The 115,238-nt window shown below is 37.3% G+C and overlaps 8 protein-coding genes, 2 long non-coding RNA genes and 1 pseudogene across 12 annotated transcripts; 4 read left to right on the plus strand and 7 right to left on the minus strand.

The window, feature by feature from the left end:
* Positions 1-11,877: 11,877 nt before the first annotated feature.
* LOC108174336 (uncharacterized) lies at positions 11,878-14,782 on the minus strand. The gene is made up of 2 exons (XR_001791152.3): positions 14,256-14,782; positions 11,878-12,116 (listed from the first exon to the last, which is right to left on the minus strand). It is a non-coding gene; the product is annotated as an uncharacterized lncRNA (long non-coding RNA).
* Positions 14,783-30,988: 16,206 nt separating this feature from the next.
* LOC103422164 (indole-3-acetic acid-induced protein ARG7-like) lies at positions 30,989-31,771 on the minus strand. The gene has a single exon (XM_008360200.4). The coding sequence runs from the start codon at positions 31,651-31,653 to the stop codon at positions 31,213-31,215; it is 441 nt and encodes a 146-aa protein (XP_008358422.1). The 5' UTR covers positions 31,654-31,771; the 3' UTR covers positions 30,989-31,212.
* Positions 31,772-33,608: 1,837 nt separating this feature from the next.
* LOC114827259 (uncharacterized) lies at positions 33,609-35,691 on the minus strand. Of its 3 annotated transcripts, XM_070807037.1 has the most exons (4): positions 35,621-35,691; positions 35,459-35,522; positions 34,646-34,747; positions 33,609-33,982 (listed from the first exon to the last, which is right to left on the minus strand). In XM_070807037.1, the coding sequence occupies exons 1-4, from the start codon at positions 35,650-35,652 to the stop codon at positions 33,761-33,763; spliced, it is 420 nt and encodes a 139-aa protein (XP_070663138.1). In that variant the 5' UTR covers positions 35,653-35,691; the 3' UTR covers positions 33,609-33,760. The 3 variants fall into 3 exon arrangements, 1 of the variants encoding a protein (XP_070663138.1); XR_011572361.1 differs by lacking the exon at positions 33,609-33,982 and having other exon boundaries at positions 34,492-34,747; positions 35,470-35,522; positions 35,621-35,673; XR_011572360.1 differs by lacking the exons at positions 33,609-33,982; positions 35,621-35,691 and having other exon boundaries at positions 34,492-34,747; positions 35,470-35,614.
* Positions 35,692-42,640: 6,949 nt separating this feature from the next.
* On the plus strand, positions 42,641-45,513 carry LOC139188968 (uncharacterized). The gene is made up of 4 exons (XR_011572415.1): positions 42,641-43,173; positions 43,651-44,286; positions 44,584-44,794; positions 45,253-45,513. It is a non-coding gene; the product is annotated as an uncharacterized lncRNA (long non-coding RNA).
* Positions 45,514-48,175: 2,662 nt separating this feature from the next.
* Positions 48,176-51,302, minus strand: LOC103445151 (uncharacterized). The gene is made up of 3 exons (XM_008384137.4): positions 51,084-51,302; positions 50,862-50,927; positions 48,176-48,502 (listed from the first exon to the last, which is right to left on the minus strand). Exons 1-3 carry the CDS (start codon positions 51,129-51,131, stop codon positions 48,455-48,457), a joined length of 162 nt encoding a protein of 53 aa, XP_008382359.1. The 5' UTR covers positions 51,132-51,302; the 3' UTR covers positions 48,176-48,454.
* Positions 51,303-57,306: 6,004 nt separating this feature from the next.
* Positions 57,307-57,753, plus strand: LOC139188536 (uncharacterized). The gene has a single exon (XM_070806125.1). The coding sequence runs from the start codon at positions 57,307-57,309 to the stop codon at positions 57,751-57,753; it is 447 nt and encodes a 148-aa protein (XP_070662226.1).
* A 7,132-nt stretch (positions 57,754-64,885) lies between these two features.
* Positions 64,886-70,732, minus strand: LOC114827260 (epoxide hydrolase 2-like; annotated as a pseudogene).
* Positions 70,733-73,187: 2,455 nt separating this feature from the next.
* On the plus strand, positions 73,188-77,166 carry LOC103445152 (protein RTF1 homolog). Its single transcript, XM_008384138.3, has 2 exons — positions 73,188-73,498; positions 74,895-77,166. The coding sequence occupies exon 2, from the start codon at positions 74,940-74,942 to the stop codon at positions 76,911-76,913; it is 1,974 nt and encodes a 657-aa protein (XP_008382360.1). The 5' UTR covers positions 73,188-73,498; positions 74,895-74,939; the 3' UTR covers positions 76,914-77,166.
* Positions 77,167-79,974: 2,808 nt separating this feature from the next.
* LOC139188537 (uncharacterized) lies at positions 79,975-80,325 on the minus strand. The gene has a single exon (XM_070806127.1). It carries the CDS (start codon positions 80,323-80,325, stop codon positions 79,975-79,977), a length of 351 nt encoding a protein of 116 aa, XP_070662228.1.
* Positions 80,326-93,864: 13,539 nt separating this feature from the next.
* On the plus strand, positions 93,865-95,985 carry LOC103445155 (amidophosphoribosyltransferase, chloroplastic). Its single transcript, XM_008384142.4, has one exon. The coding sequence runs from the start codon at positions 93,980-93,982 to the stop codon at positions 95,741-95,743; it is 1,764 nt and encodes a 587-aa protein (XP_008382364.1). The 5' UTR covers positions 93,865-93,979; the 3' UTR covers positions 95,744-95,985.
* A 537-nt stretch (positions 95,986-96,522) lies between these two features.
* Positions 96,523-102,075, minus strand: LOC103445154 (tRNA-dihydrouridine(47) synthase [NAD(P)(+)]-like). Its single transcript, XM_008384141.4, has 10 exons — positions 101,680-102,075; positions 101,427-101,543; positions 101,064-101,300; positions 99,663-99,888; positions 99,330-99,586; positions 98,461-98,733; positions 97,937-98,218; positions 97,652-97,772; positions 96,982-97,151; positions 96,523-96,901 (listed from the first exon to the last, which is right to left on the minus strand). Exons 1-10 carry the CDS (start codon positions 101,926-101,928, stop codon positions 96,803-96,805), a joined length of 2,031 nt encoding a protein of 676 aa, XP_008382363.3. The 5' UTR covers positions 101,929-102,075; the 3' UTR covers positions 96,523-96,802.
* Positions 102,076-115,238: the final 13,163 nt, after the last annotated feature.

Raw genomic sequence — 115,238 nt, forward strand, 5'->3', positions numbered from 1 at the left:
CGTGCATGAATGCTAGTTATAGTTATGTTTTAACAATAATTAGTTGTAAAAAAATCAGTTTATTATGAAGGAAATTGAGGTTTCACTATAAAACCAATTGGCAATATATGGGGAGTAAGCAATGTAGTGTCCTTTCTCTTATCAATGTGAGATTCGATTCTCAATGCGCCCTCTCACGTGTGGTGAATTTTCAAGCCAAACACGTGAACATATCAAATAAGGTGACGTGGAGTGCGTATGTCCACTGGGCTTCACATGTGAGACAACCTGCTCTGATACCATGAAGAAAGTTGAGGTTCCATCATTAAACCAATTGGAAAAACGGAGTAACTTAACTACTTATAAACTCATACAAAGTCCTTTCTCCTATCAATGTGAGATTGTTGTAGGGGTAGTGGCATCAGCGGTGATGGTGGCGGCAGTAGAGGTGGTGGTGGTGTGAGGCTAGTGGTTGCAGTGGTTAGTGGTGGCGATCGCCATGTTCCCTAATTGAGTAAATATGTGCGCACAAGGATAAACAATGTCATTTTATAAAACCAATAAGGGTATCACAAGATAAACAATATCCTTTTTATGAAAGCACGTTCAAAGCAGCCTACAAGCTACTGTCTAGAGGTCATTATTTTTCCAAATAAATTATTTTTATTTTATTTTCAACGAACATTTTTTATTGCTTAACATTAAAGTGAAACGCTTGATAATGCATCTATCAACATAAAAAAACAACGTAAACAAAATTAATGCCTTGGTAGAAAGAAAAAAAAAAAAAATATATATATATATATATATATATATGATGTACGTCTTGGATGGGTGATAGATGGATTGGTATCTTGGTTCCCATACCAAGTTGGCATGGCAATGTGAATATGTCATTTTCAAAATTAGATATTCTTACTTCATGAGTTTCCCCAACAATTTTCTGTGGCCACCAAGGGGCTGAGGCGAGAGCGATAGACAAGGGACAAATTTGTCTAACGTCCAAAGTACGTACGAACCTGTAATTGGTGGTTTCACTACTTTTTTTATGGAACCCGACTTCTCCGCCCTCCCAGTTCCCATACATTCTCATCTCCTCTTATTTTGTGCGGTCATGATTAAGCCACGTCAACATTTTATATTGATTTTTTTTAGAGATAATAAGACAAAAAACAATAGTGAGGGGATGAGAGTGTATGGGAACTGGGAGAGCAAAGAAGCCAGATCCTTTTTTATGAGGCAACGATGACATTAATTTTATAGAACAACTAATGAAAATAACTTGAAACCTTTAAATTTTAACAATAAGAACAAAATAAAGGGTAAAGTAAATAATACCATAATTGACTTTTTAGTGTAAAAATGTGGTTTTTTGTTAAAGTGAACAGTACCGGGAGCTTTTCGTTAAAGTTCCTTAATTTTATACCACAATTATACTATTGTGTGATGTTATTTGTCAATAAAATAAAGGTATGTGTATAATACAACTTATATAAATATATATTATTTTTTTACATAAAACACCACTGTAACAGTATATCCCTATGACACCGTCTTTCTTACTTACTGTTTGGCATAGTGTTCTGTTAGAACTTGAAGGGTAAAATGTGAAAGAATGAAAGTGTTGAGAGAGGAAAATGTTGTAAATTGTAGGGGTGGGCACGGTCTGGTTTGGTGCGGTTTTGATTGAAATCGAAATCAAAACTGAAAGTTTTTGTTGTTTGGTTCAGTGTGGTTTTGAGGTTAAAACTGAAATGAAACCAAATAATTTGGTTCGGTTCAATTCGGCTTGAAACGGTTTCGATTCGTTTTTAAACCATTTACAAACAAAATGAAAAAATAGCTTCAAATCTCTTTTCTTAATTTAATTTGCCAATTCCCTGTACTCTTTCAATGTCGTTTCATAACAATATTACCAAACCATGAAAAATAGATTGTTGAATGATTAATTAGCAATGTAAGTTCCAAATTCGTGTTGGAAAATATAGTTTCTTGCTAGACTTGTTGAATTGGAAAGGAGCAAAAGGGATTTCTCATCTACGGGCAGATTAGAAGGAGGAAACACCTTCTCTTTCAAATCAAAACAATGTTGTTGGTTCGCCAAAAAAAAAAAAAAAAAAAACAATGTTGTTGACTCTGGAGCTGTGAAAGAGAACTTACAGGCTTACAATTGTTCATTGTTTGGGGGTGGGGGGTTTAGCCTCCAAGAATCAAAGTTGTTGCGCGATGAGCGTGTGACAAATTGCTTTGCAGATTTTGTTTATGTAAGGTGTGAAGAACATATGAGATTTGGGACAGAAAGAATGATTGGAGGAGTGACCGAGAGTCAAAGACTATGAGAGAGATGAATTTCTAGCACGGTCGAGTTCATACTAAATGTATTGACTTTAACAAACAATCAATTATAACACTAACACCTAATATGGGTATTTACTTAAATATTTTATTTTTTACAGTACGGTTCGATTTCGATTCAGTTTCAAAATGCCGAAACCAAAACCAAACTGTTTTCCTTCACTGCGGTTTGGTTTCAAACCAACCGTTTCAAAATCGCAAAATCAAACCGTTCGATTTAGTTCGTGTTTCTGCTTCGGTTTTCGGTTTCAAATGCCCACCACTAGTAAATTGTAGTTTGGTGTTGGGTCTAGTTGGAGGAGGGGTGTAATGATAGGATATCTCTTGTAGGTCTCGTCTATATCTCTAGGGGATGATGAGTAGCACGTGACTAAGACCTTGCACGTGGCCCACTTGCCATCAAAAAAGTGGTACGCTATACTTACCATGTGGCCTGACAGTCCTTTGGCAATGTACATGTTATTTGCATTAGACCATCTCCATTTGTGATCTAAAATCTAAAAATATTTAGCTCAGAAAATTTAGGTTTTAGCCCAAAAACACATTTTCTGCTCCAACCCTTTTGGCCTAAAATTTTAGCCAGAGATTATCAAAGAATGAATTAAGGCTAATTTTTTTTTTAAATTAACTTTAAAAAAAAAATTATGTAGACTATCCTAAATTAATTATATGAACATTTTAACCTAAAAATATTTAAATTCCAATAAATTTTGAAAAATCACTAAATCAATACATGAAAATCATGATAAACCACATAATTTTTTTGGACCGTTAGATCTTTTTTTTTTACCGTTAGATTTGATTATATTCGATCTAAGCCGTTGGATTCAATAAATATATCAATATAAAACTAAAAAAAAAATTAAACCTAGATTGTTGGATTAACCAACAATCCATTTAAATCCAACCGTTGGATTGAAAAAAGTAGTTGTTGGGCTACATAATTGGCTGACACCTGGGGACAACCCCACGTGGGTGTGCCCAACTTATCTTCTTCTCTGGCGCGTGCAGGGCTGATTTTGCTTTGTGGGCGATTGGAAGTTGGGCAATGGGCTTCGCAGCCCTGTTTCAGTCTCAGTTGGTGGGGCCCATTTTACTTTGTGGCCTAAAATTGGGCTGGTATTTGGCCTCAGAATAAGTTTTAGGTTTTAGGTTAATTTTAGATTATGGGTTGGAGTGGATTTTGGGGGAGAAAAAAAGGAAAATTTTAGGTTTTAGGTCATTGTTGGAGAAGGTCTTATGTGATAGACCATAGAATGTTAGTGTCAACTGTTCTTCGATGATTGTTCTTTCGATCAGCTTGCTACAATGGACAATTTGCAATACATGCACTATTAAACTAGCTAATGATTATTATTTCACTCAGCAACACTTAGTTTTTACTTTATTATACAGGAGATGTTACCGGCATTCTAGTAAAGTCATGACCCAATCTCCAAGTACATTTTCCCTCTTATATTTTTACAGGTTTGAAGAGCAAGATGATTTTTTGAGTGCCAATAATAACTATCATTTGACAAAGACACATGAATTTGATTTACTTTTCATAGCATGAGTGATTTAGTCACCCGTTATAATTCTAACTAGTACTAAGAAAACAAGCATTAATTCACACACACATACACAACGATATATTTACATTAACAGATTAGAGAATAAATTGAATTCGAACTTTCCATCCATGAGATCCCAACTTAAGACTTCTCACTTACAAATAAAGAGGAATATCACTAAATAGTAGTATTGAGCGGTCAAAACGAGCATTCATTTTAATTATGCGTTTTTCTTCTCTTTTCTTTTTTCTTTCCCAATTTTGAAAGGATTATGAAATTCAAAGGGTCTCACAGAGCCAATCATGGAAAATAAACCATACAATTAGGGGATAGTTAGAAGTGGAAGAGCCGAATCGGAAGGACCACAATTGCCATTTAAGTCGATTAGGAGCAAACAATTTTAAATTCGTAATATACAAAGCTAGTTTTGGGCTTAATTGATAGGGCCATTATACAAAATCAGATCCAATATGTTGCCTACAAACTTTCCTTTTTGGGCTTTTTAGACGTCTTGTGTAATATTTCTGGAATTTCCAAGTTTCTGTGAACACTCATTTCTTTGCACACCCTCCGCTGAATTTCCAAGTTTCTTTGGACACCTAACTACAATTTATAATTTTCCTAAATTAACCCTATACAACAAAATATTTCTTTGGACACCTCATTCACTTAGTGTAGATAATATCATTCTTTAAAAAAAAAATTATAATAAAAAACGAACCAAATAAAAAAGGGCAGCACAGTCCAGTGCATTTGGCAGAATGGGCAGATTACTTGAATTCATGTTGTTCTATGTACAAATTGAAACAGAGATAAGCAGGTCGAAGTTTTAGGAGAAACAATCATGACACTCAATCAGAGTCGGGAACGGAGAGATGGAGAATTGGATATTACGGTGGTGGTGGCTGCCTGGCTGGAACACCCACCTCCTCCCTTTTTTTCTTTTCTTTAATAACTATTATTTTTAAAATATTAATACTATGTTTGGATGAAGAAATTTAAGATTACTAAGGAATTTTAAAATGATGGAAATTTAAATGATGAAATTTTATTATATAGAATTTATGAATTTCCTTGTTTGGGTAATCTAAAAGAACAATGGAATTGAATACGAAATTTGTTGTTTTTAAACTCTCAATCATAGAAATTAGAAAATGACACATATTTATATGGAATTTAAACTTGGGACTTGGAGTTCCCAAATTCCAAGTTTTTTTTTCATGCGGAAATTATAAATTTCTATATTTATGAATCCAAACAAGGGAATTGGTGCATATCAATTTATAAATTTTGTTTTTAATCCAAATTCCAAGTTTATTTCTCTCATCCAAACATAGTGTAAGACATTCTAGTCCTAATTCAACTAGGTATGGTAGTTGTTGATGCACAAAACCAAAGGGGTCTTGGAACAACGTAAATTCAACCGTGAATCTGCAAGAAAGTAAATAACACAAGATGTATCGTGGTTCACCTCCATGTTTGGGCTACGTCTACACTGATATTGTATTTCTCTATTTGTTAGCCTTGTGGCTTTGTATGTGAGGAAGAGAGCATCTGAGGGTGAGAGAGCTCTCTCCTATGGCCTAAGAATTGGTCTCCCTTAATGAGGAGAGTGAGGGGTCCTTTTATAGAATAAGGGCTCCTCACTTATTACATATTTGCCCCTTCATTTATTACATAATTACATTTGAGTCCCCCGAGTATTTATACGAGATCTAAATACGGAGGCCCTAAGTATGGTACAAATAGTAGTCCCCCAAGTCTTTAATCAAGAGAGTATTTTGGCTGGAGACTTGAAATTCAAGCCATATGTGGGCCAAAGTAACTAGATGTCGTCTTGAACTGATGCTCGATATGAGGCGGTGCTCAATCTGAAATGATGCTCAACTAGAAGTAGCACATGTTGCGAGGCTGCTCGGTTTGTAGCTTATGTTGCTTTGGTTGGCTCGGCTTATGGCGTTTGAAGGTGAGGGAGTCTCATTTATAGAATAAGGGCTCGCTCCTTGATACATAAATGATAGGCTAGAGTTGATGCTCGCGACGAGGCGGTTGCTCAGTAGGCGGCGATGCTCTCTAATGATGGTGAGGGAGTCCCTTTTATAGAATAAGGGCTCGCTCCTCAATACATAAGTGATGGGTTAGGAGTGATGCTCGTGGCGAGGCGGTTGCTCAGCTGGCGATGATGCTCTCTAATGAAGGTGAGGAAGTCCCTTTTATAAAATAAGGGATCGCTCCTCAATACATGAATAATGGGTGCTCTCTAATGAAAGTGAGGGAGTCCCTTTTATAGAATAAGGGTTCACTCCTCAGTACATAAACAATGGGCTAAGTCAGTCCCTTAAGTATTTTTCATGAGGCCCAGTTGTGGAAGCCCAATATATGGTACATAATGGAGTCCCCCAAGTCTTCGGTCAATAGAATCTGTTGGCTGGAGACTTCAAATTTGAACCATGTATGGGCTGAAGTGGCGGTTGTTCGGATGTGGTATTTGTATACCCTGCACTGAAGCTTTGTAAGTGAAGCTTTTGTAGGTGAAGCTTTTGAAGCTGGAGCTTTTGTAAATGAAGCTTTTGAAGTTTGAGCTCTCGAAACTGGAGCTCTGTAAATGAAGTTTTAGAAGCTGATTAACATGAGTGATGCTCATGAATATTTATGTTGATTGACATGAGTGATGCTCAAGGATGTTGGCATGAGTGATGCTCATGAATGTTGACATGAGTAATGCTCATGAATGTTGACATGAATGATGGTTATGAATGTTTATGTATGATTGTTATGAGTGATGCTCATGAATGTTTATGTATGATTGACATGAGTGATGCTCATGTATAATTTTGGAGTACTTGACGTACTTTTGATCACCTAGTGTGTGATAATAGCGGTAGGCTGCCGAATAATTTTGAAGTACTGGGCGTACTTTTAATCACCTGGTTGGTGATAATAGCGGCAGGCTGCCGAATAATTTTGGAGTACTGGACGTACTTTTGATCACCTGGTTGGTGATAATAGCAGCAAGGTGTCGAATAATCTTAGAGTACTAGACGTACTTTTGATCACCAAATCACCCTGTGGGTGATAATAACGGCAGGTTGCCGAATAATTTTGGAGTACTGGACGTACTTTTGATCACCTGGTTGGTGATAATAGAGGGTCTGGCTCTTTTGGGCATATGGGCATTCACCCTCTACATAACATTCTAGCCTATTATTTTGGGCTTGCCCTTTTTTTTTTTTTTATTACCCTCTGATGGGGTTATACAGATATCTCCTAAAGATACGAAAAATAAATTACCTCATTCAAAAATAAATCTGACCCTCTGCTCAATGGGTCACACCTATAATTCCCTTTTCTGCATGCCATCACCACCGCAATTATGTCTGCTTCTGTTCATCCTCTTTTGCTTTCTGCTTTCTCTTTGTTCACTGCGTCTTCTTTTTGCTTTTGCTTTCTCTCTGTTTTTCTTTCTTTTGGCAGATGGCAGGAATAATAATGGACTGATTATTGAGAAAGCTTATCTTCTTCGTGAGTGTTTTTTCAAATAGTGGGATGGTGGACTCCTTGTGGCTACTCATTTTATTATTGCCCGCATCAATCTTGCCTCTGCCGGAGACACTCCTCCTCGCCACCACGCAATCCACCGAGCCGGTAGTTTCTCGTCGAGAACCCAACTTCGGGACCGCACCAAACATCCTGAAAAATCCATACAAGTTGCAGAATTTATACCGAAAGTGGGCCCACCATCACAGACATCCATGTATTCATTCTTCTCATTGCTTACGCTGCCCTTGGTTTTTTATGGACGGATTGAGAGGACCGTAGGCGCAACACACAGTAGCAGTGATGGGGGATTGCTTGCCCTGTTTCCAAGCTCGAAAACTGAGCTGAATTTTTTTTTTTAGCGGCGAACTGTTTGCCAATAGCAGGGTAGTCGATCTTGACATTCCCATTCGCATCTCTTACGACCTTATACGACACCTGCTTCAACTCTTCATCCACCTCAAACATCTTCCTCCCAATGATCCTCTTCACGGAGAATAAGGTGTTCTCGGGGTTCACAACGGCCTGTCGTTTGGCAATCTGGCCCATAAGCCTATCCCGATTATTCTTATACGCCACCACGGATGGAGTAGTTCTCTAACCCTCGGCGTTCGTGATGATGGTGGGTTTTCCGCCCTCCATAACCCTAACGGCAGAGTTCGTCGCTCCTAGATCGATTCCCATAACTTTCTCATTGACTATCCGGAGCGGCCCAACCCTTCTGATGCTGTTGGGTCTCACGCTCACAAACGCCTTCAACGGCGTCGTTCGACCCAGTCCCTGACTAAAAAATGCCGACCTCAGGGTTGTGAAATTGGGCTTGGTGCTGAGGACGTTGAATTGAGCGGTAGCCATTTTCGAGAGCTTTCAGGTGAAATTAGGGTTTATTATTGAGTAGCAGAAATCCTAATCCTTCCCAAGGTATTTGTAGAAGGAGAAAAGAGAGGAGAGAGGCGAAGTGAACCGAGAAGATGAGTGAAGTTGCAGAATAAGGGTTTTTACGAAGATCAGCATCTTGGAAGTGAATCGAGAGAGAAGTTTGAAGAGGTTGAAAGAAATGCCCTGCGTCTGATTTTTCTCTGAATCTCAACGATGGAATGTTGCTGAACTTGGGGGATGTTATGGCAGGAGAGATTGATATCTTTTGAGTGGGAAATGTAGATAGAATGCAGGAAGAGAAGGCATCTATATCTGGTATCTTTGATCTTCACAACAAAACCCAACAGTTGGATTTTTCTGAGAAATGGTAGATCTGTAGGTCGGAAAAGGGTGTTAGGAGCTTGGGATGGTGGAAGTAGTAGCTAGTCGATCAGGTTTTGCAAATCCACGATAGAGGTGAGAAAATGAAAGAGAACCGACACAACTTTTCGTATCGTTTCCCACAGACGACGCCAAATGTTGATGAGGGGTCTTGGAACAACGTAAATCCGATCGTGAATCTGCAAGAAAGTAAATAACACAAGATGCATCTTGGTTCACCCCAATGTTTGGGCTACGTCCACATTGATATTGTATTTCTCTATTTGTTAGCCTTGTGGCTTTGTATGTGAGGAAGAGAGCTTCTGAGGGTGAGAGAGCTCTCTCCTATGGCCTAAGAATTGGCCTCCCTTAATGAGGAGAATGAGAGGTCCTTTTATAGAATAAGGGCTTATCACTTATTATATATTTGCCCCTTCATTTATTACATAATTACATTTGAGTGCCCCGAGTATTTATGCGAGATCTAAATACGGAGGCCCTAAGTATGGTACAAACAATAGTCATTTTACAGGGGGATACAATCCTCATTAATAAAATTATGGGTATTCTAGTTCTAATTCCCTAATTTTTTTAATGAGCTCGTTGACAACGCTAGACCTATTGTTAAAGCAGGGTCCTTTCCGACCCCGATAGGCCCAAAGCTGGGAGAATGATCTCGAGTGCTATAGGAGCACATGGCATCCAGATTAACTATAAATCAACTAGGCTAAGGGTTTCCCTATAAAGCACTTTCAGACCACCAATGTGCAAGTTGGTGCACTGACAGGTTTATGGCACAAGGTCGCAAGAACAGAGAGACGTGCCTATTCAAACCATTAACTCCAGGTATGTGGTGGTTATCTAATAGATGCCTATAAAAGGAAACATGATGGCCAACACCCAAGGGTGACAAAGCCATTTTAAACATGCATGCAATAAAGAATAAGTAGTTAGAACGATTATGCCAAAGCAGGAATGTGTTCAGAGCATACAACTTAACCAGAACAATATGAAGGAATTACTAGGAAAAGATATGAATAAAGGAATGATTCCTACGTTGAACATAATAACCCCCTGTTTTGAAAACACATATATAATACTACATAGTAGGTTTTATAAAAACTCTAGCATGCCATGAAAAACATCTGTGTTGTACTCAACTTAGGGTATCATAGTCGCCCGAAGGCAATACATGTCCATCACCCAAAGGTGAAGTTGTATGACACTGGGTTACGCTAGTGAAGAAGCCATGGTCCATCATCCAAAGGTGAAGTTGTACGACTCTAGGTTACGCTGGAGAAGAAGATATATAACATCACACACCGACACTAGCCCCAGGCTACTGAAGCTGGGGGTATATCATCAAATCATCCACTCCTCATCCACCCGCAGGCAATACATATCCATCACCCGAAGGTGAAGCTGTACGACACTGGGTTACGCTAGTGAAGAAAACCATGGTCCATCACCCGAATGTAAAGCTGTACGACTCCGGGTTACATCGGAGAAGAGGTATATACATAAATTTCCGTCTTATGCCCATAGACGTCTACATACCCGTGTTATGTGGATGCGCTATATGATAACCCACTAGATACGTACCAAAAACATATCTCAAAACTCATATTAAAACATCGGAGTTCAAAAGCTCAAAGTCACATTCGTAAATCCATAGAATTCTGTATATGAAAATCTTAGTAATTCATATCCATTCGTAAAACGTAATTTCGATAAATTATAAATATTTCATAAACAATAAAATATAGAATTCTATAAAACATATTCAAATCATGAGATATAAAATGCATGCTAGGCTAATAGTTTATAAAAATATATAAGTTAAGAAGGGTTTTACTCACAGTTATTTTATTGTCGGAGTGCCGCTCAACTAGCAAAGACCGGATCACGTCCACCGATGCACCTAAATGCACATAGAGACCATTTAGTAAAACTCTAAGGAGGAACCTCGGGTTCCCCCCACAAACCGCCACAAGGAGGTGGCTCGGAAGGCTACGCACTGCTACATGCGACAGCCGATAGCCCCGACTCGTCGGAAAATTCAACAACTCCAAAAATTCCTAAATTTACGGGAATGAAGATCTTAATGAGACGAACAACTTTTATACATGGACCGATGTCCAGTTCGGTCAGGAAACACCTCAAATCACCCTTGAACCGCAGGAAACCCTAGAAGTGAGTGTTCTTGATTCGACTCCAAACAAGCTCCGACACCACAACCAATGCATAGGTTTTGTTTCTGAGGTTGAAGGGAGTCCATTGGTGGTGGTGGTGGTCAATGGAGTTGGCTTCAGAAAATGGCAAATCACCGCCATGGAACCACTGCACCAACCGGTGCGGTTCTTTATGAAATTGGGTCTAATTTCTTCCATTTTGAGGTGGGATTGGTAGAGGGAAAGGCGTTGAGTGGTTCCCAGGTGATTGTTTGATATGGTTCGCCCGAAAAATTGACAGAAAACCATCTGAAAATTCCAAGGGAACCAGGTCAGGTCACGCAGGTCAAGGGGAACCTGACCGGTTCCTCTTATTCTCTCATCCCTCATTTCCCTCATTTCTCTCTCTTCTCATTGGTCACTCCTCACCTCCCTTTTTCTAATCGGTCCAGTTCTTCATTTTCTCTCCTTTCTTTTCCATCTTAGCCACACATGTGGCATCAACTAATTGCTCCAACAAAATCTAGAGCCTTCCAGATTTATGGTCAAATGACCATTTTACCCTCGACTTCGTTTGTTAATAACTCCTTTGTTATAGCTTCAAATTACTTTCCGTTCGTGCCCACGCATTTGTAGCAACGAGTACTATAAGGATATGCCAAGAAAATAGATCTTACATGACACGACAAGCCGGTCAAATAAAATCAATGCATTTACCTCGAAGGGCATTTTCGTAATTTCACGTGTTAAAATTATAAAAACCGTAATTTTTTGGGACGGGTCGTGACATTGGGACTCCTTGTGGGCCTATATACGGAGAATGAGTACTGCTTACAAGAGGTTAAAGGAATTATGAGAGAAAATATATTGTGTTGAGTCGAGCGTTGTTTGTAACTCTGTATTCAATATATTTACGAGACTCAGTGAACAGTTTTGAAGGATAAACGACTTAAATTTTGTTGTCGATTTCTCCTTCTTCGCAAACCCCAAACCAACTAAGGGGCAACGCACAACTATTTTGGTCTTTACTGAGCTCACCAATGTTAAGCGCTAATACTTATGTTTATCTTTAAAAAAAAAACTAATAAAAAAGACCTCAAAAGTCTATTTTTAATCAAAAGTATCGAACAACCTTTATTCAATGATAAGGATAAACAATAGGCAATTTCTTACAAGAAGTCTCACTTTGGTCCCATGAGAATTCCCATCTAAAGAACAATATGTTGTCAACGCTCCATCTGACGCGCATCCTATCCACGTGCAGGTCCCATGAGAAATACTCCTACCAGAAAACAACAAAAATTGTAATTTTACTATTTGCCTTAATTTTAAAGTGTCTTTTTTCTTAAAAAAAAAAATGTCTTCTTTTAATATTTTTACTAGCATATGTGCACACACAGTGTTTTTGAAAAAAATTTATTTTTGTTTTTGAAATAGAAGGAGAGAGGAAGAGAGTGATAGAGAATGTCGAAGTATGAAGTTTTTTTTTTCTTTTTTCTTTTTAAATTAGAGATATGTTATGATTACTTGTAGGTGAGGCTTTGAAAAAAAAAACAGCAAAATTTGGTTGTGTGAAATTACATTTATGCCCCATATTTCTTATTCATGTTCTTTTTTAATTAGAATGTTAAACTAATAATTTCATAGGGTTTTGATTAACAATGAGTGTTTTATTAATTAGTAGAGATTAATCAAGAACATTTTATGATATTTGAAAGGTTCATCATTTTTACTTTCTCATTATATATATATATATATATATATATATATTCATATGAATTGTCAAAGTATATAAATACAAAAGATTTTGTATTAGAGTCAATTGCCCATGCACAAGTAATTAACACAAATTTTATGGATGTATTAAATGAAGGTCGTGGTTATGTCATGTTTAGATATTTTCATTCTCTCTTTCGATTTGTTTTCACTCTTCCATTTACTTTCAAATATATATAATAAAAAATCAAGCATAAAGAATACAAATAGAAAAATTCTGTCACTTTACAGTTGAATTGGTGATGAAATAACCAACGCGATAATTAGTAATATAGTACACTTGGTTTATTCATGTACATGAAACTTGATGAAGACTAATTGGTTCATGATTTGCTAAGAATCCACAATAATACATATTTGGTTAGTAATTGTTGTTGTTTTGTACATCATTTCATAATTTTGAATTTTGATCACCAACTCATAATTGTTGTATTTATGTAAAGGCTCTTTTTGTATACCGAAAGAAATTACCTTGAATGTATCTTAATCGTAACTAATACACTATTCTTCTTCACTAAATAAGCTCGTAAAGAGAAATAGTGACATCAGAGTATCACGAGAAGTCCTCTTTAAAGACTAGTCGTACTTGATTCTCAACTAAATAGAAATAGTGTCTTCTTTTAATATTTTTATTAATCAGGAACATTTTATGATATTTGAAAGCTTCATCATTTTTTATTTTTCATTTTATGTATATATAGATAATGACACACTCCGACCCAAAACCATAAAGTGTAGTGATGTGGAAAATGAGAATAAATTTAAACCTAAAATCACCTAAATATAATAGTGTACTTATGAGCGGGAATGAACTCATTTCAGATATGATTTTAGAGCATAAGTAAAGTATAATAAAGTAGGATGAGAATTATTCCATCGAAGGTAAAACAAGTATAATTTCTAAAATATACATACTACGTATAGTATGAAAATACTTATCGTAACCTGCAATATCACAAGAATGCCATACGTCGCAATATTGCGTAAATAAACACATAACGACTAATATCAAATAATCTCGCATAAACAAACATATCATATCGAGTGTTCATCGACATATGCTGACACACGAGTCCATGCAGAGATACTTTGACATGAACAGGACTGGGTGTAATAATAATTACGCTCTAGTACTACAATCACGTGAAGACTATACGCATCACATACGAGTCCTAATTGCCTATAGCAATCTAGGACTGGACTGGAACCTACCATGGATCCAAAGTAAGCGTACGGTGCGATGTGAATATACACATGAAAGACTGACCCTGGCCTAGCCGAGTACTAACACCGGTGCAGCAATGATGACCATATAACGTAAATAAAATCATACAGTGATAAAACAATAATTTATGTCAACATAATACTATTCAATAAATATTAATCATGACCATAAATAAAATCCCACAAAAGTACGCATACTTGTGCATCCCATAGGATTTAGGATAATTTAGTAAATTTCATCATTTCCCTAATTTTTATAAACATTAGACTAGTCTAGGCATACGTAAGAAATTATTTTTCAAATATATAAATGGAAACTAAATAAATATATAATATTTAAAAGCAAAGACCCACTCACAAATATTTGTGAGGTCAGATCCTTTCGAGTTAAGAAAGTCGGAGTCTTCGATAGTAATCGCACCTAAATGGTACTAAGCCGTGGCTAGAGTTGGGCGGAAATGGCTCGAAGCTGCTGGATCTCCGTAAAAAAACTGGGAAACTTCCCCTTCGTTGTTTCCTTTGTTGGGAAAATGAAGTTTCGCCAGAGGAGACAATGAACAGTGGCCAAAGCCACTATGCAACCACATCTTGAACCAGGGTGCATTGAACTAACTGGATGACGGCGATGGTGATCTCTCTTCGAGGCTAATGGTCTGGTTTTGATGGTTTCGACAGAAGATGGCGATTCTCCGTCATGGTAGTGTCTGCGTAACTACAGAGATGAGGAGAACGGGGGAGAGATAGAGGTGAGGGGTGAGGGAGAGGTAATCATGGCAGTAGGCGGTGGTTCATGACTAGCCTAGGTTCATGGTGGTGGTACTCGCCGGAACGGTGAGGTTGGTATGGTGCGGCTTCTCTGCACTTGCAGAAAGAGAAACGAGACAGAGCCGAGAGACGAGAGGGAGTGAAATGAAGGAATGAGAGATGAAATGGTAGCAAATGAGTGGAGAGTTGAAAAAAATGGATTTCTAAAGATTGGGAGACACACGAGGGAGGGAAAGAGTGGGGTGTGGGCCCCATGTGGCTCACAAAACAAGCCAAAAAATATCTCAGAACATGAAATTACTAAATTGCCATTCGCATTTGTAAGTCCATAAAATCTCTATCGTAACTCCAAATTCGATTCCGCTTGTGCCCACGCGTTCGTATCCTCAAGTACTACACAAATACGCGAAAACAATGAGTCATGCATCTCTCTAAATGATGATCAACGTAAGTCAAAATTCTTGCCTATAGGGGCATTTTCATCAAGCCACTCTTTTAAAATGAATAAAATCATAAAATTAGGGAAAGATTGTTACAGATAAATACATATGAATTGTTAAAGTATATTAATATAAAAGATTTTGTATTAGAGTCAATTGCCCATGCACAAGTAATTAACACAAATTTTATGGATGTATCACTCTTCCATTTACTTTCAAATGATACTTTGGATGCGGTCCCTAATTCTTAACATTCTTTGACTAAAACCTTAATGGTATTCAAGTTTGATTATAGTCCCTTGACTTTGTACACCTCATTATATTACAATTAATATTTATAGTTTTATAGTTTTGACATTAATTGTTCGATATTTTATGAGATTTATAATCCTATAAATTTAAAATCCCTCATTCTAATACTATTAGAAACAGTTACAATAAAAAAAATTCAAACATTTTGATTGAATAAATGGATAAAAACTATGTAAAAATAAGAAATAATAAATGGCAAAAGAATGTATCCATAGTGTTAAAAAAATGGTACATTTTACAAAATAATTGGTACATTTCACATATAACAAAGTGGTACATTAATAAAGAATAATGGGTACATTATAAATAAATTAGGGTACAAATAAAAGATTAAAAAATTATGAGTACAAATGAAATTTAAAAAAATATAGGCGTTAAAAGAAATTAATACATGGGTACAAAATAAAATTAAAAAGAAAATACTACAAATTTAAAAAAATGTTGCAAATTAAAAGTGGGTACGAACCAAAAATATAAATATATGATACAAGGTTTAGGCATAAAACATAAATATACCATATGTAATTTTTCTATCATTGATTAAATATACAATGTCACGTGACGGTGTACAAATGGGTACAAACACATATAAAGTTTTAAAAAATATGGGCACAAAAAGAAACTAATATATGGGTACAAATTAAAAATGAAAAGAAAATTGGTACAAATTAAAAATAGGTACAAACTAAAAATAAAAATATATGATAAAAAAAATTTAGCCATAAATATAAATATACTAATTTTAACATTTTTAACACTAAAGGAATATATTTAAAAATAAAAATATTTTATTATTAAAATAATTAATGATGTTATTAATACCAAATGACCTTGATCAAAAATTGAAAATGAATAGGATTTTAATTAATGGACTAGTAAAGAGAATGATGTGAACCTAATTTATCCTACTTTCAAATATGAAAAAAAAAAATACAAGCATAAAGAATACAAAAAGAGAAATTATCTCACTTTATAGTTGAATAGGTGATGAAATAATTAACTCGATAATTAGTAATATTGCACACTTGGTTTATTCATGTAAATGAAACTTGATGAAGACTATTTGGTTCATGATTTGCTAAGAAATATTTGGAATCCACAATAATACATGTTTGTTTAGTAATTGTTGTTGCTTTCTACGTCATGTCATAATTTTGAATTTTGATCACCAACTCATAACTATTGTACCTATGTAAAAACTCTTTTTGTATATTAAAAGAAATTATCTTGAATGTATCTTAATCGTAATTAATACACTATTCTTCTTTGCCAAATAAGATCATAAAGAGAAATAGTGACGTCAGAGTATCATACGAGATATTCTCTTTCAAGACTCAGACTCTAGTCGGTCTTGATTCTCAACTAAATGGAGGATTTTTACGTTGTCAATTCTTAGATTAAGATTAGATAAAAAGATAAGGTTACTGTTGATGACTTTGCTAGCAATTATTGGTAAGAGCACATGGTTTAGCCCGAAACGTTATCTTGATTCCTGAAAACCACGACCTTTCTTAGGTTAAAATACAAACTCCATAACAGAATAATAAAGAAAAAACGAACCAAACCAATTAATTCATTATGACATTTATTATACCATTGTATATGCATGTATTTAACAACTTAGCATAGACAAATTATTTCTTTCATTCTTTGGACACCTAACTACAATTTATAATTTTCCTAAATTAACCCTATACAACAAAGTATTTATTTAAAATAAAAAGGTATAATAAAAAACGTCACTTAGTACTATAGTCCAGTATATTTCACTTGTAAATGAGAGATCTTAGTTCAATTCTCGCAAAATGCGAATTTGAACCATATTATTGCTAGCTCATTATAAAACTAAGTCCACCCCACTTGCTTTAGTGTAGATAATAGCGTTCGTTAAAAAAAAAAAAAACTAATGAAAAGGGTTTGAAAACTTTGAGTTTTAATGATAAGGACAAAATAAAGGGTAAAGTGAATAGTACCAGGATTGACTTTTTAGTGTAAAAATGTAGTTTTTCGTTAAAGTGAACAGTACCGAGAACTTTTCGTTAAAGTTCCCTTAAAAAATATATATATATAATAAAAAACAAATCAAATAAAAAGGGGCAGCACAGTCCAGTGCATTTGGCAGAATGGGCAGATTACTTGAATGCATGTTGTTCTATGTACAAATTGAAATAGAGATAAGCAGGTCGAAGTTTTAGGAGAAACAATCATGACACTCAATCAGACTCGGGGAGGGAGAGGTGGAGAACTGGAACGCCCACCTCCTCCCCTTTTTATTTTCTTTTATAACTAATATTTTTAAAATATTAAGACATTCTAGTCCTAATTCAACTAGGTATGTTAGTCATTTTACAGGGGGATACAATCCTCATTAATAAAATTATGGGTATTCTAGTTCTAATAGAACAGAATGCTTTGAATAATGATATATTCTTCTCAATAAGAGGAACTTATAGGAGTACAACCCTAACATAAAAGGAAAGAAAACTAATTACAAGTGATTACATGAGAATACACGGGATTACATATCAATTAAGGATCCTACCTAAACTACAAAAGTCACCACTCCCCCTTAAGTTGGTGCATATATGTCACTCATGCCCAACTTGTGTAAGAAACTTGGAAACTTGTGACTCGAAACAGCTTTTGTGAGGATATCTGCCAACTGATCTTCTGTTCTTATCGCTGGTACTTTAATTATTTTCCTTTCCAATTTTTCTTTGATGAAGAACCGATCAACTTCAACATGCTTTATTCTATCATGTTGTACCGGATTATGTGCAATGTCACGAGCAGCTTTATTATCACAAAATAATTTCATGGGCTGATCATGTTGTATACCCAAATTGCTTAACAGAAGCTTAAGCCACAAAATTTCACAAATCCCCAAAGCCATACCTCTGTATTCTGCTTCTGCACTGGAACGGGCAACCACATTCTGTTTCTTACTTCTCCATGTAACCAAGTTACCCCCAACAAACGTAAAGTAACCTGATGTTGAGCGTCTATCATCAATGGAACCTGCCCAGTCTGCATCAGTATAACCCTCAACACTAAAGTGATTATTCCTCTTAAACAAAATTCCTTTGCCCGGACTTCCCTTCAAATATCGTAATATTCTCATCACAACTTTCATATGTTGCTCTCCAGGATCATGCATGTATTGACTCACTACACTCAAGGCATAAGCAAGGTCCGGTCTTGTGTGTGCCAAATACATCAAACGGCCTACTAACCTTTGGTATCTTCCTTTGTCAACTGGTACTTGATTAGGATCAATACTAAGCTTCAATCCTTCTTCTAATGGTGTAGCTACTAGCTGACATGCCAATTTCATGCAACAAATCAATAATATACTTCCTCTGAGACAAGAAAATTCCAGAACTGCTTCTTGACACCTCAATCCCTAAAAAATATTTCAAGGATCCAAGGTCCTTCATTTCAAATTTTGTAGACAAGTATCTTTGCAAGGCCGCACGTTCTTCTGGATCATTACCCGTTACCACCATATCGTCTACATACACAATAAGTGCAGTAAGCTTCCCATTCTGTCTTTTCAGGAACAAAGTATGATCAGAGTTACTTTGTCTGTAACCAAATGCTCTCATAGATTTTGTGAATCTTCCAAACCATGCTCGAGGGGACTGCTTCAAGCCATACAAGGATTTCTTCAACCTGCACACTTTTCTTTTGTATTTATCTGGAGCATTACATCCCGGCGGAAGATCCATATAAATCTCTTATGTCAAGTCCCCATGCAAGAAGGCATTCTTCACATCGAACTACTGTAATGGCCAATTAAGATTTGCAGCCAAGGACAACAAAACACGGACTGTATTGATCTTGGCTACAGGGGCAAATGTATCCGTATAGTCAATTCCATATTTTTGAGTGTATCATTTTACTACTAGTCTTGCCTTGAAGCGATCCATCATCCCATTAGCTTTGTACTTTATCGTATAGACCCATTTGCATCCCACAGGTTTCTTGCCGGCTGGCAAGTCTGTGATTTCCCAGGTAGCATTCTTCTTCAAAGACTTCAATTCTTCATTCATTGCTGCTTGCCAACATGGATCAGCTAAAGCCTCCTGCACATTGTTAGGAATAGATACAGTAGATAATTGATGCACAAATGACTTATTTGATTCTGACAGGTGATTGGTAAACACATAACTACTTAACGGGTATAACACATTAGGCTCAGGGTTGGGCTTACTCATCGGATACCGAGTTTTGCAATTAGGGTCGGCTTTATAAGTAGGTTTAGGAATACCTCGGTTGATGCGATCAGGGAGACGACGTGGTGGGGGTGGTGCATCCAAGATCGAAGACGATTGATTATGGTTATTGGGACTCAAGATCGACTGTGAGATAGCTGGCGACATAGGACTGTCCAGTGGTGAGGAAACTGGCAGTAAGCCATCAGGCAATGAGTTATCTGGCGATGTCGACTCGTCCCTTTCACGGTTTTCAACATTGTTTCCATGTGAATGATCACCACTTGTCTCCACAACATCACCACTTAGTTCCAATTCATTCATATCATTGTTTTCGTGTGAGTGATCACCACTTGTCTCCAATACATCACCACTTAAATCCAAATCATTCACACTATCTATATTTGGAATAGTATAATCAAGAGTTTGAACTTCTGTTTGATTCTCCCCCTGAAGTGAAGACTCGAGATGGGCAAAGTACATATCATTCTCATGAAACGCAACATCCATAGTGACAAACAATTTTTTCGTCGGAGGGTGATAACAACGATACCCCTTTTGATTTGAGGCATACCCCACAAACACACACCGTAAGGCCCGAGGCTCAAGCTTACTTCTCTGTTGTTTATGAAGATGAACGAAGGCTACACATCCAAACACGTGAGGTGGAAGATTATGAGCTGTAGGAGCATCAACATATGAAGAAAGAGTTTAGAGCAGTGTCTGAAAGTCGACTGATCGGGATGGAACACGATTCATGAGATACACAGCTGAGGTGAGAGCTTCTCCCAAAAAAGATAACGGGAGATGTGCCTCAATCAGAGAAGCACGAACAACCTCTAGAAGCTGCCGATTCTTACGTTCTGCAACACCATTTTGTTATGGAGTAGATAGATATGTAGTCTAATGAATAATACCATGATGATCAAGAAAGGCACGACGTTCAGAGTTTACATATTCGCCGCCATTGTCATTCCTGAGAACCTATATTTGTGACTTATATTGTACTTGTACCATTTTATAAAACCGCTAAAACAAAGAAGTAACTTCACTTTTGGACTTCATCAAACAAACCCAAGTCATACGTGTGCAGTCATCAATAAAAGTAACAAACCAATGAGCACCACCAAGTGTAGCAGTTTTAGATGGTCCCCAAACATCAGAATGAATGATCATAAACGGGATTGAACTTTTATTCAAACTAGACGGAAACAAAGTACGATGACTTTTAGCCATTTCACAAACACCGCATTTAAAGTTAGAAATATCATGCTTACTAAACATGCTAGGAAACAACCTCTGCAGATAGTCGAATAAAGCATGTCCAAGCCAACGATGCCACAATCAAATCTCCGAAGCTTTATTCCTATCCCCCAAATTTCCTTCCACTGCAAGAGCTTGAGTCAACATTCGGGAACTGTTTGATGTCAGCTCCAAGTAGTAGAGCTTCCCTTTCCTAATACCATAACCAATCGTCTTGCGAGTCCGAATGTCCTTAAAAACACAAAAAGAAGGCCAAAAAATCATAAGACAATGCAGGACGACAGTTATTTGAGAAACAGATAATAAATTATAGTCAAGAGAAGGAACAACAAGTACGGTATCAAGACTAAAGGTATCTAAAAGGGAGACGGTTCCTTCCCCAATACCATGGGAAGAATTACCGTTGGCAACACTGACTACAGTTTTGGTGGATGGTTTTAGGGTTTCTACCTGTCTAGAATCATAAGTCATGTGTTTAGTAGCACCAGAATCAATTATCCACATATTATTCATAACAGAGGCAAAAACCTTTAGGGGGCGTTTGTTTGCCCTCACGAAGTGGGACTGGACTAGACTGGACTAGCTGTTAGTCCAATACTGTGTTTGTTCCATGCTGGGACTAACATTAATGAGACTGGAGGGGACTAGCATGGACAAAACCCTTCACTAAGAGGTCTTAGCGAGACCCCCCAATAACCATGGGACTAGCTAAGACTATCTTCTCTCGTCCTCGTCATGCTCAACAACCACTCCCGATAGACTCCCCGTCATCTCCGGTCACCTAAATCATAATAAAATATTAATAATTTATATATTAAATAATATAATATTAGAATTTGTTATTATCCAGCTTCTTAGTCCAACACTGCACCAAACGCTTCATTAAGTTAGTCCAGCTTAGTCTAGTCTAAGCCAGTCCAGTTTAGTCCTTGAAGCTAGCCCAGTCCGAAATAGTCCGGCGCAACAAACGCCCCCTTAAAGCCTTACCATTGTTACTTGTATTAGTAGAGGCAGACACTTCCGCAACTATATTTTTAGAATCTACCTTCAGTTCACTGGCCACGGTACTCAAGGCCGATGCTTTGTCATTTATACAATCTAATTTACTTTTGGATTTAGCAACAGATTCATATGTTTCAACTTCCATAGTGGTGGGCTCGGTTATGTCAGGGTCACCATTTGTGGGCAAATAAAATAAAAAATAAATAAATATGTTGACAATTCTGGGCAGCAAGTTTGAGTAGCCACACCACAGTAGGATATTTGCTGCTTGAGAATCAGGACACTGCAGCAACAACACAAACGTGGATGATCACGAATCAAGACGGTGCACCAAAGCCCTTAGCGGTGGTGCTGATCAAGGGAACACAGGGACAAAGGAACAAGGGAGCACGGGGCTGCACAGAATTCTAGGCTATGGGAATCTATGCACAGGTTCCTGAACAACAACGATGGAGTAATCACTCGCTGTGATTCGAGGACAGCAATGACAATTCGTCGCTCGCTGTGGTTTTCTTCTGAGGGACAGCAACGGTATGAAGCACCGCTCGCTGATCAAAGACCGTGCTACGGTCGGGCATGGCGTTGGGTTCGGACAGCGCACTGAATACTCAGCACTCCTAGGTTTCTTCTTAACTTTTTCCTTTTTTTCGACTTGACTCTAGTACCAAGAAGATAATGCTTTGAATAATGATATATTCTTCTCAATAAGAGGAACTTATAGGAGTACAACCCTAACATAAAAGGAAAGAAAACTAATTACAAGTGATTACATGAGAATACACGGGATTACATATCAATTAGGATCCTACCTAAACTACAAAAGTTAACACTAATTCCCTAATTTTTTTTAAATGAGCTTGTTGACAACCGTATACCTATTGTTAACGCAGGGTCCTTTCCAACGAAGCTGGGAGAACGATCCCGAGTGATATAGTAGCACATGGCATCCAGGTTGACTATAAATCAACTAGGCCAAGGGCTTCCCTATAAAGCACTTTCCGACTACCAAAGTGCAAAGTTGGTGCACTGACATATTTATGGCACAAGGTCCCAAGAACAAAGGGACATGCCTATTCAAACCAATAACTCTAGGTGCATTATGGCTATCCAAGTGAACAAAAGCCTATAAGGGAGCATAAAGGCTGACAAGTAGAGGGCTCAAGTGTTTTTGTCTACCAACTCTAGAGCTGAGCAAGATGCTAAGTATACATTGTCCTAAGTAAGCATGCAAGTGGACATGCACAAATATCACTTCGTTGCCGCGTCTCGGCCAAAAAATGGAGGGACAACTAGCAGGTCAAATCTATGTATTATGCGCATTAAATGCAAAGGCAGTGGGAGACTCGAGCCATTGGACTTGGGGCTCATTGTGGGCCTATATAAAGAGAATGAGTACTCCTTAGAAGACGTTGGAGGAATTGTGAGAGAAAATATATTATGTTGAGCCGAGCGTTATTTGTAACTCTGTATTCAATATATTCAAGACACTCAGTGGACAGTTTTGAAGGGTGAACCACTTAAATTTTATTGTCTATTTCGCCTTATTCGCAAACCCCCAGACCCACTAAGGGGCAACACACAACCATTTTGATCTTTACTGAGCTCACCAATTATTTATTTATTTTTTTTGGTAAAAAGCTCACCAATTTTAAGCGCTAATACTTATATTTATCTTTCAAAAAATAAAATTAATGAAAAAGACCTGGAAAGTCTAATTTTTAATCAAAAGCATCGCACAACCTTTATCCAATGATAAGGATAAACAAAAGACAATTTCTTACAAGAAGTCTCACTTTGGGCCCATGAGAATTCCCATCTAACGAACAGTCTGTCATCAACGCTCCATATGACGATCATTATATCCACGTGCGGGTCCCATGAGAAATACTCCTACTAGAAAACAACAAAAATTGTAATTTTACTATTTTGCCTTAATTTTAAAGTGTCTTTTTTCTTAAAAAAAAATGTCTTCTTTTAATATTTTTACTAGCATATGTGCACACACAGTGTTTTTGAAAAAAATTTATTTTTGTTTTTGAAATAGAAGGAGAGAGGAAGAGAGTGATAGAGAATGTGGAAGTATGAAGTTTTTTTTTTCTTTTTTCTTTTTAAATTAGAGATATGTTATGATTACTTGTAGGTGAGGCTTTGAAAAAAAAAACAGCAAAATTTGGTTGTGTGAAATTACATTTATGCCCCATATTTCTTATTCATGTTCTTTTTTAATTAGAATGTTAAACTAATAATTTCATAGGGTTTTGATTAACAATGAGTGTTTTATTAATTAGTAGAGATTAATCAAGAACATTTTATGATATTTGAAAGGTTCATCATTTTTACTTTCTCATTATATATATATATATATATATTCATATGAATTGTCAAAGTATATAAATACAAAAGATTTTGTATTAGAGTCAATTGCCCATGCACAAGTAATTAACACAAATTTTATGGATGTATTAAATGAAGGTCGTGGTTATGTCATGTTTAGATATTTTCATTCTCTCTTTCGATTTGTTTTCACTCTTCCATTTACTTTCAAATATATATAATAAAAAAACAAGCATAAAGAATACAAATAGAAAAATTCTGTCACTTTACAGTTGAATTGGTGATGAAATAACTAACGCGATCATTAGTAATATAGTACACTTGGTTTATTCATGTACATGAAACTTGATGAAGACTAATTGGTTCATGATTTGCTAAGAATCCACAATAATACATATTTGGTTAGTAATTGTTGTTGTTTTGTACATCATTTCATAATTTTGAATTTTGATCACCAACTCATAATTGTTGTATTTATGTAAAGGCTCTTTTTGTATACCGAAAGAAATTACCTTGAATGTATCTTAATCGTAACTAATACACTATTCTTCTTCACTAAATAAGCTCGTAAAGAGAAATAGTGATATCAGAGTATCATGAGAAGTCCTCTTTAAAGACTAGTCGTACTTGATTCTCAACTAAATAGAAAAATTTTATTTTGTCACTTCTTAGATTAAGATTAGATAAAAAGATAAGGTTACTGTTGATGACTTTACTAGCAATTATCGGTAAGAGCACATGATGGTAGGACCTTTACCGACCTTTTTTATCCTTATTTTTCCTGCCTTATTTTTTTCACTCACTTTTAGCCCGAAACGTTATCTTGATTCTGGAAAACCACGACATTTCTTAGGTAAAAAAATACGAACTCCAAACTCCGTAATAGAATAATAAATAAAAAACGAACCAAACCAATTAATTCATTATGACATTATGTTTTATTAATAATTGGTTTTTACTTTTGTTAGTGATATTTTTCTCCATTCGTTAGCAAGATAGTTATAAGTTTGACTCACATAAATGAGGAGTTCAATACAATTTTATTAAAACTGACTTATTTTGTAGTTTAGCCCAATTTTATAAGGAGTATTATAGCTCCATCCTCACTTTAGGGTTTCCAAGAGGCAAAGAGAGAAAACACAAGCTCTCTCTAGGAGGCCGGCCATATGGGAAGGAAGATACTAGCATCTTCTTCTAGGGATTGGTTATGTTCCAATCGTTTTGGTTTTTTGCTTAAACCAAAACTAAAACGAAATTACTGTTCAGTTTGGTTTTTTCCTATGCAATTTGGTTTTTTTTTTGTTTTGAATTTTTAAAAAAATAAAAATCTGAAAATTGTTTAAAAAAATATGAATATGGGGTTTAATTTTTCTCTGTATTACTTCTCTCATGGAGGATCAACGTATATACAAGAGTACATTTTTGAAGTTTGAAAATTTTGCCACCCACTAATATGCTTCCACCGCGCCATTTAATCCCCTCAAGCAACAATTTTTTGGTTTTTAGAAAAAATTTGAGGGAAGTAAAGGTCTGGATAGGATAATCCTATCTCACAGATTTTGATTTATGTTCTCAACGTTTATGCATGCTGTAGCATATGATCAGTCTGACTAACCTCTCCTTCTTCTCCTTTATTTCTGCATGTTCGACTCTTGCTTCATCTATTTGATCTGCCCGACTCAGTGGCGCATCCACACCAAACACCACATTCAATATTAGCTATGAATGTTCGGGTTTTGAAAATTGGGTTTGAAGTTTGACTTCCAACACATTTGGATTTGAAAATTGGGTTTGAAAGATAAATACTCAACATAAACAAATAAATAAAGGTTCGGTTTGATTTCCAAACCACTAATACCGAAATTGAACCAAAAGATTTAGCTTCAGTTCGGTTTTCTTTAGTTTTGGTTCGGTAATCAGTTCGGTTTTTTTTTTCAGTTTTCGGTTTTTCGAACCCACCCCTTATCCTCTTCCTCTCATGTCACTCATCTTCTCCCTCAATCATCCTTGGTGTCAAAACTTAGAGGTTCTCTACTTTGGAGAATCCATTCAAGCTTCCAAAACCAAGAATCCAAGGAGGCAAAATGATGAATATGAAGGCTATATATGGAGTTCAACTCAATGAGAGGAATGGACCTAACTTTGGGTGATTATCCATCGCAAAGCAAAAAAGATCTTTAAAGGTATAAAGAAATCTGAAATATTTCCTTTTGATTTGAACTTAGTGCACACAATCATGCTTTTGCCATTTAATTGCTAAATACATGCATATATGTTGCTCCATGAACTTAGTATAGACAAATTATTTCCTTCATTCTTTTCTTGTCAACTACTGTCTCGTAAATACATATACATATATACATCATCATTTTATACGATTAACTACTGCTCTGATACCAACAGTAAAAATCTTATAGTTGAATAAAATAAAGCATATAAACTAACACATACCTGAAGCAGTCATTGGAAGAAGAACTAATCTTAAGCAACGATTCAATGGGGAGTTTGGATGCTTTGTTGCGTGTGTTAATTAGTATGTGCTTGGAACTCTCATATTTAACCCTAAAGCTCACGTATAAAGCCTTTTACTTGATCCCCACGTCAAAATTGGGGTTTACCCTTTGAACCCCTTTAGCCTCTAGTTAAGTAATCTAATATTAACTAGGAAACCACAAGCTTAAATCTAATACAATCTCTAAATCTTAGCTTATAATTCATAATCCCACAATGACTACAAAACCATATCATTCTAGAAGAGTAAAACTCCAACAACTAAAACATCTTAATTCATAAGGTCCTTTAGGCCTCCTCCAACCCTGAGCTAAATGCCAAATAACCCCATTTATTCCCCCCCCCCACCCCCCAAACACCACCCAACCCAACCTAAAACATTGGGCTAAAAGCCAAATGCTAAAACTGGGCCAAATACCCCCCCAAATTCCACCCCCCCCTCCGCGCAAACGCGTGGACTCACCTGCATTTAGGCCACTCTCGGCCTGCCCACTCATCGAAGCGCCCCACGCTGCCCGCATCAATTCAGCTCCCGACAGCGGGGGGGGCCCACTATCAGGGCCCTGTCGGCCATTTCCCTGAGCCTAACGGCTCTTTTCCGCATTGAATGGCCACAATTTAAACCAACGGTCCAGATTCAAATTTTATTTTTAAAAAATATGTTATTTTAAAATACATTGTATCCAACGGTTGAGATCGAATATAATCAAATCTAACAGTAAAAAAAAATTCTAACAGCCCAAATTTAAATCCAACGGCTAAAATAATTAAAAAAAATATTTAACTCAAAATTCATCCCAAAACTCTATAAATACCTATGAATTTGTTCAAACATCCACACAAAAATTCAATTTTCTCCTACGATTCTTCCAATTTATCTTTCTACCATTTCTTTCCATTTCCAAAGTGTTCAACATGGCAAAAGAGCATATTAGAGGTCATAATTGGATCTGTGAGGAAGATTGAAGGTTGAAAGATTGTGTGATCAACTAATATTGGACCTGTGTTTATACAGAGGATGATTGATGAAAGTTGAACAGTTGGTGAAAGTTGAAAGTTTGGTGTTGAACGGTTTGTGAAAGTTGAAAGTTTGGTAAAAGTTGAAAGATTGGTGAAAGTTGAAGGCTTACTTTGTTGAAAATTTAGTGATTTTTCAATATTTATCGGAATTTAAATATTTTTATATTAAAATGTTCATAAAATTAATTTACGATAGTCTACATATTTTTTTTTATTTAATTTAAGAAAAAAATTAGCCTAAGTTCATTCTTTAAGAATCTTGGGCTAAAATTTTAGGTCAGAAGGTTGGAGCAAAAAAACTGTTTCTGGGATAAAAGCTAAATTTTTCGAGCTAAAAAATTTGGTTTTTAACACAAGGATTGAAGATGATCTTATATGATTAAAGTGTATCAAACACTCTTTATATTGTGGTCCCTCATTTTGCTCATCATACCCATCCTTTAGTCATATCTTCCTTTTTTTTTATAATTACTCTAACGGAGTAACAAAAATATATTAAATTTAAAAGCCTTGTGATGACGATCATGACAAACAGGGCCATGATTTACAAAGCTGCCATGCGATGGTACCATCCGTAAATACAAACAAGCATACGAGTGTAGAACAACTGGAAGCTCGAAAATCATTCTTTTATTTTTAAGCATACTCTAAATAAATTTTTTTAGTGTTAATCTCAGTTTACTATTATCACGTTTCTTGGTTTTCAAGATTTCAAATATTAAGTTTTTTTTGTCCCAGTCTGGTACATAAAGTCATAATTCTGGGATACTTTCATACATTCATCAAGTTTTTCGTCATAACCTCCATTAACTGATGACGTGATACCCATATGGACAATAACCAAGTGTCACATGTCAATATGGGCCACGTGGCCAATGTACAAAACGCCTTCACATTCTCCGGACTTAGCTCCACAGCCCGAGTCATATCCTCGATCACCGAGTCAACTTGGGCTTTCTAGTTCATCAACTACTTGATCTTTGCCCTTTTGATGAGTGCATCGTCCCGCTCCTCGTCAGCCAAGCTCTTCTGGCAGAGAAAGGACAGTGCGACGTAAATGGCGTCGAGGGCGAGGGTCTTGAATCCCTGGGTGTCAAGGGCAAGGGATTTGAGGATGTGGGCGGCGTTCTTGGGGTCGAGTGTGATGGCCTTTTCAACCTCGTTGAGGGCCTACTGAGATAGGGAGGTGGAGGAGGAGCGGGAGTCGACATATCAGGACTAGGCGAGGAGCTGGGTGCCGTAGACAAAGTGGCGCTTGGCTTGGGCAGCAGTTTTGTTACGAAAGCAGTACCAGAGTTATGCGAGGAACTTTTGGGGATGTTGTGGATGGAGAGGAAGGTAACAACGACGAGGAGCATTAAGTCGGCTTGGAGGAGAATGTCCTTCAAGATTCAGGAATGATCGATCGGTGCCGATTCTTCTGTTTACGAATTAATGTATCATAATTGGGATTGATGGAAATCCATGAGTGGGTGATAAGGAGTTGGGTTAAGGGACGACTGGGAGATATGTGGAGGGATGGGAGTTAGGAAGGGTAAGGTAGAGAGGGAAGGGGAAGGCTAAGGTGGAGATCAAAGGGTGAGAGAAATTTTTTTTTTTAATTTTTATTAAATTTTTTATACTCACGTGGCGCCCGACCATTGTCTATACATGGACAACACGTCATCAGTTAACAGATGTTCTAACAAAAAACTTAACGGATATACGAAAGTATCCTAGAATTATGACTTTAGGTACCAGACTGGAACACGTGGCGCCCAACCATTGTCCACATGGACATTACGTCATCAGTTAACAGAGGTTCTGACAAAAAACTTAACGGATATACGAAAGTATCCTAGAATTATAACTTTAGATACTAGACTGGAATGAAAAAAAAAACTTAATATATGAAATGTTGAAAACTAATAAACTTTAGGGAAATAAACTGATATTAACCCAATTTTTTTTATAACGCATTAGAACATTGACTACCCAATCAATGGCAAAATTTGCCCTTTTGATGGGCTGTATGAGATTAGGCCTTAGGGAACAATTGGATTGGCGACAATTGATTAGGCTTTGTAAGACAGGATTTGTAACATTAACTCATATATAAAAATAGATAATGTAACCTACTTTATTATGCATTTATAACATTGCGTCCAACTTATATTTTAACATAATAAATAATGAACTGAACTCAAGTCCTTTTTAACTATTTCCAACCTATTCTGACTATTCCACCAAACAGGCGGCTTGAATTGCTACAAAAAGCGATTGATAATTGTATTAAAATTTTGGAGCATTCAATATGACGAGGCATTTATTGTAGCCACACCCTACTCTAAGACATAGAATGAGTATTAATTTATCAATTTTTCCAATTGAATATGCTTGCTTTTGATGAAATGTTTGCAACAATAACTAAATAGTTTAACCAATCATGATTTTAATGAACTTTCTTTTAAAGATAATCTTTGAATGAATACAAAAATGTGAGCAGCTTCCTTCATGAGATTCAATTGCAACCGTACAAAGTGGTTAGCACCATTTATTTATTAACTTAGCACTTGAGCAGTTGAGCACATCTGCTTTTGATATTAAGTATAAATTATTATAGAAAATTATAGTAATGGTTTCTTAATTTTAATTTAGTTGGAGTAATAGTCTTTTAATTAAAAATTCATCAATATTGATCTCTTAAGTCATCAAAACATGTGGCTATGTTTCATTTCGTCAACTTCATTAGAATTTCCGTTAAAATAAGTCACGTGCTACGCAAATGAGGTTGAATCAATAAGCAAATATAGAAAACCAAATGAGAAAACTTGTAGTAATGATCCCTCAATTTTAACTCAATTAGAGCAATAGTCCCTCAATTCTAACCTAATTGTAGCAGTGATCCTTTCAACATCCATTTTGACGGAATTCTGATAGAGTTGACGAAAATGACTACAGCTGCATGTTGTAATAAGTTAAATAACCAATGGTCATGAATTTTTAGTTTAAGGACTATTACTCCTATAGAGTTAAAATTGAGAGATTATGGCTACAATTTTCTCAAATTATTATTTTGTGCTACAATTTTATTTACAGTAAAGAGTAAGAGAATAATTAATTTCTATGTTATTATTTACGAGATTCTAACTTAAAATGATAGAGGTAAAATTTAGGGATTACATGAAAGAACTCCCGTAAATTAACTAGATCTCTTCCAGTATAAAAGTATGTCAAAGACCATAGAAATTAGAAACAACTAATAAGAACAAAAAAAGATTAATCTACCTTTGAATTACTACAAGTATAATAGGTTAGATATCAAACATTTAATTTGTTGAATATTTATATCCTGAAATTCTACAATAATACACAAATTAACCACTCCTAATTCGGTCTTTACCAAAAATAATTAAAAAAATAATTAGTTAACTCATAGAGTAGTCGCCAGTAGTCGGTACTCGTAGTCCATTTAACTCGGAAACTCGGCTGAGTCGTCTCAACTCAAAGCCCCTCACCGAATTAACATACAGATTCATCAGCCAACCCGCGCGCGAAGCAACGGCCGAGATTCACCCAAATACTCAAGCTGGTTCAAAGCATCCCCGTGGCAGCGTCTCTGGAGTTCCTCCACGCTCAAGAATCGCCCGGAGTTACCAGACTCGGACCGGGCCAGGACCCGAAGAACTTCTTCGAAAAACGACTCGTCGCATGGGATGGCCAAGGGGCCCTGGTTGGCGAAGCCGTACTCCTCCTCGGCCTCTACTAGAAGCTTCTGGAAGATAGGGTGGTTCAGGTACGTCGCGCGCACGATAAACCGCTTGCAGTTGCTCCCCACGCAGACCGCAACGTGTCCTGAGGGAACGTCGGACGGCGCGCGTGCTGCCGTGAGGCGCGCCTTCTTGTGCCAGCGTTGTAGCATTTGACGGATTCTGACAATGCGTCGGAGCTTGTTGCATTTGCTGATCGCCGGTGACATATTGCCGGAAAGAGTTGAAAAGAATGGGAGTTGCTTAAAAGGAGGTAATGGCAAATGGGTGTATGAGTATTTGTTGGTGGGAGGGTTATATGGGACTTGGAGAAGTGAAACGGCCCTGGAGCTGGAGATAATTACGGGATTGTGGCTGTTGTTAAAGTTGTTGTCAAGGCCATGTGATGGGTAGAAAGGAAAGTTGAGATGATAACATGGGATTAGCGCACTAAAGTCTTCAGTTTATTTACCAAAAAAAAAAAAGTCTTCAGTTTATTCATAGATGTGCCACGCCTCTGAGAATCTCATTTGATTAAGGACAAGGATTGTTTGCCCTCTCTTTTTTCATGTCCTTCTATGCTCTTTTGTTTTGTGTAATTACAATTAAGTCACATAAACATTTTATATTACTATTTATTTTTGTCTTACTATTTTTTATAAAAAAAATAATATAAAATATTAACGTAACTTAACCGTGATCACACAAAACAAAAAAAAAACATGAAAAGACATGAAAAAAAGAAGGGCAGACAATCTTTATCCTAGATAAATGCTTGATTGGCTCCTGACAAAGGAAAAAATAGACATGCTTTGATTGTGGGGAAAGAGTTCCCTACACGGCTATGGCTCTACGAACTGCGGCGGTATAGACGTTTGTTATTATTATTAGATGTCGAAATTATATTTTTGTTTTGGACTCTTTACGTATACCACTGTTATAATATAACGTTAAAATTCAACGTAATTATTAAAATTTACACTTTTTGAGGTTATATGGTCGTAGTAAAGTTATAGTTACTGATATAGAATGATGTTGTTATCAACTTTAATAAAGTTGGTCTTCACGTTATGGACTTCCCATAACACTGTTAATGTAGATAATTATATTTAGACTTGATTGCATTACACTACCAAACGTTGATGGTTATATCATAGACACCTTATTACATTATAGAGGTGGACTATTATTAGAGACGTCGTGAAGTAATTACACATCATCGTTAGTTACTTACCTTCATATCTTTCAACGTTTAAATTACAAGAAAGATAAAGTTACACTATAATCGTTAACATTGACGCTCTATGGTTACACAATGAAGATAAGGTTACAGTTTATAACACAAATTGATGTTGTTATTACTAGAATAAGGTTGGTGGGTAACTTGTGGACGTTCTATTACACTTTCAAGATAGGTTATGATCTTGAATGCAATTGGTTTACACTACAAACGTTCACATTTAAGAGTATGGATACCATTTTTGTTTGGTTAAAGGATACGGTATGCTAACCGGTGAAAAAAAAATCAAAACTAATGTAACTGTGTTAATCCTGATTAAAAAAAATTATGTTATTGATATAAAATATTTTATAGTGACATGCCTGATGTAAATAAGTCATCCTCGGTCGATTGGCTAAAACCAACGAAAAATGATAGGTGCATGTACTAGTAATGTGTAGTAGGGCACGAGGGGAAGAAATGAAATAAGATTGTTTTTGGCGGATTTGGAGTATGGCTTGTTCAGCGACCAACAAGCAAATATATGCAACTGGATTTTCTCTAGTTAAGTACAAGAAAAGAACAAAGAACAAAGAAGGTGTTTTCCAACTACAGATGCGACTGGATTTTCTCAAGTTTGGTAATGTCTTGCAACTAACAGATGCAATGTGTTTAGGAAGGTTAAAAATAAAATTTTAGTGGGTATGGAGTCAAGTAACATGAAGGTGTATGTGAACTTTATATCAAATATATTTATGTCTGGTTTGGTGGTCAAAATTAGAGTACTTCAATTAAATTGGACTAGAGCCATGTTTTATATTTGAGAAATTTCTGTTCAATTCTATTGAAATAGATGTGAAATAGAAAATCGAACGCAACGTAAATGTATGTTGACTATATAATTTAGTAAAAATAATTCCATCATTAGATTTAAAGTATATTTTTTAGCCAAAATGGTTATTGAGATTGACATGTAACATCCCACATTGACCAACGGAGAGGGGGTGATGTGCCTTATATGTACATGCCCACCTCCATATAGCACGAGGCATTTTGGGAGCTCACTGGCTTCGGGTTCCATCGGAACTTCGAAGTTAAGCGAGTTTGGGCAAGAGCAATCACAGGATGGATGACCCACTGGGAAGTTCTGCGTAAATTCCCATAAACGAAACCGTGAGGGTGTGGTCGGGGCTCAAAGCGGACAATATCATGCTACGGCGGAGCCGGTCTAGGATGTGACAGACATAACTCCCCAATTTGGTTCTTGAGATTTGAAATCTATAAAAGTGGTCCCTGAGTTTGTCCACCATCAATCCTTTTGGTTTTTTCTTGAAAAATCTCTGTTAAATAAGGACCATAATGACAAAAATACCAAATTTAATGAATTTTAAATTCAATTCAGTAATCAATCCTCCAATTAAGTCATAGTTAAGGGACTGTTGATTCAATTTTCTCAATTTAGTAGACAATTGTTGGTATTTTTAAATCCTACCAACATTTATAAGCTTGACAATTTTGATTTGTATCCTCCTGCCCATGTTTATGTAATGCCGATTATATTCTCTGTGTCGAGGATATACAACATGTTTACAATTAATGAAGTGCATGCTAATCATTTCCAAGTGAAAACCAAAAACTGAAAATCAATTATTCAATAAATATTATTTATGTTGATAAATGTGTGTAGGATTTTATGCTGCGAAATACCATGTGCATGAGTGCATCCGATTCCAATGAACCTTATGAAATAAACCCACAAAATAATATAATACGATACCAATTAATTAATTAATAAGTTAAATTAATTATTCAAGTTAGTTTTGGGAACTTATTAGGAGGAAAAGGAGCATGACATGAGACATCGGTCTTAACTTGTGTAGTGTTAACTGATCAACAAACAGGCTCTGATCAACAAGATTATCTCCAAACAAAAATCAACACACACTTTTTTATGCATGCATGGCATCAATTAATATTTTAATGCAAAAACATCTGCTACGTACATAGAAAGTTATAAACCCTTCTTCTCTTCCTTTGAATTTGCAGTGCCTCAGCGCTACAAGTGCAAAGACAACCACTACATAGTTGAAGATCTTCTTTAGCTCCTGAAATTTGAAAGCGATGCAAGTGATCTTTAAATTTGTCCACCGTCAATCATTTTAGTCATTTCGTGAAAAATCTCTATTAAAGAAGAACCAAAATTACAAAAATACCAAATTTAATGAATTTTAAGTTCAATGATCATTCCTCCCATTGAGTTGTACTTAAGGGACCGTTGATTCAATTTTCTCAATTTAGTAGACAATTGTTGGTATTTTTTAATTCTACTAACATTTATAAGCTTGACAATTTGTTTGTTTTGTATAGTGCCCATGTTTATGTAATGATATGATCCGATTATATTTTCTGTGTCAAGGAAATACAGTTGATGAAGTGCATGCTAATCATTTCCAAGTGAAAAATTAAAAATCAATTTTGACAAAAAAAAAAAAATCAATTATTCAATACTCTTATTAATCTTGATAAATGTGCGTAGGATTTTATGCTGGGAAATAACATGTGCATGATGAAATAAATAAACCCACAAATAATATAATAAGATACCAATTAATTAATAAGTTAATTAATTATTCAAGTTAGTTTTGGCAACTTAATTATTAGGAGGAGGAGGAGCATGACATGAGACATCGGTCTTAACTTGTAGTGTTAACTGATCAACAAACAGGCTCTGATCAACAAGATTTTCTCCCAAACAAAAATCAACACTCTTCTTTATGCATGCATGGCATCAATTACATATTTTAATGCAAAAATACCTGCTCCGTACATCGAAAGTTGTAAACCCTTCTTCGCTCTCTTTGAATTTGTGGTGCCTCAGTGCTACAAGTGCAAAGACAAACACTAAATTAAAGATCATTTCTTGATTAGCCATTTCTTTTTGCATTATTATACTTGATATGATTCGATTAGAAAGCTACCTGTTTTGTGTTTGCAGTTGAATGCACCACATGGTATCAAAATTTTATGTGCAGGTACTTATTGAGTGGAGCACAAGTAGGAAGTAAGTTATACCTAATACTCATTTCACCACACATTCAATTTTAGAATATTGAAAATCAAGGTTAGACCAAGTCATCACAACAGTATAGCAGCCTTTTTTCCTCTTTTTTTTTTGCACTCAAATTTATATTTTATTTTTCGTAAATTAGTGTAGTTTAAATTAATAGAGCCTTGATCAAAGAACTGAAAAATCAAGCTAACGATGATTTTACCTAGTGATTTATTAAACTTTATTTTGGTGAAGGAGGTTGAGGTTCAAATTTCATAGAAGATAATTTTGTTGTGCTTTTGAATCCAATGAAATATTTATACTAAAAGGAATAAATTAATATTAAACTCGTTATCCACGATATTCAAACTTCTTATTTACAAGTAAATCAAGAATATGTACTACTAAGCCGTAGTACTTTGTGAGTTTTGAAAACAAAAGAAAAAATTGAAAAACAAAATGAAAAAAATGATTCGATACCTCTCTCCTAATAAAAAATAAATTGAAATATTATGCGACTCTAAATAAATAAATAAATGAGTGCTTGAACTTTAATCAGTAGAAACCTTGAAAATTCTTGGTGTGGTGCTTAGTGCTTAAGTCCACAAATATATATTAATTAAGCATGAAATGGAAGGATATAATTTTGTTGTGGCGCTTTTTATTTTTTCCCTAACCCCATTGAAGCTCTTGTCGACCTCTATCTTTTTATCACAGTAATATTGATTAAAATAGTACAAAATTGAAGATTTAGGAAAATATGCTCCAATTTGGGGGATATCTTTGAAAGTTCAACTACAAAAGTTAAAAATAAAAAATAAAAATTGGAATCGAAAATCGGCTAGTCAAACCTCAAGCTTTCATCTCAGCCTTAAAAAAAACATATTAAAACCTATTTTTGTCGAGAGTTACTTTAAGCAGGTACATTGGTACTGCATCGTCTCGTTTGACACAATACCATTTAAAGAAAATTTTCTTAGTGTTGTATTATTAGTATTAAACTTCACAACGATAATGTACTAGTGTCATATATGTCTTTTCCGACACAAATAAAATCTCAAGGTGTTTTATGTTGCTGTTGATAATCACCCTCTTTATAACTTAATTTGGTTCTCCAGGTGAACCCACAATAGAATTGTGCTGCTCATAATTTGGCAAAGCTGGGCCAAGAGAAATGCTTGGGACTTCACAAACTTGTTTGGGTCTGTGTGATTAGGCCATGTTCAGGGAGTATGATGGAATCTGATTAGCTCCAAAGTTCGGATTACAATGTATTAATCCTATCCTATCCTACGTTTGTTGCAACAAATAACCCCTCATAGCTCAATGGATGGTTAAACTAATCAATTAAAGCCTGTTGAATATTTTTGGTTCTGATGTCAAGGACCCATTTATTATTTATATCAAACAAAACCTTAATGCAATTATGCTCAAGTAACTCTGCACTTAAGGGTTAGAAAAATCAAAGTTTGGTCACCCTTCTATTATGGTCTTTCCTTTTCACTGGTGTTCAGAAACGTTTTAAGTTTTTCTTGAGTAAATTACATTTTATTACATTAACTTTGGGTTACATAACAAACTCATACCTCATTTTGTAAATATTGCAATGTCATACATCAACTTATGAATTCATTGCAATGTCATTCATTAAATTTTTTGTCAATTTGGCTATTGAATGATAACATGGAAGGTGCGAGGCCCAGTCTCTCGCCCAAATTTTAAAAAATAAAAAAGAGTAAATTATATTTCACTATCTCAACTTTGGATCACATAACAAACTCATACCTTTTGAACGTTGCAATATCATACATCAATTTACGAATTCGTTGTAATGTCATACCTCGTTTCCTTGTTTATCAATTTGTCTGTTAACTATTGGCATTAGGGGTGGGCACGGGCCGGGCTGGGCCCAAATTTGGAGGGACCGGACCGAACTCGCTTAAAAAGAAAATAGGACGGGCCGGACCGAGCATTGCAAATCTGATAACTGGAACTGGACCTAACCCGGCCCATTTGAAATGGGCCGGTTCGGGCCGGGTACACGGGTCCTCTGTTTTTTTTCCCCACTCAAACCCTTTGTTACCAGCGCCGCAGTCTAATTCCCTTACTTGTTGACTTTTGAGTAAGATGACGACGACGGCGGCGACGATGATGATGGATGATCGGACCGCAATGATGGGGACGATGTTAAGTTTTGAACCGGCAGCGACACCACCCAACACCTGCTCGCCATTCAATCCACCATTATAGAAACCCCCTAAATTAGAACCCTAGGCCCTAAAACAACACAACAGATGACATGCCCCAACCTCGAAATCACAACACATCAAGAATAACCCAGAAAATCTTAGATAGAAAAGAGGTAGCCTCACTTGAATTCTAAGTAAAGCTTAAAGCTCTTGGACTCCATGGAAGAACACTTCACAGTGCTTCAATGGTGCATGCAAAACCACCATATAATTCCTTGTGTCCCATAAGTCTCAAAAGTAGAAGTTTGGGGGTTTGATTTGGACAAAAATGGCATGGGTGATGGTGGTCTCCTTCTCGAAGCTTAGAGAGAGAGTTCGAATGTTACAGAGAGAAAGTGAGGCTGCTTGCAGACATGAGGGAAAAAGGGTGTGGGTCACTAGTAAAGGAAAGTTGCAGACAAGATGGAAAAAGGGTGTGGGTCACGGGTGAGGGAGAGTAACTTGACTTTGGGCCTAGTGAACAAACTACTAATAGTGAGAATATGGAGAAACGGGCCCAGCCGGGGCCCCGTTTTCTCAGGCCTTTGCACCCGCCCCGCCCCGATAATTTTGTGAACCCGCCCCGGCTCGCCCCATTTTGTCTTTATAAATTTAAGACCCGCCCCGTACCCACCCCGAACCGCATAGAACCGGCTCACCCCGTGGGCCTAGGGCCCGTTTGCCCACCCCTAGTTGGCATGGATAGTGTGTTGCCTACTCCCTTGCCTACTAGAACTCCTTGTTGCTGACATGTCCACAATGAAGTGTGGCTAATCCCTTTCGCTAAACATATCCAAAATATCCTTTTTGTCCACCTATCATCCTTGTCTTCTTCTGATTTTTCGCCACGTGGCTCCCTCGTTGGCTTTCATCTCCAGCTATTTTCCCTTCCTATGTTTCCCTCCCCTAGAAAATCTAAAAAACCCTAAAGAATTTCAGAGCAAAAAAAAAAAAAAAAAAAAAAAAAAAAAAAAAAAAAAAAACTTGAAACCTGATCCTTTTTTAATTTTTGAGTATTGCATAAAAATGTGGAGGTTTCTGAAGCGGGATTGAAAGAGGAGGTGGTTGAGAGTGCATTTCTGAATCTGCAGACGAAGTGGGAAATGTAGGCGTTGAGAAGGCAGGAAGCAAGAAGAGAAAAAAGGCAAGACAAAATGATTCTTAAGTGGAAGACCAATCGAGAGAACAAAGATTAATGTGAATGTGAATATGAATTTGAGCAACAAATTGAGCTGTGCTACTGGTTCAACAACTGGGTTAGTACCCATTAGGGATGGGCAAAATACTCACGGGTTTGGGTAACCGTGGTTACCCGCCTATTTAAAATTCACGGTTACGGTTATGGGTAACCGTTTAGACGAACAAACGGTTATGGGTATAATCGTTTATCTGTGAAATTTAAATGGGCAGTTATAGGTATTACCCGCAGTTATAACTGTATCCATCGGTTATAGGTATAACCTATGGTTTTAACGGTTATCCATTTATCCATTTAATTTAATATATGTAAAATTAAAAAAAAATTTAAAACCCGTCTCAGAGGAAATGGATATGGGTTTAAAAATAAAAGAAGAAATGGATATGGGTTTTTGAACCTGTCTCAGACGGCATTTGTAAAACTTTCGACCTGGATTCTTTCTAGTGAGGACCGGCAGGCTCCATACCCACAACTTGTTTGTAAACTATTAAAAAAAAAGTTTAACGACTTGCTTTGGTGTAGCAGAAAAATATCGTTAGTAAACTATTATTTTAATTATTAAAATTGTATGAGGATTTAAATTATTAAAATATGGAAATGCATGCTAAAATGCACCTATAACGGTGTTTAATTCTCAGAAAACGAAAATTATGACAAAATTTTCTTTTGTAATTTTCAAGTTGTTAAAAAAAATGTAGACGGGTGAAAAAATAGGTAAACAGGTAAAAAAAGGATAAACGGGTTCAAAAACGGGTAAATGGTTATGGTTAAATGGGTAAACGGTTATGATTAAATGAGTACACGGTTATGAGTATAGTTAATCATTTATAAACTGTTATGGGTATGAGTATAACCATTTATATAATTACCTAACGGGTAAACGGTTATACGGGTATGAATATAAATGGTTATGAGTAAATAACCGCGGTTACCCGCCCGCCATAACCGTTGCCTATCCCTAGTACTCATACCCGCCGCTCCAGTTTGTTCCATACGGTATCGTTTGGTATGCAAACGGGACGGGATGGGACATGACTGGATGGAACGGAGAGAGAGTAAAGATGCTCTCAGATGGAAACAAGGAGGAATATGAAGGAGACGAAGATGTTATAATTTTATGTTCCATGAATGTGGAACGAGTCGTTCCAGGGGATGAGGCGGAACGAAAATTCACCCAAAATTCATCCTATGGAACAGCGCATTCCACCCGTTTTAGGCGCACCAAACGTGGGACGGAACGCCTCGTCTCACTTCATTATGTCCTGTCCCATGTACCAAACGGTACCTACATGAATGGGTCATCGTATCTCCACGCTATTTTTAAACTAGGTAGCGCTTCTTCGTTTGTCCTTCGCTCAAATTCAAAGTCACATTCACATTCGTCTTCGTTCTCTCTTTCTTCATCGTCGGCTACTCCTCCACCTGGGAATCATTTCGCCACAAGCTTTTCTTCTCCTCCCACTTTCTCTTCGCTTCATACCTTCTTAATGCTTCCATCTCCCATTTCATTTGTGGACACGAGGGATATTTTGGATATATTTAGCGTATGGGATTAGCCATACTCTACCGTGGATATGTCAGCAGCATGGAGTTTGTGGGCAAGGGAGTGGGCTTCGCACTTACCACGCCTGCAGTTGACAAACAAATTTACAGACTAGGAAACGAGCTCTGACATTGCAACAAATTTGTAAGTTGAAGTATGTGTTTGGGCCGAGAATAAATCTCGGCCTGAAAGGCCTTATGAAAAGGTTACCGTGGATCGTTTAGTTCATGGGCTTCCTAACCTAGGTCGGTCAAGTCACGCTGCGAGACGAGTAATCGAATCTTAGCGCAATAAGGAGTCTCGGCGAGATATGGATATTGATAACCCGGAAGTGAATCCCGGCTTGATAAAGAACTGGGTTCAAAGTCATAGTGAAAATAGAACTGGTTGGGATGGTGTTTGATTAGAAGAAGAAATCCTAATCCGAGTAGGTTTTAACTCGATCTAGACAGTACCTGATGCTATAAATAGAGGAGATTGTACATCGTTCAAGCCCCCTTCAATTCAACATACAACTGCCCTGCACAAATTCTCTCAACAACCTTGAGATTTTTTTCTTTTCTTCTTTCACCGACACACCTTTAGTTTGGATAAACAGCATTGTGAAGGCAACCGGTGACATCTTCAGTCAGCATAGATAACACTGTCACCGTAGAACCAGCCGGTCTCGCAGCATCTTCAGTCGGCATAGATAGCACTGCGTCGAGGGTGACTGGTTATCTATCCAAGTCTCGGTCGAAAAGGATTTCCGAATCCTTATTGGTCGAGGTCATCTCATTAGCCTTCTCGGCGAAGTGAGGTGTTACATTTTATTGAGCTTGGCACATTGCACGCTGAGTTAGTTTATGATTGGATACTCTCAAGTGGGATTTAGAGTTCGGCATTCCGACGGCCGAACCACATTTATTGTTAAGACATATATCTGCTTTGAGTATTTGTGCCCTTACACTTTGGTATCGATTTGGCGTGAGTTTACTCTGACGAATACCATCACTGTGACCGAATCCGGCGACAACGATTTGTGAACTTTGTAAGAATAGTAGCCTTGTCTTCAGGTTCGAGAACCTAAGAGGCTGAGACGTGTTCCTTCCTCGGTCGCAATCGTGAGACGCAGAAGTTATCCGCGCACCTAACGCAACATCAACAAATTTTACTCCTCGGTCGAGCTCGGTCGACGAATTAGCACGCCCTGCATTCAACTGAATGATGTAGTTAGCTCATAGATTATTCGGCTTGCGCACCACGTAGGCTTGGTAGTTTTTAGGGTCAACAGTATGACATAGCAATGTTCAAAAGATGAAGTATGAATTTGTTATGTGACCCAAAATTGAGATGGTAAAATATAACTTTATTTACACTGTAAAAATCCTCAATGACTACTAGTTTTTAGTTACTTTTTCTAAAAAAATTAGTCGGCCCACTTCCACAAGTTACCAGGCCGAATGGAAAATTTGAACAGAACAATGATATTCTACTATTAACAAAAATGTTAAATCATCTCGTTCATTCATGTAGGTCAAATTTGAAACTTCTCTCTTATAAGGGAAGAGAATCTAACACGTGGTGCTGGTTAGTATCCTTTGTTTTGTTGATAAAACTAATTGAGGAGGAATTTTGGAAAAGACACACAATTTATCAATCATAATTAGGTATTAAATTTGTCATCCATTGCAGTCAAATTTAAGACATTCAACTTGTATATAAGTAGAGAGAAGTATTATGAAATTGTAGTGCATGTGCAATAATAAGAATTTAAGAGCAAAAAAATGCAGACAATAATAATGTAATATCAAACTCATTATTCATAGATTAACCTTAAATCCTTGTTGTCATTTAATACTATGGTTTAATGATATTCTTTTTCAATTGTAAATGAGAGACATTTGATTTGATTATTACTAAAAAATTCGAACCAAATTATTATAGAGGAAGAATAAAGTATTTAAGCCGGGATTTAAAACACTGGATATTGTCCCGTCCCACAAATTATCTTCCCCCTCTTGAGAAAAAAAATCGTGCCTCTCGCTCTTTCCTCCTGCAACTTTGCAATCCCTCGCTCTCGACTCGAGGCAAATTCTTCAAAGTAAGAATTCAAGACAAACAGTAAAATAAAATCCAAAGAGGCGAAGAGCTGGGATAGAATACAGCAATCAACAATGCCAAACTTGGTCCTCCACCGCCCACCACCACCCACCCCCTTTCTTTCCCACCTCCCATCATCGTCATCATCATCATCATCAAGCTTTCCAATTCGGACCCAGAAATTATCGGCCTCATTTCCCACAAAAAATCATGCGGTTGTACTCAGTTGGCGGCCCAACACCATCAGGTGCATGGCGAACCCGCGCAGAGTGGCAATGGTGGCCTAGCAGATAAGGAGGGAGCTGTCTGACATGCTCATAACTGATAAGGTCTTGCAGTACGTTATTCTTCCTGAGGTTTCTTTGGGTGCTGACCGTTACCTCTCGTCGCTAACCACCATAAGCGATGTTGAAGTCTCCACCGACCTGCAGGTACATTGTTACTTATATGTATGCTTTATTTTTGTTTTGATTCTGATATTTTGACTTTGTTTTTGTGTTTTTAGTTCGATTTGTAGTATTGGGTTTTGTGGGTTTGCTATCTTGTTGGGGGTCAGTAAGCAAATTTTTTTTGACAGAAATAGCATGGATATTGTCATTTCATCGAGTTTTGGTAGACCTGAAGTCATTTGGAAAGACATACTACACACCAGTTAATGCCTCATTTACGTGGGTAACTAACATGTTCTAAGATTGCTTCCGTATGAATGCTTAACAAAGAACACACTTATCTTGAACACACTAACAATGCTTGATATCATTGCATCCTATTAATATGTTTGTCTAAGAATGATGATGTTTTGTTATTCTCTGAGATCACCATTTCATTTACTTTGCATTTTTGGATAGTTTTTTACTTGGTTCTTTTTTTCTGCCTACAATTGTAATCACAACCAACAAACAAGCCAGAGGTAAATAAGGACTAGACTGTAAAGGGGCAACACCTCTCTAGTGCATTTTACAAGCAATTGAAGGGCATATATGAAGGGCAGCTCCAACCTTTAAAGGGGCAGCATCCAAGTCATCTATAGACATTCATCGAAGTTATCCCTGGACATTCGTTGAAGTTCGGCGGGTCAGCTGACCCCCCTGCCCCTCAATGCATCCGCCCCTGCCGGTGTTGCTGTCTTGTTTGGCCTTTCATTCTTAGTAAACTTCTGTAGCATATTTGACATTTCGTGGGTGCAAATTATATGGCTTCTTGTACATTTCCCATTTAATGATACGAAGGAAACTTTCTGTACCTTTAGTTTTGGTTGTCTCTGAGAGTAGCTTCCTTCAATGTTTTCGCGAAGATGGCAATGTTCATCATTTGACTAATCTTGTGGCGCTAAAATTTTAGTTAACTATAGTTTATATGTTTGCCTACAAGTGGTTAAAGTGTATGTTTCTATTTTTGGCGATGGGAGAGGGAAGGAGGTTGCCCTTGCTGGGCTAAAGTCAAAAGCCAAATATGTCCGAGGTCAATTGGGAAGGCGTATGAAGCTGCGATTGACTCCTGAGATACGCTTCATAGAAGATGAGTCATTAGAGAGAGGAAGCAGGGTAAACTTAATACAATACTATTTCATATAACTGGGGAAAGCAATACAGTTGGTTTCTCTTTTACTTTCTTCCAGCTTTTTCCAAGAGAGTAATGAGAGTACTTAAGTCGTTTTTTGTGTGGTGACTCTTGCATTAATTAAGGTAAAGATAAGATATAAGTTGGTAAAGTAAAGCCAATTGTGATTGCTCATAGAGGTTGACAAGACTTGGTTATCAAGGTTGGATTTGTGTACTTATAAAATTGCTTCTGAGGTGGGTGTCAATATATGCTAATACGTCAATGGTGAACCATTTCAGGTGATTGCAATATTAGATAAGATAAAGAATGAAAAGAAAGATTCAGAAACCCAAGACGAGGAACAACTGGAATCATCCGAGGCACCTGAGGATGACGTAGATTGGGAGGCTGATGACCCTGATGAAGACATTATATACATAAAATAGTTACTCTCCCTAGTTCCTGAGCATTATGCTATTTTGATTGAGGCTTGGCTACGCTTGTCTACAGGTTTGTTTCATTTTCTTCACTTTCTTTGTTGCAACAGGCTATATGGATTGTAATCAGTGTTAACATTAAATTATATACCGTTTACAAATATATATGTCTGTATGTTTTAATTGTTTCTTTCCATTCGCTGAAATTGGACACAAACATAATTTAAATGAAGCGGACTACCTGCAATTTGGTTTGACAATGCTTGGTCTACTTAGATGCAATCAATTAGTTGTTGGAATCAACTTTAGGAAGGATTAGTGTTGTGTTTGTGTATTTGATTAGAATTTAGATGATGTTGGGATTAAAACTAGCGTACTATGATTGAATTAGGAGTTTTGGTACGGACACACAGAGTGGCCAACTTTAAGGTACAAGGTTTGATCTCTGAACACCTCCCACTCCAGAGGTTTAATAAACTTTATTATGCTCAGAAGAAGTGTATAATGCTTCATTTACTTTCCATAATGCAGGCAAGCACGATAAGTCACAACGCTAACCTAGACAGAAAAACTCTTCACGGCTGGAGCCCCATCGTTTAAATTACGAGCTTCAACCATGGCACACCTTGTAAAATTACCTATAATGTTTCCGTTCTTTTCTTCAGGTATGCTTGTGATTTGCTTTTTGTTTTGGTTATCTAAAACCAGAAGCAGAAATTGTGGTATTTATAGTGCTAGATAGTTCACGAAGTTGACAATCCACATGATGTGAATGAAATTCTCTTATAAACCTGTCTGCCTTTGTGATATTCTGCTGTGTCTGTTCTACTAGGGTCGCTTTACTACCGATATCACCTACTAGTTACTGATATTTGTGGTCAATAAGGTGCCGCAGCACTAGCTCGTATTCTCGTCCAGTGGTCAGATTACCGGGACAGAACTGAAAATTTATCATTAGCACGTCGACGAGCCTTGGACTCTATTTACCCCATGCTGGGAATTAAGAACGTATGATTTGCAAAAGAAGTAGTCTGTGTTGAGCATCCACGGGGTTTGGATTTAAAAGTTTAGGATTTAAAAGTTTAGGATGATGTATGATGTTACAAGAGCAGAGGCAAGGATGAAATATGAATAAATGGAGTTTTCTAGAGGTGCAAAACTAAATCTACCCCTACTCTCGAGAAACTTCTCTCCCTCTGTGAGAGTCTCTCTCTCCACCCCCGTGAGAGCCTTTTCAGCCTGTGTGCTGAGCCTTCTTCAGACTTCATCTCCTCCGCCGCCGGCCCTTGCCATGGCCTGGGTCGGTGGCTCTCGAGTTTAGTTCTCCCTGCAATATTTCTGCTGATCGTCACCAATTTGTGCTTTAATTTTTCAAATCCTATGCCATCAATTCCAATTTCTTTTCACTATCTTTCCCATCCCCCACCTCCTAGGCTTTCCTCTAACCCATTTGATTTCGGATTTGTAGCTACTTTCCTTAAAGGCGTTTTGTCGCGATTTTCTCAGGGTGTGCGTAGAGCTCCAGTGCAGGTAATTCACCACCACCTCTCATGGATCGGGAAGTGCTTTTTGCTCCGGTTCAGGTGTTTACGCCACCACCTCCCATGGATTTGTCTTCAACGACTTTGTTGCCTTCGGTGACTATGTTGCTGATGAGTTCTCTCACCAGCTTCATGTGTTTCGTTACTAATCCGTCATGTATGATGCTTTGTGAAGGTTGTTAGAGTTGTCTTTCCATCATTTTTGTGGAATTGTTTGGTTGGATTTTTGACGTCTATTGGATGGACATTCTCCGGCGATGCATCGACGGAGGTTGCAAGGAAGATAGGGTTTTCTGTTACTGGGCTCAAACTTTTGGTTTGGGCTTTGTTTTGGGGGTCCATATTTTCTTTTGGGTTTTTCTTGTAATTGGATCTCAACTGTTATAAATTTTAGTGTGGTTTGGTAATAAATCTTCCATTTTTACCAAAAATAAACTAAATCTACCCCTTTAGCGAATAGTTACACCACTATGTCTTGTGATGAAGGGGTGTTACAAATTTATGCGAATTTTAACACATCTGCCATCCCTAACGTAAATTCCAAACTCAAGTCATTATAATTGTGTGGACGTGTAGCATGACATCGAGTTGTATGCCCTATAAATGTGTCTCCAAAGACATTCAACGAAAGTTGGAGTAAGCAATTTTACTGTCTTCTATGATGAATTTCAGCTTCCAATGACTGGTACAACCTTATTTTTGAGCTGTCGGTCTGTCTCACTAGAAGTAAATCTATGGGTTGGTACGCAGAATTGGATTAGAATGAAATAACTTTAATTTCAAGCATGTCAGAGGTGAGAAAAAAATTATAACCATTACTCATATAAAAAAAAAAAAAAGGCTTATTTTTTGCGATGCCGCTTAAACTTGTCTTCAATCTCACTCTCCCTCTAAAATTTAAATTTCGCCATTTAACACTCTACAACTCAGTTTTTGTCCTACCCTGCTATTTTCCTTCAATATTGTTAAAAAAAAAAAATCTTTTTTTATTTTTATTTTTATTTTTATTTTTTTAACAAACGATTTGTCTGTAGTGGGTTAAATTGTTAAGGGGAGAGAGATCAGTAAAATTTGAACTAGCACGAGAGTGCATTGACATTATTACTTTCTAGCATTATGGTTAAACGCCATTTGCTAAAAAATAATAGAGAATTGTTATTGATACTTCAAAAATCTCATTTTGTACTTGTGAAAAATGTAGAATGAGATTTTTGAAGTACTAATAACAGTTCCCAAATAATATTAAAAACTTGAGAGATGTAGAGAAACAAAAGGAAGAAGCTTGCTTTTGCTTTCAAAGCTGCCTCAAGGTTTACCGCCCTCCCCCATATCGCTTGTGAAGTAATTTCTCGACTAACCGAACTATTCAATATCATAATATCAACAAATATTATTAATGCATATATTTTTGGTGGTTCTGAATAATGTACGTGATGAAATTGAGCCTTAGGCCAATACCACACAAGCTTTTCAACCTCAAATGGAAGCATAATTCCAATTTCCCCACAAATCCTAACTTGACATTTTCCATTGCTCTCAAAGGCATCGTTTGGTATGTAAGATCGGATTAGAACGGATAACTCTTCAATTTAAAAGTCTGTTGAGGGAGAATGAATACATTATGTCTAACTAGAGGGTAGAATACGATTACTCATGAAGGAAACTTATCAATCCCAATCCTTTCCTAAATGGTAGGATTAGAAGGGATGAGTTTTCTTCATGTATAATTCTCTTATAATCCCCGCCAACTGAAAAATTATTCACTTCAACCTTCAACATATCAAACGAGCCCAAAATGTTAATTAACATAGGCACATGAGTACTGTATCTCAGTCACCCACGTATCCATATCATGCAACAGGCTGACATCAAATGATAATTAACCATTATAACAAAATCACCTACTAGCGAAATTGAAGACCGAAAACAATAAGCATCTTATTCATCACGGGAGCATTACCCTCAAAATGTTCGCTATGAAATGGAAATCTAAAGCATCCTAAGTACCAAATTCATAATTCTCAATTCAAAAAAAAATCAAAAATAAAAAAAAACCTGGAACTTAAGCAAAGTTTTCATGGTGCACAGAAGCTTTAAGAATCGAAATATTGGTACAGTCCACCCTTTCGTATTATTTCTATCTGAAAACCAACTCATTTTTCATTCACAACTTCTGATAAAACACATCTCCTTCAGTGATGAGCCTTTGCCGCAGCCTTTTGTTCAGATTTAGCCTTTGCCTTAGTGGGGAGATAAAAAACAGAAGGATATAAGCATTCGTGCACAAATAAAACGACATGGTGTAAGGCACAAGACTGTCACACAACTCAAACAACATAACACATAATTTCACATTGCATTATATGCTAGCATCAACTTTGGGTTGAACAGCTTAACAATTTAAATAAAGGGGATAGCTTCAGGTTACATTTCCCATTCCATTAGTTGCCCTAGTTGGTCAAATACCAGACCCGTATCCTTATAATGTCATGTTAAACATAAAAGTTGACAGTTATAACATATATACACATATTAAGTTGTGGTGAAGTTTTGATTGGTCATGATCAGAACGAAGAATATTATGGTAAATTGATAGGTGGTTAAAAATGTTAACCCTATGACTACTTTCATTCTCCATTTCCAGTTTCGGAAACTGGAGCAACCCCAGTTCCTTTCTAGGACACTGCTGCTAGACTTCCTTTCACATTTGAAGATAAATCTCAGATTTGCCCCTAACTTCAGGCAATTAATTATCACCTTAAAATCCAGCAATTCACAAAGGGTTATAACTTATTTCTCTCTCACATTTTACTCGAGCATAGTTTCGGACATTGTGCTTATTTATATGACAACAAGTTATCAACACATTGACAAATGGTTAGCAAATATTTTAGCCAAAACCCTCCCTTTCTCACAAAACTCTATGCAGCCTCGTCATTTTTCTTTTTCCCTTCACATTTGTAATTGTTTCTCTAAAATATATGTTACTAGTCACATTTGCATTGACCAATTCTGCTGTCAAATCACCCCATGCATTGAAGACTTGAGTTTTGATAGTGAGTTTGTGTAAGTTGTCTTTGTGGGTTGGCAGTTAAACCACTAAGAAGCTATAGTGAAGACATTGGATTGGTTGCATGCAGCTTGAGTTAAGATTTAATAGCCCAACCTAGAAGTCTTCTTGATGTGAGAAGTCCTTGAAACCAAAAAATATTGTAATCTCTATACAGTTTCACTTGATATTCTTTACCTCCTTGTGTATTGAATACGCTGCTCAAGCAATCTGAACTCGCTCAAAGTGCAAGCCACTCAAAATAGAACCACTAAACTGTTTACAACAGCTTGGTTTCCTTATGAATAGTTTATTTTCACTTAAAAGACTTTGTATGCACTTTTATGAAACTTTAGAAACGCATTTATTTATTTCAATGGATGATTTGATGCTAGAAACGAAGCTGCAGTTGGAATATTTAAGTTTACTTCTAGAATTTTCCATGCACAATGTGCATTTCTTTCTTTCTTAGACACACTTCGAATTGAATTCTTTCATCTTAACATAGTGGGCTGCATTATTATGCTTGACCATTGCTCTAAAGACTCAGGCTTTTTACAAGCATAGCCAATAATCTAGGCATTGACATTATTTCCTATTTGTAGAGCCCCTCTAAAACATCCTTATACACCAATATCTGTTATGTGCATTTTGCAGTTTTGTTGAAGGAAAGTTAACACTTCCATCCAAGCTTTGCGATAGGGAGCATACTTGGAGGTGAAGAAGAGTTCATTGCTTGCATACAGCCAAATTAATAGACCAAATTTAGAGCCTATTTCTATTTCCAAATTTTTGACATGTGGGAAAAGGCTTTGTTGTTGTTGTTGTTGTTGATCACATAATTGCAACATGCTCGGATTGACACATGGTCGAATGCCCCTACAACTAAGCAATCACATACGTAAATCAACCCTAACTGAAAAAGGAGAGGACTAAAGAAAAATAAAAACTCATCAAGAAAACATCACCAAAAAAAGATAAAATAAAGAATAACAGAAGACAGCATATGTACGTATGTACATTGTACAAGTTAAACAAACTATTTCTCGATTATTACTACTCCTGGAGCCAAGAAGTCGGATTTCAGCTTCGCATGTCTCTGGCACTACTGAAATTTTATGTTTGGTGTTACCTTAGACTCCGCCAATCATTTAAAACATCAAGTATGATTTAAGCATTAATTAACAATCTCTCTTATTTCAAGCAACTTTATTCATAAAATAGAAGAGTTCCATACCTAATTTGCTGCTTCACAAATTTTAAGACAAGGTTGATGTCTACGATATCAGCTCACCAAATGGTGCTTATGAAAATACACGAATTCTTCGTATGAAAATGGAACCAAACGAATACAAAAAATTTAATCTTTGGAATCGATTTGACCAACATCGATTAAAATCCGCATTACTTATTAAAATCTACAAAAATTTAAACAAACCCAATATAAATTTGTAATAAAAAGTACAAAATTAACTCATAAAATAAATAAAAAAAGAGCGTCAATTGAAAAGAGAAAAAGAAAAAGAAAAAGAAAAAAGGAAAGGAGGTACCTGGAGATACTTGAGCTTAATGCTTCCGTATACGAGTCCAAAGGAGAATGCGGAAGCCCGAGCCACCTGCAAATCACCAAGAACCCAGATCACCAATTAGATTAACAACTACCAAATTGGTCCAAAATCCACACACTAAATTTTTTTTTCCTAAAATATAAACTAAATAAAAAAAAAAGTTAGATCCGGAATGAAAAGAGAAAATTTAAGAGAAATTAATACCAAGGCGAGGGTGCTGGTTCCAGAATAGGGTCCAGGAGGCGGCGCCATTGTTGTTGCTGGAGAGGACGAGACTGACTGTTAAGCAATTAGACGAAGCGAACAAGAAGGAATCTGTAAAACCTCCCAAAGTCACAAAGCACCAAGCCCTGCTACTACAGTTCACCGTTCCATTGCTTTATATATCGAGTAATTGCGGACCTGGATTATCTACCCCATTTGGGCTTTCTGCCTGATTTTACCGGGTTTAAATCCTGATCGTACATTACTGTGGAAAAGTATGCGGTCGTTATCGTACGTCCACTTGTTCCATATGGTTGGGCCCACTATTTGTAGAGTCAACCAATAAAACATGGTCTACTATCGCTCACCACCTTACTTATTACAAAATTTAAAGTTACGCAATAGTAATAAATAGAGTGATGATCATTACTATCACTTCAGGGAAGTGAGCAATTATATTCTAAATAAAACACCAACATGTTGTCTTATCTTTAGGAATAGAGTTACTAACCTACTTTATAGAAGAGAATATTTTTGGTCGTATCACTCAAGTGATAGTGATATTCACCATTCGTGTCGTGTTTTTCGTGTTCGTGTTGCTTTTGTGTCATAACCGATATCTTAACGGGTCGTATCGTGTAACACCTGTTAAAATAAACGGGTAAAATGACCCGACCCGATAATATTAACAGGTAATATAACCTGATCAGTTACCCGTTAAGGAAAATATATTTTAAACCAATAAATAATCAAATGAAAAACATAATACTAAATAAGTATATACATACCATATTGTCACATCCAAAACATAAAAACGCATTTTTCTTTTAAATATATTTTCACTTACCTAAAGTCTTTAATAGTTTTTTAATTAATGTAGAAGTGTAAAAAAATATAGAAAATATATATGAACGCTCGTAATGACAAGCTTTACAACTTTCATGAAGAGCTTAACTTCAAAATTCGCCACTATAATCATATAAATCATAGATCAAAATTTAACCGTTGATTATTGTTTACTGTTAAGCGTTATTGTTCTCATCAAATTTTGTTTTTTCAGATTTTCTTTTTTGAAAAGTCAATCTATTAGAGGATGCAGGAAGATGGACGGTTTGGATCGTTGATATTATATTCAGAGTTTTACGGTTAGTGAAAATATTGCTTGATGTTTATAAAGTTTCTACAAACTATTTGACATCGACTCATATTTCAGTTAACCGTAAATATTGAAACGTGATATCAAAGATCTGAACCGTTCATGTTCTTACATCTGCCAGATGATCATGTTTTCAAAAAAATATTCTAAAAATGAAATTAAGTAAGAAGAATAAAGTATAAATGACAATCGACGGTTAAATATAAATTTAAGGTTTATGAATTATAGTATTAGATTTCGAAGCTAACCCCTTCATGAAAGTTGTAAAGTTTGTCACTATGAGTGATTGTATATTTTTTTTTACATTTTTTACACTTCTACAATAATTATTATTAATATTATTAATTTTTCCCTCAAATAAAAAATATTATTTATGTGGGTTTGGAGGATTTTAAAAATCTAAACAATAATGTAATCGTAACCATTATCTATTCGTGGAGGAATAGTGATGAATCACGAGTGTTTATATATTATTTCACATTTTTCATACTTGTATGTATGTCTTCTTAGTTCTTGCCTATACAAATACTATATAAGTTTATTTTAATTTTGGACAACAATATGTTAAGTAAAATTTATCCTAGTAATTATAATAATGAACTCTCATAATAAAAATAAATAATGACTAAAACTTTTTTTTAAAACTTATATAGAATAATAATACAAAACTATATATTGTATATACTAATATGGCTATTGTATTTTATAATAAATCTTTTAGTAATTAAACTTTAAAATTATCAAAATAATTTTTTTCTTAACGGGTCGAAACGGGTTACCCACGTGTTACTCGCGTGTATACCCGTTAAGAACCCGTTATTAACGGGTCACCCGATAATGACCCGATAAGTTATCGTGTTGACCCGAAACCCGTTATTTTCGTGTCATTTTCATATCGTGTCAGAAACTGCCAGGTCTACTCTTTATCACCGGTAAGTGAGTTTAAATTTTGAAATATGTGTAGTGTATAGACACAAATTTCAAAATTTAAACTCATCCAAAAGTGGTAAATAGAGTGGTGAGAAAAAATGCACCCCCTTATTGCAAGGTTCTAAAAGATACTAGGCACTAATCAAGGGGTGAGTTAAATCTTAGGCCATCTCTAACCGAAGGGTCCAGATGATCGAAAATAGCCTGAAAAAATGTCTCCAACCAAAGGATCCAGATGGCCAGAAGGCCGAAAATAGCCTAAAAACCGTCTCCAACCGAAGGCTAAGCCAAAAGGCTTGTGGGCCTCACTGGACAAAAAATGGCTAAAGGGCCAACCGGCTGGCCCAACTCAGCTAGCTAACCAACCCCGAGCTAGGCCAAAATTTTCATTATTTCTGTCAGTTATATCCAACAGCATTGTACTTATTCATGTCGGTTATATCCGACAGGAATGGTAGGCCAAAATTTCAAATACAACGGCTAGTTACCGTTGGATTCAATTTTTTCTTTTTGGGCCACTTTTTTTTTTTATGAATTTAATTTGTAACTTTTAAATTTAATTTGTAGTTTTTAAATTTAAGTTGTTTTTAAATTTATGACACACCCTGATCCTAGAATCAAGACGTGCTGGTCGTCACGTGAGTGTGACGTAACCAAAAGTGCAGTGCGGAAGCAAGGGATATGAAAAATACGAAGGAATAAAAACCAACTACTAGCAGTAATAACCAACTAGCATGCTAGAGTGAATATAAGTGTGCAGTACACCAGTTCAGAGCATAAAGAAAACTAGGTGCAGTCAAGTAGGACTATAATTAAAGTACAACACCCGCAGGTGAGTCCTACATGCAGGAAGTCTGTTAGAACACCGAAGAAAACCTCGTGAGTCGCCAACTGCTAACTAGAACCTGGTGGGGCGCAAAAACAAAATTGAGTGGGTCAGTAAAACCAAAGTTTCCCAAAACATTTCAATAAAAACATTTCTAGCCCCTCACTGTAAAACCTGTATACTTTCCCAGAAAATAACGTAATAGCATATAAAACCTCATACGTCACAAGTCACCAATCTATCACAAATCCAAGGATATGCCATGCCATTAATGTCAATAACAAAACATAGATGCATCAAAATAACAGGTGACATAATGAATTAACCGAAGACCCTGCAGTTGGTCCTGTACGGTTAATTCCATAATTCAATATCCAACCCAGCCGGAGTCACCACGGTGACCTGTACGGCACTACTCTGCACATAAGTCGGAACTACCTGAAGTAGTCTGTACGACAAGAATGGTGTAATGATACGCTCTAGTGCTTCTCTCATAAATCATCTGCGCGCGTAATCTAAGGTCACCTACTAGTCGGAACCACTTCTAGTGGTCTGTACGACTAGCATGTCGGAACCCTCTCATGGTTTGTACGACATGCACCTACTTAGATCCAAGGTGAGCGTGCGGTGCGGTGAATAATATAAGCACTAACACCAGGGGTGCAGGTTATGAGTTCACAACACAATTCACATCATCAATGATTCACATAAGTAACATAAAACTCACATGTGCGTCCACAACGTCAATTCACATATATATATGCATTCATATCAATTCATATAATTCATAATATGCATGCATGGCAATTGAAAACATACTTTCATATAGATTCAATTTCTGGGAAAATTAATAGTATATAGGTATATACCGAAAACAAAACTGCCCACTCACTGGTAAGTCGATGGGTCGTAACCCCCGTGACGTCCCTGGATGCGCTTATCCTCGGGATAGGTGTCACCTATATGTGAAACAACTATAAAAACGTTAATTTCATGCACATAACCAACAATTCGAAATAACTTCTCATACGGTGCTCAATTTGGGTATATGAATATACCACATCGACCTACTCGACGTCACGGACGTCGAGAAATTTTTAGAAATTTTTTTTGAAGCGGCATGCGCCCCCACGCGCGTCTTCTTCCTCAAGCTCGCCGGACTGAGTTTTCCGGTGGCCGGAAAACTGGAGATTTTTTAATCTCCTTGTTCTCCGTCGTTTCTCAACCGTTTTCTTCGTATTTTATATCAATTTGAAGCCCTCAACATGTAGAATCACATTGGACTAATTTAAGGCTCTAAAAATAACTAAATCTCACCGGAAAAAAATTCCAAGAAAAACCGGCCAACTTTGAACTCTGTGATCCTGACGTCCAAAACCTTCAAACTAAGCACTCTGAGCTTCCTTAGGACCTCACTAAGCTCACTATAAGCTCAAAATTCCCTGAAATTCAACAATTCACGTGTGCATGAACAGTGATCTCAAAATGGGTTTCGGATTTCACGTGATATTGAGGGTTCCAAGTTCTAAAAAGTATACCAATGAACTCACAAGCTTGCAAGGATTCACAAACTTACCTTTTTGACGTCGATCCGTGAAGATTCGAGGGCATTGGCCCTTGTCCGTACCATTCGAGAGGAAGAGAGAGAGAAAGCTGTGAGGGAGGAGAGAGAGGCACGGGGGAGGGAGAGAAGGGTCTTGTGCGTGTGTGTTGTATGGTCCATCATAACTCATCACCATCCATTTTCTTTTTTCCTAACTCCCTAACCACACAAAATACAACCTTACTTTTTTTTTTATCCACTTAATTTTTCCCAAAACTTAGGAAATACATGAATTTAGTCCAAATAACATGTCACACACATACACATACCTTAATACCCGTCAAGGGTACTTCCGTCATTTCACGTCCCCGATATAGAATCCTGGAATGGGCTGTGACAATTTAAGTTGTTGTAGTTTTTAAATTTAAATAATAAATTATGTTTGGCCCATTAGCCCTCAGTTGGAGACGGTTTTTTGTCTGGCCCTCCAAAATATTAATAATTTAATGAAAAGTACATGGTCATATTTGTCTCCATCTCCAACCGAGGGTCAAAGGGCCATAGGGCTCGTTTTAGCCCTGTCACAAAAAATCGTCTCCAACTGACGGCCAACGGGTCATAGGGCCAAACATAATTTATTATTTAAAAACTACAACTTAAATTCAAATCCAACGGCTAAGTGACATCATCTAGCAGTTGGATTTGAATTTTTTTGGGCTACAAATAGGATGGATATTGGGTTATAATTCACACAACTTTGAATTCAATTTATTTCAGTTCAATCTCTTTCAATTCAATATATTTCAATTCAAGTTTGCAATGAATTCCAACTTTGGATCTTCCTCGGATTCCAACTGGGGGTTCTCATCCAATTCCAAATTGGACGAAAAATGGGCGCATATGAGACGAGAAGATGAGGAGTCTGAAGAAGAAGATGAAGTATGGCGCAACGACAAAACATATCAGCAGCTATGGTTGCGACCATGGTGTGTCAGCCAACTGTGCAACAACTTGAATGGGGTGGCTCTGTTGCTGGTCACTCTTACAAACCACGAAACATGGCGATGACGCATGCCAATCTAATGAATAACTACTTCAACCCCAACTCGGTGTACACAGAAGAAGATTTCAAAAGTCGTTTCCGGATAAGGCGTCATGTCTTCGAGCGTGTACTTCGTGATGTCTAGCAGGTCAATCCATACTTTTGACAGAAACAGGACAGAGCATGTCATCTTGGTTTCTCACCTTAGCAGAAGGTTATTATTGCACTCCAAAATGATGGCCTATAGCTCCCCAGTTGATTCGATGGATGAAACCCATGGTATGTCTGAGTCTACATGCCTTGAAACTCTTCAACAATTTTGTGTCACAATTGTTCAGGTTTACAAAGACGAGTACCTTCGCGAGCCAAATCAAGAAGATCTGGTTCAGCTCATTGGCAAAGCTTAAGACCGTGGGTTTCCGAGCATGATAGGGTAATTAGACTGCATGCATTGGGATTGGAAGAACTATCCCACCAGATGGCAAATAGGCTTTTGCAGAAGGTCGAGAAAGCCAACTGTTGTGTTAAAGGCGGTTGCCTCGTATGACACATGGATCTGGCATGCTTTCTTTGGAATCACTAGACCCCAAAATGACATTACAATTCTTAGGTGTTCACCTCTCTTCAATACCTCAAGGTAGAAGGTAAAGCACCTCAACTTGACTACTACATCAACGGTCGTCAGTACAATATGGGGTATTACTTGGCAGATGACATCTACCCAAAATGGTCCAAGCAATTCCAAACCCTAGGACTGACGCCGAAAAGTTATTTACCTTATACCAAGACGCATACCAGAAAGATGTTGAGAGAACATTCGATATTCTACAAGCACGGTGGAAGATCATCAGCGAACTGGCAAGAGGGTGGAGTCGAGAAAATTTGGACTCCATCATGATGTCTTGCATCATATTACACAATATGATTGTGAAGGATGAGCGAGATGGATATATTGATAAAGAGTCTGATGACGACCAAGAGGATCTAAATAGGTCAAGAAGGGCTCGTGCAAAAATATATGATGGGCCTAGTTTGCCTTTCAATCCAAGAATTGGTAGTATCTCTATAAATGAGTACATGAGGCACTATAGAATGATATGTTCCCGTGCCACAAACAAGTACCTACAACAGGATCTTGTTGCACATCTTTGGGCCAAAAATAGCATGGAGTAGGAGTTTAAGTTTTATGTTGTTAAATGTTTTTCAAAATGTTGTTTAAGTTTCATGTGGTTAAATGTTTTTTTATGTTGTTTAATGTTATTTAATGTTATTGAAAAAATTGAAGGAAAGATTAATGGAAGAGGTAAGAAAATATAATGTGAAGAATTGAAATAGAATGAAGTGAGATAGTATGGAATGGTGAAAATTATGTGAGAAATGATGTAGGAATGACTTAGGTATTGCTTGAGAAAAAAAAAAGGGGGAATTTTTAAAATTTCATAAACCAAGGCATAATTTAAAATTTTCAATGATGTAGGAATGGCCTAGGTGTTTATGAATGGCTTAGGAAAAAAAGGGAATTTTAAAATTTCATAAACAAAAAATTTGGCCAAAAAAAAACATTTGAATCCAACAGTAACTAGCCGTTGAATTTCAAATTCTGGCAACCATTCCTGTCGGTTATATACGACAGGAATAAGTACTATTACTGTAGGTTATTTCGGACAAGATTAATCACAATTTTGGCCCAGCCCGGGGCTGGCTGGATTGGGCCAGCCGGTTGGCCCTTTTAGATTTTGTGGGGCCCACGAGCCCTCTGGTCTAACCCTCGGTTGGAAATGGTTTTCAAGCAATTTTCGGCCCTTTGACCCTCTGGACCGTTCGGTTGAAGATGGTCTTAGGTCTCTATTGAAAGGGGCTAAATGTCCAAAAGCCAAAAAATGGTTTGATTTGTCAAAAAACTTATCTCCAACCGATGATTGAACTATAATTTTATAGAGCTCACCAGACTATTATTTCGTCAAAAGGGCATCGGGCTAGTTAAATGTAGCCCTCCTCTTAGCCCATTTTCTGGGGCTGAGCTCCTCAATTGCAATAATTGATTCAAACTTAACAACTATATTTGAAAGCATCAAACGGTAATTTAATTAAATTAAACAATAAATTTAAAATATAAAGTTAAAACTAATAAATTTCCGAAGGGGGTTGAAGATGGTATATGAATATGGCATGACACTATATATTTAAAAAAAAATTGCTGGGGTATAATTCCGAGTAGAACTATGTTTAGCATTTTCGTTTGGAGATGACCTTAATGGTTGAAGAATGACTATGACATATGCCCAACCACATTGGATTTACTTGTGCTCATACCTTAGAATGTCGAAAATTCAAATTGTATCAAAACAACTAATCTATTGACTTCAAATGTACAATTTTCACAATCGATATTACTTATTTAAGCTATATTATGAGAATAGAATAAATAAATTTGAAACGAACATAGTTAGACAGAAATATTATATTCACCAGTATAATACACTAGCAAAATCAATTGTAAGTAAATGAAATGTGTAATAATATCTCTTCGTGGTCCCATTATACCAAGATACGCCCCATACGCCTCCAGACCCACCACTTGCAAATCAAGCTGTATCTTTTTTCAGACATCCTGTGCTTCCTCGGTAACAAGCTAGGGGCTCCATAATAAACATCACAACTTTCCGAAGATCCAGAATCAGGTGGGTCTGAAGAATTGCATAGCTTGGGGTTATCATCTTGAGGACCCATATCATCTGGATCAGACCAAGGTCAGCGCCCACCGTACATATTACGCCTATGCCACTCTTCGGCTGGAAGGTGGAGTTCTAACATTCGGAGTAACAGATCACCAGCATCTGCACCTATAGGCCGGGGCATATTCTGTATTTAGCCCATCGCAAAAAGAGATTGTAACTTTGAGATTTCAGGTTGTGATTGACACTAACAAATTAACTAAAACAAATGTGTAGAATTCAATGTTTTAAAAGGCGAAGGCGTAGGTGAAGCATTTCTCTGATAGCCCCGTCTAAGCGAAAGCCTTGAGGAGTGAGGCTAATTTTTTAATATATAATATCTTAGTGGGATACATAGGTCTTAAAAGAAAAACCAAGAAAACTATATAACATTACAAAAATAATAATAAAACCAAAATGGTTGTATCAATATTTCTTTCCTATTGGCCAATTGGATTTTTGGATATTATAAACTAATATTAAAAGAATAAAAGTCTTTTGATTTTTTTAATATTTATAAAATAATATTAAAAAGATTAAAAATCATTTTGTCTTGGGCTTATCTTTTAGTCTTTATAATATTAATAAAATTAATATTAAAAACAAATACATAACAAATAATAATATCCTAAAAGCATATGTTGTGCAGTTGTCAACAAAGAAAGAAAAAATTTAAAGAAAACAAAAAATAAGGCAAAATATTTGCCGTCTTCTTCATCTTTCTTCTTCGAGCTCTGCAACCAAAACGTCCAGTAACTTCTGCAACTAAAAAACCAGATTTCAACAAAAAACAAATTTCAAATTTCGGCAACATTGACGCCCAATAAAATGCCTTGAGGTGTGCCCTAACAAAGCCTAGGCGAGTTTTTGCCCACCCTCACAAAATAAAGGCGATTTTTCTGCAACCCCGCCTCCAAAATTTAAAGAATAAAAGTCTTTTGTTTTTTTTTAGACTTATAAACTAATATTAAAAAAATAAAAGTCTTTTGATTCTTTTCCTATTGGCTCAAGGGAAAATTTTATCGGACAACAATAAGGCCAGCAATGCTTTATGGCACATAATGTTGGGCGGTGAAGCATCAACACGTACATAAAATGAGTGTAGCGGAGATGAGAATGCTTTGTTAAATGTGTGGACACATGAGGGATAAGATTAGGAATGAGGATATCCGCAGTAAAGTAGGAGTATCCGAAATTGAAGGAAAGATGAGAGAATCGACTACATTGGTTTGGACATATGAAACGAAGGCCTATTGACGCTCTGGTTTGAAGATGCGATTATGGAACAGAGGTTCAGGACCAAAGGGGTAGAGTAAGACATAGGAAGACTTTGGAAGAGACTCTAAGAAAAGACTTAAAGTACTTGGATCTAACGGAAAACGTGATACAGAACCGAGTGCAATGACGTTCTAGGATTCATATAGCCAACCCCACTTAGTGAAAAAAAGCTTTGTTGTTGTTGTAGATAAAATTTGATTGATTGTTATTACTTTCTCTACAATACGAAGGCAGTATATATACACATCTACTCCTTCTAGTACAAGGAATAATAATACAAGAGTTTATCCTAAACTAGGAAGGAATCCCTTTAATCTAGGAAACCAAATTACATTCCAATACCTATTAACTTATGACTCACATGCCAACAGTTGTTGTATAAAATAATATTAAAAAGTTAAAAAATCTTTTTGTCTTGGGCTTATCTTTTAGTCTTTATAATATTTATAAATTAATATTAAAAACAAAAACATAACAAAAAAGAATATCCTAAAGGCATACATTGTACAACTATCAACAAAGAAAGAAATTTTTTAAAGAAAACAAAAAATAAGGCAAAATATTTGTTGTCTTCTTCATCTTTCTTCTACGAGCTCTGCAACCAAAAAGCCTAGTAACTTCTGCAACTAAAAACCCAAATTTCAACAAACAAAAAAATTCAAATTTCAGCAACATTGAAGCCCAATAAAATGCCTTGAGGCACGCCCCAACGAAGCCTAGACGAGTTTTTGCCCACCCCCACAAAACAGAGGCGATTTTTCTGCAGCCCCGCTTCCAAAGCTGCCTTGGGGCGAGTTTTTCAAAACACTGGTAGAATTTTAAACAACCAATTAACAAGAAAGTTAATCCTCTGATTGAATAAAGTTGCAAGCATTGAGTTTAGCAGCATTATTAACAAGGAAGAGCAAAAACCATGCAACTCCATCACCATGCATGAGTGGTATTTTAGGAAATACAACTATACCTGCATATGAGGGTCCTAATTGTCGTGAAAAAATTAGCATGTACATGAAAATCTATAAGCATCTTGAATAAAATATATTCTAACTCATATATCTGTTTCAAATTTATTTAGACAACAGTTAAAAGGCTTAATTACTGATGCACCATTGAAAGTGTGAAAAAATCTTATTATGCCTTTGGAAACTTATTTTGATCCAATTTACTTACTTTCTAAATATGTAAACGTATCTCATTTTATCGTATACCATTAGCTTCATTAAGTTTTTCTTTAATATTGCTCACGTTAACGTGTAATCCATACGGCAAAAGACGAGGCCGAGGGAATACCGTTAGTATATGAATATGGCATGGCACTATTTATTTAAAAACAATTTTTTGCAAGGATATAATTATGGGTAGAAATATGTTTAGCCATTTCGTTTGGAGATCACCTTAATAGTTGAAGAATGAGTATGATATATGTCTAAGCACATTGGATTTACTTGTGCTCATACTTTAGAATGTTGAAAATTCAAACTGTATCAAAACAACTTATCTATTGACTTCAAATGTACATTTTTTTCACAATTGATATTACTTATTTAAGCTATATTAAGAGAATAGAAGAAATAAATTTGAAACGAACAAACTTAGATAGAAATATTCTATTCATTAGAATAATACACCACTTGGAAAATCAATTGTAATTAAATGAAATGCGTAACAATATCTCTCTGTGATCCCATTATACCAAGATACACCCCATACGCCCACCAGACCCACCACTTGCAAAATCAGGTTGCATCTCTTTCAGACATCCTGTGCTTCCTCGGCAACAGGCCATGGACTCCATAATACCAACTTTCCGAAGATCAGGAATTAGGTGGGTCTGAAGCATTGCATAGCTTGGGGTTATCATCTTGAAGACCCATATCATCTGGATCAAACCAAGGTCGGCGCCCACCATACATATTGCGCCTATGGCACTCTTCGGCTGGAAGGTGGAGTTCTAACACTCGGAGTAACAGACCACCAGCATCTGCACCTATAGACTGGGGCATATTCTGTATAGCCCATCGAAAAAAGATATTGTAACTATGAGGCCTCGTTTGTTTGACCTTCTTAGCTAGGACTGGACTAGCTAGGATTAATAACCCATGTTTGGTATAACAAGAGACTAAGTTAAATGGGATTAGCTCGGACTCGTGTCGACTAAGTCCTTTGCTCGCTGATCTTAGCTAAACCCCTCGAAAACTACGGGATTGCTAATCCCATCTCCACCACCACCAACATCCCGCGAACCTAGTCATCAAAATCTAGCCTTTTTGCCAATCTCCATCATCCTGCAAACCCAGCAAACCCAAGCCCCTATTTGCTTCCCGATGAACCCACATCCTAAATTTCCCGACGAACAAACAAAAGAACACTTAACACTTAATCGATATGCAGAAATGGGTTCTCCATTTTTGTCGATTGAACTGGAATTAGACCCATAAAACAAAGATAACGGTCTTTGCCTAAAGAACTTTGGATCCGAAAACGATCTTCACAATTTGAGATCCCTCTGCCACACCGCAGCTCCAGCTCTAAGCGCTTCCTTGGAGGCGAAACGAAATGAATACAAGGGGAGAGAGAGGAGAGGGGACAGTGGTACATATGTGAAACATAAGAAAAAGGAAGGGGGAAGGAGGAGACGGACGACGAAGTAAAAAATGGAAAATGATAAAAAGAGATGCATAGATATCAGAGAAGAAGATGAGTCTAGAACAAATGGAAAATGATAAAAAATAATAAAATATTAATTGATATAGATTAAATTTAAAAAAAATTAATAAATATAGATTAAATAATATAATATTATAGTCCTGCTTCTTAGTCCGACACTGCACCAAACGCTTCACTAAGTTAGTCCATCTTAGTCTAGTCTAAGTCAGTCCAATTTAGTCTCTGAAGCTAGTCCAGTCCAAGACAGTCCGATGCAACAAACGCACCTTGAGATTTCAAGTTGTGATTGACACTAACAAATTAACTAAAACAAAATGTGTAGAATTTTGAACAACCAGTTAACAAGAAAGTTAATCCTCTGACTGAATAAAGTTGCAAGCATTGAGTTTAGCAGCATTATTAACAAGGAAGAGCAGAAACCATGCAACTCCATCATCATGCATGAGTGGTATTTTAGGAAATACAACTATACTTGCATATGAAGGTCCTAATTGTCATGAACAAAATTAGCATGTACATGAAAATCTATAAGCATCTTGAAAAAAAAAATATTCTAACTCATATATCCGTTTCAAATTTATTTAGACAACAGTTAAAAGGCTTAATTACTGGTGCATCATTGAAAGTGTGCAAAATTCTCACTCTGCCTCTTCAAACTTATTTTGATCCAATTTACTTACTTTCTAAAATATGTAAACGTGTCTCATTTTATTGTATATTGTTAGCTTCATTAAATTTTTCTTAAATGTCACTCAGGTTAACGTGTCATCCATGTGGCAAAAGATAGAGTACTTTTTTGTCTTTTTCCGATCTCCAACTCAGTACAAGCCTCTTATTCTCTTTCACTCCTTTCGCTCATTTCTCTCTCTCTCTCTCTCTCTCTCTCTCTCTCTCTCTCTCTCTCGATCTCACACTATGTTTGGATGAAGAAATTTAAGATTACTAAGAAATTTTGAAATGATGGGATTTTATTTTTTAGAATTTGTGAATTTTCTTGTTTGGTTAACCTAAAAAAACAATGGATTTGAATATGGAAGTTGTTATTTTTAAACTCTCAATCATAGAAATTGAGAAATGACACCTATTTACATGGAATTTAAATCTGGGAATTAGAGGTTCCAAATTCCAAGTTTTTTTTTCTACGCGGAAATTCTAAATTTCTATATTTATGAATTCAAACAAGGGAATTAGTGTATGTCAATTTATAAATTCTAATTTTAATCCAAATTCCATGTTTATTTCTCTCATTCAAACATAGTGTTATTGATTTTTGGCTAAATAATCTTTAAAAATATGAGTTTTCACCTTTTTTATAATTTGTGATTCTCATTTCCACATGTGAGCAAGATGGTAATGTTTAACTCACATGAATGACAAGTTTAATATTCAATTATTACTGCCATATTGCATGACTTTCACCTCAAATTCCTATCTTAATAAAGCGTGCAACAAATGAAGTCTTACTGTAGTATTTGAGAAACATTACACGTCAAAATTACAAAGCAATCTTTTGTATAAATTAAGATAAAATATTGTTCAGATTATCGAATCACATGCATAATTTTCCAGTGGTTCACAAAAAACCTTTGCAAAAGCCTTCTATAAATAACACTTCGTCTCTACAATCTTCACGCATGCAATAGCAGTCAAACGTGCTTTCCAAGGAAGGTAATGATAAGCTAATTAACCTCGCTAGCGATTGTTCTTGAACGAAATGCCATCCTTCGGACATGTATTGAATCTCCAAATTGGGGACAAACTTTTTCACCCTCCCAATGTCGATGTAGTAATCTATCCCTGGAAATTTGTTTACATAATCCTTGCTTCCCATTATATAAAGTGCTGGATCTTTAACAATTAGATTAATCAAGCCGGATTCTTCTCTAAGTGCCCTACCAATACATAACGTAAAGTTCAAGAAATCATTAACGTGTACTAACAACTTGAATCCAAGTTAGCAGGGTTAAACTAATTTCAAATGATAGGTCTGATGATTCAATAATAATGTTTTTTTCATTAACTCTTCTAGTATGCGGAAGTGACAGTGAATCGAAGATCAAATGCGTTACCTATACGGAATTTGCAGTGCAGTTTGGAAGCCCGATTTCTCATACAAAGCTCCATATGCCGCAAGATCTTCCTCGGTGAACCAAGGGGGAATAGGGGTAGATGGATCCACCACGTCCATGATCTTCTGGTTTTTTGCAGCTATTGGTATTTCACTTATGGAGAAAAGGATGTAAATGTTCTGAGCAACTGTTTCATCAAAGCACCCAAAATAAGTCTCTGCTCGGCCAGGTTCCTATAATAGAGGTAACAGTAAATTGTAACTTGTAAGCAAGCTAGTCATGGCATAGATATGGATAACGAGACCAAGAAAATGCACACCTGCCATCTTGAAATGTAGAAGCCCTCAGGGAGGTTTTTATCGAATTTTAGAGGGCTTGGTGGCATGATTGGCACTCCGATTGTTATAACTCCCAAGACCCTCTTTGGGTACGCAAGGGCAAATAAGTACGCTGGCCGAGCTCCAAAGTCCTTTCCGACGAGGAAAACCTACGTAAAATTTACTGAAAATATGACTTTAACCCCTTAAACTCAATTTCTTTCATATAAAACTTGACATAACCTTTTTACTCGAATAAAGCCCAATTACTAGACTCCACATAAGCAAATTCAATTAATTATATGTTTGACTCTACACATTTTAATTTTTTTGAATGCCTAAAATACCCATTTTTGCATGTTTAATGTGCACAATTAAACATATGCAGATTTTAAGAAGGATTAATGATTTTACAAAAATAAAAAAGGCACTAATATTCTAAATGCATTGCATGTTATATGAGAATTCAAGATTTCCACGTTTTGTAATTAATTTGGTTGATTCATGTTTCTCTTACTCCATAAAATTTGCTTCTAATTTGATATAGGAATTAATTTGGCAAGTTTTCTTAATCTTAACAACATTTTTCAATTTAAATATATTTTTTTTAGAGAAATAGTCTATCTTATAAAATATTTATCAATAAAATAATGTACCTATAATTTTTTTTTTTGCCAACTACAAATTTATACCATAATTTATCTATCATATCAAATTTGTGGTGTAATAATGTACCTATTATTTAATTTTTACAACACTAATGTATCTTCAAAAATAATTTACTTAATGTTTAGTTTTAGCAAAAATAATTTACCTACTGTGTATAATTTGTGAAGCTAATGATGCACCTATTGTTTTAATTTAAAAAAAAAATTAATGTATGTACAAAAATAATTTATCTATTGTTCAAATTTCAGGATAAAAATTTACCTGTTCTTATTTAACAACAATATATCCATAATTTTATTTTTCTATGAATATAATTTACCTACTTTTTAATTTTATATGAAACTAATTTACCTACTGTGACAATAATGTATCTACAATTTTACATAAAAAATTTACCTTTTTGTACAACAATAGTGTATCTACAACTTTGGTTTTGTATGAATTTAATTTACCTACAATTTAACTTTTTAAAAAAAATGTATCTTCTATTTTATGTTTTACTATTATATATATGTTTGATGTTTTTGTGTTCGCAAAATAATTTATCTAAAATTACATAGTCAAGAGATATGGTAATGAGATATGGTAATGCATTATATTAATTCATTATTAGACTGGTAAAAGAAATTGTTAAAAACGTTAGCCATAATGGTTGGCTAATAATGGTTGTATGAGAACAGTTATAGAAAGTTGTGGCATAAATTGTAAATAACTTATATTAATAGGTTACTTATTTTTTATGTGGCAATTTATTTAAATTTTGGATTTTTATTGGATGTTTATTCATAGATGGGTTTTTACCCAAGGTATATGAGTTGTATGAGTCTATATCTAATAAACAACCCTAAAATTTATTATCAAACGTGTTACATTGCAATTCTCTTATGCTCTCACTGCATAATATGATTGGCACATAAGGAAATGCAAATGTTATAATCCTTCAAACAATAAGCTTTTCATTTGCAAGATAAACAACAAAACCAGCCAAAGCAAAGTAAATGCACGTTGTAGTAATTTCACACTCTCATGTTCTCCTGCTACACTCTCATGATTTTTTTGTATCCTTAATTCTTTCTGAAAATTTAACTTTCCCCCTCCAAACTCATTTTTTCTAGCCTCTAGCCCATCATATAATATTTATCCCAATAAAACCCAATGATTAGGATCCAACTAGGCAACTTACCAAATTAAGTTTGTGTGTCTGTTTTTATAATTTTTGGATCCCTAATTGAAGGAATTATTTTGTGAAAACATGTTCATTTGAGCAACATCATATAGCATGCAATTAACAATTAAAGGCGGAATCATGCTTGTATGCACTCAAAAACAAAACATGACCATGAAATTCAAAGCCTAGTAGATTGGTGAACCAATTAATCAACTCAAAACAAAGTGAGTTGAAATTAATACCTTTGTAGATTCCTCTTTGCATAAGCAAAGGCTAATCACCCAAAGAGATAGGGCCTTCATTCCTTGCTTCTTAGATCCATGGATTTGGATGGAAGAATAGATTCTCTAAGTTCCCAAAATTGAGAACCTCTAAGTCTCTTCACCAAGGTTAGATTGTAGAAGAAATGAGTGACCTTGGAGTAGTAGGATTGCTAGATGTACCCTCCAAGGTGTTGGCCTCTTTAGAGAGAAAAATGGAGAGACAATTCTCACCAATTTTCCCCAAAATAAACCCTTAATCACTTAATGAATATTTGGCTATAAAGTCCTTTATATAGTCCCTTCAAATAAGTGACCTAAAGAACCAAAACCCTAATTCATCATACATGGCCGGCCTACCTTGGGATTTTTGGGCTTTTGGGCATTTGTGAATCTTTATTCATTAAGTTGTCATACAACTTAAGTCAATGGGCTTGACGTTCGAAGCCCATTGGGCCTTAAGGTCCAAAACTATCCCGAGGTCTTTAACGAACTTATTCGTTTGATTAATTAACATATTAATTAATCATTGCCATAAATAAATGATTAAACCATTTAATCATTCTTACTCATTTCAGTTTAATCTTCAATCTCCACCTTTTATGGTGTACGATCCATTAGGTTCCTTTTAGCGAGGTAGTGGGCGATTAAAACCATTTTACATCGATTGTGAATTGAAACTATTTTCAATTCTCCCTTTAGTGATTACACACGTTTAGGGCTTCCACAAACCATGAGTGACACCTAGCAGCATATCATGGTTATCCAAGCTAATCAGAAGAGGATAGAGAACCTATTCAGTTTGGGATTACAAATGCAATACGGTTCTTCTCTAATCTAATACTCTTGACCACATTGTTTGGTATGATAGTTTATTTATTCATGTCTACTATCCAATGTGATTCGTGTGCTTATATGATTTCCTTGAATGTGATTTGGAACGCATTCCCTAATCTCATTCATACTCTGGCCAGAGATTCCAAATCATATCATAGAGTATTCTCCCTCAACTGTTTGAAGGTTAGAGATCCCTTGTTGCGCATTCACTTGTCTCCATAGCTAAGTGGCTTAACCCCAACGATGCCGTGGACACCCCGAGGGGGTGACTTTGACATAATCAAAGATCAAGGACTTAACCACAAGACAACTGTGATGCCTCAGGTCAAAGGACTACTTTGCATTATCCCAACCATGAGTTCTCATGTGACATGGAATATAAGAACTCTTCGTTGATCACGTTCAGTGAACTCATTCTCTATTGAGCACCTACGTACTTGTCTTGATGTCACACACACCAATGACTTGAGACTAATCACTCTCCCTGAGAGAAGACATAGTACGTACTGATCTTAACGGACTGTCAACACCCAATTGGCAATCCTATGATCAGGAACGTTTAGGATGTGTCTACGAAAGAATGGTCTCATGAATCTAACTTCATTAGATTACATTCTCTCAATCACATATTCCTTGGACTTTATCGTTTAAGCATATAACATTTATATGAGACGGCTCAAACAATAATGTATGCCCTTTATATGTAAAACTAGATTAGTTTAACATGTGAAATGTCCGTAAAGTATCATCACATGATTGGCTTTAGGGCACATTTCCAACACTAATATACCCCATCTAAGCAAGTATGGAAAGTTCTTATAATTTTGTTTTAATTGATCACGTGCATTGAATTTGGCGAGGTCTTGTAGCCATGAAATATGGTTCTAGATGGAGGAATTAATTTGGAAATTTTTTTAGTTTTGACAATAAATTTCAATTTGAATATACCTAATTTAGTGTTTATTTTCAACAATATCTATTGTTTAATTTTATGAAAATAATTCACCTACTATGAAAATTAATTTTATGAAAACAATATCTATTGTTTAATTTTATACCTACAGTATAATTACATGAAAATAGTTTACCTACTATGAAAATTAATTTTTTCAAAACAATTTCTATTGTTTAATTTAATGAAAATAATTTACCTATTGTATAATTACATGAAAATTAATGTGCCTACTTTATAAATTTGTAACAAAATTAATTTACCTACTTCTTTTTATGGTATTAGTATACATAAATGTAGAATATATGTCCGTATACATTTGATCTAATTAGGTTTTGGATTGGAGGAGTTCACACAAAATTAAAAATATATTAAACAAATTAAATGTCTAAAGGAAACGTATAAGAGATTTGGTGGCATGATTTTGTAAATAAACACAAATTCATGGACATCTTTTATCCAACATGACATCATATTTAAAATTTGGGTTTTATTTAGAAGTTATAATATATGTGGGTTTTTGTCTAGAGTTTAAGATTTGCAAGGATTTAAATCTAAAAAATCCTAATTCTTTTTTTATTTATTCTACCTAAAAAGTATGAACAAACGTGCGTAGAAAATGAGAGTTTAGAAATCACAAAAGTCATCTAAATTTGATTACAACAAATTGCTTTTTCAATCAAACTTGTAATAACAACCATGCAAACAATGATTAATGAAACAAAGAACCAAGTTTCAAATTCGAAGCTCAATTTCTAGCGAAAATTAAAAATAAAAAAAGGCCAAAATTAAAAACAAAAAAGGGCATCTGAAAAGTTTGTATCATGGGAGTAGCAAGGGAATCAAGAATTCCAAGGAAGTCACTGATGAGGTCGCGGTAGGAGGCCTTGTCGGGTTGGGGAGGCGGGTCGGAGAGTCCGTATCCGCTGTAGTGGGGAGCAATGGCTCGGAGGCCGGAGTGGGGCCAGACCAATCATCTGGTGCCGCCACGAGTACCAAATTTCAGGGAAACCATGGAGGAACACGATCACATTGAGACCTATATAAAAACAGAGAAAGACGGCGTTTGATCGATTATGTTCGTGTTCGATTTTACTAAGAATAATAAGTACGGCGTACGGATGAGGAAGTGGGGAGGAAGATATTATGACCTGTTCCGATGTCGACAACGTGGAGCTTTAGGCCTTGTACGGTGATGTACTTGTGCTGTAATTGTTCCATTTCAATCTTTCCTTAACGAACAAGAAAGAGAGAGAGTTAAGTACAGTTTAGAAAATGTATGACGAATTTACTACAAACTTGACAATAAAAATAGAATACAAATAACAAAATATTCTCTCTTTAAGTGAGATCTTCTATCGGTTCCAAGTCCAGATAAAAAATGAAAGGAGGGTGTCAGATGGTCAGGACCCGACACTCTGTTTTCACGTCAAATCATTATGGTAATGAATCCATAAAAATAGAATATGTTTGATTTTTAATACAATCAATTAGTTATAAGATTAAACTAATATAAACTGCGGATAAATTTTGAATTTAGGTGTATAAAGTGCGCATATTCGTTCTAAATATCTAGGTAATGGAACTACATTTATGTCGGTTTTATTTGATTTAGAGAACAAGAATAAAAATTTCCCATAAGTATACAAATTAAGTTTAAGACGTCTTAATAATTAGAAGATACCTTTATACGTTATTCTTTCATCAGTCATGTTGCATGACAAAAAATGAAGTGTTGACTTGTAAGAACTAGCTAAAGGTAGCATCTTTCTTTCTTTATCTGTGGTTTCAACCAATCCTTGCCCTTCTCAAGTGGGATGCCTTACTCAATCAAGTAACGTAGAGCGTGCTTAATATGATTTTAAAATAATAAATCAATTGCGGAAGTAGATTTCAAATACTTTATACATTTGAGTTTTTGCTCTATTATTATCAATTACTTTAATACTCTATTTAGTAATAAGCTCCCGTTACTAAACTCGACATACATTTTTATTTAATGTCAACTGGGGATGGTTGATGGCAAGGGCGGATGTACATTGCGACAAAGGTGGTCCCAGGTGTCAGTGTACCTAGAGGCTGGAACAAGCATTTGAAGGTCTTCTGGGGACCTCTAAATGTTTGATACGAGTTCCTTTTGTGCCACCAAGTGCTTGATACAAGTCCCAAAATATTTGATGTAATGCTTCCTAAGCATATCTCGGCATCATTCACCAGGTTGTGTCGATCACACTTCAACACTCATCAGATTGCTCAGTAAATATCGATATCTATTGACATATTGCGCAACATAGTTCAACTCACGATAACAAGCTTAAGTGTTTGACGAAATGCCTCAATGAGTAAACTGCTATGTTTTTATCTAAAAAACTTGACTTTTAACATTAGGACCCCAAAGCTCAAATTCTGAATTCGTCCCTAGTTGACGGCCCTGAAAATAGAAAGAAAGTACCATCCAAAATAAGCAACAAAGAATAAGTGATTATTGATCTCATTGTGTTGAATCTAGACTTGGGACTCACCTAGTCCAATAGTACAAACGGACGTCAGTCATCGACAATATTAATCCCAAACGCCATGTCGTTTCCATGCAGTTTCTCAAAAACCAAAAAATATCAATGAGTTGACTTAGCGAGTTGATTAACTTTCCTAAAACAGGCAGAACTGTTTCAAAATTTACAAGCTCTTAAAATTCAGCGGGTTTCATGATTTTGTCTGCCGCAGTTGGATTATCCGGATAGATCTGACCGCCAAAGCCCTCATATTTTTTCAAGTGATTGATTTATTCTTCTTGTTGTTGCCCTTTGTTTGTTCGAATACCAAAAATTTGACTACTTTCTTTGTCTTGTTTGCTGAGAATTTTTGTTTTTTTAGGTTGGTTTTAAGAATTAAAATCGGTAAATACTAAATACCCTTTGGGTTTTGAGCGAGATCTGTTGTAATATGCAGAGATTAAGGATTAATATTGTCTGAAATTCAAAAGTTGTAATTCTGGGATTTGGTTGTTTAAGCTGGAAATTGTGGGAATTTGAGCAACAGGTTTTCAATACAGTCCTATTGTTTTTGAGAAGTTTTTCAACTCGTTGCCAGTGTCTTGGGGTTGGTTTTGAGCTGGAAATTTTGAGAATTAAGGAAGTGGGTGTTCCATGAGCAATCTTAGGGTTGAAAGGAGGGTTTTTTTTGGGGGAAATTTTTCGACATGTTGCCATTCTGTGAGTCGGTTTTGAGCTGGAAATTTAGGGAGTTTAAGCAATGGGTGTTCCATATACAATGTTAGGGTTGAAAGGAGATGTTGTTTTCGAGGAATTTGTTTACTCGCTAATTCGAAGTTTGTGTGTAGTTGAATGATTTTAGATGGGTTCATAAAGGATGAAGCCAAGCATCTCGATATATCTTGTGTTTCTTCTAGGGATGGAAAAAAATGTCGAAAATTCCAAACCGAATCGAAAAAATCTCAAATCTCAAATCCCGAAATTTTCGATACTCAATACCAAACTGATCCTGAAATTTCGGTACAGGAATCGGTCTCACACTTTCATTCATTCGGTAATCCCGAATATAATCGAAATAAAAAAATATATATATATTATTTAATTTTAAATATATATTTGAAATTGTTATTGCCGTCCGATTTAGTCGAGATTTAATCTCAACCGTTGAATACAAATCAAAGTTCAAACCCGCAGATAACTCAACTCAGTCACTCTCTCTCCGTCTCTTCTCGACTCGACGACCTCACCTCATACAACCTCACCACCCTCCTCGACCTCACCTCAGAATCCGGCCACACCCACATCACACGAGTTACTCACCTCTCTGATCTCTCTCTCTCGACTTCTCATCCCTCAGACCCTCACTGTGCAGGAGCCTTCCTTCACGGCACAGAGGCAGAGCCACGGTCACCGGCGCCGCTCACCTCTCTGATCTCTCTCTCGACTTCTTCATCCAGATTCCAGTGCACTGTGCACCGATTCTGCCCCAAATCAGGTAAATTTTGGAATTAATTTAGGGTTTGAAATTTAGGGTTTGTGAAATTTAAATTAGAGTTTGTGAAATTTAGCACTTGGAACTGATATGGAGGTAGAAGATATGTAATGGCTGAACGATAGTATTAGAAATTTTAGTGTTTCTACCCTCTGAGCATGTTCTTCTCACCAACGTTTTTATTGCTGGTTTTGGTAATTGATTTATTTAGGTTTTTTCTCGTTTTTGAAAGAAATGAAATTGAAAATGGTTATTTGTGTTTTGGGATTGACATTGGCCATGAAAATTGGAATTTAGCTCTGAAATGTGGTTTTATTTTGGGAAATTGAGTGCTTGTTTTGATTTCGACATTTTTGCTTAGTTTGGTTGATGAGAAATCGAAAAGTAATCGAATTGGAATTAGAAATTTTGGTGATTAATCTGGCCTGTGTAGTTTTGTTTTGTGATGGTAACTTAATAAGTTGTTCTTTTGTAGTACTGGAAATTAGGGGAAAGGTGAATGAGGTTCATAAATTCTTTAGCAGTCAGGTTTTTTGTTTACTGCGTCATGAAACGAAAGGTGGGTACCTGATTTTATCAGTTCCGAAGAAACCATGATTGCCCAATTTTTGCTGGTTGTTAATGCATATCATATGAGGTGGTTAAAGAAGAAAAAAGGGGGTGGCAGGGGCCGGGTGGTGGTTGCAGTTAATGGACACAATTGAATCCAAGTTCAAGTGGAACATATAATAAAAAAATCTGTTTTCTTCACTTTGAAGCATTTCAAACTCTTGTTCAATGTCCAAAGTTGGAATCTTTGTTTGTGTGAACTGTGAAATATGGTTTTTACTAGCCATTGTGTACTTTCATGCTTCAGTTAATGCTGATTTTTTAGTTCTTCCATCTCAGAGTTTTATCATTCTGATGTTCAAACTGATATCTTTCTGTTGCCTTTGTATGAAGTTCTTGTTTGAGCGACATTTTGAGGCCTAATGGGAAACCTTCTGACACATACTCTCATTTTGAGATTAGCCCAAAAGCCCAAAACTATTTGAGTATTCCCAATTTGTCCCAAAACCCCGAAACTATTTCAGGATTCCCGAAATTTGGGATTCCCGAAAATTTGGTTTGGGATCCGGTCTTGAAATTGGGATTCCCAAAAACTTCGGTTTGGGAATCGGGACTTGGTTTTCAGTTCGGTATTGCATACCGAACCAGCCCTAGTTTCTTCTGTGTGAAATTGTGAATTATTAGCGGTCATCAAAAGTGTTAGTAGCAGATTAGAATTTTTAGGTTTCAAAATTTTTGTTACAAACTAATGTGTTTACTATCAAGTTGAAGTAGTTTTGAACCAACAGATGGAAATAATATGTTGATGATTTTATATTCTTTTCAAATGCTGACTTTATGAGTTCTTCAGGAACGTGAGTAAAACACCAAAACATACCGGAAGGGACAGCGGATAATGGCTGAATTAGAAAATTTGCTCTTGGAGGCTGCGGGAAGAACAAGTTCATCGGGGAAAAACCGACACTCACATTCATCATCTAGGAGGAGACGTGGGGGTTCATATTCTGATGGAGGAAGTGACTCCAGAGGTGATGATTCTGATGATGGTCGTGGCTATGCAAGCAGGAAGCCCTCTGGACCTCAAGTTCCTTTGAAGAAGAGGCTGGACCCAACAGAAGTAGACGATGAACAAGGTAGCCAGGAAGAAGGTGGTTATAATGATAGTGGTTCGGATCGTGGTGGGGACAGCAATGAATCTGATGTTGGCAGTGATCTTTACAAGGATGAAGACGATAGGCGGAAGCTTGCAGAGATGTCTGAACTTCAAAGAGAGCTAATTCTGTCTGAAAGAGCACAGAAGAAAGATGACAAGAGTTTAAAGGAGAAGTTCCGACCAAAGTGGGACAAAGGGAAGGCCCCACAGTCCCGGAAAGAGACTCCACCTCTTCCGTCCTCTCGTGTGCGTTCATCAGCCAGATCTGCTGACAGGGCAGCTGCCAAGGATGATGCATTGAATGAGTTACGAGCAAAACGTTTGAAGCAGCAGGACCCTGAGGCTCACCGCAAGTTGAGAGATGCTTCTAGAGGAGGAAGTTCAAGCAGTCGAAGTTTCTCACACCTGAACAGGAAATCCTTCACTGCAGTGGGTCGGAGTAGCTCTAGTCAGAGTGACAGTGATAGTAGGTCTCGTAGTGAAGATGATGGATCATCAGGGGATGATGCAATGATTGACAGTGATGATGAAAGGTCAGAGGGACTAACTTTTGATGATATAAAGGAGATTACCATTCGAAGGTCAAAACTTGCAAAGTGGTTTATGGAGCCGTTCTTTGAAGAGTTAATTGTGGGTTGCTTTGTGAGGGTTGGAATTGGGAGGTCAAAATCTGGGGCTATCTATAGGCTCTGCATGGTCCGGAATGTTGATGCATCAGATCCTGATCGACAGTACAAACTGGAGAACAAAACCACACATAAGTATCTGAATGTTGTTTGGGGCAATGAGAACTCTGCTGCCAGGTGGCAGATGGCTATGATTTCCGACTCAGCGCCGCTGGAGGAGGAGTTTAAACAGTGGATTAGAGAGGTGGAGAGAAGTGGTGGCCGATTGCCAAGCAAAGAGGACGTGTTGGAAAAGAAGGAGGCCATAAAAAAAACCAACTCATTTGTCTACTCAGCCGCAACTGTGAAGCAGATGATACAGGAGAAAAAGTCTGCTTCGTCAAGGCCATTAAACATTGCGCTTGAGAAGGACCGGTTGAGGAGGGAGTTAGAAGTTGCAAAAAGCAAGCAAGATGATGCAGAGGTGGAGAGGATCGAGACAAGATTACAGCAATTAGAAGCACGCCGGCAATCACAGGGGAAAGATAGCAAGGCTATTAGGCTTGCTGAGATGAACAGAAAAAACAGGGTTGAGAATTTCAAGAATGCATCAGAATTAAAACCTAAGAATATAGGTTTGAAAGCGGGGGAGGCCGGTTATGATCCTTTTTCAAGGAGATGGACTAGGTCAAGGAATTACTATGTGTCAAAGCCCGGTGAACAAAAAGAGGAGGCAGAGGCAATAGCAGTGGCTGATGGAGCCTTGGCAGATATAGAAAGTAATGGGACAGCCGTGGTGGGAGCAGTACGGGCTGGCATGGCAGCAACTGCAGCAGCTTTGGAAGCTGCAGCTGGTGCGGGGAAGCTGATTGATACGAGTGCCCCTGTTGATTTTGGAACAGAGTCAAATCTAAAGCATAATTTTGAGCTGCCAATCTCATTGGCTGCTCTTCAAAAGTTTGGCGGGCCACAGGGAGCTCAGAAAGGGTTCCTGGCAAGGAAGCAGCGAATAGAAGCAACAGTTGGGTGCCAAGTCCCGGAGAATGACGGGAGGAGGCATGCACTGACACTTACAGTTAGCGACTACAAGAGAAGAAGAGGGCTTCTCTGAAATGGCAATGGTCCAACCAAGATAACAACCAGAGAGGCAAGACGGATCATCTTCAGCAACAAACAGGACTGGTTTTCGACGGTAAAAGCTTGTTCGTGTAGTCTATTTGTTTGGTCCTTATTTACAATTAAAAATAAGAAGACTGTATTTGTGTGATTTATTTACTGGAAGTTTGGAAGAGCACAAATAATGCACAGCTTGTGAGAGATTTGATATTTACAACTTTAATGAGATTACTGTTGTTTTTTGGAAACTATGAGATTACTGTTGTTGTTTTTTTTTTTTTTGGAAGATTACTGTTGTTTCATTCAAATGTTGTTTTGCTTTTTGTTTTTCATACGATCGATATTAAGGGAAGAGAAACTACACACACGAGTTTTCTTCAGTTTGAAGCTCCTGTGGTGTCAAATAGGCCCATCGTGATTTTTCTTCAGTTTCCTTGGCTTTCAATCCCCTCGTTTGAAGCTAATTTAACTTTCTATTAGTTAGTTGAAAATCCAAGATATCAAAGGGGAACTTCGGACAAAGTCACCGTGCCAAAATGTTCAACTCCATTAGCTTCCTCCCTGACGAAAGCACAACTAGATTACTGAATAAACCGTTTAAACTTTACCTCTCCTCAGCACGGGCGTAGAGGGTTACAAACGTATGTCCTCGAATAACCAAATTTTCTGGAGTCGTTTGAGAGAAAAACCAAAAGGTTTATTGATTAATTATGAATGGATGCATTACATTGGGAGCGTCTTTGACTTAAACAGAACCCTTGGAAAGGCTCAAGCGTCTTTGGGAAAAAGAACACATTGAGTGGATGTAAATTGAAAGGTCTGACTTTTATTACAAAATTTAAAATATGGTTTTGGAAGCTTCAGATGGCTAAATCCATCATATGTCACGAAAAAATGGTGAGAAGAACTGGGACTCTGCACTCTTTTTAGAAAGGTATTATGACCCCAAAATTAGAGTTCGGACACCAAATTTATAGATTACTATTGCATCATTTTGTCTTCCTTCGGTCAATTGCGTTTGCATTCCATTCGGCAATTTGTTCTACATTAGAAATAAACATTTTTTTTACTAGGTAGCTAATTTTTGTCAATTCTCAAACTTATCCCCATAACCGTAATAATTACAAACAAATAATCTCAACATCTTGAGATTTTGAGAAAACATGAGTACCAACTTGAGCCAAAGTATAATGAGGAATGTAAGTATTGGACCAACTCCAACGCTGGGAGTAAGTCCTAAACTTTCCCTCCCATTTCTCTCAAACTCTTGTTCTAAAATTGGGTTAAGTGTTAAAACTTAAAAAAAAACTCAAATTCTCCTTAAGATTTAGCCCAAAATTAGTAGTAGAGCCCACATGTGAGGGTGGAACAAAGGAAGTGGACTGGACTCGTCCAGCACAGACGCGTCAAAGGCCCATCACACTCGCACTAGCCCAGCCCTCCTCAGCTTCGCTGGTCCACCCACGTGGGTATGTCGGGCTGTTGTCGACCCGTGACACAAGCTCAACGGATCTTTTTGGTGATCTGACAGCCAGAATTCAAATGGATCATGGAGATCCAATGGTCCACTTTAATTTATTTAATTTTTAGTTTCGTATTTATATATTTATTGAATTCAAAGGTTGAGATCAAATATAATTAAATCTAGCGGTAAAAAAAAAGATCTAATAGTCCAAATTTAAATCCAACAGCTAAAATAATTAAAAAAAATGATTTATCTCAAAATTCACCCAAAACTTTATAAATATCTATGTATTTGTTCAAACATCCACACAAAACTCACATTTTCCCTACAATTCTTCCAATTTTTCTTTCTACCCTCTTCCAAAACCATTTGTTCCCATTTCCAAAATTTTCAAGATGGCAAAAGATCATATTAGAGGTCGTATTGGACCTTTGAGGAAGATATTGCTTTATGCTTGACATCAGTTTAGTGATTTTTCACTATTTATTGGAATTTAAATATTTTTATGTTAAAATGTTCATAAAATAAATTTAGGATAGTCAACATAATTTATTTTTTTTCAAAAGTTAATTTTAAAAATAGTCTAAATTCATTATTTAATAATCTGAGGTTAAAATTTTAGGTCAAAATATTTGAAGCAGAAAAATTGTTTATGGGCTAAAACTTTTAAGTATTACTCCAAGGGTTGGAGATGATCTTATTATCTTGTCATTATTAAGCTTAATCCTTATTTGTTGATTTTTTTATTTAATTATTTCTAGAATTATAAATTTTTATATTCTAGGCCGGCAAACGATTATTTCCCATTTAAGGATATAAAAATTTATGATTTTTATTTTGTCATTGAATAAAAGTTTATAATTGAAGAAATAATTAAATAAAAAATATTAAGAAATAAAACCATGGGATTTTCGCACTAAAAGCTAGCCAAGTGGAGCGGTCGAGCCAAGCTCAAGACTTTAGGCCATCTCCAACCGATTCGGCCAGAAGGCTGAAAATAGTCAGAAATGGCACAAAATCTGTCTTCAACTGAGGGCCAGGCCAAAGGGCTCGTGGGCCCCACTAGGCCAAAAAAGGAGAAAAGGGCTAACTGGTTAGCCCAACCCAGCCAGCCAGCCCCAGGAGGGGGCGGATTTTGAAGCTGACGTCATTTAGCCGTTATATTTGATTTTTTTTTTTACAAATTTTTTTTAAAAAACTTTAAAAATTCTATTTTTTTCCTATAACTTCCTAAACCATTAAACAATATTAAATAACATTAAGTAACATGAAACAACATTAAACAATATTAAATAATATTAAATAACATTAAATAACATTAAACAACATAAAAAATTATTTAACAACATGAAACTTAAACAACATTTTTAAAAACATTTAACAACATAAAACTTAAACGTCTACTCTATGCTTTTTTTGGCCCAAAGATGTGCAACAAGATCCTATTGTAGGTACTTGTTTGTGGCACGGGAACATATCATCTTGTGGCTCCTCATGTACTCATTCAAATAGATAGTATCAGTTCTTGGATTCACAGGCAAATTAGGCCCATCATTATTTTTGCAAGAGCCCTTGACCTATTTAGATCCTGTTAGTCGTCATCAGACTCTCCATCAATATACCCATCATGCTTATCCTCAACAATCATGTTGTGTAATATGATGCAAGACATCATGATGGAGTCCAAATTTTCTCGACTACACCCTCTTGCCGGTTCCTTGATGATCTTCCACCGTGCTTGTAGAATACTGAAAACTCTCTTAACATCTTTCCGGTATGCCTCTTGGTGCAAGGCAAACCACTTTTCGACGTCATTCGTAGGGTTTGGAATTGCTTGGACAAGTGTCGCCCACTTTGGGTAGATGCCATCTACAAAGTAATACCCTGTATTGTACTGACGGATGTTGATGTAGTAGTCAAGTTGAGGTGATTTACCTTCCATCAGGTTATTGAAGAGGGGTGAAAGCCCAAGAATTGTAATTTCATTTTGGGATCCAGGGACTCCAAAGAAAACATGTCAGGTCCATGTGTCATACGAGGCAACCGCCTCTAACACAATAGTTAGCTTTCTCGACTTTTCGCTAAAGCATCATTGCCATCCGGTGGGACAGTTCTTCCAATTCCAATGCATGTAGTCTAATAACTCTATCATGCCGGAAAGCCACGGTCTTCAGCTTTGTGAATGAGCCGATATCTTCTTGATTTGGCTCACAGAGGTACTCCTCTTTGTAAAGCTGAACAATTGTGTCACATAATTCACCAAGAGTATCAAGGCATGTAAACTCAGACATACCATATGTATCATCCATCGAATCGGCTAGGAAGGCATAGGTCATTATTCAGAGTGCAATAGTAACCTTATGATGAGGTGAGAAACCAGGGTGGCATGCTCTGTCCAGCTTTTGTAGAAAGTATGGATTGACCTACTAGACATCATGAAGTAAACACTCGAAGACATGATGTTTTATGCGGAAGCGACGTCTGAAATCATCTTCTATGTATTCATCAGATTGGCATATGTCATTACTCTATTTCGTGGTTTGTAAGAGCGACTAGCAATAGAGCCACCCCATTGAGGTTGTTCCTCAGTTGGTTGACACACCATGACCTCAACCATGGCTGCCACATATTCTGTGTTGCGTTGTGCTTCAATCTTCTTCATCAGACTTCTCATCTTCTCGTCTTATCTGCGCCCATTTTTCTTCCAATGGGAATTGGATGAAGACCCCAAGTTGGAATCCAAAGTTGCAATTCATTGCAAACTTGAATTGAAAGAGATTGAATATGAAGGTGTGTGAATTATAGCCCAATATCCACCATATTTATGGACATTAGATCAGTTGAATTTGAAGGTGTGTGAAACCAACGACTAGCTGACGACGGACGTCATGCTTAGGTTAGTTATCATTGGATTTGAATTTTTTTTGGCAAATTTTTTTTTTAAAAAATTTAAAAAATTCTCACTTTTTCCTATAAATTTAAGTTGTTGTAGTTTTAAATTTAAGTTGTTGTAGTTTTTTTTAATTTAAATAATAAATTATGTTTGGCTCTTGGTTGGAAATGGTTTTTGTCACAGGGCTATGTTTGGCCCTTGGTTGGAGATGGTAAGAAATATGGTCTTACACTAGTCGTTAAAATATTAATTTCTTTGAAAGCCAAAGGGCTAAAACAAGCCCTCTAGCCCTCCTTCGGTTAAAGATTGCCTTAGTGCCTAGGCAGCTAGGTGAGGGCCTACACGGACTAGGTGGATTTAAGTAAATTTATTATATATTGTATAAATAAATCCTTATTTATACTTAAAACACACAAACATAATTACCACTCACTACTATGGTCTGGTGGTATTCCTCTTCACTTGAAAGTGAGAGGTCTTAGCTTCGAATCTCGTAGATGGCGAATTCGGTACCAAATTAGGCTACCCATTGTGTGATTTGCCAAACTCCCCCTCCCCTCAGTGTAAAAATATTGATATACTGACAAAAAAACACAAACATAATTATAATGAGATAGATAAATTGAAAAATAAAATGACATATCAATTATAAAGTATTACGATATACTCACAAAAAAACACAAACATAATTATAATGAGATAGATAAATTGAAAAATAAAATGACATATCAATTATAAAGTATTACGATATACTCACAAAAAAACACAAACATAATTATAATGAGATAGATAAATTGAAAAATAAAATGACATATCAATTATAAAGTATTACAACGTATTGAAAACATGGGGAACAAGCATATAATTAATGTTCATCCAAATATTCAACAAGTCTCTTACATTTTATTGAAGAGGTGTGCTATTCACACACCCCAAATTACTTCTCACATACCCTTGTTAATTTGTATCCGTTGATCTTCTTCAATTTATCCGATCCGACGGTTGAAAATTAAAAGGGTGTGTGAGAAGTAAAATGGGGTGTGTGGATATCACACCTCTTATTGAAAATTTAAATTCAAAATGAAAGTTATCGATTTTTTAAATGAAAGTCGCAACCTAAGTGGGTTTAGATGGCTAGGCGGAAGATTGAGCGGGTCTAGACGCACTTTCTTAATTTTCATATGTCTAGGAACTAATCAGGATGGTGACCAATTACCTCGCCTAGGCGGCGCTAGGCATAAATTTTTAAAACAGTGCTTTATTGATTTAGCTCTGAATTTTTAATCTACTTGTCTTTTTTCTTACTTATTTTTACATTGATTAGTCTCTTCGTAGGGGTCCACGCGAAAGGCTTTTGATAATCACCTGATGTGCGCAACTTACAGTTTTTTATTTCATTATTTATATTTGTATTTTTCGGTTTGTTTTCATTCTCTTTTTCGAGTAAGGAGGTTTTGAATGCAAACATTGTTACCTGAGTTTTTTTTTTTTTGGTTGGAAGAGATGCTTTATTTTTTTCGTGAAGCAATAGAATGGTTTTTCATTGGTCAGTACAAGTTAATTGGGTATATTGCTTCAATGACTAAGAAATTAATTTGGAGTATATTTGTACAATAAAACAAATTAGAGTAAATCCTTATATAGTTACCGCAAACACAAACGTACAAGCGTTACCAGCACAAATTTGTCACAAAAATCAATAGATGCAATAAACCTATATCGGTGACCACACTGGTCATCACTAAAAAGCGAGGTCACATAAATCATTACATAAAAGTGATAACACATAAAGTCATCGTTAAAAGACGATACCACATAATTCATTCATCAATGAGAAGAATACACACAACCATTGCTTACGCGCGATCGCAATACTTGCAAGGTGAGTCAACAAAACAACTATACAACTTCAAGAAAGACAAAGACCAGCTACACCTTAGTGGAGGACAAAGACACTCTAGCCAAAGACCACATGCACCTTTACCGCACTAGTGAAAGTGAACTATGCAACACCCACGAGTTGAGGCACCACCAGATCTAGTTGCACAAGGTGGCAGAGTTGCTAGATCTAACATACTAGGTGGCAGAGCTGCCGATCTAAATGTGCAAGACAGTGTAACCACCAAATCAGTCAAGGAGAGTGACATCACCATGGAAACGAGTTGATAGAAGTGGAAGGGTTAGCAAAGGTGGGAGAAAAAATTGAAGAAGATGAATGGAGCCTCTGTGCAAAACTAAGAGAAAGGGGTGCAGAGGATGTAGCAGAGGTGGAAAGGTTATAAGTGTTGGATTTATTCAATATAAATCAACCATAAATGGTCTACTATATGTAATAGGAATGTATAAGTTGGAAATCAGTTAAGTTGCGATTTGATATCCTTATATCAATCCTACATTGAGTGTCTTACATTATAGGTAGGTTTTTGATTGAATCCTTAATAATATATGATTATGATATTTTACTTGAGAGCCAAGAAAGGAGAGTTTTAGTTTTCCTTTATGGATGGAATCTAAGACTTTTTTGCTAGTATATAAACACCGGTCCCTGCTAACCCTAGAACACGACAACTAAGGCTTCCCATAGAGCATTGTCATAAAGCTAGGAGTTTACAGAAGAGTTGGTGTTTTCTCTCTTAATCACGGCGTGCCGATACAAGTGTTAAAGTTGATCACGCATTCTCTGCATGGTTACTGCACCTTTAACAAGTAAGAGTTTCATATGAGTTATATATTTATGTATACTGTGTTTTGATCATACAAACATCACGGCTAACAATTGGTATCAGAGCCATTGTTTGGATGGTTAAAATCGTTAAGATTGATATCATATGTGATTTTCGAATGAAAAGCATGCAGCATAAAATTCTTAACATGCATAAAAGATATAGTTAATTTGCAGATGAGATCTTGCATAGTTCATGTCAAATTTAAACTGTTTTGCTTGATTGTTAGTACTTCGGTACTTATAAAGTTAAAGATGATCAGCATCTACATAATTCAATTAATCATATATTCAAGCTACAACCGTTTATCATGAAAGATTGAATTATGTATTTAAGGTAGCTGTTCATAAAATTACATTCAATATATGATATAGAGACTGTTCATCTTGCTCACAAGTGTTGATCATTGTTTTCTGGATCATATGTGAATGGTATGGCATGATTTATGTGACACATCGGTTGTGGGGTTCTCATCTTGCTCACAAGTGTTGGGAATCGGCATGAAGGAAACTAGTGTAGCGCATAAGTCAGTGTCAAAAGACATATTGATTCATCTTGCTCACAAGTGTTGAATCAATTTCGTTTTTATAAAGTTTTTGGATTGTTTTAATCAATGCATGCATGTTGTATGTATATTCAGTGATGAATGTTGTGAACACTGTTTAAACCCTAAGTGGAACAAACTACAAAAAGTGGAAACAAGACCTTGAGATCTGTCTAGGGCTAATGGATTTAGACATAGCAACAAGAGAGAATTCTCCTCCAAAACCTGCTTCTGATGCTGTAGTTGATGTCAAAGCAAAATATGAAAGATGGCAGAAGGCTAATCGAATTGCTCTCTTGGTGATTAAAAGATCTATGTCTGACACAGTGAGAGATGGCATTCCTGAATCCGAGAATGCCAAGGAGTTCTTGGCATCTATTGACGAGAAGTTCAAAGAATCAGATAAGGCAGAAACTGGTAATCTCATGAATGAACTTATGACCAAAAGGTATAATGGTATGGGATGTGTGAGGGAACATATATTAGAACTGCTAGATATTGGTGCTAAATTGAATGCCCTCAAAGTCCCTATGAGTGATCCTTTCTTAGTTCATGTGGCACTTAACTCACTACCGAATGAGTACTCACAATTAAAGAGCACATACAATGCACAAAATGAGAAGTGGAGCCTCAATGAACTGATTACAATTTGTGTGCATGAGGAGTAGCACATAAGGCAGGAAATTTTTGAGAAAAAGGTGAACATGGTAACTGATCACCATAACAACCAGGGGCGGAGCCACCAAGGGACTAGGGTAGTCCCCGGCCCATCCTGACTTCATCTGAGGTGTGAACCTCATGGAAGAAGATAAAGCAAACGACGTCGTTAAACCGTTTTGATTTTAAATCTTTTCGACTGTCTAATGAAACGATAAGTTTGGCAGACGAGTTTTAAAAGAGATGCGCAATTTTAAATGGAAAAAGCAACCCCACTTTTGGTTCAATTCTCTCACCTAACAGTAATATACACCCTATAATTTTCTAAAGCAACCCACCTTCTTTATTTGCAGACCTCTCCCCCTTTTCCTTCTTTTTCTACTTCTTTGTATTTTCTTTAGCCTTCCACAACCTACCTCTTACTTGGTTGTCTGGGTTTTTACATTTTTTTCTTCTTAGTATTGAATTTAAGAGAATTTTTTCAGTTTTGTGAGGATTACACAAATTGCATATGTCAACATGTTATGAATTCAACTTTTTACACACACTCATATATATACATATTTGTGAAAGGCCCATCCTCATTCAGAATTCTGGCTCCGCCACTGATAACAACACTGCAAAACAGGAGCACAACAAAGTAGCATCTCATCATTCCAAAATTGGTGCAAACAAAGGGTCCAAAACTGTTTAGGGAAAATGTTTCTTCTGCAAGAAACCTGGACATATGAAGAGACATTGCCAGAAATATAAAAAGTGGCTTGACAATGGTAAGGGAAAAGGTAATGTTATGATTTTTAAAGGTGAAGTTTTAGTTTGTTTTGAAACAAATAATGTTGAATATGCTGGAGATTCTTGGTGGCTTAACAGTGGTGCTTCAATACATGTGACAAACTCTTTACAGGGCTACACAAGCAAGAGAGTGCCAATAAGGGATGAAGTCTCAGTGATAGTTGGGAATGGAGGAAGAGCTGTTGTTGAGTTTATTGGAATAGTTAGAATAAAATTAGAGTCTGGTTTTACATTAGACCTTGAGAATGTGTGCTATGTACCTTCAATTCGAAGGAATTTAGTATCAGTTAGTCAGCTAGTTATGAAAGATTTTATATTTTCAATAAATAACAGTGGCTTTTCAATTCACAAAAACTCTCAGATTATTGGGAATGGTTTGCATATTGGTGGTATGTTTCGACTGAATTGCAAGGAATCATGTCGAGTAGCACATTTAATTGGACAGAAGAGATTGAATCAAGATGAGACTTCATCCACTCTTTGGCACAAAAGATTAGGGCATATTTCAATTGAGAGAATAAAGAACCTAAGTAAAAGTGGCATACTTCCACCACTTGAGTTTGACAATCCGGTTACATGTATTGAATGCATTAAAGGAAAAATGGTGAGTTCACACAAGAAAGATGCAATCAGAAGTAATGGATTACTAGAGCTCATACACACTGACATATGTGGGCCTTTCCCCACGCCAACTTATGATGGCTATAGGTACTTCATAACTTTCATAGATGACCATTCGCGATATTGTTACTTATATTTGCTTACTGAGAAATCCAGTGCTTTGAATGCTTTTCAAATTTACAAGGCTGAAGTTGAAAAACAGTTGGATAAGAAAATAAAAAATGTAAGGTCTGATAGAGGTGGTGAATACTACGGAAGATACACTGAACATGGAAGAAATCCAGGACCCTTTGCACTTTATCTGCAAAGTGAAGGAATTGTAGCTCAATATACAAATCCTGGAACACCACAACAAAATGGTGTCTCTGAGAGAAAGAATCGTACCTTAAAGGATATGGTAAGAAGTATGATGAGCACTACCAACTTGCCAATGTTTCTATGGGGTGATGCAATTAAAACTGCAAACTATATATGCAATAGGGCACCAAGCAAGTCTGTCACTTCAACACCTTTCGAAATTTGGAACAACAGAAAGCCTAGCTTGTTACATTTGAGAATATGGGGATGTAAAGCAGAAGCAAGAGCATATAATCCTCAGGAAAAGAAGTTAGATCCCAAAACTGTAAGTTGCTATTTCATTGGCTATCCACTTAGAACCAAGGGATATAGATTTTATTGTCCTGGAAATTCTATGCGTTTCATTGAGATAAATAAAGTGAAATTCATAGAAGAGATGACAGAGGGAGTCTTAAATCACAGCTTGGTTTTTTAAGAACAAGATGAATCTAATTTACAGGAAAATGTAGAAAACACTGAGGTGCAGACTCCAAACACAAGCCACAGTCTTCTCTTGCCACCAATTACTGAGAATACTGAGAATGTTGTGCAAAATGATGCCACTAATGATAATATACACAATATGGAATAACCGAATGTCATTAATGATACTCCACATAAACCAGTACAAGTTACAGAACCAATTCCTGAAGTACTTGCACCTATGCTTCGAAAATCTACAAGACTAAGGAAATCAGCCATCTCAGACGATTTTATGTTGTATTTGAGTGAAACAGATATCAACATTGGTGAACCTGCAACATATAAGGAGGCTGTAAGTGGATTGCAGCAAGAATAGTGGGTAAAAGCCATGGAGAGTGAACTTGAATCCATGAAAAAGAATAAAGTGTGGGAACTTACAGTGTTACCAAAGGGAGCAAAGCCAATCAGATGTAAGTGGGTGTATAAGACTAAGAAGGACTCCAAGGGAGAAATTGAAAGATTCAAGGCTAGACTTGTAGCCAAGGGATACACTCAACAAGAGGGAATTGATTACACTGAAACATTCTCACCAGTCTCAACAAAAGATTCATTCAGGTTTGTAATGGCTTTGGTGACTCATTATGATCTTCATTTACATCAAATGGATGTAAAAACTGCATTCCTAAATGGTACTTTGGAGGAAGAAATTTATATGCAACAACCTGAGGGATTCATTGATGCAGATGGTAAGGAATTAGTGTGCAAACTCAGGAAATCGATTTATGGCCTCAAACAGGCTTCAAGACAATGGTACTTGAGGTTTGATGAAGTAATGCAATCACATGGTTTCACTGAGAATTCGGAAGATGAATGTATATATTTTAAATCCTGTGGGAGACACTTCACCATATTTGTGCTATATGTGGATGATATCCTCATAGCTAGCACTGATTTGACCTTACTGCATGAGGCCAAATTAATACTCAGTGACAATTTTGAGATGAAGGATATGGGCGAAGCAACCTATGTCTTGGGGATAGAAATAACTCGTGACAAAGAGAGAGGTTTGCTTGGAATATCACATAAGGGATATATTGACAAGATACTCAAGAGGTTCAATATGTCAACTTGCAGTGGTTGTGATGTGCCAGTGACTAAAGGAGATAAACTGAGCAAGCTGCAGAGCCCTCGAACTGAAGCTGAAAAACTTGAGATGAATGACAAGTCGTATGCTTCAGTTGTAGGGAGCTTAATGTATGCACAAGTATGCACAAGACCTGACATTGCTTTTGCATTAAGCTTGTTGGGGAGATATCAATCGAACCCTGAACATGCCCATTGGATTGCAGCAAAGAAGGTGCTTAAATATTTGCAGAAAACCAAAGACTATAAGCTGGTATACAGGAGAAGTGATAAGCTCGAGTTGGTTGGCTACTGTGATTCAGATTTTGCGGGATGTCAAGACTCACTAAAATCTACCTCTAGCTACATTTTTATGATGGCAGGAGGAGCGATCTCATGGAAAAGTATGAAACGGAAAAATGTAGCTACCTCTACTATGATGGCTGAATATATGGCTTGTTACGAAGCAACTTCTCAAGCGGTTTGGATTGGAAAGTTTATAGAGGGTATGAGGGTCCTCCATATTGTCACAAATCCGTTGAAGATATTTTGTGACAGTACTGCTGCAATTTTCTAGTCCAAGAACACCAAGAGATCTTCTGGGACTAAGCACATGCATATCAAGTATAAGTTGGTTAGGGAAAAAATTAAGCAAGGGTTCATAAAGATTAGCTATATAGATACTGAATCAATGCTTGCGGATCCCTTGAACAAACCACTTCCAGTCATGTCTTTCAAGAAGCATGTAGAAAACATGGGATTGATCTCGAACTTAGATATGCTGAGTTAGTGGGAGTAGAAAACTGGTTTTAGCTGCAGTCAATAAGTGAGCTAAACTCATTGAGTTTTAAGGTTCGAGGTGTGGTTTGTTTCCGAGGTTGGGTTTGAATAAAGATTGTTTTAATTTTTGTGTTCACATGATGCATGCATATTTTAAATTCTTTTTAGGCATAAGTCTGTTTTGGAATAATGAAAGTTTACGTTGGTAAACATGCAGAATGCATGAATAGCATAACGTGTCATTTTGGAATGACAAAAGGGTTTGCGTTGGCAAACATATGGAATGCTTAAAAGCAGAAAAGCATAAGGTGGCTTTGGAATGGTAAAAAGTTTACATTGGTAAACATATAGACCATTTAAAAGCATAAGGTCTTACTTATGAAAGTTACGATAAAGTGGACCAGAGATGATATAGAATAAGACAATTCTTGAGTTAAAGTGCATCTCTAGATCATAATCTGATGGTTTTCATGTGAATGGTTGACTCAATGTGTGTGATTATGAAGGTTCTGAGATGAATTATCTTTACAACCTTGTTAGTCCTACATTGAGAAGTCCATTTGATAGAAATTTAAATTAAGGATGGGATTGGGTCGCAGTAATATGGCCATTAAAGAAACAATGATCTCCGACATATGTTTGAAGCATGATCATTACAATTAAGTAGACCAAGTGGGAGAATGTTGGATTTATTCAATATAAATCAACCATAAATGGTCTACTCTATGTAATAGGAATGTATAAGTTGGAAATCAGTTAAGTTGCGATTTGATATCCTTATATCAATCCTACATTGAGTGTCATACATTATAGGTAGGTTTTTGATTGAATCCTTAATAATATATAATTATGATATTTTACTTGAGAGCCAAGAAATGAGAGTTTTAGCTTTCCTTTATGGATGGAATCTAAGACTTTTTTGCTAGTATATAAACACTGGTCCCTGCTAACCCTAGAACACGACAACTAAGGCTTCCCATAGAGCATTGTCATAAAGCTAGGAGTTTACAGAAGAGTTGGTGTTTTTCTCTCTCGATCACGGTGTGCCGATACAAGTGTTAAAGTTGATCACGCATTCTCTGCATGGCTACTGCACCTTCAACAAGTAAGAGTTTCATATGAGCTATATATATTTATGTATACTGTGTTTTGATCATACAAACATCACGGCTAACAAGAAGGACATGGAGATGTTAGGAGGAGGGTGAGAGAGTCTGCCACCGACCCTAAGTTGGAGCAAGGGACTGACGGCTAAGATTGCAGATCCTAGGGTTTGGGTTGGGGAGAGAGAAAAAGGGAGACGGTTTGGTGGTGAGGAGGAAGATGCTTTATTAAACACCATAAATAAGTACAAGTAAGATCAGAGTAGTCTATACGATCTCAAGCGTGAAAAAAAGGACACAGACTTCAAATCTTTCTAAGAAAGATATGCTGCATGAATAGAATCACACCAGATATAAAAACAAAGCAAAGAATGCACACTAGTTCTCAAATACAATTGTCGATCAGTCACAAGAACGTCTAGCAAAACAGGGTACACTAATTTGAAGAAAAACCTTTCCAAAGAAAATCATGTGAAAAAACATTGTGATGTAGAAAAAACAACATCGTACTTACTGAGCTCAAATCATAACATTTGTTTGTGGCGCAAATCTATTACAAGTACTCTAAAGTACCGGTATAAAGCAAGCTAAATATAGAATGAGCTACATATGAAAGTAGATATGAAGCCTTAAATTAAATGGAGCAAATAAATGAAAAGGTTGCCTAGGCTAAAGGTGAGTTGCATTTAAAAGTAGATAAAATATAGGTATAATTTCTTTTTCTCTCGTTCAAAAAAAAAAAATTTCTCAAAAGAAAATAGCTATCTAGACTATAAATGGACTGAGGGTCTGCTATCTCCAATTTGATTTTTTTTTTTTTTTTTCATGTAACAAGCAAAACGCCTGAGCTGCAAATGGTGAGTTGCTTTTAAAAGTAGATAAAATATAGGGTATAATTTATTTATTTTTCTCAAAAGAGCCATCTGGACTATACTTGTGGACTGATTTTTTTCCATGTGACAAGTAAAGCGGGAAAAAAATACTGAATTAAAAGACAAGTGAAACAATATATCAGCTTGATGGCCTACATGCAATTGTTATACGTTGATTTTGGAAAGATGATGTAAGAATATGGTTTTCAATTTATTTTTCATCTTTTGCGCAAGCATGATGGTAATGAACAGGAACAAATATTAATTGGAGAATAAATACAATTAAGTTTAATTAAGATTATGTTGTTATGTGGGACATGCACGGAGTGGCTCGTGGTGGTCACGATTCATGTCTAATGGTTGTGGTATATCCCTTCTTGTCTTGAAGCTGTGGCAGCTGCTCTTTCATCCCCATAATTGTTAGCCACTTCTCTTGATTCGGAAGAGCTCAACACTCACTTTCAAAACACAATTTGCAAATATGACATTTTCTTTTAAGTTTTGGAATGCTACTTGCACAAATTTGAGTGAATTCAGACCAAAGGCTTGATCCAGATATATAGGTCGGCATGGACTCTCCATTCAAATCATGCATGCTCCTCCGTCCACTGTTCTAAAAATCTCTACTTAGGTCCCGTCTAGGTGCTAGACGGCTGGCCAACACCTCGATAAATTCCTAGGCGTTTAAAAATTAAGAAATAGCGCTTTGACCTACTTAGGTGTCCACCTAGCTCGCCTTGACCCAGCTAGGTCGCAACTCTCACTTAAACAAAAAAATGGATAACTTGAATTTTGCATTTTTTTCCCAATAAAATGTAAGAGATTTGTTGAATACTTGAATGAACTCTCATTATATGTTTGTTCCCCATGTTTTCAATATGTTATAATACTTTATAATTTATATGTCAATTTATTCAGCAATTTAAGTATCCCAATAAAACTACATATTTTTTAAATATAAATAGACACTTATTTATACAATATATGATAAATATACTTAAATTCGTCTAGTCTACCTAGGCGTTAGGCTCCAACCTGTTGCCGGGCTAGCACCTAACGCCTTTTAAAACCTTGCCTCCATCTAATCCCACTTAACGTGTTGTATGTTTGGAATGAGGATCTTCTCCGGATCCTCCTTTGTGAGGATCCTGGAGATTTTTAAATTATATCCGTTTATCGTACATCGTGTGGTTAGAAATTATTTTAAATTAAATATGAATAGTACCTAACGAAAATTGACCGCACGATATACAATAAAGGAACACAATTTGAAGATTCCCAAAATCCTTATAAAAAGAATCCAAAGAAGACCCTCGTATGTTTGTATTGGAATTATCGAGCATAGCTAGCCTAGCTAGGTTGTCATGCCAATTAGGGCCAACAAAATTCATGAATACATATGAAAGGTCGAGGCTAGTAGAGCTGCTCATGAACTTGGTCAATTTGCCTTAAAAGTTGGTAATTTTCTCTCTTGGATCAAAGAGGAGCCATCTTGGTTGTCTTCTTTTCTCTATGTTGATGGAGTACACAGAGAAAATGAGAGTTTCAAACTTTACAATAATTTAGGAAAAATGAGAGTTTAAAACTATTACAATAATTTAGGAAAAATGAGAGTTTCAAACCCTAGATGCATAAGTAGAAACTCAATACATTATCCACTAGCATACTACATGCATCTTTAAAACATTTCAATCTCACATATGCTTATTATTTATTTCAACTTTATACATCTGTTCCAATTTTTATTAATTTCTCTATTATATGCCTACGTGGACGTCGCAAACCACAAAATATGTGTAACATGAATAAAATAAAATAAAAGGTTTAAGAAAAAATGAAAAAACAAAAAGTTATTCGTTTATCTTGAACCCTTTCATAGACTCATTCCCACCACAAGTATTACAACTTTACAAGAGTAATTTATCTTAACCAGGATATATGCGCTATGAAAAGTATATTCACGATGATAACAAAGAATCGATTAGGTTATTGGAGGTACGTGCCCCTCCAAAGGATCCAAAGGAGAAAATCTTAAGTACACGTAATAACATTATAGAAATCTCTTCCTATACGATAAACGTTAAGGAGATCATATTTGTATCATAATTACTATCATTTAATGTGACAAGTGATGTACATGTCACGTTAATTAATAATTTACCTATTTAAATATTTATTATATGTATCAATTGCCACGTAAAAATAATACACTAATATATTATACATATGTAGGTTGTGCTTATTAGTATCGCACCACGCATTAATAACATACTAATCCATCTTTCTTATACTAATTCAAATTTTAGTAGATGTAGAAGAAGCTAACTAATATTAACTCTTTAGTACCATAATTTGGTTGTATTTCTCTTTACTTATAAGTGAGAGGTTTTAGGCTCGATTCTCATTAAAAGTGAATTTGAGTCAAATTATTATAGCTCATTCAAATTTAATTTTTGCAATAATTAAACTTAAAACTTCTTACTTACGAGGATAACTTGAATTGAAAAAAAAAATCTAAAATGCTTTACCTAAAAAACAAAAATAATTCCAATTGGAATCTTTGTTTGTGAGGCAGCCATCTCACCAACGGGTGAGTCAACACATTTGGTTGATTCCTTCAAACTCTCAAAAAGACCTAGAAAACAACACCACCTTCCAAGTCCACGGTTCCACCTTCACTGTCGCTTTACTCTTTCACTTACTTGACGCCACCTTCTCTGCAACTCTCCCATGGCTGCCACCGCCACCACTAAGCCCTCTCCCTCCGCTCTCTCTTCCTCTCTCTCCAATCCCTCTCCTCTCCCCCGAACCCACAAAACCCCTTCCTCCTTCTCCCCCAAAACCCTCCCTAAACCCACTTTCCCTCTCAAAACCTCCTGCCTCTCACGTACCCCCAAGCCCTCCTCCTTCACCCTCCGCTCCAAAAACCCAATTTCCGACGTTTTCTCGGCCGCCAACCAAAACCCAGATGGCCGTTCAGTAGATTATGACGATGACGAAAAGCCCCGGGAGGAGTGCGGCGTGGTCGGCATATACGGGGACCCGGAAGCCTCCCGCCTCTGCTATTTGGCCCTGCACGCCCTCCAGCATCGCGGCCAGGAAGGTGCTGGGATTGTGTGTGTCCAAGACGACGTGCTTCAGTCTATAACCGGCGTGGGGCTCGTCTCCGAGGTGTTCAATCAGACCAAGCTTAACCAGCTGCCTGGCGACTTGGCAATTGGGCATGTCAGGTACTCCACTGCCGGTTCCTCTATGCTCAAAAATGTCCAGCCTTTTGTTGCAGGGTACAGGTTTGGGTCAGTTGGGGTTGCCCACAATGGCAATTTGGTCAATTACCGCTCCCTTCGAGCGAGGCTCGAAGACAGCGGCTCCATTTTCAACACCAGCTCTGACACAGAGGTTGTTCTTCACCTTATTGCAATTTCTAAGCATAGACCTTTTCTTTTGAGAATTGTTGATGCGTGTGAGCAGATTCAGGGGGCTTATTCTATGGTTTTCGTGACCAAAGATAAGCTCGTAGCCGTTCGGGATCCACACGGGTTTCGGCCATTGGTAATGGGTAGGAGGAGCAATGGCTCGGTTGTGTTTGCCTCTGAGACTTGTGCGCTTGATTTGATTGAAGCCACATATGAGAGGGAGGTGTTTCCTGGAGAGGTTGTAGTGGTGGATAAAGAGGGGGTTCAATCACTTTGCCTTATGTCTCATCCTCAGCCAAAGCAATGTATCTTTGAGCACATTTACTTTGCTCTCCCGAATTCTGTGGTTTTCGGTCGTTCAGTGTATGAGTCCCGGCGGGCATTTGGTGAGATCCTTGCCACCGAGGCGCCGGTTGATTGTGATGTTGTGATAGCGGTGCCTGATTCTGGGGTGGTGGCCGCACTTGGTTATGCTGCTAAAGCTGGTGTGGCTTTTCAGCAGGGTTTGATTAGGTCTCATTATGTTGGGAGGACCTTCATTGAGCCATCACAAAAGATTAGGGACTTTGGTGTGAAGCTCAAGTTGTCACCGGTTCGGGCTGTGTTGGAGGGGAAGAGGGTTGTGGTTGTGGATGACTCCATTGTGAGAGGAACCACGTCTTCGAAAATTGTTAGGTTGTTGAAGGAGGCTGGTGCAAAGGAAGTTCATATGAGGATTGCAAGCCCGCCGATTATTGGTTCTTGTTATTATGGAGTGGACACACCAAGCTCTGAGGAGTTGATTTCAAATAGGATGAGTGTTGAGGAAATTAGGGAGTTTATCGGGTCGGATTCACTTGCCTTTCTGCCAATTGGTAAATTGGAGAAAATGTTGGGCAGTCAATCTCCTAACTTTTGTTATGCTTGCTTCTCTGGAAAATACCCTGTGGAGCCTAGAGAGATTAAAGTGAAACGAGTGGGTGATTCTTTGGATGATGGGTTAGTCGGTAGTTTTGAGAACATTGATGGGGGCTGGGTTCAAGCGAATCACAGCCCGAAAGAGGAGAAGGACAAGGAATTTGAGGGCGTTGTTATCTAATACCATTGCTTGCAACTCCTCCAGTTTATGGTGGATGTTTTTGTGATCAAAGGAGCACAGCAGGGGATACTTTGCTGTGGCCGACTGGTGTCTTAAACTGATCCAAGTTATGGGTCTGGTTGGTTCCTTTTCAATTTTGCATCTGATAAGTTGGATTTATGATTTATCTTTTCTTGATGATACACCGTTTGGTTAAATTTTTATACAAAGCTTAAATGTTATGAACCGTTCGTTCCATTAAAGCTGTCTTTCGTTCTATGATGATATGATGGCAAGTATTTTATTTCTAGATAAGTTTGGAGCAGTAGTTCCTCAACTTTGGTACGCATGGAGCTTTGGTCCTGAACTAAAAATCCGTGAGTATTGGTCTCTAAACGAACCGAGCGAAACCAAATATTTTGGGGTAGAAAAGAGAGTTCGACACCTGCTTTACTTTATTCCAGACACCAACTAAACTTGGAACTCTTTGCCTTCGATCAGAAAGCCCATTGTGAATTCTGCTAAATATACCTTCTTGGTCAACACGGCGTGGTAAAAATATGTTCTTAAGATCACATGGCTCAAACATAAACGCCTTTTTCTTCAGTGCATATGGTTCTGTTAACCTACCACCTTATAGAGCATTTTAGTAATCAAACTGATTTATATTCCAATTCAGGTCATTGCTAAACTTAGTTATAAGAAAGTACGGAACCAACGTCGTTCCTACACCGAGTAACTCCAACGGAAAATCTAATATCCGACTCCTCGTAACGACGGACTAGACTGAAAGACCAAAATTAGACCTATCAAGGCGACAGTATAATAACATACTAAATGTTTTTTAAATACAAATTATAGCATACATAACAAGAATGTTTGCATTTTAATCAAACAGGTTTCAATTTCTGGGGCCAGTGGACAAATTGGCGCCTACCAGACTTGGTTAAGAATTATTTGAGGACATTTTAGGACCGAGAGGGCAACTTGGTTTGAGGCAGGCATGAGGTAAGTCAGGTTCACCCACATCGACGTGTGAGATTATATCGTCCATACGCAGAATCGAGAAACTACGCAAAATCAACCGTTTTCAGCTCGGTCGTAAGAATTGGATTTGTGCTTTGGTGCAAATGTAAAGCCATCTGGAACCTTGCCAAGCAATATCTCAGAGATCCTAACCTGCAAATGTCAAGAAACTACATTGTTAAGCAGGTTGGCTCAGTGACTTGGATCGGCTGTAAGAGAAGGCAAAGCCATACCCAATCAGCCGCAGAATCAGAGGCCATTAGTGTCTCAAGGTCATCACGGCCATAATAGGATGGCGGGCGCCAGTTCAACCGTTGTGGAATGACATCTAGAAGACCCACAGGTACGTATCTACAAGTGTAGCTAAGCCATTCTAACAGAAAACGCCTAGTTGTCTCCACACCTGGGACATGAATAACAGTCCAACTAATTATACCATAGATTAAGTGCTGAAAACAAAGTAAAACTTTTTAAGTAGAAACCAACATGAAGTTGGTAACCAGCCACCCTGGTCAGCTTCATGAAAGGAGCAAAACATCCTATGAGGGCACAGTTTCAATATAATGCCATATACAAAATAACATAAGTAATAATAAGAAAAAGGGAGCTGTTATTGGAACTCCAAATAAGTCAACCCTGCACTCTTCCCTAATATTTTTTATACGAGAGAATTTGCACATGAAGAAATGCATGACGACCTTTTCGGAGTACCACATTACCCTAAGGCCTCGTTTGAGGGGAGGACTAACTTGGATAGGACTATTCACTAAATTTACGGCATTTTTATGAGGAGAATTTGCACATGGAGAAATGCAGGATGACCTTTTCGGAGAACCATAGTACCCTAAGAAAACTCTAGCTGAGTAAATTACTGATGATATGTTCAAAGCTAATTATACGAACCTTTTGTGTCAGAGCCCCAATGTTCAAGGCCAAGACGTACATAATCCTTCAATATATTTAATCGCTCCCCAGAACTGATGTCCCAGTGCCTCTGCTCCTTTATTTCAGTAAAAATCCAAGGCTGAAAATCACAAGGATGGTTAGATAGCACAAGTTTTAAACTTGGTTGAGACAAATACGGAAAAGATAAATACATACATATGTGTGTGTGTTTTGGGAATGTACTTGAAGATAAATAAACGAGTAAATGTGGCAGAAGGAGAAGACAAGCTGCAAAGTACAGACCTTAATTAGTGCTCCTCGAGCAATCATGCATGTAGACAGCTCAGGGCATTCAGCCTTGTGCTTGTTCCAATCTACATATGAAAATATGTCTCCATTTCCAAGTACTGGCAAAGCCTTAGGGGCCTTTCTGGCACACTGGTAAACATATTCCCAATCTGCAAGCTTGCTGTAGCGTTGTTGTCGAGATCGACCATGTATTGTTACTGCACTAGCTCCCCAGTTTCCCATGTCCGCAATAAGTGAATCAATGCGATTTTTCCCCTCAAAATAGGCTGTCCTGACCTAGAGCAACAATAAAGCAGCATTATAACATTTTGTGGACAACCTTAAAACCTAGAACCGCACATAAGAAGCAATGAAGCAGAAAAGACTTAAAAGAGGCCATGACTGCCGAGAAAGCATGTCATCCTTTTGGAACAAACAATTAAAAGAATGCCACACATTCTTCAGCCAAACTTGCTATCTTGCAGACTGATGTAGACTGTTTTGTTCACAGTTGTCTAGAACAGGAATAAATTCAGTACCTTAATAGTTATAGGACAGTCCACAGTACCAGAAGCGGCTTGTACGATGCCTTTCATCCGCATGGGTTTTGTAAGAAGAGCTGAACCAGCACCCTTGTTCACAACAATATCAATTGGGCACCCCATATTTATATCAATAAAGTCCACTTGACATTCCTGATCAATTAGCTCAACAGTGTGTGCCACAGTGTCTGGATATGCTCCACATATCTGAACACCAAACAAATCCTCAGATGAATGTCGCCTCAGCAGTGCCCATTCTGATGCTTGACCCTATTTCCATATGAAAATTGCACTTAGAAGAATGTGACATTGGATAGTACATTACAACATCAACCATATAAAATACAAAACTTGAAAAAGAAAATTGTAAATACAAAGAAAAATGATTAGCCCTAACAACAGTTTAAGGAGAAAACACTGTCTACGTGTTGTAGCATATACATTGCAGAACTGTGAAGATGGAAAAGCATGCTTTCCTTCCAGTGCACGCTTCAGAATAATATCATAATCAAATGGCCCAAATACCTATCTTAAGCAACTTAAACCATATGAAGTAACAGCATCACTAGCCATACTGTTAAGCATAAATCTCCATAAACACCAGAGAATTTGGGAATGGTAAAATACAGTTTATTTTCACACCAAATATTGTATGTTCAATATCTTAGAAGACATAATAAATAAATACTCATAATTTTAATTATGGGATGTATCAGACTTTGCAGATGAATACTCATAATATAATTATCATTAAGATCAGTTGAGACCCATTTAAATTTTAAACAAACCCATTAATTTTTATAAGGTCTTTTCTTGTAAAAACAGTAACAACAACAATAATCAGCTGGAAAAAGCAAATCACAAACCTGCAAAAGATTTGTGCACATTGCCATTTCACCACATGTTATATCTGCTCCTAACACTTTGCAAACCCTTCGGAATGGAAGGTTTCCAACGGTGGTCAGAGGTGCAAGGTACAACTTTTCTCTAAAATCAATAAGCTTCCTTTCACGTGGGTGTAGTCTTAGGCTTCTATCACTCTCTGGTAATACAATACCAACAGTAGCCTCTGGTTCAGGTGCTGTAGAGGTCTGCTCAGCAGCTTCTTTTGCAGCACTTACACCTATAATCAACTTACATTGGATGCCTCCAACTATTAAGAAAAAAATAAATACAGCAAAGGGAACAAAAGGCTATACCTCCATCATCTACTTCACCAGAGCAAATCTCCTCTTCAATTACAGATCTTGTCTTCTTCGAAGGCCGAGATTCATCATCTGGACATGTTCCATCAAGGCCACCCTCTTCTCCTATTTCAGCAGGCAATTCACTACAGCCATTTCCATCAGTGACATCACAGTTATTTGAAACAACCTGGTCATCCTCCTTATCTTCTAATATCTTTATTTTTGACTTGGCATTCCCCTGGAAACAGAATAGCAGTAGTTACAAAAATATTGAATCCAAGTTAGACACACAGAAATGCATGTAAACCAAACACAAATTCCCTCTCCCAAATACTAACTTTGAGAATATGAAAAGCAAGAAAGAATAAGGAAGAAATTTACAAATGCGGTGCCAATTGCCCTTTCAAGTAGCCTAATCCCATAGCCACACTTGAAACAAATTATTGAGATAAGATTATCACATTTTACATAGAAGCAAACAAATCCAAAAGAAATTTAATTAGTTGATCAATTCATCGTAAAGTGTACAAGTTTTTGTGTCATTAAACATTTAAGCACAGCATTTACCAATTTGAAGCCTTCATACCAAGAACATACAAATCTGCAACTGCACCTTTCTTTTTTCCTTCCCAGCTTCATATTGAATATCAAGGGATTTTTTAAACATTCCTTACATCACTCAGTGGTTTAATTCAACTTTGTGTCCCTCGTACTAGGACGATTCCGATTACCCACTGATTCACGCCGATTCGCAAATCACTGAAATCACTACTTCCGGCGTGTGGCTTGTGAGCGGGGAATAGCCTGGAAGACGGCTGCTATACATTTGAGCCTTTTTTTTTTAAGAAAAACTTTAAAATTAAGTTACACTATCCCAATTAATTAGATAAATCTAGCACACGTACCCCACTATAAAATTAAGTTACCAAATCCCAATTAGAATTAATAATTAGGGTTGATATTTGATATTTTTTATGTTTTGGATTTGAATTTCTTATGTTTTATATTGGATTTGAATCATTCAGTTGGTCAAAATGATATATTTTAATTATTCACATATTGTAAATATTTTTTTTTTTTTATAATTAGTGTATCCATGTATCATGAAATTTTGTGTTTTCACGAACAGCCAAATCAAATCGTATTGTACTGCGGTCCCCATACCCGTCTCCGTGCTTCATAGCTCTATATGCAGTGCACAGTGCAGATGAGCAACTAAGATAGAAGTACCACAATAACAGAACAGAACAAAAAAAAATGAGGATTATTGCCTTGGTACAAATTATAGCATCATGTGAATCACAGCAAAGAATCCATCTTTATACAATCATGCATATAAATGCGCCCGCGCACACACACATATAGAGAAAAGAGACATTGTTAGGGAAGAAGGATAATGATGTATCTCAATACCTCGAGCCCAAGAGCCTTGAGTTTGGCATCTGCTTTGGGGAACTTCATTTTATTCTTCCACAAAAGCTTTTGAACGTCTTTGGTCAATCCATTCACCTCGGAGCTTCTCCTGTGAGCACTCACATCTCCACCTTCAACACCGTCTTTATGCGAACCCAAGAACCTACATGCCAATCCATACGGGCATGCCTCTTGGGCAGTCATGAAAGGACACTCTCCCTCGATGTCGTCAGGTTTCTACACTCAACAACAATTGAATCCTCACAAGGGTCAATCCCCACATAACATTTTGTTTACAATAAAACCCAATGAAGCAAAAAATCAACTACTACACAAGCAACATTCCAATTCATTTCAAATTACCTGAGCTTTATAAGCTTCTACGTCGTGGCTGAACCGGCATTTGTCCTTGTACGGGCACCGACTAACATCTCCTCTTTTCGCCACCTCCGGGCAGATGCCTACAGCCGATTTCACTGCCTGCAATGTTGAAGAAAAACAAAATTACCAAAATTATTGTCCTAAGCTCAGATGGAAACTCAAAATTCTTAATCCATTTCAATGATTTCAATTCCCCCCAAACAATGGATTCGCCCTTCCCCTATCCAAACACAACCTGTTGGCGTTCGCGTTTGAGCTGCCGCTTGGACTTCTTCTCCTTCACCACACTAGTCTGGGAAGCCTTTGATTTCCCCTCCGAGACGGCGTCGTTCTGGTCGTTAGAGAGACCTCTGATAGGGGGAGGGCGAAGGAACTGTTTCTTCACGGGAGCGATGCACTTGTCCACCAGCTCCTCCGGCGTTCGCTCAGAGCCGCCGTTCCTAGCCTCGGGAACCGGGGCGGTTTCGGCGGGAGACTCGTCCATGGAGGACTGAGTTGACTCGTGCTAACTCGGAGGCTTGGTAGGGGTTTACGGAAATTGTTAAGGGTTCACTGGTGCATTGGAGTCTGAGTGAGGGTAGGGTTTTGCAGTGCGTTTAGGTGACCCGAAACGACGTTCAAATTTAGCGTGTCGACCCGACCCAGGGAGCCCGGTTGTAGTTTTGATTGCACTGCACACGGGTGGGTCGGTGGGTTTGGAATTCAACCCGTTAGCCTATCTTATAGGTTCGGGTTATAATTGTTCCAAATTTATGGCCACCCAATTCCATTTGAAACCAATCTACCCAAATTATTCTTTAAGCGGGTTTTTTTTTTTTTTTTTTTTTTTTTTTTTTGGTAAACAGAGAAATCCATTCCCGGGCCAAGAGGCCAAAGCAAACACCGAAAGCCAGACAAGGCAAACACAATCAAACCACAAGACAGTGCAGAGGGGTACAACAAATAAGACGCAGCAATAAAGCAGAGCGTCGCCCTCAACACCGCCATAGGGATAAACTAGTGAGGACAAGGTAACCCGTCATTGTTTAGGACAAAGACCAAAGAAGATGGGGGTCGGTTGACCCAAACAACATTACACATCTCCAAATTACCAAACGACGCAAGAGAATCCGCCGCCATATTGGCCGATCTTGGAACCCAAGACCAGCGACAATCCTGGAAAGATTCACCCAAATCCCAAGCATTTGCCAAGAAAGGATAAGCCTCCTAATTGCCATTCAGAAGAGAATTCGAGAGACAAGAGATAGATTCAAGGGAATCAGATTCCACAATGACCGAACTAATATTCAGAGAGACTGCAAGCTCACAACCACGGAGCAGAGCTAACACCTCGGCCATCGCAACGCAAGACGCAAAAATGGGATACCTCACAGCAGCAATAAAATCCCCCCTAGCATCCCGAGCCACAACCGCAGCAAACCCAGCCTTAGACACCCGAGACCAACTAGCATCCACGTTCAGTTTAACAAAAGGGGAAACAGGAGGAGTCCACCTGCAAGGCTGCCTGACCCGACCATGATCCACCGCCCGCGAGATCTCAGGGGTCGATCTGGCAATCAAGAATTCAGCAACAGAAAGATCAATACCCATAAGAATCTTAGAGGGAATGATATGGACCTGATTAAAAACATAATCACAACGGGACTTCCAAATATGCCAACACGTGAAAGCCACATAAGTCCGAACCCACTCTTTACTCGCCGAAGAGCCCAAATTAGAGGTGAAGACATCATGCAGCCAAGCACCCCAGCTAGATAAGCTCCCAACCAGGATATTGTACTTAAGAGCCCCCCCAGACCAAATAGAAATGACCCATGGGCAGGAAAGAAAAAGATGCACAATAGATTCCTCCTGACAAAGACAAATTGGGTAAATAGGGGTTAGAGAAGAGCGTCTTTGAAACAACACAGCCACAGTAGCTAAAGCGTTGTGGAGCGAGCTCCAAAGAAAATTTCTAACCTTGGCAGGCACCTTGATCCTCCAAATTCCCTTCCACAGCAACTCCGGAACAGAGCGAGAGTTGGGGGAACAATGATTTCTCAACGAAAGGGAATGCAACTGTAACCATAAATAACCCAACTTGACCGAGTAGATGCCATTTCTGGTGGACGCCCAAATCAACCGGTCTTTTCTCCGAGGGTTTCCAATAGGGGTGTCGCAAATAGCCGCACACTCCCCCGCCGACAGGAAGGGCAGGAGAAACTCCAAGTCCCAGGTCCTGGAAGATGGACAAATAATAGAACTTACTCGAGTGTTTCTGGTCACTGCAACCTCACCCAAGGGAGATGGATGTCCCGACAGAAGCGCAGGCAGCCATCGATCCACCCATAGCCGAACCTCCTCCCCACCCATGATCTGCCAATGAGCACCCTTTAGAATCAAATCCCTTCCCACCAGAAGGCTAGACCAAGCCCAAGAAGCGCGTCCACCTTTGGAGGCATCAAGAAAGGAACAATTCGGAAAATACCGAGCCTTCATCACTTGAGCCCACAACGAGTCAGGTTCTGCAATCAACCGCCAACACTGCTTGGCAAGGAGGGCATCATTGAACTCCTGGAAGTTTCTGAAACCCATGCCACCCAGATGCTTTGGTAAACCCAAAGTCTCCATAGAAACCCAATGAATCTTTCGTCTCACACCAGAGTCATCCCACCAAAATTTAGCAATCAACGCATCCAATTCCTTACAGAGGGTAGCAGGAAACTTAAAAATATTCATAGGGTAAGCGGGAATGGCCTGGACAACGGCTTTGATTAACACCTCCTTACCCGCTCTAGATAGCATGTTTTGCTTCCAACCTTGTAACTTCCCCAAGATCCGGCCCTTAACATAAGCTAAGCCAAGTTTATTCGACCGACCCCAAATAGCAGGAACCCCCAGGTAGGAGCCCGGGTTATCCACAACAGTCATTCCTAGAATGTTCCCCAACTCTTCGGATAAAAACGATTGAACGTTGTTCCCAAAGAAAACACTAGATTTCTGCATATTAATGGCTTGCCCAGAGGCGTTGCAATAATCCTGAAGGAGGACGACCAAGTTATTACAATTCTTCCTATCCGCCTTCAGAAAGATTAAAGTATCATCCGCAAAGAAAATGTGAGAAATAACCGGACCAGCCCCATTCAATTTAACCCCATCCAGTTGCCTCATCTTAACAGCCCCCTGAATCATTTTGGATAAAACCTCACCCACCAGAAGAAATAAGTAAGGCGAAAGGGGATCTCCCTGACGCAGCCCATGAGAAGGAGCAAATTTCTCACCAGGTTGACCATTCAGAAGGACCGCAAAGTTAACTGAAGAAACACAACCCATAATAAGCTTCCTCCAGGAACTCCCAAATCCCATCCTCTCCATTACTGCATCCAGGAAGTCCCATTCCACCCTGTCATAAGCCTTCTGCATATCGAGCTTAATACCAACTTCAAACCTTCTCTTGGCTTTTTGAATTTTCAAGAAGTGAAACACCTCATGGGCAATTCCGATATTGTCTTGAATCTGTCTACCCGCAACAAAAGCATTCTGCATAGGGGAAATAATTTCAGTCAAGATAGGCTTTAACCGATTCGCCAATACTTTGGATAAAATCTTGTAAGAATAGTTGCACAGACTAATGGGACGGAACTGCGACACCATCTCAGGATTCTGCACCTTCGGAATCAAAACAATGTGGGTGGAGTTTAACTTTCGAGGGCTGTCCTGCCCCATAATCATAGAACGGACCAGATCGTTTACATCCCCTACAATGTTCTCCCAGAATGTATGATAAAACACCCCTTGAAAACCATCAGGGCCCGGAGCTTTCAGTCCACCCATATTTAGAGCCGCAACTTTGATCTCCTCTTCCAATACTGGCACCATAAGCGCTGCATTCATCTCTCCAGTCACCATCGGAGTTAAGCAGTCAAGAGTTGTCCCCCAATTTCGGTCCCCCTCCGACCGGAACGAAGTCAAAAAATGCTCATCCACCAGTCTTCTAACCTGATTGGGGTTATCCACCCAGTCACCAGTCGAGTTTCTGATTTTAAGCACCTTATTTCTTCTGCGCCATTGAAGCGTGGTCTGATGGAAGAACTTGGTGTTAGCATCTCCCTCCTTTAACCACTTAACCCGAGATCGTTGGTGCCAGAAACTCTCCTCCTGCGCCCATAGAGTATCAATCAACCTCGACTTCTCTAAAATTTCCTTTCTATGCGGACCCCAATTCTTTTGTAACTCCCCCAATTGTTCCAACAGATAGTCAATCTGATAGCTCCTCATCTTAAATTTGTTTCGGCTCCACCGGATAAGCTGAGACCGGCAATCATTAATCTTTTTTAGCCATCTCACTTGGGCACCCCCTTCTTCCCGACAGTCCCAACTCTTCCTCACCACTTCTTTGCAATCCACTTCCTTAGCCCAGATTGCCTCAAAACGAAACAATTTCCTTCCCCTCCTAGCATCCGGTTCAGTTTGGATAATAATCGGGCAATGATCCGAACCCAAAAGCGTCCCGTGAGTGACCGTCGTGTTTGGCCAAACATCTTGCCAAATCCTATTGCAGAGACCCTTGTCCAGACGTTCTTCCACCAGAGATCCGTTTCGCATGCCCCGCCAAGTAAAAGCTGGACCATTAAAGTCCAGATCCAACAGCTCAGAGGTGCTCAAGAAACTTTCAAGGTACCGGGGCCGATTGTAAAACACCTGAGAGCCTCCAGCCTTCTCCGAATCCCACAAGAATTCGTTGAAATCTTCTGCACATAACCAAGGCATATCTGAAGGAGAGAAGTAATTACTCATCCAGTTCCAGAATTCCACCTTATCACATCTATATGGAGTACCATAAACTCCCGTAACTCTAACCCACCTATGAGCTCCTATCTCCATCATTCTGGCATCAATTATATGCTTTGAGGAAAATAGAATTTCAACATCCAACGTAGCATCCCACCACAGACTTAACCCTCCCGCTCTCCCAACTGGAGTAACATTGAACCCATTCAAAAAACCCATTCGTCTCCTGACTCCATTAATTCTATGATCTTTCATTTTATTTTCCGCTAGAATGATCATATAGGGTCTGCGATTCCTTATTAGCCCATGAATGGCCCGAACTACCGTGTCTGACCCAAGACCCCGGCAGTTCCAGAATATGTGTATCATGGCGAACGTGCGGCTGTTGTAGGCCAGCCGCCACCACCCTGAGCCACATCGCCCGTTCTCTTCATCAGATTATTCCTATCAGTTTTCGAGACCCCCACAACACATTCCCACATATTCTGAACCACAATCGGGACATCCCGATTCTCCTCCTCAAAAACAATAGTATGTTTTATCATTAAGCTGTGTTCCGGGATACTCGAGCCTCCCAAGTATGCCGTCATCCTCCTTTTTTTTGCCTTCCCATCCCCCCGACATTTGGATTTTTTAAGGGGGGACTGAACCATTTCAAGACATTGAAGATCTCCTCCTCTTTTCATCTGGCTAGCCTCATCCAGATTGGAGTATATGGTCTCCCTCTCCCTTCCTGAAGAGTCATCCGCTTTATTCCCCCACTCAATAGCACCCTGCATATGGTTCAATCCCTCGTGAATATCTTCAACTCTAGCTGATTGGTTATAAGCCATTTGCCTAGGAATGCCAAAGTTGGAATCGAGCAGGATGGTATCTTGCCCCAAGGTCCAGGAAGACTGCCTTCCTTTAGTCGGCACGAGCCACTCTTGTGCGAACTTCCTTGTCTCGACCATCATACGTGACCTCCGATGCCACTTCTTCCTTCCAGGTTGGTTTGGGATTGGTGTCTCTCTGGATTCAAAGTCCGCCGTCTGTCTCTAACTATCCCCTAGTCCACTCGCTCCAATACCGTGTGAAGACGGAGGGGGGCCATCTCTCATAGCACCAGCCATTCTTCTTTCCCCTAGCCCCAAAAGCCTCGACCTCCTGATCTCACCCTCATCCCTAATCGGCCCCGCTTTCAACCATTCCCCGTACCCTGCAGTACCTCCCCTATTAGATGCAGAAGAGCACTCAGTATTGGCATGGCCAATACATCCACAACTATAGCAAAATCCTATAAGCGTTCATACCTAAATTCCACCCAAGTATCTTTATTACGTTCTATTTTCAACCAGCAACCGTTAATTAGAGGACACGCAGTATTGACATTGATTTTGACCCTTAGAAATCCACGGGCTTTGGCCGGGTCCTCCAGCTCAATGAAATCCCCCACCTTCGCCATGAGACGTTTGACATTAGCTGTTGTAGTGAGACTTAGAGGAACCCCTCTAATCTGAATCCAAAAAGGAACGACCGCCATCTTGACCTCTTCTAGCGCTAGTTCAGGGGGCCATTTCTTGACAGAGAAGTTTTGCTTCATTACTGCCCACGGAACTTGAGCTAGAATCTTAGTTGCAATATCTTCATCTTGAACTGTAATGACAAACAGATTATCCCTAACCCATTTAATATCCACCTCCCCAAAATCCTGCCAAGCAGATCGAAGGATATTCCTAATTCCCCATTTGTTTAATTTCCTGGCAACCAGGGCCTCACCCATCAATTTAACACCATGTTCCATTGAGGAGAGATCTATAGATTGCTCAAGGTGGACCACTAACTCCTCAACGTCAGGACGAGCCATTGGTCTCCACTCATTTCCTGTTAATATCCCCGAAATCACAGTAGGAATTAACGAGTACACAACGATATCAGTATCAGAGACTTCCACAGAAACGCGCGTTCTTTCAAACACCTCAAAACCCTTTGCTTGTTCCTTCGGTAAACAGACCATACTCACCATAAAGATAGTTGTGAGGGCGTACCTACAACTGAGGAAGACTGAATTAATTGATCTGACAGAGATAAAATCAGAGGTAGGTGAGCTCGCCGCGTCCTCATTAATTGCCAGAGTTGGACAGTTCGACCTATCAACTCTTCTTGTGTCGGATCTCCCAGATCTGATAGATGCGCTCGCTGCGTCCCCATGAATGGCTAGGATTGTGCCAGTCCAAACATTTCCCCCTCTTTCATTAGATCTCCCAGATCTGGTAACATGCATTATGCCAGGGACAACCACCAGAGTAAAAGTAGATATAGACCCCACAACACCGGAGGCCGAAAGCAATAACTCCTCCTAAGGCAATAACTCTGGTAGGATTTGGAAGGTGGAGGTTAATAAACAGAAATAATGATGGGTAATAAAGGAAGATACAGGGGAAACTCGAGGAAACGACCCCGATTACACATTCAATTGGAAAAGATGGGTAGGTAAAAGGGGTAAGCGAAACAACCGTGAGAAGGCAAACCCAACCACCAGATCTAAAGGGACCAAAATCAGGATAGGGGTTTAGAAAGGAAGGGAAGTAAAGAAATGGGACAGGACATCCACCCACATAGAAAACTAGGGAGAAAGGCTCGCACTCAGGCGGACTCTCACAGAGGAGAGAAAACTCTCACGGAGGAAAGAGAGAAGGAACGAGGTTCCCATTCTTTAAGCGGGTTTAGGTTGGAAGAAAATTGGCAAACCAATCTACCCAAATTGCTACTAGACCCCCAATATTTTATTTCTCCACCTACATTATAATATCACTCATCACAAAAAGTTAAAATATTATTTTTCACTATTATTTCTAAAATAACTTGTAGAATATATTCAAATTCTTTTTTATTTTTATTACGTAAATCACATTTTACACAATTCTCGACGTTTTCTCCGTCCTCCATCATGCCACCTGCCCAAGAACATCGCCTTCCACTTCATCGGCGTCTCTCACCGCAACTGCCGCTACTATATCGACTCCAACCTCTACCACTTCGACTCCAACATCATCTGGACAAAATATCATGCGAAGATATATGGCCGTCAAACAGAGCTTAAATCATTCCAAACGCCGCCGCAACATCCAATCCCCACCCACCCTTTCCACCTACCATCATGTACATCTCCCCTTCCCCTTTGTTCCCTCCGATCTCAATGAGCTCCGCTATCTAATGGCTATGCAGCTGATCGCGACTATGTCGTGGCTCCTCCGATCAAACCTGGTAGAGGGAACGTATGAAGGCTACTTTCGTAATTACATAATACTCTTCGATGAAAAGTTGAATCGCTGCCAATGCCATTGTCGCAGGTGCCCTCCAAACATCATCTACTCGAACTCCAACCAGTGCCACTGCTACCATCTTTCTCTCTCCTCAGAGAAGGAGAGAGATTTGGTTAATAGGTTGCAGTTAAGGGAGAGTTTATGGGATTTTTTTTTCCTTTGGTCTTAGATGTCATTTTACAATGGATAAAATTGTATTAATTTTTTTTTATTAAAATGTGAGTGGGAAGATAAGATAGTGGGGTGGGTTCATCACCACTCTTATTCTTTAAGCGGGTTAGGTTGGATGGGTTACACGAATTGTTGTAATTGGTTTCTTTCTTATTTTTAATGTGAGTATAAGTGAAGAATAATGAATACTTGCATGAAAATAGGTCTAAAATTATATAAATTGTAGATTCAGTGTTGTAGAATTACTACATGTTACATGATATATAAATTTCACTATTCAAATAAAGTATTAACAATAAGTGTGTTCAAATGACACACCCTAACCCAAAGACTAGGACGTGTTGGCCGTCACGTGAGCGTGACGTAACCATAAACGCAAGCGGAAACGATTTAATAATAAAATACGAGTTAACAAAACCACTAATTATACAGTTATTAACAACCCAGCATCCTATGTGCATAAGAGTGTACTAAACACACATAAACAGAGCATAAGCATCTAGGTGCAGTCAAGTAGGAACATAGCTATTTTACAACACCCTCAGGTGAGTCCTACATTTATTTATTCTGTCAGAATCACCGAAGTAGTCCTCGTAGGCCACCAACGCCTCAACTATCAACTAAAACCTGGAGGGGCGAAAAACAGAAAACGTGAGTGGGCGAAAATAAAGCTTTTCCAAATCATTTCATAAATCCACAATTATAACCCCTTTTTGGAAAACCTGTATACTTTCCCAGAAAAATAGTATATAGCATATATATCTCAACTGTCTCGATCATCAATCTTATAACAGATTCAATAAAGAATGTACCATGCCAATTTCAACAGTTTAGTATGAATGCATTGACATAATATAAATCAGGTAAAATAAATAATCAATCGGAGGCCCTCTAATAGCCCTGAACGATTGAACCTAGAGCTCAACATCTATCAATCTCACTCTCTGCCGGAGTCACTCCGCGTGACCTGTCCGGCCTTCTGCACATAAGTCGGAACCACCTAATGTAGTCTGAACGACTCATGGTAATATTCGCTCTAGTGCTTCTCTCATCAATCATCTGTATACAATAACCTAAGGTCACCCACCAGTCATAATCTCACTAACACTCTACGACTGGCCTGTTGTACCCACTCCGCGTGGACTGTACGACCAGCATCTACTTGGATCCAAGGCGAGCGTGCGATGTGGTGAATACTATAAGCACTAAACCATGGTGCAGGATATGAGCTCAATATATCATCATCATCAACATAATATTAATTAAATACTTACATGTGCTTCCACAGCACCATCATACATATATGCATCATACGACAGTTCATAATATCCATAACATTCTATGCATGGCAATCACATCATATTTCATTTCATTTCAATATACTTTTCATTTAAATTTGATTTCTGGGGAAATCGAGTATATAGGTATATATATATAGAAAGCAATGCCCACTCACTGGTATGTCGCCGGGTCGTAACCCCCTTGACGCCCCTGGATGTGCTCGTCCTCGTTATAGGTCCCACCTAGAAGTGAAATATCTAAAAAACGTCATTTAACACACAATTAACGTACCTAAACCAAACTAGGTAATAAATTCTTCATACGATGCTCAAATTGGGTATATGAATATACCACAGTGACCTACACAACCTCAGGATCATCCCCATATTTTTAAAATAATTTTTGGAGGTCTCACGCGCCCCCACGCGCCAGACGTGGCACGGACCTACGCGCGGCCCACACGCGCGGCCACGTGCGTTGCATGCTAACGGCACAGTAACGGTAGTTAGGGAATATTTCGTCAAATCCTAGTATATTCCATTAAAACCTAACCGTTCCGTTAACGGCGTCAGGAATATTCCGTTAGAACTAACGGAATATTCTTGCTTCTTCTCCGATGGACTCTCGCCGGACTCCGGTCACCGGAAAACAGGGAAAATTTTCTAATTAACTATTCTCACTCGTTTTTCGTCCATTTTCTTCGAATTTTATACCAAAATGAAGCATTTAACATGTACTATCACGTTGGAAGGGTTTTAGGGCCTAAAAACAACTAGATCATACCTTCCAAAATTTCTCAAATTCGGCCAAACTCGAACCCAACGATCCCGACGTCCATTTTGTTCAAACGAGGCACTCCGAGCCTCCTTGGAACTTCCTAAGACTCGTGGTGATCTTGGTTTGGCCTAAAACACAACCAAATCAAAGTTCGTGAACAGTACAAAATCACGGGGCTTTAAAAACTAGGGTTTCTCGAAGTGAAACTCACCTGAAACTTATACCCCCGTGCTCGTGAAGTTCCCAAGATCACAATGGTGATCTTAGATTGGACGTTGGTGTAGAATTGTGGTTGTTCTTGGTGTTTGCCGTGAGTTCGAGTGAGTTCGAGAGTAAGAGAGAGAATGAGAGAGTCTAAAATGAAGAAAGAGAGAGAGAGTGTGTGACTGAGAAGGATAAGAGCTGAGGAAGAGACAACCTACGGGTTTTGGGGAAGGAATTCGGGAGGTAGGACCCTACCTAAAGTCCAAATACAAAATAACACAGTTTAGAAATTTTTTAGGTAAAACAAACACCAAAATTACGCACCTTAATCCCGTTTAAGGGCGTTTTTGTAATTTCACGTCCTCAGAATTTATAATTCCGGGACGGGCTGTGACATCAAAGGTTATTGAATTTTATGTATATTTTTATCTAATATACATGTAAAGGTTATTCAATTTTATGTATAATTTTATCTAATATACATGTACGTTTAAGAATTATTGTCATTTGAGTTAATAACCCAACCTATATATAGAATTGGTGATTAGGTTTTTACCAAAAATAAATAAAAATTTAATGTCAAAATCCAACCCTATCCAACCTATGGGTTGGTTTGATCGGGTTGGTTGGTAAACCCACTTAAATGCCCAAACCTAGCATCGAGCTCAAGTAGGATGGTTTCAAAGAGCGGTTTAGGAGTAAGGAAGGACCACATTAAGTCACGAACTACATTTATCTATTTTTATTGGTAGAGATCAAAGGAACTCAAACCAGAACAACAGTACTAGATCACAATTATTATTACCTAAAACCCAGATGTACTTTGCAGTCTTTTCTCTCATACGATTCCTTAGCTACCAGTAGATATAATTCCTTTTCAGGGGGGGGGGGGGTAAAGTCACTTTGTGTTGATTATTTTCTAAATATAAGTTTTCTTCTTCTGCATGTAAAGAAGGAAAAAATAAATTAATCATTTGGTGGATCTCAGAGACCATTTGAGACAAAAAAAAAAAGGGGGGGGGGGACTTGAAGTAGGTTTAAATTTGTAAGCAATTACCAGATATAGTCCAATTTTATTTAATTATTGGTTTAAGTCCAGTGACTCATTGTCCATGTCATTTTATTTTCATTTTTATCAAAATTACCCCTCTATTAACATTATCCTTTAATTCTAGATTTACTTGTATTATCAAATTAATTATAATTGATTATTTATCATTAAAGTAATCCCATAATTATAGGATTAGTTTGAAATAATATTATCTCTTCTTCCTCATAACTTCGGTACAAATAGTATTATCTTTTATGCGTGGTGATCTTCTTCCTCCTTGGAACCCATAACCGTGTGTTCATGCTGGAACATTTAACCACAAGGCTAGGAAGAAAGCCTTCTAAACCATAACCGTGGGTGTTGATGTGTATATATAATTGTAGACTCTCAGTATTAATTTCTTTCTTAGTTTTTTGTTTGTTTATAAGAACTTTTCTTTTTATAAGTAAAAACGTTATAGCAAATGCACTTTATTTATTTTGTTTGTATACCTAATACAGAGGTAGACGTAGAAAATAATTTTGTCTTTCTATAGAGTAAGTAGAATATATATGCTTTATAGGTATAAAGTATTATAATTGATTATTTATCTTTAAATAATACCCTACTTGTAGAATTAGTTTTAAAGTATATATCTTCTTCCATAACTCCCGTATACAATTTGTGCTGTGTTCTCCGATCCCCTTCCTTCTTGTTCAGTCTTCTTCTTTCAAGCTCTTATGATTTCTTCCTCCTTTTTGAAATACAAGGTCACAATTTCTAATTTTTTCAGTGGTATAGAGCTTTGAAGTATGCCAATACACCAACAAAAGGTGCGTTGATGTACGTGGTTGGTTTTGGTTTTGGTTTTGTAGCATCAAATCTTGCATCTTCCTACTTGTCATCCCAACCAGGTCCTCCCACAATAGCACTAGTTAGGTCGTTTTGGTTGGGAACATTGCCATGAAAATATGAGTTTCATGCATGCACTATTAATTTCTTCCTAATTTTTAGTTTGAACTTGGATTATACGTATTTTTCTTTTCAACCTTTATAGGAAATGCATTGCTTTGTTTATCTACCTGTATTATATATTTCTGTAATGAATCTATTTGTATATTTTGTTTATTCTACCCATGTTATAGATTAATTGTATTTTATCTACCTATATATTACAAATTTTTATATCTCAAATTAATCATGTTATCTACCTATACGATCTGTTTTTGCTCATTATTCTATCTATATCACATATTATTTTGTGTTATCTATCTATATGATAGGTTTTTATTCATAGTCTACCTATATCATAGAATAATTAATATTATCTACCTACATCACAAATTTTTTATGTACCTAACATTTCTTTTAATTTTTAAACTTATAAGATTGGTTGTAATGTGTTTTTTGTAACGACCTGAAATTTCTAATTTGGAAGCCAAACACACAGGTAGGCCACAAATAAATAATGGTTAATTATAATTCTAACTAACCACACTAAAAAAAAAAATCATTTTGTTAAATTTATGGCTGCATCTAACATTTTGGTTAGATTGCCTACGTACCCTAAATGAAGGGATCAAGCCATTCGTAGTTCACGTGATGCTTCTAGACAACATACAAATATTTCATTCCGATCCAACGGTCAGATCTCCGCCAATCACGAAATCAAGTGACAGTCAACGTTTTATTTTACAAAATTGCAAATCCAAGTCGGGAAGATCCGTACAACGGATTCCCGATCCATAAGTTCCTAAGGTCATCAAATATTACGTATGATAAGGTTTCAAAGTTTAGTAACGATCCAACGGTCGGATTGTCGATTCCTAAATTGACCAACTAATGTATCGTAATGAATTTAGGTTCAAATGATTGACCTACGTCATACAAATACCAAATCTGAATTCAAGACACCTAATTTAGCTTAAATTGACATCGACGACCCTCAACCCAAGTTTTGCCGCATGCGCCGCCGCGAGTGGCGGTCGGCCGCCCCAACTTGCCTGAAAATTCCACTATTTCTAAAAATTTTCAAATTTTACAGAAATAAAGATCTCAAAGAGTAGAACAAACTTTATACCTGTGGCCAAATCCAATTTGGCTGGAAAACACCTCAATTTGCCACTTATCAGCCAGAACCCTAAAATTTTGGTGTCCTCGTTTTGACTCCATAGCAGCTCTAACGCCCCTAAACTTGTTTGAGCTTTGTTCTTGAGTTTTAGATGAGTGTTTTGGTGGTGGTAATTAATTTAATCA

This window comes from Malus domestica, chromosome 10 (genome assembly GCF_042453785.1).
Source record: "Malus domestica chromosome 10, GDT2T_hap1".
In the NCBI taxonomy this organism is placed as follows: Eukaryota; Viridiplantae; Streptophyta; class Magnoliopsida; order Rosales; family Rosaceae; genus Malus; species Malus domestica.

Coding starts and splice junctions, on each gene's coding strand:
- LOC103445155 (XM_008384142.4), top strand. CDS start 93,980: ATGGCTGCCACCGCCACCACTAAGCCCTCTCCCTCCGCTCTCTCTTCC.
- LOC103445152 (XM_008384138.3), top strand. CDS start 74,940: ATGGCTGAATTAGAAAATTTGCTCTTGGAGGCTGCGGGAAGAACAAGT.
- LOC139188537 (XM_070806127.1), bottom strand. CDS start 80,325: ATGGAAGGTAAATCACCTCAACTTGACTACTACATCAACATCCGTCAG.
- LOC103422164 (XM_008360200.4), bottom strand. CDS start 31,653: ATGTCACCGGCGATCAGCAAATGCAACAAGCTCCGACGCATTGTCAGA.
- LOC139188536 (XM_070806125.1), top strand. CDS start 57,307: ATGGTCCAAGCAATTCCAAACCCTAGGACTGACGCCGAAAAGTTATTT.
- LOC103445151 (XM_008384137.4), bottom strand. CDS start 51,131: ATGGCGCCGCCTCCTGGACCCTATTCTGGAACCAGCACCCTCGCCTTG. Junction 50,928..51,083: donor GAACCAGCACCCTCGCCTTG/GTATTAATTTCT, acceptor GGTGATTTGCAG/GTGGCTCGGGCTTCCGCATT. Junction 48,503..50,861: donor TTAAGCTCAAGTATCTCCAG/GTACCTCCTTTC, acceptor CTCCCCACTAAG/GCAAAGGCTAAATCTGAACA.
- LOC103445154 (XM_008384141.4), bottom strand. CDS start 101,928: ATGGACGAGTCTCCCGCCGAAACCGCCCCGGTTCCCGAGGCTAGGAAC. Junction 99,889..101,063: donor TCAAGGCTCTTGGGCTCGAG/GTATTGAGATAC, acceptor TTCTGTTTCCAG/GGGAATGCCAAGTCAAAAAT. Junction 97,152..97,651: donor TTGGGGCTCTGACACAAAAG/GTTCGTATAATT, acceptor TTCATGTCCCAG/GTGTGGAGACAACTAGGCGT.
- LOC114827259 (XM_070807037.1), bottom strand. CDS start 35,652: ATGTGGTGCATTCAACTGCAAACACAAAACAG. Junction 35,523..35,620: donor CAACTGCAAACACAAAACAG/GTAGCTTTCTAA, acceptor TTGCACTTGTAG/CACTGAGGCACCACAAATTC. Junction 34,748..35,458: donor ACTTTCGATGTACGGAGCAG/GTATTTTTGCAT, acceptor TTCAAATTTCAG/GAGCTAAAGAAGATCTTCAA.